Here is a 144,179-nt window from a genome sequence, read left to right on the forward strand (position 1 = left end):
CACACGCCAGGGACAATTTTACATTTTTATACCAAGCTAATTTAATCTACAAACCTGTACGACTTTGGAGTGTGGGAGGAAACCGAAGATCTCGGAGAAAACCCACGCAGGTCACGGGGAGAACGTGCAAACTCCGTACCGACAGCGCCCGTAGTCAGGATCCAACCGGGGTCTCTGGTGCTGTGAGGCAGCAACTCTACCGATGCGCAATTAAACATTGTCCAGTGTTAATAAAACCAATTAATTAAACAGATCTCCAGGGGATGCAATCTTGCTGGCTCTCCATTCTACTTTCTTCACTAACACCATCGTATCAGCCTCCACCACCACCCCCGGCAGCACGTTCCAGGCACCCACCACCCTCTGTGTAAAACACCTGCCCCGCACATCCCCGTTAGACTTTGCCCCTCTCACCTTGAAGCTGTGCCCTCTAGTATTTGATATTTCCATCCTGGGAAAAATGTTCTGACTGTCTACCTTCTCTACACCTCTCATAATTTAACACACTTATATCAGGTCTCCTCGCAATCTCCTACGTTCCAGAGAAAACAATCCAAGTCTGTCCAACCGCCCCCTGTAGCTGAAACCCTCTAATCCCGGTATCATTCTGGTGAGGTTAAGTAGGCTGGAACTCTACTCTTTGGAGTTTAGAAGAATGAGAGGCGATCTCATTGAAACATATAAGATCGTGAGGGGCCTTGATCGGGTGGATGCACCGAGGATGTTCCCAATGATCGGGGAAACTAGAACTAGAGGACATAGTTGCAGAATAAGGGGGGGCTCTTTTAAAACTGAGATGAGGAAGAACTTCTTCACCCAGAGGGTGGTTAATTTATGGAATTCACTGCCCCAGGGAGCAGTGGAAGCAGAAACTTTAAATATATTTAAGACTAAAATAGATGGTTTTTTAGCTGCCAAGGGGATAAGGGGCTACGGGGAGAGGGCAGGGATATGGACCTAGGTATGGTTAGTATAGTAAGACCTGAGTGATCTCCTGGACAAGTGTCGATCGCCTGGATTGGGGTCGGAGAGGAATTTCCCGGATTTTTTTCCCGAATTGGACCTGGGTTTTTATCCGGTTTTTTGCCTCCCCCAGGAGATCGCGAGGTTCTTGGGGTGGAGAGGGGTGATAGCGGTATAAAGGGGAGGGTAGTGTCTTGTGTTCTGTGTCTTGTGTCTACTGTTTGTGGGTAAGTGTGTCTGTTTAGTGTTCAGCCATGAGCGAATGGCGGTGCGGGCTCGACGGACCTGGTGGTCTACTCTCGCACCTACTTTCTATGTTTCTATGTAACCTCCGCTGCATCCCCTCCAAAGCCCCCACATCCTTCCTGTAATGGGGGTGACCAGTACTGCACGATACAGCCTGACCAAGGTCCTATAGAGCTGTAATTAGATGTTGTAATGAGATTGGAAAACCAAAGTAAGGCATCGACTGCAATCTGTCTTGTGAACTCTCAAACAGGTTCATTGTGCTTTTGCTCAGGGCCGAATGGCCTACTCCGGCACCTATTGTCTATTGTCTATTGAAAGGGCAAGGAAGGAGGAGGAGGGGGGGGGGGGTCGTTGGTGGTTGACAGTTCAGGTCGAGACCCTGCATCAGGATTTGGTGAAAAGTAAACTCACTTACTGTGCTTGATGGTAATTTTAATGTTGACCTTGGAACATTCAATGAGGTTTTTAGCCCTTGCACATAATGGGTGCAGACGGAATTATCAGCAAATCTGCACTTTGTGAAAGGTTGAACTGAGTGATGGAGCTGAACTCGAACAATGTATCAATGATTCATGCATCAAGTCTGGTCAGATTGCTTCCCAAACAAGTTAATGAAACTGTGGTTTCAGCTTGTCCCCGATTACAATGTAGAGGCTGGCGTGCTCCCAAATGGGGCAGGATACCAACAGAATTACCAACATACTTTCATTCACGGGAGGTTCGGGGGCAGCTGCCCTGCCAGCAGCATGTTCGTTATTTTGACTTTTTGTTTTTTTTAGTGTGTCTAAGTGTTTTAGTGTCTCTCGGTGCGTCTTATGTGGGGGGTGGTGGGTGGGGGGTGGGGGGTGTGGGGTGTGGTGGATGGGTGGTGGGGGGGAGGGGGATGTGGGGGGGGGGGGGAGGGGGATGTGGGGGGGGCGGGGGAAGGGGGAAACCATTTCTCAGTCACTTCCTCGACTTTTTCCATGTCGCTTCTCTGCTTCCCCTCTCCCGGCCTAACAGCTTGGATTGGAGCGGCCTTTCCCAGAGTCGGGCCTGGAGCATCAGCAGCGGGCGCAGCGTGGACCTTTCTATCACGGAGCGAGGCGGGGAACCCTTGCCGGGGTTCGCCAGAGAGGAGAGCTCCGATCGCTGGCCTGGTGACTTTACGTCATGGGGCTGTGGTCTGCGGAGCTTCTAGCCGTGGGCGCAGCGTGGACTTACCATCCGGAGTCTGGGATCCCTCGCCGGGGATCGCCGGAGAAGAGCTCCGACCGCCGGCCTGCGGCCTATAACATTGTGAAGCCGTGGACTCCGTTAGGAAGCGGCCGATTCGGACGCTCCAAGTGTGTTCGACCGTCCCGACGTTGGAGTTTGGATCATCCCGACGAGAGGGCCTGTACATCGGGCCGTCCGTAGTGGCGACTGCGCAGGGTTCATGGCCCCGACCACGGGTGAACAAAGGAGGAGGACTGGCTGAACCTTGCTGCCTTCCGCCACAGTGGAGAATGTTGATTCCACTGTGGTAGATGTTGGTGTTGTATTCTATTGTGTTTTGTGCTCTGTCTGTGTGTGTGGCTGCATGGTAAATCACATTCCACTGAACCGTAACTGGTGCATGTGGCAATAAATATGAACTTGAACTTGAAATCAAAAATAAAATGAGCTAAGCTGCTGAATATAAGCATGACCGTGGATGTAAAACATGTGTGGCTGTAGAACATTGAACGTAGAACAGAGGGTGGTGGGTGTATGGAACGAGCTGCCAGAGGAGGTAGTTGAGGCAGGTACTATAAGAACATTATAAAGATATTTGGACAGGTACAGAGCATTCAGAAAGTATTCAGACCCCTTCACTTTTTCCACATATTGTTACGTTACAGCCTTATTCTAAAACGGATTAAATTCATTTTTTTAATCATCAATCTACACACAATAGCCCAAAATAAAAAAGCCAAACAGGTGTTTAGAAATTTTTGCAAAGTAATTAAAAAGAAATAACTGAAATGTCTAACAATTTACAAGGTAGGCAAGGGATAAGTTTTTATCTATTATGTGCAGGAAGGAACAGCAGATGCTGGTTTACACCGAAGATAGACACAAAATGCTGGAGTATCTCAGTGAGTCAGGCAGCATCTCTGGAGAGAAGGAATGGGTGAAGTTTCAGGTCGAGACCCTTCTTGAGACTGAAGAAACGTCACCCATCCCTTCTATCCAGTTTACACATCTTCCCTATTTAGCCGTTCCTGGCTTGTTCTCCATGGAGTTTGGTTCAACTTTAATGTATCAGTCTGTTGACTATTCACAAGAATGTTTTATAGTTGATGCCAACAATAACGTGGGCCCTGGTCAGTAAACTGCAGATGTTGGTCGCTGAGCAACAGGCAACTCTCGAGCCCTTAACGAGCAACTTTTAGATTTCTGTAAATGTAGATCAGGAGAACAGAACAGAAACAGGTCCTTCAGCCCACAATGTCTGTGGTGAACATAGAAAATAGGTGCAGGAGGAGGCCATTCGGCCCTTCGAGCCAGCAACACACTTTTTCCACATTTGTCCATTTTTCCACATGATGTCAATTGAAAACAAATGTAGATGACCAAATGGAGTTGAAAACGCACACCTCCAGATTCTATCCACTGTACCTCTATAAACTATAAACGAAACTCCTTTATCTACACATGATCCTGACCCCTCCACACGTCAAACCTTTTAAACACCACTATCATATTTATCGAGAGCCTTATCCATTGTATTTCAACAGAACACATATAGCTTCTGGAGCAGGGTATTGACATGGATAGAGAATTGGTTGGCAGACAGGAAACAAAGAGTAGGAATAAACAGGTCCCTGTCAGAATGTTAGGCAGTGACTAGTGGAGTGCCGCAAGGCTCGGTGCTGGGACCGCAGCTATTTACAATATATATTCATGATTTAGATGATGGGATTAAAAGTAACACTAGCAAATTTACAGATGACACAAAGCTGGGTGGTAGTGTGAACTGCGAAGAGGATGCTAGGACGTTGCAGGGCGACTTGGACAGGTTGGGTGAGTGGGCAGATGCGTGGCAGATGCAGTATAATATAGATAAATGTGAGGTTGTCCACTTTGGCGGCAAGAACAAGGAGGCAGATTATTATCTCAAAGGTGTCAGATTAGGAAAAAGGGAAGTGCAACGAGACCAGGGTGTCCTTGTACATCAGTCACTGAAAGTAAACATGCAGGTACAGCAGGCAGTGAAGAAAGCTAATGGCATGTTGTCCTTCATAAAGAGAGGATTTGAGTATAGGAGTAAAGAGGTCCTTCTGCAATTGTACAGGGCACTGGTGAGACAACACCTGGAGTATTGTATGTAGTTTTGATCTCCTAATTTAAGGAAGGACATCCTTGTGATTGAGGCAGTGCAGCGTAGGTTCACGAGGTTAATCCCCGGGATGGTGGGACTGCATATGAGGAAAGATTGGAAAGACTAGGCTTGTATTCACTGGAGATTAGAAGGATGAGGGGATATCTTATAGAAACATATAAAATTATAAAAGGACTGAACAAGCTAAATGCCCGAAAAATGTTCCCAATGTTGGGCGAGTCCAGAACCAGGGGCCACAGTCTTAGAATAAAGGGGAGGCCATTTAAGGCTGAGGTGAGAAAATACTTTTGCACCAAGAGTTATGAGTGTGGAATTCTCTGCCACAGAAGGCAGTGGAGGCCAATTCACTGGATGAATTTAAAAGGGAGTAATGAGCCTGCCAACAGGCGATTTTTCAGCGGACTTCCGGTGACTGTCACGTTGCCGACAGTCGCCTGAAAAACCGGGAACTGGAACGGCGACTGTCAGAGCGGAACACACACGCGCACGCACACACACACACACACACACACACACACACACACACACACACACACACAGCGGGTGCTATCTGTGTGGAGTTTGCACGTCCTCCCAGCGGCCGCTTGAGTTTACTCCGGTTTCCACCCACTTCCCAAAGACGTGCCCGTGCAGGTTTGTAGGTTAATTGGCCCCTCTGTAAATGACCCCTAAACATGTGTAGGTAGTGGATGAGAAAGTGGAACTATTGTGCACGGGAGATCGATGATGGAAAGGACTCGGTGGGCTGAAGCTAGACAAAAATGCTGGAGAAACTCAGCGGGTGAGGCAACATCTATGGAGCCAAGGAATAGGTCGAGGCCCGTCTTCAGACTGAAGGACCTGTTTCTGTGCAGTGTCTGTAAACTAAACTGTCGGATGTGATCAGAAGCTCTGCCACATTATTAAATCTGGTAATTGTTCAAGCCTTCAGGTTAGAAGAATTAGTGTTGGCATGTCGGGGTGGAGGAAACAAGATGATGTTAGAAAGGGTTTAAAAAAAATGTTTCAAAGAAATTAATTGACTGGCTTTTGTTCATTTGTGAAATTTTGATTGTCACCTCTGTTTGATTTGTTCTTTCCTTGCCTCCTTGGTATTTGGTTTTGGCAGCTTTATACAGTTTGATTTATAAGTTCCTGACTTTTTTTTAGTTGTGACTCACATTTGTTCTCTGAATGTCAAACTTGACTTAATCAGTGCAGCTGTGATATGCTGCTGAAATACTATAAAGGGTGGATTAATGATCAACAAACTACCCACAGATTAACCCATGAAAATTAAAAAAAAAACTACTTTATAAACATCTCATGTTTTAAATGGTAATGTAGGAAAAAGAGCAATAAAATTCAATGGAAAATTCCAAGGCGATATTTTAAGCAGAAGATACAAGATCATTACAAAACATTTAAATTCCCAAACGTAGCTGTGTTTCAAAAATGTGACTTCTAAATAATTTGAGTTCCCTGACGTGAATTTCATGAGCAATAAAAGCAGAAAATGCCGCTCGTACTCGGGTAAAGCAGCAGTTGAGTATTTAGAACAAGTCTAAATTTCATCCCATCGTTTAAGAAACAGTTGGACAGGTACATGGATAGGCAGGTTTGGAGAGATATGGAGCAAGCGCAGACAGGTGGGACTAGTGTGGCTGGGACTTGTTGGGCGGTGTGGGCGAGTTGGGCCGAAGGGCCTGTTTCTACACTGCATCACTCTATGACTCGAAGTCTGGAGAAAGGTCCCGATCTGAAACGTCACCTATCCATGTTCTCCACAGATGCTGCCTGACCAGCTGAGTTACTCCAGCACTCTGTGTTCTATCTCTTGCTGCCCAGCCTCAGAAACTCTAATTGATCAAGTTCAGCTGAAGCCCACTCATTCCCACCACAAAGAGCAAGAGTGTGTGTACTCCACACGCCCTAGAAATGAAAGGAAATACTTAGAATTCATATTCCTGACATGAATTTTTTTTTCCGATAATCGAGTGTGCTGGTATAAATTTATTTTTCAAACAGGTACAATTTTGAAACAAATAGACAAAACTTTTATGAATTCCACTACAGAGTGATTTTTTAAAGGTATATAAAGCAGGACTAAGGGCACATAAAACCGGGCCTGTGTCCATGCTGTATCTCTAAAGTCTAAAGTATTTTGGGTAAACCAGCATCTGCAGCTCCTTTGTTCTATCATTACCGATATTTGTTTGTTCTTGCAAGTGTTTAATCGACTACTAGAAATTAAACCTCCCAGCTAATCCCCTGAAGCAGGATTCAAACCCTGGTCTCCACATCAATTGTCCAGGTGCACATTTATTAATCAAAATGATTACTTTACTCTCTGATTTAATGAATTGATGATAAATTGGTTCAGGCAAAGGGTAAAGAACAAGAATATCTCGGTGGAAAGTAAGAGTGTGTGTGAGAGGGGAAGGGTGGGGCGTAACATACCAAGACAATATTAAATCAAGCAAGAACATGGCTGTTGTGTTGAATCTTGGCAGACTGGTGTTTTAAGTACACTTACATTCATGTGGTCTCATTTATGTCTTCAGTGTTCTAAAATACTTCACAGACTTTGATTTTTGAAGTTATTCTGGGAAAACACGAGAGCCAATTTGTTCTATAAACACCAATTACATAAATACCAAGTTAATTTCTAATTGAGAAATAAATGTTGCTCATGATATTTAATCTTCAAACAAAAGTAAAATGTGAGAATGGTGCTTAGATTTAAACAAACCATGTGTTTTAGAGTGTGGCACAGTGGCGCAGCAGGCAGAGCCCCTTACTCCCAGCGCCAGAGACCCGGGTTGGATAAAATCTCTGGTGCTGTCTATGTGGAGTTTGCACGTTCTCCCTGTACCTGCATGGGTTCCTTTGCCATCCCAAAGACGTGCGGGTTTGTAGGTTTATTAGCCTCTGTAAATCGCCCCTAATGTGTAGGGAATGGATGCAAAAATGGGATAAAAACGAACTAGCGTGAACGGGTGATCGATGGTCGGCATGGGCTCGGTGGGCCGAAGGGCCTGTTTCCATGCTGTATCTTTCAATGGTTCTTGGTTTTTTTGGTGGTTCTTGGTCCTGTAAAATATTCCAAATGGAATTTAAACTGAAGGTGGTGGAGGGAGGACATAAACCAGAAAGGATTGAATGAATTTGTACTTGTGATTTTTAATTTTTTATTTCTATGATTATTTGGTATCATTTGTACCTGAGCTATAATGCCATGTAGGATCCTTCACAAGGGCCTCCGTCCGGGTATTGCTTTGTGCTGGACCATGAATGAGCAGATTAATTGATGCCACATTGTATTGGCAGCTAGACTCCCTTTCGAGAACATCGGTGAGAAGCCCACCCTCGATTTCAGAAAGATTTGAGCCGGGCAATATTTATGTCCAGGACTGATGGACCTGGCAGAGTCAAGAGTGTTTTATTGTAAAATGTCCCAAAATGGAAAAATGAAATTCTTACTTGCAGCAGTACAACAGAAAAGTTTAGTGTATATATATATATATATATATATATATATAAAGTGTGTGTGAGTGTATATATATATGTGTGTGTGTGTGTGCATGTGTATATATATCACTGAAGAAGTGTCTCGACCTGAAACGTCACCCATTCCTTCACTCCAGAGGCTGCCTCACCCGCTGAGTTTCTCCAGCTTTTTGTCAACCTTATATATATATATATATATATACACACGTGCGCGCACACACACACACAGAAATAAATATAAATTAGTCTGAAGAAGGGTCTCGACCCAAAATGTCACCCATTCCTTCTCTCCAGAGAAGCTGCCTGCACCGCTGAGTTACTCCAGCATTTTGTATCCACCCACACACACATATATATATATAAAACAGAAAAATAGACAATAGTAGTGCTAAGGCAAAAATAATGCCCCAAAGTCTATGTAGTTTGGAGCCTATTTGTAGGTTTTGGTGTTTAATACCCTGATGGTTGTAGGGAAGAAGCTGCTCCTGAACCTGGACGTTAGTTTTCAGGCTCCTGTACCTTCTTCTCGATGGCAGTGGTGAAATGAGTGTGTGGCCAGGGTGGTGTGGGTCTCTGATGATGCTGGCTGCCTTTTTGTAGATCCCTTTGATGGTGGGGAGGTCAGTATCCGCGACGGAGACGTTCTCATTGAGTTCGGAGTCACACAGCACAAGAAGTCTGTTTTCATGTTGTATGTCTAAAGCTAAAAAATCTAAGTTGAATGTCGAACTCAATACCTGTGGTCCACTCCCACATTCAACCAAAGTCATGGAAAAAATCTAAAATGCTGCTGCTGTTGGAACAATGCCAGAAAATTAATGCCAGAAAATTGCAGTTATTTTTACTGAGCTTTTTGCTTGCAGTCTAATCAGATGGGTTTAAAATCCCAGTTTTGGTTCAGGAGTTGATGTGGACCTAGTCTCCACAAAAGCTGTTTATAAGATATAAATGTTGCTTTTTGTCTGCAAGTAAATTGAATAAGGAAATGGATAATTGGTGCTTGAGGGCACACAGGAGATGATATGGCAGCAATGGCTAAAACAGAATTGTGAAGTAGCAATTGGGCTCGAGACCCAGTCCTGTACACACACAGCAATTAGAATTTGTCAGCAATGCTATTTTAAAAGGAAGTTGTAAACAATCCAAATGCCTCAGTAAATAAACTGAAACAAATTGTGTGTCCAGGAATGTCCCTGGATGTGTGTTGAGTCAGCCCCGTTTCCAACTTGCAGTCATCACTCCATTTCCTGAGAGATCACCTCCCTGTGATATTGTGTAGGAAGGAACTGCAGATGCTGGTTTAAACCGAAGATAGACACAAAATACTGGAGTAACGCAACGGGACAGGCAGCACCTCTGGAGATAAGGAATGGGTGACGTTTCGGGTCAAGACCCTTCCTGGTCAGTCTGAAGAAGGGTTTCGACCCGAAACGTCACCCATTCCTTATCTCCAGAGGTGCTGCCTGTCCCGCTGAGTTACTCCGGCATTTTGTGTCTACTTTCCCTTGATAGCCAGGAAGCTCACAGATATATTTCAATGCGTTTCCCTTAACTTTAAAATATTTAAATTATCATAAGTGATGGTACTGCAATAATATTTCATATACGCACATGTATTGAGTATAGATTTTCTGGTGATAAATCTGTGGAGTATATTGCCACAGACGGCTGTGGAGACCAAGTCAATGGATATTTTTACGGCAGCAATAGATAGATTCTTGATTAGTATGGGAGAACGTGCAAACTCCGTACAGATAGTATCTATAGCCAGGTTCTTGACTGGTACAGGATTCAGAGGTTATGGGGAGAAGACAGGTGAATGGGGTTAGCAGGGACAGATAGGTCAGCCATGATTGAATATCGGAATAGACTTGATGGGCCGAATAGCCTAATACCGCTCCTATCACTTATAAATTTATTAAATTTCTAGGATTTGCAGTCATGCATGGTAAGATTTGACTGGATAATACATAAACAAAAAAAATCACTGAATCACAGTACAAATGACAATAATAATGATAAATCAATAAACCAGTAATAATTCTTGACTGTGAGATTATTAAAGATTCATCTCATACATAATATTGGATTTTAAAATAGAACATTCCTTAGTTTGTTCAACCTTATTTCAGTCGTCCTAAAGATGATGAGTAAACGCACCAAAAGTTAACTTTATATGGGTAATTACAATAATATACTTAAAAGAGACACAAACTAAATATTTTATATTCACTCATAGTGTTTAATGGGCACTAGGTATTCAGAGAGCAAAAGCAAACTCTGGTCTTGATGAAAGAGGAATATAAAACCATTTTTTTATTAAAATATAAATCTGGAAAAAAAATGTGCTTCTGATATTAATTCCAGGAGAAAAAAAATACAAGAATAAAGATGTAAATAATGGAAGGTGCTGGACAAAAGTCATCTTGCTTTCCTCCAACCATTGCCAACAAGGAGATTGTCCTTTGGTCTGAAAGCAACATTGGAATGTGGGATGTACAGGGGTGTTGATTTTGGCTTTGCTTTCTCCTTCAGGGTTGTTTTTTTAATGTTATCTTCTGAACACGGCGCAGGGATGGGTTTCCATGGAATTGGATTACAGTAGCTCGGAGCTGGGTACGAACATCCATCATAGTACCCTGTATCAATTACAAAATCAACGTAAGCTTTGTATTGCTCAAGACAGCATTCAATATAGTTAATACACTGCAGGAATTGTCTCGTGATAACATCTCTTCCATTTAGCAAGAAAAAACCCCATGTGAAACAGTGGGATATTTAATCTCTCCAGCAGCAAAGCAGAAGCAGTGCTTGTGTGAAAGCCAGTAAGAGATAAGAGAGTATAGAATTGTATAGGACAGAAACAGGTCCCTTGGCCCCAACACATCAACATTTTTGTCCATCCAGACTGATCCAATTTGCCTCCATTACGTTTGTATTCTTCTATGCATTACCTATTTAACTTCCTGTCTAAGTGTCTCCATCTTCTCTGGGAGTGAGTTTCAGATATCAACCACTCACTGTGTAAAAAACTTTCCCCTTTAAAACTTCTTCCTCTAACCTTAAACATGTGCCCTCTTGTTTTTAATCCCTCGACCACGCAAAACCTTCTTATACACTTTTATAGGTCACACTGTAGCGTGTGTCTTGGAATAAAGCACGGAGTCGTGTTTAGAGAGAGACACCTTTTATTCTGATCCTCCCGGTTGTAGGGAAGACCAAACGAGAGAAAGATGGCACCCAAACCCCACCCTTTAAAGCCTCCGGCTAAGGGCCGCCTCCGGACTGAACCACTCCTGTGCCGAGGGGTTCGACACTAAGGTGGCACGACCCTTGGGAGCCGCCACAGGACCCCCCCCCAGAACCAGAGGCACGAAACGCACCGGCGGGCGAACGACCCGGCCGGCCCGTGTGCGGAAGTTAGCCGCTCGTGGGGCTTGCGGAGGCATAGGTGGAGGGACAGGACGAGGGACCGGCGGGAGGACAGGTGGAGTGACAGGCGGAGGGAGCCGTGAAGGGGGGCGCCCTCGGGGCCGAGGTTGGGCAACCAGCACCGGCTGGTCAATGTCCAGGTGTGCCGGCTTCAACCGGTCGATCGACACTGCCTCCGGCCGGCCCCCCATGTCCAGGACAAAAGTCGACTGCCCGTGTTCCAGCACTCGGAACGGACCCTCGTACGGCCTCTGGAGTGGAGTCCGGTGGGCATCACGGCGCAGGAAGACGTACGGGCAGTCCCTGAGGGCTGATGGCACGTGTGGGCGAAATGTCCCATGGCGGGACGTCGGGACGGGTGCGAGCCTGCCAACTTGCTCGCGAAGGCGCTGTAGGGTGGATGAGGGCGTTCCCTGCTGCCCCGGCGCCGACGGCACGAACTCCCCGGGCACCGTGAGTGGCGACCCGTAAACGAGCTCCGCCGATGATGAGCCCAAGTCCTCTTTGGGAGCAGTCCGGATGCCCAGCATGACCCACGGCAACTCGTCCATCCAGTCCGGGGGGTCTGCGAGGAAGTCCGTGACCTCTTCAGCCGCATCCTGGTCGAGGGCCCCCACCAGGTAGTAGAAACGGGTGGCATCGACCGTGATGCCCCGCAGGTTGAACTGGGCCTCCGCCTGCTGGAACCAGATGAGCGGCCGGGTGGTCCAGAACTTGGGCAGTTTAACGGAGACCGCGTCCAGAGACAGGGCCAGGCCGGCCTGTGAGGAGGTAGGGCTTTCTCTTCTCTCCATCATGACGCCAATGGAGCGTCGGGGTCACCAATGTAGCGTGTGTCTTGGAATAAAGCACGGAGTCGTGTTTAGAGAGAGACACCTTTTATTCTGATCCTCCCGGTTGTAGGGAAGACCAAACGAGAGAAAGATGGCACCCAAACCCCACCCTTTAAAGCCTCCGGCTAAGGGCCGCCTCCGGACTGAACCACTCCTGTGCCGAGGGGTTCGACACTAAGGTGGCACGACCCTTGGGAGCCGCCACAACACTCTGCATCCTTTGCTGCAGGGAACCGTGGACCTGAAACTAAAAGTCTCCCCTGCCGTTTATTGTGTATTGTTGCCCAAATCAGATGAAACATCAGTTTCTTCACGCCACAGTATTATCAGCAATTTCCAGAAAACTATTTGTACAAGTATAAAGTTATTCATAGACCCACTTTAAGGACCAACATAATCGATGGTCAAATACTAGAGGGCACAGCTTTAAGGTAAGAGGGAAAAAGTTGAAAGGAGATGTGTGGGGCATGTTTCATGGGGGTGGGGAAAGCTGAGCCGAGGGTGATGGTGGAGGCAGATATATTTGTCACATTGATAAGACTTGTGGATACACACATGGATATGCATGGAATGGAAGGATATGGATTATGTACAGGTAGATATGATGGTCTTGGCATCATGTTAGGCACAAACATTGTGGGCTGAAGGGCCTGTTCCTGTACTGTTCCATGTTCAAAGTACTTCTTTGAAACAAGTCAATGTTTAAAAAAAGATAGACTATCCTCCAAAATGGAAGGAAACAAACTTGAAAATTAGCACCATAGAAACCTGGTAGACAAAAATGTTGGAGAAACTCAGAGGGCAAGTTGGGTCTCTACCCGAAACGTTGCCTATTTCCTTCGCGCCATAGATGCTGCCTCACCTGCTGAGTTTCTCCAGCATTTTTGCCTACCTTTGATTTTCCAGCATCTGTAGTTCCTTCTTTAAGCATAGAAACCTGGGTATCTTGACAAAATATTCATGGAAGCTGGAAGACGTTTCAGTCACATAAACTGGAGATTGTTGTACTTGTAAATCAAAGACGGGTTGAGAGCACTGAGCAGCCACAGAGGGCAACCACGGGGCAAGCTCAACACACACAGCACAACAGCTAACAGTCATGAGTACGCAAACCTAACTGCAAACTGCTGATGGAAACAACTGCTGCCGATAGGTCATCAACTGGGGAGAATACCAAAACACAAAGAGGACAAACACTGGATCCTTGTAGTAAATATAATGCTATCTTTGGGCAGCTCTCTGATATCTGATATGCATGAGAAGCAAAAAGCAATGGAATGCAAAAAGAATGGGAGGAGGGAATCTTCTAGTGAGAATCTGTTAAATACTTTCAGCCTTACAGATATTCTGTTTATATGTGGTAGTAGAATTTAACAGCAACTTACAACAGTGAAGTCATCTTTTTACTGATTTGTTACTACACAAATTCAGACAAATTGGATCTAAAGTAGAACATTCCTTAGTTTGTTCAACCTTATTTCAGTCATCTTAAAGATGAGTAATTGCATCGAAATATATTTACTTTGCAACTTTATATGCGGACAAATTTGACCAGTCACGCAATTATTCAATAGGCAAAGTTTCGGGACAAAACACTTCTTTACACCCTTTTCGGGCCCGAAACGTTGCCTATTTCCTTCACTCCATAGATGCTGCCGCACCCGCTGAGTTTCTCCAGCATTTTTGTCTACGCAATTATTCAAACTTTATTTTCATCTACCATTCTGCTTTACAACATGGAAAGTCACACTAAAATACATGTATAGTACGTAGGAGTTATGGAATTCACTTGCACGTACAAATGATATTACAACCAATTTTATTTCCAGCCTGAAATGGAGACACAAGAAACTGCAGATACTGGTTTACAAATAAGGACACAAAGTACTGGAGTAACTCAGTGGGTCAGGCAGCCTCTGGAGAACATATATAGGTGATGTTTTCAGTTGAAACCCTTATTCAGACTGATAGTGGTGGTGAGGGCAGGGTGTGGGGGGAAAAAGAGGTCTCTTCCAGCTTCCCCACCCCATACCACCACAATCAGTCTGAAGAAGGGTTTCGAATGAAAACATCACCTATATATGTTCCCCAGAGATGCTGCCTAACCCGCTGAGTTACTCCAGCACTCTGTGTCGTGTGTTGGTTTGAAGGTTAATTGAGCTCTGTAAATAGCCTCTCGTGTGTAAATAGTGGATGAGAAAGTGGGAAAACGTAGAACTGGTGTGAATTAAAGGAACATAGTCAAAACACTAACAATACAAGAAACAGGAGCTGGAGTACGTGAAGTGACACCTGAAGAAGGTGTTGGGTCTGAAGAAAGATCCTGTCCTGAAACGTCGCCTATCCATGTTCTCCACAGATTCAATTCAATCAATTCAATTCAACTTTAATGTCATTGCACAAATACTGAGTATGGGTACAATGAAATGCAGTTTTGCGTCAGTCCGTAGTAGTGCAATATAGAAATTTAAAAAAAAAAGAGGATACAGAATAATAAAAAATACAGAATAATTAAACAATGGGGACGGAGATGCTGCCTGACCCGCTGAGTTACTCCAGCACTTTGTGAAACGTCACCTATCCATGTTCTCCACAGATGCTGTCTGACCCGCTGAGTTACTCCAGCACTGTGTGTCTTTATTTCCAGCCTGAGTGGGAACCAATTGTCTATTGCTGCAACCTATGGAACTCTCATGGGTATGAACGCACAAAAAAAAGGAAACTTCTTTATTTGGATTTGTTTTGCAAAAAATAGGCATGGGAATGTATTGCAAGACAGTAAAGTACTTCAAGGTCAAACTGTTCAAGAGTTATTAAGTACACTGTTTTAGCATGCTATCTCAGCCTTTCAACATATTTGTAACATACTCCAGAGGCCAAACTTAATTTACAATATTCTTCCAGAATTGAACTTTGCAGGGTGTATGCTTTCAGGAAAACAAATTCTAGGAACAACATGATTTTCTCCTGCTTCAATGTTAAAAGTACGTAACATGTTGTTTATCCGAATTCCATTGTGGCGACATACAGCTTCAACTGAGGAACATTGTAGTAACATTTAGTTCTGTATTTATTTTAAGATTGGTACTGACCTGTGAGTTTACCATTAGCGTATCCGAAGCTGCTTGGAGCAGTCCGCGGTCTTGTTTTCACCTTTTCTACCCACTCGCGGAAAACCTTCTCTGCCTTCTCTTTCCTCTCCTGTGTTTCCACTATTTTTTTCTCATCAGCATCCTGAACATATAAAATTAATATTATTTACAATATTGCAGAATTACTGCTTACTGATCCAAATAATATCGCCATGCCAGGCGAATATTCTCCTAAGTGAAGATAGACACAAAATGCTGGAGTAACTCAGTGGGACAGGCAGCATCTCTGGAGAGAAGGAATGGGTGGCGTTTTGGGTCGAGACCCTTCTTCATTCTCGAGTATTTTGTGTCTACCTTCGATTTAAACCAGCATCTGCAGTTTTTTCCTACACATTCTCCAAAGTGAAGTGTGTTCAAAGTACAGGAAGAGTGTATTGCCATTTAATTTAAGGCTTCAATGAAATAGTTCAACACTACAGTTGAGTAACATATAATTCAGAATCAGTATTTCCACTGACCTCAGTAAGATTAACTTTATCCAGAAAACGCACACAAAGCTTTATTTAATGATGCAGAAAAGACACAACCGTTAATATACAGTTGTCGTGTTTAAACAAAAGGAAATTGCACTCTGAGTTATTAGCTTGGCAGTTGCAGCTTAATCTGATGCCTGTCAACAGTATCGGAACACATTTCTGAGAAGTAAGAGGATTAGTTATTCTACCTTTTCAATCTTCTTCATCTTCATTTTCTGAAGCTCCTTTTTCTTCAGCCATTCCTGAAATCTTTGACTGGCTTTGCCTGCAGCACATTCTCTTTCTTGCTCCTTGACATTTTTTTCCTCCAGTTCCTTGTGAAGTTTTTCTTCTTTTACCAACTTTTCCTATACTAGTCAAAAATTGCTCACAATAAGCAGGTGTTTAGATTCATACAAATCTTTACCTTGTTCCAGCAGCTCCTTAGAACAGATCAATGTGCTAATGCCACCTCCTCATGTCACCTTAAACCATCTATTCTTCCACTCTCGCACTGACTAAAATCAAGATCTTGGGCACTATATTCATTTCTGTTGTAAATCAGATCAATGGCCTTATCATAGACATTGGCAAGATATGATTGCAACAGATTCTGCACCAATGTTAGATTCATACAGAACCTTCAGTTCTATAAACCTACAAAACAATTTAAAATGTTGCATCACACGTTTTTCTTCAGTGCAGCGGCTTTAAACATCAACTGAGAAAATATTTTTGTTTGCAGAAATTCTAGACTTGCAGTCCAGAGCCGATTCAATTCCCCACCGTGGCACTTTACAACATTCCAGCATTAATACTGAAGGTGTAGAAGGAACTGCAGATGCTGGTTTACAGCGAAGAAAGACACAGAATACTGGAGTAATTCTGCGGGACAGGCAGCATTTCTGGAGAGAAGGAATAGGTGACTTTTCGGGTCGAGACCCTTCTGCTTAATCTTATTAACACGGAAGAGTTTGGTCCAGAACTTAGTGCTCCTGGTCAAGCTCTTCCAATACCGTTACAACAATGTGCATCGAGATAATTTATTTTAATTTAGTTTGGTTATTCCTGGCAATTCCCCCCAACCTAGCTGTTCTGTGAGGTCAAGTCACGCAACACACTGAGCTGGATGCTTGGCCTCAGTTCAATGTGTACACCCAGGAACCCTTCACCATTTCCACTTCAACACCATTGATGTAGATGAGAGCATATACTCCACCCTGCTTCCTTTTGTCGAGAACTTGCTCCTTTGTTTCAACAACACTCCAAACCTTTGAGAGACGATTAAGGAGAGGACCTGATATATATAAAATGATGAAAAGTGGAAACTGTGAAAAGCCATTCCAATTGGCAGATGTGTCCTTAAGGAGAGGGTCAAGCTTCAGGGTCATAGCACGGCACACAACACGGAAACAGATCCTTCGGCCCAACTTGCCCATGCTGACCGAGATGCCCCTTCAACACTAGTTCCACTTGCCCACGTTTGGCCCAAGTCCCTCTGAACCTTTTCTATCCAAAGGTAGGACATTTTGAAGGAGATTTGAGGAAGATTTGTTTCACCATTAAGTGAATCCCCTAGCGGGTGGATGTAGGCTGCATACAAGTCGGTGCTCTCTACATTTTTACAAAGGTGTTGTCTCATCATATTAAAATCACCTCTCCCCCACTTCAGGAGCTTACGTTTCCAGCTATTTTTGTCCTTATCCATAGCAACCTGAAAACATAAGAGAGTTACGGTCACTACTTATCACTTTCCAGCTCTGCTCCCAATGATTGGGTCCAGCACTCCACATGTCTGGTACAACTGTCCACACACTGGCTCAACAAGCTCTGCAGGGTTCACTTTAGATTTTTATTTGAAAATTCTGCCGCTCTAAACCTTTCACCCTGAGATGATCTCAGCTGATATTGGGGAGGTAGAAATCCCTTCCCACTATTACACAATTATTTTCACACTTCTCTGATTCGTACATCTGTTCCTCAACCTCCCATTATTTGGACTTGCAGGATACACCAACAGAGTGAACATCAGTCTGGAGTTTTACGTCCACTGCAGCCCAGGAAGTTCAGATGAGTGAACTCTTAGAAACAGTTTCAAATAAAAGCTAATTTGTATCACTTGCCTTTTCATTTTTCCTCTGCACCCAACGTTTATGCTCTTCTTCTGCACGAATTTTTTTCTTTTCGAACTCCTCATGTTCTTTTAATTTTACTTGTTTCAATTCCATCTCCTGTAAAATATTTCTTAGAGATAAACTTTAACTGAAGAAAAGCTGGACATTAATTACGTGTAGAAACGAACTGCAGGTACTGGTTTATAACAAAGATACACACAAAGTGCTGGAGTAACTCAGCAGGTCAGTGGAATGTGCAAGAATAGAACCCCTAGACTACCAAATTGGTGTAGCCAAAGAGTAAGTAAAAGAAATAAGAAAGACGTACGAAATTAAAAAGACAAAAACAGAAATAAAAACAAAAGGTGATGATATACCTGCTTCGTATCCCTCCCCACCCATCACCCAACCCGTAATTAGATTTAATTCCAACATCGTATTGCACCATACTATCCTTGTAGTAAATCAATGAATGGTGTCCATGTCTTCGAAAAATGCTCTGGTTTTTCTGCTAAGACAAGTCTCATATTTTCAAGATGTAGCGTCTCAGACATGTTTGTAATCCACATTTTGAGAGTAGGGGCAGATGTATGTTTCCAAAATTTGAGTGTTAGTTTTTTCGCCGTTATCAGACCATAATTGAGGAAACGTCTTTGAAATATTGATAGCTCAGAGCAGGCTTCTGACGTTCCTAGAATAATCAGTTCTGTGTCGGGGTCCAGTTTTGTTTTTAATGTTTTTGAGAGAATTTCAAAAATTCCTCTCCAAATGTTATGTAATTTTATGCAACAAAACTGAAAGCTAAGAACAATAAGATGGCAATACGATTTACTCTAAATTTATTAAAAGTGATTCGACTTTTAAAAGTAGTGACTCTAACATATAATTGAAACACTTGCCTGCTCAGATTTCTTTTGCAATTCAACACGTTCTTCCTTAGCTTTCTTGATCAGCCACTCCTCCCATGCAGTAAGCTCAACTTCCTTTAAATGTTGCTGCTCCTCACTTAGTTTTGTCTTTCTTGCAGAAGTTCTAGGTCTTTAGAACAAAGTATTACTTTATCTCAAATTTCCGCCATTATATTGTTTGCTACAGACTTTAGTGAATGAACACAGAAACAATGCAAGAGCCAAATTAATAAACAACAAACACTGATGTACAACTACGTTCACTCAAAGATAATTCATAAATTTGAGAGGACTGCTGCTCTAACTACCATTAGCAGACCTGTAGATAAACATCTTGGCTGCAAAACAGTTCCACTAGCTGGCTCGAGCTCAGGCCTGTCAGGCTCACAAGAGCCCAGTTCACACGTAATTATCTGAGAAACCTCTCTCGCAGCCTTAAAGTTAAACCATGAGCGGAAATGCAAGCAATGGAAAGTAGTTTAGTAGTTTAGCAAGTATGATCCAATGCAGAAATTCCACGCTAAACTGGCGGCAGTGTGGACAGTATGAGCTGTGACGCCCATGGAAATATTTATTTATGCCGGGAGTGGATGGGTAATTGATATTTAGATTCTGTGCCGGATTAGATCTCGTACAGAATTCTCAAAGGTATTGCAATAGAGTTTGTAGGGCAGAGCAGAAGAATGCCAAGGGGGTGGCAGGTTTTTAAATTACATTTTCATTGCAATTTTGTAACGTCTCTAAATGCTGGTTGTTTAAATGTTGAATGTTCTGGAGAAGAGGCTACTTCATTGTGCATTGAGATAGAGAGTCTTGTACTCCAGTATGATGAACCTTCTGTATACTGACCACGCAAGCAGGATGCTTAGGGAGGAACTGCAGATACTAGTTTACACCGAAGATAGACGCAAAATGCTGAATTTGTAACTCAGAGGAACAGGCAGCATCTCTGGGTAGAAGGAATGGGTGACGTTTCGGGTCGAGTGTGAAGAAGTGCCTCGCCCGACATGTCACCCTTTCCTTCTATCCAGAGATGCTGCCTGTCGATTCACGCAAGCAAGAGTTTGGTGATTCTGGGTGACAATTGCATGCTGCAAACCAGCAAAATCTGCACGGGCTTGCAAGCAAAATGTGTAGGAAAACTAAAGGCTACCACTGAAACTGGTTTTACATTGAATTTGCAAAGTGTTGCCATTTTTAATGTTGTATTCATTTATTTTTATAAAAATCTTTAAAATTCATGAGCGTCATCTACCTACAGAAACAGTATTCAGGGATGTACATGCAAGCTGTTGAACAGTATTTGATGCTGATAGAAGTATGTAAAAAAAGTTTATATCGTGACTAGTGGTCACACTGCATGATTTATTTCCTAACTGTAATTAAAAGATCACATTTTACAACTAGAGTACCTCTTCAAAGGGAAATGCAGGATCAGTCTTGATGCCCACATGGGGTGCACCAAGCTACCTTATTTAAATGCTCCTAGTAGCTACTTTAATCAGATAGTCAATTAGTATTTCAAAGGACCTGTACTTAATGACACAATCAAATATTTTAATTTGCATTTTTAGTTAAACCTTAATTATTCAATGTTAAAAAGATGCAAAGTTGAAAACTTAAACTGTAATGTATGTAACAAATACATGATGGAATATGTACCTTGGAGTTTTTGATCTGACTGGAGTTAATATTGCCAACTTTTTAGTCAGGGTTTTATTTGCAGTGGATGCAATTTCTCCATTTGAAATGCTGCTGGCGGGCGTCTGGGAAGCCTCGCTCTCACCCTCCTCACTTTCATAGCTGTCATGGTAAATAGGCGAGAGCAGAGAAGTTGTGGAACTTTTGGAAAGCTCCAAATCACATCCCTTGGATGACGCATCTCTCTTCAAGTGGATGGTCTTTCTACATGGATTCAAAATTGGCGTTTAGCATTTTCCAGACTCGATTTGAAATCCACTTACTTTACACGTTAGACACTACAAACTTGTACGTCTTTGGAGTGTGAGATGAAACCCGGAGGAAATCCACGCGGTCATGGGGAGAACGTGCAACCCCGTACAGACAGCATCTGTGGATCTCTGGTGCTGTAAGGCCACCGTGCTGCCCTTGCCTTACAAGTATGGCTTAAGTAAAAGTTTGTCTCAATAGGCCTTCTCTATCATAGCTCTCTGGCATGTTGGCCTTTATAACAAGAGGAATTGAATATAGGAGCAAAGAGGTCCTTCTGCAGTTGTACAGAGCCCGAGTGAGACCACACCTGGAGTATTGTGTGCAGTTTTGGTCCCCTAATTTGAGGACATTTTTGCTATTGAGAGAGTGCAGCGTAGGTTTACAAGGTTAATTCCCGGGATGGCGGGACTGTCATATGCTGAGAGAATGGAGCAGCTGGGCTTGTACACTCTGGAGTTTAGAAGGATGAGAGGGTATCTCATTGAAACATATCAGATTGTTAAAGGCTTGGACACACTTGAGGCAGGAAATATGTTCCCGATGTTGGGGGAGTCCAGAACCAGGGGCCACAGTTTAAGAATAAGGAGTAAGCCATTTAGAACGGAGACGAGGAAACACTTTTTCTCACAGAGAGTGGTGAGTCTGTGGAATTCTCTGCCTCAGAGGGCAGTGGAGGCAGGTTCTCTGGATGCTTTCAAGAGAGAGCTAGATAGTGCTCTTAAAAATAGCGGAGTCAGGGGATATGGGGAGAAGGCAAGAACGGGATACTGATTGGGGATGATCAGCCATGATCGCATTAAATGGCGGTACTGGCTCGAAGGGCCAAATGGCCTGCTCCTGCATCTATTGTCGATAACTTTGCTTCTGATATGAAAGATACTGTGTCAACAATCTATGATAGAGTCACAAATCGGTGCAACTTTAATCAACAGGTTTCTAATAATAAATATAAAGCTTTCAGAATGTGACACTGGGTTCAGAGTAAATTATTTCATCATTGATGGACCAATATAGAACAAGAGATTCTGGCAAATTAGCACCATTTTAAAAAATAACAACTTTATTATATGACAGAACCATTCACCAGCTAAATTACACAGATCAGAAAATAAATTAAACATTTCTTCAGGTATGAAAATGAAAACACAATACATGCATTATAATGCAATCACATAAAAAAGAAAATTGCACTAATGAAATATCATTAACAACTTGCAACCTGTGAAAACAGAGGTTTTAAAACAAAAGCTATTTCAGTGGTGGATTGTAAAAGTATTCAACAAAGGCCACAAAAAAAGTATGAAAAGGGATGAGTGTGTGTGATTGAGGAGAAATGGCGGAAGAGGTCTGAGTGGTGAAAGCTGGCTAGTGTGTCTACCAGTCTGACCAGAGGAATGGACAGAATACGGACTATCCTCTGCCCAGAATTATTATTGGCAAATAAGTCATCCTATATCCAGTTCTTCAAACCAAACTCCCTAACCTCAGACACAAGCAGCTCCCATCCTTCATCATCCATGGTCTTTGATGATACCAGTCATTGTTCTTGAAAATAAATAAGAATAATAAAACGCCCCATTCAAAGGTCTAAAAATAAGAACAAGAGGATGATCCATTGGCAACGTTTGAGCTACAGGTAAGAACAAAATGGTGCATTCTATTACTTATCTCCCACATTGTCTGCTGTACAGTGAAGGGATTACAATGAGCAGCAAATGCAATAAAGGGTAGCGAAAGTCCTTTATTAAAGTGTATGGATGCAAGACATATATTGCTGAAATGAATGGGCAATGAGCAGAGATTGAACTTGCTTTGTTTGTGCAGGAGAAGTTTTCAAATAGATTCAGCTGAAATTGGAGTTGTTGCACATTGAACTTGGGACTAAAACTGGGTAAGAAGACTTATTTTGTTTTGTAGACATAATATAGTTGGCAAAAGCAGCAGGTAAACAGACATAGACACAAAACGCTGGAGTAACTCAGCGGGATAGGCAGCATCTCCGGAGAGAAGGGATGGGTGACGTTTCGGGTCGAAAATCGAAGGGGCTCAACCCGAAACATCACCCATTCCTTTTTTCCCCAGAGATGCTGCCTGCCCCGCTGAGTTGCTCCAGCATTTTGTGTCTGTCTTTGGTTTAAACCAGCATCTGCAGTTCCTTCCGACACAGGTAAACAGATATATTCAGCGAGTGGCAGAACAGATGGTAAAGAAAGGGACAGATGGAAAGGAATGGGGCAGAAGGTGAGAACAATGAAAATCCAGTCATAGTTGTAATGGAGGAGGAGGAGGAGGGAAGCTCAGAAAGAGCCAGAGAAAATAATCACAATACTGAGTGTCCCTTCAACTAATGATGGAAGAAAACTAATCTGACAGAGAAGAGAACAATTTATCTGTAGAGGCCACACATATACCTGGATTGTTTTTTTCCACTTGGAGTGGAAACCACTTGACCTTTTAAGAAACTATCTTCCCTTCTCCTTGGAGTGGATTCTGATTTTCCCCTTTGAAGTCTGTCGGCCTGTTTGTTCAGTGACTCATTCTCCTCATCTTCACTTTCATAACTTTCATGGTAAATGGGAGACAGCAGGGAGGAAGTGGAACCAGAGGAAGAGGATAATTCACAACTCCTCAGCTCAGCGTCATTTTCCAACTTATTATTCTGTTCAAACAGACCTGATTGTGAATTTGTTTCCTCGATTATTTTGTCAAAGGATCGCGAAGACATTCTTCACAGAAACGTTTCTGTTCACAACAAAATATTGGAAGATCAGAGCTTCAAAATTGATATCGTTTTAACAGAGATCACTACAAAATAATTTCACAAATCATGAATACAAACTGCATTTGGCAAATATCTGGTAAAAGGAAGATATGAAGAGTAATGACATGAATACTGAAAGGGAAAGGGTGGAGAAGATGCGCTTAGTCAGAAAATCTTGTTGAAAGGATCGACAGAAAATAGCAAAGGCTGGGGGAGTGCAGGGTGGGACTAGGGAAGTCCTGTGCTCTATGCACTACATATGTGGTGACAGTATTCTCCCAGTTCCTCAATTGTTTTGTTCTCCTCACCCCAGTGCACCCCCATTCCTCCAGCCTATCCCCCCCATCATACACTCAATTCCCATCCTGAGTCCCCATACCTCTCTTTTATCCAGCTTCCCCCTCCCTCCGATATGCCTCCCTCCTGCTTTACACCTCCTCCTCTTCCATCCCCTCCTTCGACACTCTCCACTCCTCCTCCCCTTCCATCTTCTCCAATCCTCCATCCTCCTCACCTCTCCATTGTCCTTCCCATCCACAACCCTCCCGCTCCTCCTCTCCCGGTCATGTGAAACGAGCAGAATTAGGCCATTCGACCTATCAAGTCTACTCCGCCATCCAATCATGGCTGATCTATCTCTCCCATACTCCATTCTCTTGCCTTCTCCCCATAACCTCTGACACCCATACTAATCAAGAATCTATCTACCCCTGCCTTAAAAATATCCATTGACTTGGCCTCCACAGCCTTCTGTGGCAAAGAATTCCACAGATTCACCACCCTCTGACTGAAGAAATTCCTCATCTCCTTCCTAAAGGAATGTCCTTTAATTCTGAACCCGACTAGTCCTAAACTCTCCCACTAATGGAAAACATCCTCTCCACATCCACTCTATCCAAGCCTTTCACTATTCTGTACATTTCAATGAGGTCCCCTCTCATTCTTGTAAACTCCAGCGAGTACAGGCCCAGTGCCGACAAACGCTCATCATAGGTTCACCCACTCATTCCTGGGATCATTCTTGTAAACCTCCTCTGGACAATCTCCAGAACCTGCACATTCTTCCTCAGATAGAAGAAGGGTCTCGACCCGAAACGTCGCCTATTCCTTCGCTCCATAGATGCTGCCTCACCCGCTGAGTTTCTCCAGCATTTTATATCTACCTTCCTCAGATATGGTGCTCAAAATTGCTCACAATATTCCGAATGCAGCCTAACCAGCGCCTTGTAGAGCTTCCCTACTGCCATACCCTCCCCATCACCCACAATGTAGTAAATGCCTACTATGTTCTGTGTGCTGAAACAAAGCAAGAATTTCATTGTCCTATCAGGGACACATGACAATAAACTCACTTGAACTTGAACTCCCCCCTCTATCACCCTGCCCCCATCCTCATCACTCAACTCCCCTCTCACCACCACCAGTACCTCCAGCCTCCCCACTCCTCTGGCCCATCCACACCTCTCTGTCCCACCCCGCCCCCTCAGCCCCTCTCCACGATCCCCACCCTATCTCCTCGCCCCCCTCCTCAACACTCCACTCTCCCCCCTCCCTCTCCCTACACCATCCCCGGTACCTCAGCCTCCCCTCCCCATCCCCTCTCCCGGTACCCGAGTCGTCTCGAACCTCCCCACTCCTCTCCCCCATCCCCACCCTGACCTCTCATCCTCCCTCTCTCCCCCATCCCCCCCCCCCCCTCTCATCCTCCCCCATCCCCACCTCCCTCCCTCTCCCCGCTACCTCTATCCCTCCCTCCCTCTCCCCGCTACCTCTACCCCTCCCTCACCCCGCTACCTCTATCCCTCCCTCACCCCGCTCCCTCTATCCCTCCCTCACCCCGCTCCCTCTATCCCTCCCTCCCTCACCCCGCTACCTCTATCCCTCCCTCACCCCGCTACCTCTATCCCTCCCTCACCCCGCTACCTCTATCCCTCCCTCACCCCGCTACCTCTAGCTCTCTCTCACCACCGCCGCCGCCGCCGCCAACATCAAATATACTAGAGGAGCTCCTCTATAATCTTTGGCCAACATGGCCGCCCCCATGCCGGCCGTTACCCGCGCTGCCCCGCGCTGCCCGCCGTCTCCATGACAACCACTGCGGCCTACCCTCCGCGGGACAGCCTGCTGCAGCTACTTGTGTAGTGTTGGCAGAACTAGAGTGTGGGCATTAGTTTATTTCAAAATTAAACTTTATTCGGAATAAAAGAAACACAAAAACTCTTCATACATTCTCAATCCAATAGCATCATCACTAGTCTGCAAAGAAGGGCCTCGACCTGAAACTTCACCCATTCTTTCCCATCCAGAGATGCTTCCTTCCTGTCCCGCTGAGTTACTCCAGCTTTTTGTGTCTATCTTGAACGTGAACTAATTCGGCTTAATTATCCCTGTGTTCTGCCTGATCCAGCATTTTGTGTCGATCACTAGTGTCATCACCAATAATGTTCACACCTGTATTTAAACAAAATGCAAGTTATCCAGCCCTTCGATGCTTGAAGGAGTGAGAAACAAAGCCAACACTGTCAAGAAACATTGCAAGGATTTCCAATGGATTGATCAGTCCTAGACGGTGGCTGGATAAACTTTAAGGCCACTTATGAACTTTACAGATCCATTTAGGGGAAAAAGTTATGATTGGCATAGATGCACATTCATAATGGACATCAGCAGCTCCTATGGATCCTTCTACATTCGAAGTACAATTTTGAAGCCGATAATATTCTTCCAGGGTTATTTGTGTCACATCACAGAAGCAATCTTCTCTGAAGGAATGAAGTCAAGCACACTTGCATGGTTCATCCCTAACAGCAACCAGCTTGTAAATAAGATGAACTAAAAAGGGACTGAAGATGATGAGGGGACACGTAATAGATAAAATATATATTTTGTTCACCACTGGGAAAACACCAAAACTTACTACAGGATGGACGTGATGGACCCGGACTCATTTAGATTTGGTAGAGCCAGAGATTGTCACTACTGTTTTGCAAACAAAGGAAGCAGAAGGAACAGTGACCCTCAGGCTTGTGATCACCTTTTAAGCTAGAATATTTGCCAGAGGATTCCACATCTATTGAAACCATTGTATAGAAGACAGCACACTTCGAGATGGGTTAGTTACCATCCACGGGTGATATTGCTGCACACCTGAACAATCACTCTCTGTTGGTGAGAAAATTGCAAGATAGAATTAATCTGTAAAATGGTAATTGCATTTCATTCATAATTCTATGCAGATCTTTATCCTGTTTAAAAGAGAAGAATTGGTGCTAGCTTTTAGTCCCAAATAAAGGTGACTTAAATAAGGATAAAGTGTTTTATGTCATTACTATTCATTGTCAAATTTATTGAAAGTTTCCATTGCGACAGAAGTATAATAGACTGTGCTAAACAATGCACCCTTTAACAATGTTATACGGACTCTACGGACAATGTTATACAGACTCCAGCAGTCAGACTTGCTGTTTCTTCACAATATTCCTTATTTCAAATCTTTTGTTTTTTTCTTTCTCAATCCTTCAATGTGAAGAATAACAAAAGTGAGATTTTTGTAGATTTATGTTTTCGTTTCTGAAGAAATGGAAGGACTAAGACTTGTAGTGACCTATGCCACCTGTATTTTACTAAAACACGCCTGCAGGCAACTTCCATGACCTCATCTCATCCCACAGTGCATTACCACTACTCACTTACCTTGTAAATGGAATCACTACTCTAATACAGAGAACCATGCTGGCTATCTTATGTATAAATGTATTTGCCGGAGTAATGACTCTGAAAATGAAATCATCTTGGCCTTATCAAACATAAGGTTTAGCACTGCACGCTACCAATCCCAGCTGTGGAGACATTGGTATAGTTGTCTCATTGTAGGACATTGATATTTTGAAAATTCTTGATCTTAAACCATGTATTGTGCTTTTAGTATGTTATTTATTGTGCTTTTGCAAGTAATTTACTGTGCTTTTGTATGTCATTTATTGTGTTTTTGTATGTCATTTATTCGATGTAATGTTTTGTCTTTTACCCGGACCTTGATTCCGTAATAAAAAGTAATTAAGTAATTGTTGAATCGCAGGCCCCTATAAATACAAGACCTGAACATCATCCCTACTCTATGTTATACAATGGGATTTTTTATTTACATTCACACTGATTTAATACTTCATCTAAAAGATGTTAACTGCAACAACGCAGCACGCACACTCAGTACTGCCTGGAAGAATGAGCCGCGATTACCTGCTCAAGCGGGTTTGAGGAGCGGTTTGAATCCACCACCTCCCTACACAAACAAGAGCGTAATGCCTCCAAATAAACGGCTTACTAATTTCTGACTTCTTAGCAAGACTGGTACCTTTGTACACAGGGAACGTCAGTGAAATAAGTTGTCAAATAGATTTCTGCAAAGTCTTCCCTTGATGATCATAATTTCAGGCCATCAAATCGCATTGCATTTACGAAAGATACTTGTTAAAATGTTTTGCCTCTGTCACTGATACAGTATTGAAATAACCATTTGGTTCTAACGATTGTTGTATCTGCCAGTATAGAATTAAGGGCATCTCATTAGAATGGTACAGGGTACCAATGAGGCAAGACCTGGAGAACAGAGCAGCACTTTGGTCTTTTATTCAAGCTCATACTTGCACTGAAGGCAGTTCGGAGAAGGTTCACTAGGTTAATTTACAGGATGAGCAGATCATGTGTAGCAAAGTACAGTGAAAAACTTGTTTTCACATGCTATCCAATTGGACCAGATAATATTATATATAACTACAATCGTCAAACTTGGGTACAGTAGATAAAACAAAGGGGAAGAAATGGTGCTACAATTATAGGTAAAGAGGTTTAAATGAGTAAAGTGATTGTATCAGATGACAGAATATCCTTCTCTGGGAAGAGCACGGAAAAAGTAACCATGCTTCAGCACCATCTTCTTTCTACAATGTCTATATTTCTTAAGATAGCTATGCAATATTCTGAGAAAATTTGACAATGTAGATGCCGAGAGATGGTCGTTCTCATATATGGGGATATAGAACTACAGAGCCAGAACATGGTTTCAGGTTACTAGACCACCTATTTAAAATGGATAGAACACATGTAATTTCTCCCCTAGAATATGGGTGGTGAATCTGTGGAATTCTTTGCCGCAGGGGGCTGTGGAGGCCAAATCAGTTTGTATTTTTAAGGCAAAGATAGATACGGGTGCCAGAGATTATGGAAATAAGGCAGGAAAATGAGGTTAGGAGGGAGAGATAGATCAGCCATGATTGAATGGCAGAGTAGACTTGATGACTTGACAGGACAAATGGCCTAATTTTGATCCTATCACTTATGACCTTATAACATGAATCTTTGGCATTCTCTATCCCAAAGAACCATCAGTCATTGAATACATTCAGGGGTGAAACTGACACAAATTTGTCCACTGGGACAAAACTAAATCAGACCAAGCTTGGAGTGTGACTTAAGGACACAAATTGCTGGAGTAACTCAGCGGGTCAGGCAGCATCACTAGAGAACATGGATAGGTGAAGTTTCACAGAGTGCTGGAGTAACTCAGCGGGTCAGGCAGCATCTGTGGAGAACATGGATAGGTGACGTTTCACAGAGTGCTGGAGTAACTCAGCGGGTCAGGCAGCATCTCTGGAGAACATGGATAGGTGACGTTTCAGGACAGGATCTTTCTTCAGACCCAACACCTTCTTCAGATGTCACTTGACGTACTCCAGCTCCTGTTTCTTGTATTGTTAGTATTTCGACTATGTTCCTTTAATTCTAAACTGACATACCATATTGTAATTTATTTTCAAACAAGTGTACTTTATAACATAAAACACAAATGGCTGAAGTAACACAGCAGGTCAGGCAGCATCTCCAGAGAACGTGGGTAGACAGTTTCGGGTCGGAATCCAAAGTTCAAAGGTTGTGACCAGAAATGTCCTCCAGAGATGCTGACTCACCTGCTGAGTTACTCCAGCATATTCTTTGGTCAATATACCATCAACCTCAGATCCTTGTGTATCCTATTTTATGTGCACATTTTGACTTCCTCTGTGAAACGGTGGTAAATTTTACACATACCTGTGTTGACATTCCGAGCAATTAGATAAATTACAATAAGGAAGACACCCAATATACGGACAAATTATTAGTTGCATTATTAGTATTCAACATGAAACAAGCGAAGAATTTATGAAATTGTAATTTTATACTGAAATCATAAGCCAGTGTTCAAATATCCTCGTCAAAAATACTACCAAAATACAAGGCTTATGTTAAACTTTACAAAGACGGTTAATAGCACAGTAATATTTAAATAACCAGGAAATACAGTACTGACAATGAAATTTCAATTTTGTTAATTAATTTTTTGATGCTCTGGTTATTTTGAATGCCTGCCTTAATGGATTGAGTTCTTTTTAAAGAATATGTTCTTCAGAAACAGGTTATTTTACCCACCCAGTCTGTGCCATCCATCGACAATCCATTTACACATCCTATAATAACCCATTTAAAAAAAAAATTTCACAACATTCTCATCAACTGTCCAGATTAGAGTGATACAGTGTGGAAACAGGCCCTTCGGCTCAACTTGCCCACACTGGCCAACAATGTCCCAGCTACACTAGTCCCACTTGCCTGCGCTTGGTCCATATCCCTACAAACATGTCCTATCCATGTACTTGTCTAACTGTTTCCTAAATATTGGGATAGTCCCTGCCTCAATTTCCTCTTCTGGCAGCTTGTTCCATACACCCACCACCCTTTGTGTGAAAAAGTTACCCCTTGGATTCCTATTAAATCTTTTCCCCTTCACCTTGAACCTATGTCCTCTGGTCCTCGATTCCGCTACTCTGGGCAAGCGACTGTGCATCTACCCGATCTATTCCTCTCATGATTTTGTACAGAGGGTGGTGCATATTGAAGAGGTAGCCGAGACAGATACAGTAACAGTATTTAACAGATTCTACCACTCATTACACATCAGGAACAATTCAGTTACAATTAACCAACCTACCATAAAACGCACACCACCATACCCAGGGACAGCATCTTCCCAGCTGTTATCAGCCAAGAATGGACTTTTCAGAGACTTGGAAGTTGCAAGATGGCGCCAGTACGCAAGGCTCTCTGCGTGCTGTTCCAGATGATCTATTGCATTCACGTGTAGAATGATTTAACTGGACAGCACGTAGAACAAGCATTTCACTGCATCTACGAGGATGAGAGGCTGAGCAACATGGAGAGGTTGGACAGGCTAGGACTTTATTCCGTGGAACCCCAAGCTGTGGGGTAATCTTAGTGTATAAATATATGAAGGGAATAGATAGGATAAATGCAGTCTTTTACCCAGGGCAGGGGGAATCAATGGTTTAAGGTGAGGGGAAGGATTTAGCAGGAACCCGAGGGGCAACATTTTCCACTCAGAGGGTGGTGGATATAGAGGAGGTAGTTGGGGCAGGTACAGTAACAATACTTAAAATATACTTGGGCAGGTACATGGATAGGAAAGGTTTAGAGGGATATGGGCAAAATGGGCAATCTTGGTGAGCATGGACAAGTTGGGCCAAAGGGCCTGTTTCCGTGCTGTACGATTCCCTGTATGAGTGACAGTAATAACCCAGCTAAACTATTAAACCTTTAGTTTCATCACTGTCTTATGCCAGTGCATGATAATAATTTTCTGACAAAAAGGAAAATGCCGACTTTGACTCGGTAAAATTACGTGAGAACTGGAAATAGTTACACTCCGCAAGAATTTCATTGTCCTATCAGGGACACATGACAATAAACTCACTTGAACTTGAACAACATCCTGGCCATATTCACCACTTTAAGAAAACTCTGCTCCTATTTCTTAAATTCTAATGTTTCTGCCAGGAGACTCAGCTCAGGCAGTGAGTGGAGAGTTATCAGTTGTAGAATGAACATTCAGAACGCTATCTTTAAAAAGAAACTTCACTGATTTGATAGTTGAAATATGTGAACCATCTTAAGACATGTTTGAACTCCTTAATTCTGCCCGCAATCAATACAATCAACATCTTGCAGGAAATTCCCTTCAACTTTGTCACTGGAGATGTTTAACCTGTTTGGGCAATGAGTGGCTTTTGTTAAAAGCTTTTAACCAGTTATACATTTATTATTATTTTTAGTTATACTGTACTCAAAGTGAATTTATGTAGGGTTTTTTCTGAAAGCTTTGTGATCATAAATTAAACACAATTGAAAGCTGAAGATTTTAAAACATTTTACTATTGTATATTTGGTTTAAAATCACAATATTAATAATCTCTTTAACATGGTTAAAAACTACAAAAAGTTACATTCCAATATTGATTTACAAAGATTGCTTTATTTTTATAACATGGTGATAATGTACATCCAAAACTATTTACAAGATTTGTTAAAACCATGTACTGAATATAGACCATAGTCGGATAAACAGCTACTGGTGGCTAACTTTTATTTAAGAGGTAGTTACCATTACTTAAAACGAGTACATAAAATCACACCCCTTATATTTTCAATCCAATAATTTACAATACAAATTTTAAAACGTATCATATGCACAGTATCTACAATCCATGCTGAAATTTCAGTTTTGGAAGTAATTTTTTTGGCATCTCCTTACCACCTGAGGAGCTACAAGTAATGAACCCAAGATCATGGTATTCACATTTGTTTACACCAACTGTGTGGAGCTTCTGTTTATTCTGCTGCGCAGGCAAATGTTATGTTACTCTGTAGGGAAACTGCTTAAAAGAAACTGGCAGTGAGTTTTCCAAAAAAAAAGTTAACTGTGGCTGCAAGCAACCAGCCACACGATGTCCAGAACACAACAAAATGACCGTGAAGCAGAATGGACCATAAAATAGCTATTTTAAAAATAAATCTTCTCGACAAGTTTACAAATACTTTTGTAAATGTTTGTAATTATATAGCATACACACACACACACACAGTTAATCAGTTTGGGTAATTCTTTTCTTTTTGCAACAGATGGCTCAAAAAAACTTACTGAATGTGATTCCCTTTTCTTATGACAGTTGTCAGATTGAAGAAAAAGTGCTTCTCAGAATAAAAGTTCACACCAAGAAAAATCTGATTGTTTCCAAGTGTCCATATATGTACTTTCCTGGTATTAAGTCTTGTGCAGTTAGTCTTTGATCCTTGGACTATTGTATGCATAGTGGACCAAAGGAAATCCCCGACTTTGATAGAAGCAGGCCCTCCCACAGGCCTGTACTTGGTCAGAACTATCCGAAACAAATGAGTCCCCTTCATCAGCGTATTCTGAGTGAGCCGACTGAGTGCCACAGTCTGACCAGTAGCCGCTGGGCCTCTGGCATGGAACCACCGCCAGGGCAGGGCAGCTATGCGACTTTACTAAGTGTTTGCACGTCGAAGGCTTTGTCAGTAACAATGACTCACAACAGTCACATACAGTCAGATTACCGTGTAGGTGGCTGTACATTCCACACTCGTAGAAGAACTCTGGGGTCACACAGCGGCTTTGAGAGTTCATTGTGACTGCAATCGATTTGTCTTTTTGCTTTGGGCGCCATCTTAACATGTTCCAGTCTTCCTTGAATCGCGGATTGAAGAACACATACAAAACAGGGTTCAGACAGGCAGGCAGTGGAAAGAAGATCAGTGTTACAGACTTCATTATTTCAGGACTGATAGAGATTGCACTGATGAGAGGTGCAAATGAGAAGAAAGCAACAGGACAGAAGAAAATACAGTTGGTGAAAATTAACCAAGCAACATGCTTGATCATACTTGACTGAGAAGTTTCTGCAAGATCCTCTTTCTCCAAATTGCAGTAGAGCTTTGTGTAGACCACTGCCATTAGCAGGAAGGCTATTGAGTTTAGCAGTACCAGGGTGACAGTGTAGCCCAGGGAAGGAGACTCGCCAGTGGGGAAAGGTAAACAGAGTGGAGAGGCTGAAAATTCACCAATATGAAACAAGGGGAGACAAGCTATCACGGCAGCAAACAAAACAGCAAAGGCCGCAGCCACCTGGAAGTGTGTCAGCCGGTGGCTCTTTCCTTTTTTGATTAAGTCACGTGCGGTCATTGTCCGTTCAAAGGATGCCAAGGTGAGGAAAAAGATGGATGCTTCAGAAGAGAACATAGCGAGGAATCCGGCAACTTTGCAGCCACATCCAGTCTCCCACCAGGCACCAAACTGAGCAAATCTCCCCCAAGACACTGAATCTAGAACGGTCAGGGTACCAGTATATATTCCCATCAAGAGATTGGCTGCTGCAATTAGACCCACAAAGAGCTTGGCAGAAGACAATGGCGTGCATGATGCAAATGTTGTTACCACAACAAGCGTATTGAAGATCAATGCTACCAGAAAGATGAACCACACAGTCAGACGAATCATCCAACTCCCCAGCAAATGTTGGCATGGTTTGAATGCACCTAATAAGAAAAATAGTAAACCATTAATAAATAATAACTGATTTAGCAAAGTAAGCTTATTGATGTATACAACTCTTCAACAAAATAGCTTTTCCTCATTCACTAAAGTAATAGCATGCATAATAAGCGAATTGGAAATAGGTTATTTAGTTTTCCACAAGCACTGGGGCGGGACGGTGGTACGACGGTTGAGTTGCTGCCTCAGAGCCAGAGACCTGGGTTCGATCCTGACTATGGGTACCGTCTGTACAGAGTTTTTAACGTTTTCTCTGGGACTGCTTGGGTTTCCTCTGGGTGCTACAGTTTCCTCCCACACTCCAAAGAGGCGCAGGTTTGTGAACTGAAAGAAACAAACACCAGCATAGTTGTGTCGGAAGGAAGAAGCAGCTCCTTCCTTCCGACACAACTATGCTGGTGTTTGTTTCTTTCAGTTTTCCCTGGTCGGTGTGGACTCGGAGGGCCATAGCATTTGACCACCATCACATGCAAAGCCATTTGAATGTGTTTTGTTAAGTACCTGGGGATGGACTGCAGTGCACAATGGGCTGAATCTTTTCTTCATCATTCTTAATTTCATTGTCAGCACTTTGGTCTGCAGAAAGGATAAAAAGTTAAATGATTTTCTGCAAAACCTCAAACATTTAAAAAGACATTCTTGCAGGTAATTCTTTGGCTGGTTGAGCATGCTATAATGATGCAATGGGCTGTGAATACCACAAGCAAGAACACCATCTATGTCCAACTTCTAGCTGCATATTAGGCGGCGTTGCGAGCAGCTTCCTTGAGGCATTGCGACCAGGCCGACAGGTAGAGAATTCCAGAGTATTGTCCCATGGAATGATGCAAGAGTAAGGACGCAAAATGCTGGAGTAACTTTGCGGGTCATGTTGCATCATTCATTCTGAAGGGTCCTGACCCGAAACTCAACCATCCATGTGACCCGCTGAGTTACTCCAGCATTTTGTGGCCTTGTGTATACCAGCATCTGCAGTTCCTTGTTTCTGCATTATCACAGCAGAGAGTGCCATTGCTGAAAAAGATAGACTAGCAAAATTGTGTACTTAAAAAACAAATGAATGTCAAAATTAATAAAATGTCAAATATTTATGATACAAACAGATCTGCCAAATTATACATTGGTAATCCTCACTTTGTAGAGCAATTACTGACGAAGCTGGGAGAAAGGCATTTTACTAGTTTATCAATGCAGGATCATGTAAAAACAGTTACAACAGCTCCAGGAACAGAAAGTGATGGTTAATTTATTTCTTGCGGTGGGAAATTGAACGGACATGTCAGAGAGTAAAAAGTCAACAACATACACATGGATTTCACGACTGACGGTGTTAGATTGCTGCGTCAATAAGTAATCTGGGAGAAAGGTAGCATCGTGATGGATCCGAGCGATTTAGGGTTAGTGTTCGCTATACTTTTTTTCTTGTATTTTATAAATGAATTGGTGGGAATCACCATTAAGATTTCAAAATCCCCCAAAAAGATTGAGGAGAGGCGCAAGAGACTGCGGATGTTGGAATCTGCAGCATAATAAGGGGGTAGAATAGAATATCCAGCAGTGATCTTAAATTAAGTGTGCCTGATCACACCCATGTTGCATTTAGGATCTAGTGCCCACATTAGAAACCATGGCAATAAGGTATTTGACAGACAGAAAATAGAAAATAGGTGCAGGAGTAGGCCATTTGGCCCACATAGCAATCAATTTCTACCAATCTGCACGCAACACATCCAGGCAAGAACGGGGGGGGATCCACCAACAGAAAATTCAGGGAATAACACGTTCAAGATAATTTAAAAAAAAAATTTCAGATAGAACATGGATATCGTTAACAAAGCAGGTCTCCAAAAGTTCACAAGAATGCAACCATCATGTCCACAATTACTCAATTGGCATACCTCATGGCATAAATTCCAAAAAAAATAATGAGAATGTGACACAGCCATATAATGCATTTTGATTAGTACAGTGTCAGGGATTATGTGGAGAAGGCAGGAGAATGGGGCTGAGGGAAAGATAGGTTGGTCATGATTAAACTGCAGAGTAGACTTGATGGGTTGAATGGCCTAATTCTGCTCCTACCACTTATGACATTTCTTTTGACTAGGTTACATAATGGAATGCAGGGAACAGTGGGATATGGATCACGTGCAGGCAGATTAAATTAGTTTCACTTGGCTTTATGTGTACTGCTCCATGTTCAATAGAACTTCTCATCAGCCTTACAAAGGGCAAAGCATAATTGAAAGGACTCCACTCTCCACCCTGTCCATCCAACATGATTAATGCTTCTGAGGGAAAGATTGATCAGCCATGATTGAATGGTGCAGTAGACTCGATGGGCCGAATGTCCCAATTCTGCTCCTCGAATTTATGAGTATGGTCTTCTCTGTGGATTGTCACCATGTCGTGGTGGAGAAGCTTGTGTAGACCTGAGATCCTGAGAGCGATGCCGCCTGGAGCTATGCTCCTGGTAGGGCCACCCATGGCGGTAAGGTTGAGGGAGAGGTCTCTGACAAAGAGCAATCCAACCAAGACCACAGTGGTGGAACAGGCGGAGGATGATGGCTGACCTTAGTGGAGTGTCACAACGGCTGGGAAGGCGGATGAAGGCTGCAGCAGAAAAGGGTCTCCGGTCGTCTTGGACTCCATGCCACTGGATACTGACCCAGATCTGTCAAGGACCGTGGGGTGGCTGTCGCTGCACCAGTCTCCCCACGTTAAACAAAGTCATGCACAGGCATCCTCCATCTAGGGAATAAAACCCTGGAGACACCCGTGGTCAGCCATGACCGGGGGGGGGGGGGCCTAAGAAGAAGTCTTGTATTTGCTGACTGAAATTGGTGGTTTATCAAATGTGGAAAACAATGAACTAATTTTCAACATCTAGTTAATTGTACTCACCAGTTTTCTTTTCTAACGGAGAGATGCTGGCTTCCTGACTTTTAATCCCCTCAGTATTAGCAGTTTGGAGTTCGCAGCTACTAAAAGCACAGCACTGGTAGGCATAAGGAACCATCAAAGTCCTATAAAGTGCAAAGCATTTCAAGCTAGTTTAAAGTAAAATATTTGTACATTTTAATCACTACCTATTGTCTCTCTATTATATTCAAAAACTGAGCATGGTTGAGCATAGAATGCCAAGGAATCATGTTCTCTCCATTAAGGTTCAAAGTTTATTGCCCTCCAAATTGTACTTACAATTGGGCAAGCTGGGTTACAGTGACTTTCTCAAGCAATGTAGGTAGGTTTCTCCAGACTGTTCAGGCAGGGGAGAATACTATGGGTCACTGATAGCCATTGAATTAGATTCTCCTTGAAAGAAGTTTGAAGCCGATTGTCATTCATGTGATTTTAACTCTGACAAGGCCACAATGCAAGATGAATGTGCATTAGTTCAAAGGCAATAATCTTTCAGGAAAGACTAATAAAAATATTATGCTGCTCTAATCTTACACCGAGGCATTCAGTTTTGCATTGCAAGCTACCTTTAGACAAACAGATTGCGATTCAACCCTTTCTTTAAAATCAGACCTTGACAAGAAAGGACATGAAAGGTTTTTGGTTAACTCAAGCATAGACAACAGTTACTGAGTTATTGCTGCATCGTACTTTGTGCATGATTTAGTACAGGAGTTCTGCACAAACTGGGCACAAAAGGAAATCTATAACAGAAACAGTGACCAAAGTTCTAGTAAATAACCAATTCCTGGACACTTGCCATGGCAGCACTTGGTCATTGTGCAAATGGTCCAGAAGGGCATTACATCTCCAAACAAGATCTAACACAAGTGATCTGACTGTGCTGGAATTTAAGTTATCAAAGTTCAATCTGAAGAAGGGTCTCCACCCAAAACGTCACCCATTCCTTCACTCCAGAAGTCCCACTGCCTGTCTCGCTGAGTTACTCCAGCATTTTGTGTCCACCTTCGGTTTAAACCAGCATCTGCAGCTCCTTCCTTCCGACACAACTATGCTGGTGTTTGTTTCTTTCAGTTTTCCCTTTGTGATTGTTCACAGATCACATTCCTTTTTAATCGATTGGCCAAAATATATTTTATCATTTACTTTTCTAAAAATGTTACCTTCCCCTCCCTCTTCAGCAGCTCAGCACTCATTTTATTACCCCATCTTCTGGATATATCCCAACAGGAAAAAAAGGATTATTTTTGTGAAAAATCTCAAAAATAACCTCTATCCTAACGCGTGAACAGCCTTCTTTAATTAACCATGAACACCCCGTATCATTCTTGTTAAAATATCACTTCAAGCCCAAATTATCCTTCCCCTGATGGAATGCTGCACCAACCTGCTATCAAATGAGAACGTCTTATAATTCCCCAGTCCTAGGAAGCAGCCGTATAAATTATAAATCATAGGAGTTAAGGAGTATTATCAGCATTTATTTAGAATTCTGCAAGGTTCGGTACAGGGTAATGAGTAATGATAACAAATTGAATGAAACTTAATACAAATGGCTAACCTTAGGTTCTGGAGGTCTTTTACTTTCAGCAGTTCCTTGAGAGCAGGATTCCCAGAAAGTTTAAGTTGACTTAATCCTTCTAAACCAACCGTTGGGAAATAATGTAATTGATTTGAACTCAGGTCTCTGAAAATATAAATTTGCACATTCTAAATAATAAATCTGGCACAAAATGCTGCTTTACAAATACTGACAATAACCTTGCCATATGTCCAATATTAAAGTTACATTCCATAAAATAAGCTAAGATCAGCAGTGAATTTGTCAACTTGACAACTGGATGTTAATCTTGAAAAAACATCCACAAATCAGTAACGATTTTCAAATTCAAGAATTGCTCAACAAAATTCAAAGCGTTATTTCTTCAAAATGAACCTTTAACCTTGTAATCTTAATGCAAAATCAATGCAAAGTACGAGAGTCACTTACAAATTCGTCAGTTCAAGCAAAGAAGTCAATGCATTCTTGTGAATTGTCGAGATCTGGTTTTTACTTAAGTCACTATAAAGGAAATGGGAAAAAGATGCGTATAATATTCCAAAAGGAACTGGAATGTCTTGCGATTTTATTAAATCTAATGATAAGCTATTATTTTTTACAAATTAATGACAATTGTGGTATGTACCCTATTAAATAGAAATCGAGTAGATACCATCTTTAATATCTAATGATAAAACTTGCAGAATAATGTTTCTCCGTCCACATTGCATATGGTCTCGTAGAAAGTATCTTTAGGACTCCATAGTCCTGTCTGGCAATTCAAACAGGACTTCCATGCCCCTGTACAATTTAAAGTTTACTCAAACAAGACAATGATCCATGTATAGACATTTCAGTAGAATTTGCAGCAGAAAAAAACCTCTTACAAAGACAAAGTGTTTTTACATGATTGAAAGTCTGTTTTAGCTTCTATAACATTGAGAGGAAGTGTTTTTTTTAGGAAGAAATGTGCACTCACAGAAAATGTAGGGAAACCAGTCCCTGGAATGTGTCTGCTCGGATCTCTTTGATTTCATTGTGCTTCAAGGAACTGTTAAGATAATTTTAAAAACAAGGTTTGGTTAAAAGTGAGAATATAAAAATGTTGTGGCTACCACACTTTTGAAACATACACATTTAGCTTTCTTTTTGCTCATGTTTATCATGTTATCGTTATTCTCAACAGGGAACTACAAAGGAAGACAAATTGCAAGCTTCTCTGTTGCATGTAGAGAACTATAGCATATTGACATTGTGGGATAATACACACAATGCTGTTAATCCTGGCTAAATTGGAGAGGCTAGGACTTCAAAACGGGGTAAAAGTTTCAGGGTTGCTGGGAGATTTGGTCTATTTGGAGTTGCTCTCTGCAGAGCTGGGACAAGCTGTGAAGAGGTGCCAGTGTGTCAGGAGCTTAGATACAATTTGCAAGCAAAAAATGAGATCATCTGCAAACCCTGTCAATTAGGTGCAAAATGCATAGAATGGATTGGATGGTTGCAAACCAGACATACACCTTGTAAATAATTGTGAATAATGTTGCAGAGTTCGAATTTGCCGAGTGTTGATTGGATGTGGTATTGAGGCTTGTCTGGGTTTCCTGCACATCAGGGTAAATGTTTCTAAGTTGGCTTCCTTACGAAGTCCGGTTTGAATACAATGTATTGAGCTGTTGTATTATTGGGTATGGGGAATGTCTGTTATATATGGGGTTAATCGATATCTGTAATTGGGTTATTAAGAAACCACCCCATATGGTTCGGCCCCTCGAGGTCCCGGGACATATAAAAGTCCGTTGCCACAAGGTTCAGCGTTGATCTTCTGGAGAGCGCTTGGGACTGCGTGAACTTCTGGAGTGTCTCTATCTGAGCGAGGCCTACAGGGCTTGAACGGGCAGATACGAGGATCGAACCCACGGTGGGATAGGTACAGTAGTTGAACTGTGACGCGCTTTTGTTAAAGTAAAATTTAGTTGTTTCAAGTGCTTGATTCAGTTTTTACTAAAACTAGACTGGGGGGAGGCTTAGAAATGAGCAAATTATCAATGCAAGCAATGAGAACACAATAATTATGATACAAATAATAAGTACCGTCTTGCTTTTATCATGCATCCCGCGAAGAAAGGTGAAGAGATGAAATATTGTGGTTACTAAAATGTGCTTGCACCTTAAAGCCAACTTTGGGATTGCATATTCATTTGACAGAATCGTTCAAAAATATTTATAATTGAAAAACTATCTTACATTTCTTCCAATGCTGAACAACCGTGGAAACTGGGAAGTTCTTCTATCTGATTGTAGGATAAGTCCCTATGAAGAAGAATACAATTTGTACTTGTGTTTTACAAAAAAAAAAACAAAAACAAAAAACATATAGTCCACTCCAATTATTGAAATCCCAAAATTAAAAATAATAAATGTGACATCATTACCAGAACAATTCTGCAAAGTTTTGCCTTTTGTTGTGACTGTCAACTTAGGTCAAGTTTAATTTTTAAAAGGAAAACAGAAAATGTTGGAAGTGCCCATTAATTCAGGTGGCATGTGAACAGTTCCCTCTCGTTCCGTCAGCAATGAAGAATTAGCTCAAATGCAATAACGGTCACACAATTTGCCGATTTCCAGACTTTGTTTCACCTCAATATACCCTATAGTTCTTGCAGGATTATAGAGCAGTGATTGTTTGGATTGTTTATACAAATGCTCAAATGTCAATCAAATAGTGACATCTGCAACTGAGGACAGCTCTTGTTAATAAAATCAATTCTGTTGCAATAGATATTCAGTATAATAACATCTCCAAGTTTGCGGATGACACAAGTTGAATAGCAGTGTGAGCAGTGTTATCTGAATGGTGTCAGATTAGCAAAAGGGGAGGTGCAACGAGACCTGGTTGTCCTTGCACATCAATCACTGAAAGTAAGGATGCAGGTACAGCAGGCAGTGAAGAAAGCAAATGGCATGTGCCCTTCACAGCGAGAGGATTTGAGTACAGGAGCAAGGAGGTCCTACTGCAGTTGTACAGGGCCCTGGTAAGACCACACCTTTTTTTTTTGGAGTATTGTGTGCAGTTTTGGTCTCCTAATTTGAGGAAGGACATCTTGATATTGAGGGAGTGCAGCATAGGTTCACCAGGTTAATTTCCGGGATGGCGGGACTGACATATGATGAAAGAATGGATCGACTGGGATTGTATTCATTGGAATTTAGAAGGATGAGAGGAAAAATTATAGAAACATATACAATTCTTAAGTGATTGGACAGGCTGGATGCAGGAAAAATGCTGGGAAGGTCCAGAACCAGGGTTCACAGTGTAAGAATAAGGGGAAGCCATTTAGGACTGGGATAAGGAAAAACTCTGGAATTTAGGCTGGAATTAAGAAGGATGAGAAGGGATCTTATTGAAACATAAGATTATTGAGGGTTTGGACACACTAGAAGCAGGAAACGTGTTCCCGATGTTGGGAGAGTCCAGAACCAGGGACCACAGTTTAAGAATAAGGGGTAAGCCATTTAGAAAGGAGATGAGGAAAAACTTGTTCACCCAGAGAGTTGTGAATCTGTAGAATTCTCTGCCACAGAAGGCAGTGGAGGCCAATTCACTGGATGTTTTCAAGAGAGTTAGATTTAGTTCCTGGGGCTAACGGGATCAAGGGATATGGGGAGAAGGCAGGAACGGGGTACTGATTCTGGATGATCAGCCACGATCATATTGAATGGCGGTGTTGGCTCAAAGGGCCGAATGGCCTACTCCTGCACCTATTTTCTATGTTTCTGTTTCTAATTTACCCTTGCCTTAAGGACGATTGAAAAGCAACTAAAACCTTGATGCTCTTGCTTTATAATCATGACAATTATATTTATACATTGAAAATTTGCACTTTTGATGATAAATATTTATACTTACAAAAATCTAAGCATCTTCAGTTGTTGGCACAAGTCTGGTGGGATTCTGCTTATTCTGGTTCCTGTCAATGTCCTGAATTACAGGAAGACACCAATACTAATATATTAGTATAATGTCCCACTGCATGGGAGGACAAGAGTAAAAGGCTTTTAGAACAGTTCTGTTTATCATATAAACAAATTTAATCAGGAGAAATTGTGTACGGACTCGGTGGGCCCAAGGGCCTATTTCCGCACTGTATCTCTAAACTAAACTTTGAATGTACACACGGTTTAATTATTGTTTTTGCAAACAAGAACTAGACTATACCGCCAGAGACAGGAGGCCCTGCCATTTATTCCATGTGTTCTACAGGAATATGACGGCTTTAATCATTGTCTTATACGTCCATCTGCCACTGCCCAGCTTTCTAGCCGATCTATGTACTGCTGTATCCTTTTAGATAACTGTTTGCTATCTATGACTCCAGTAATTTTATATCACTTGTAACTGCCCACATGTCTTATAAATGTTGTTTTAGTACCTGGCTAACTACCTCCTCAGGCTGCTCATTCCATACACCCACCAGCCTCTGAAACAGTTGCTCCTCAGGTTCCTCTTACATTTTCCCCTCCCGCCTTAAACACACGTCCTCTAGTTGATTCTCTAACCCTGGATAAAAGACTCTTGGTTCACCCCATCTATTCTCCTCATGATTTTATACCCTTTAAAGATCAGTCCTCAGCCATCTGCACTCCAAGGAAATAATTTATGGATTCATATGAGGGTTTGGGTTATTACACTTCAGTAAAATAAAAATTAATAATTTTAATTCTGAGATTGGAACATACTGCTTATGACGGTGGAATAATAAGATTTTATTATTTATTTCTCCAGTTTATAAGTTCAGTTTCGTTTATCGTCACAGGTACAGTGAAAAGCGTTTTGTTGCGTGCTAACCAGCCAGCAGAAAGACAATACATGATCATACATTTTAGGTTATGTCAATGGGACTGATGCATTGCTGAGAGAGCTAACATTGAGTCAATGAGTTGAATGGCCTATGAGTTGGTAAATAATGTAAATCATGAAAAATATGAAAGTACTCCTACTCACAGAGACTGGAGTTCAGACAGATTCTGGAAAGCGGAAATTCCCACAGACAAGATTGGATTATCATACAAATGTCTGGAAAACAAGAAACTGGTCAGCTACCCAGACGGGATGGAGGCTCAGGGCAAAATCAATCAGGGCAAAAATCAATGTGGGTAATACTCTACTCACATGGTCCGAAGCAAAGGATTCCCACTGAAAGCTTTATCTGGAATGACGGCAATGTTGTTGCTATGGAAAGCACTGAACCAAGCACAAACAAATAACATCAGTTTTAAGCTCATTAAAGTTAAAACAAAATAGAGCATCACACATTTTTTTTTAGACCCAACAACATTTCAAAATTTGTACAAACATACAGAAGGCAGGAGAATGGGGAGAGGGAGGGAGAGATAGATCAGCCATGATTGAATGGCAGAGTCGACTTGATGGGCCAAATGGCCTAATTCTCCTCCTATCACTTATGACCTTATACGTTAAACAAAAGCAAGCGACAGGTTTTAAAACTAACTTTAAACCTACCAATTTTATTTATTCAGTAATTTGATGTGTTTTCTACTCTAAACTTTAATTTGGTGTTTTAGGTCACAGCTATTGGACAATCTGTAAGGACAATTATGAAGTCTGGTTTGGGAGAGGTTATTGGAAAGAGGGATGTTAAATATATATATATATATATATTTATTTATTTATATATATTTTCTTATAAAAGGGATGTTAAATATATAATTTTGATACCAATATGGCTTGTGATCTTTGGCTGCCCATCCACCACTTTCACAATGTTCTACATGCTGCAACACATCCCTGACCCCAGCACCAGGAAGGCAAATAAATGCAGGATTTTTAACTCACAGCTCTTTCAGATGAGGAAGAGACTTGATGGCTTCAGGAAACTCCATTAAGTTGTTGTAGTTCAAGTCCCTAATAAATACAAAAACTACCATCAGGTAACAATTCTTATCACTGCAACTTTTATGAACAAGGACCAACTGAAGATAAAAATCCAGTAAGTTTCATCATGGTGAACGAATTGTCAATTTCAAATGACATTTCAATTATCCAAAAGCAAAATGTTATTCATGCAACTTTTATGAACAAGGACCAACTGAAGATAAAAATCCAGTAAGTTTCATCATGGTGAACGAATTGTCAATTTCAAATATGAAATAAAAATGAAAAATGCTAAAAACACTTGAGGGTCAAGCAACATCTGTGATGAGAAAACATCTGAAAAAAGGTCTTGACCCGAAACATCACCTATTCCTTCTCTCTAGAGTTGCTGCCTGCCCCGCTGAGTTACTCCAGCTTTTTGTGTCTATCTTTGGTTTAAACCAGCATCTGCAGTTCTTTCCTACACATATAATTGATGTTTCAGGCTGTCAACCTCTGAGAAATTGTTGATCACCAACCTGTGATGTTACTCTGACCAATGTGTACATTTTCTTTTACTCAGATTTATTGTTGATGTTTTTGTGCATTGTGATGTTTACCATGGATATGCAGTATACACACACACAATACATGCTCTTTCCTTTCTAAAGGCTATACAAAATTTGCACATAAATTAAAAATGAACACGTGCAGTCAACAAAATAGTACCTGGGATTTTGCAAAAATGAGTGAAAATCCAGAAATAAAAAGATTTCTAAAATTCAGACAATCAAAATTGCTCTCAAATTATAATTTAAAAATCAAACATATTAACATTCAGCTAATATTTAACATTTCCATTTAAAATAATGAGCATTACAAAATTCCAGTGTTTACACTCTGATATTCCTGTCTATATCCTATAACTGATGAGGTCTGAAGGTCATCAAAATCTAATAAGTTAACAACAAGAAACACCCAGAAGTGAAATGGCTTCAGCAATATTCTAATATACTCAAAATCAAATCCTTTTGATAATTCCTCTGCCGTTTGAGGTCCAAGTTAATCGTACAAATCTGGCTGCTTGCCCAGAAAACACAAATGGAAAAATTCATACTTACAGCGTCTCAAGATTGTCAAGCCCATCAAAGCAGTGGATATCTAGTGTGTCAATTTTATTATTGTGAAGATGTCTGTAGAGAAATGAAAAGAGAAAGCGGGAAGGTCAACATTTAAAAAGTAAAATCATTTTGTACTTTAAACTACTTAACACTTCAACATATTTGAAACAAAGTCTAGTGCCATACAAAGTGTTTTAACCACAGATAGACACAAAATACAGGAGTAACTCAGCGGGACTGTCAACATCTCTGGAGAGAAGTAATGGGCGACGATTTGGGTCAAGACCCTTCTTCAGACAAAGTCACGGGAAAGAGAAACGAGGGATATAGGACAATGACGTAGAGAGATATATAGAATGAAAGATATGCAAAAAAAAGGATGATAAAGGAATCAGGCCATTATTAGCTGTTTGCTGGGTGAGAACGAAAAGCTGATGTGACTTGGGTGGGGGAGGGATGGGGAGAGGGAATGCAGGGGTTACTTGAAGTTAAAGAAATCAATATTCATACCACTGGGTTGCAAGCTGCCCAAACGAAATATGTGTTCCTCCAATTTAGCCTCACTGACAATGGAGGAGTTCTAGGACAAGAAGGTCAGTGAGGATAGACACAAAATGCTGGAGTAACTCAGCGGGACAGGCAGCACCTCTGGAGAGAAGGAATGGGTGACATTTCGGGTCGAGAAGGGTCTCGACCCAAAATGTCACCCATTCCTTGAGGTGCTGCCTGTCCCGCTGAGTTACTCCAGCATTTTGTGTCTATCTTTGATTTAAACCAGCATCAGCAGTTCTTTCTTACATAAGGTCAGTGTGGGAATTGGAACTAAAGTTTAGCAACCAGGAGATCAGGTAGGTCCAGACAGACGGAGCAAAGGTGTTCAGCGAAATGATCGCCCAGTCTACGTTTGGTCTCGCTGATGAATAAGAGTCCACATCTTGAATAACGGACACAGTAGATGAGGTTGGAGGAGATGCAAGTGAACCTCTGCCTAACCTGAAAGGACTGTCTGGGTCCGCATTTTAACCACATCTCCCACACTTGTCAGTGTTGACTTTTACAATAAATTACTTTGATTTATTGTAAAAATAAACCAAATTTTTATTTTTACTTGCCTTGCGACAGATTCAAAGGCAGTACAGATCGTATTGCTATACAGTGATAGCTGTGTTCCTAATAAAGCTCAAGCTATAGAATATCACACCAAAAAAACAACTGTCAATGGGGGAAAAAAGGGGGTTAGGGTCTGAAGAATTTCAGTCTCACAATAGCCCTTGCAGCACTTTCACAAATAAATGGTCTTTTAAATACCTGTAAGTTTATTTTTGTTACTGCAAGCTAAAGATAGTACAGTCTGTGTTTCATTGTTTAATGGAGTATCATTGCACAAGAGACGGTTTGAAGTAATTTTTGGTCAATTATCTGCTTACTGCGTGGAGGTTTTTTCCATGAACTGTTTTTGCAAGCCAGCTTTTTTTCTGTCTGTCAATTTCCTGTCAAGTAACGGTTCGCAAGTTCCTGTCAAAGTAGCATTATAAGCAATATAACCAGCACAATGCAAATAGTGTTCTCCAATTCATCAGCCACGTTTTATCCAATTAGCTTTATGGAAACGCGTGCTATAGCAGAACTACCTGTCGTCATTCAGCAGAGAACAACCCTTGACAACAGCAATTATTTTTGGCAGCATTAGTTGGGAAAATAAATATTCATCAGGATACCAGGAGAACTCCTTGCTCTTCATGGGATTCTCAAGATCAAAAGCAAGCATAGAAATGGGAAAACATACTTCCAAGGATAGCACCTGAATGAAAACTTTATTGTCATTCAGATATACACCTAGACACAGTGCACCTTGAACGAAATTTCGTTGCATTTGACTCTCCAATCAGGTAAATAGTAAAAGTAAAAGTGCTAGGTGCGTCCATAAAAATGCCTCATGTGCATGGTTCTGTAAAATAAATATATATAAAAAGTTTAAAAAAAAAAAAAAAGTGTCGATATTTTAAAAGTTCTAGCCTCGGTTTTTTTTATTGTTCAGTAATCTTATGGCCTGGGGGATGAAGCTGTTGCAGAACCTGGTTGTCCCGCTCTTCATGCTGCGGTACCTCCTCCCAGAGTTAAGCAGTATAAACAGTCCGAATTGTGGGTGTGTGGGGGCTCTGGTAATGCCCTTAGCTCTAATCAGACAGCGCTTATACCCCATGTCCATGATTGAAGGAAGAGAAGTCCCAATGATTTTTTCCGCTGTCCTCACCACTCTCTGAAGGCACTTCCAGTCCGCAGCTGTACAGCTGCCACACCACGTAGAGATGCAGCTGGTCATGACCGACTCAATTGTGCTTCTGTAGAAGGTGGCGAGGATGGGAGGGTGGAGGTGTAAACTTCTCAACCTGCGGAGGAAGTACAACCGCTGCTGTGCCCGTTTTGCCAGAGATGTAATGTTTGTGGACCAGTTTAAGGTGTCCGTTATATGCACCCCCAGGAACTTGATCTTTTTCACCTGCTCCACTGCTGAGTTGTTGATGCAAAGTGGAGTGTGACTGGGCTGAATTTTCCTTCTGAAATCGACGACAATCTCCTTGGTTTTGTTCACATTTAGGAGAAGGTTGTTCCTGCTGCACCAGCTCACGAGCTGTTCCACCTCCTCTCTATATGCCTGGTCGTCGTTATTGCGGATGAGGCCCACTACTGTTGTGTCATCCGCGTATTTGATGATATGGTTAGTAGTGGACCTGGCGACACAGTCATGTGTCATCAATGTGAAGAGCAGCGGACTCAGGACACAGCCCTGAGGGGATCCGGTGCTCAGTGTGATGACCGAGGAGGTGTTCTTCCCCACCCGCACAGACTGGGGTCTTTCAGAAAGGAAATCCAGGATCCAGTTGCATAGTATGGTATTGAAACCTAGGGGTGCCAGTTTGCTCACCAGATGCTGGGGGATTATCGTGTTAAATGCTGAGCTGAAATCAACAAACAGCATCCGCACGTGGGTGTTCCTCTCCTCCAGGTGTTGTAGGCTCAGGTGGACTACAGAGGAAATAGCATCCTCTGTGGAGCGGTTCGGGCGATAAGCAAACTGGAACGGGTCAAAACTGGAGGGGAGTTTAGAGACCATGTGCTGCTTAATAAGCCTCTCAAAGCACTTCATTATTATTGGTGTGAGTGCTACTGGGCGGTAATCATTCAGGCAGGTTATTGTAGACTTTTTGGGAACTGGTATGATGGTGGCTGTCTTGAAACATGATGGAACAATGGCCTGGTTCAGGGAGATGTTAAAAATGTCTGTCAGAACCAGAGCCAGCTGGTCGGCACATCCCCTAAGCAGACGCCCCGGTATGTTATCCGGTCCGGCTCCAACAATTAGTACTATTCTGAAGTGAGTCAAGATGCTTAAGCTCACAGCTCATCGCTCCCAGAGTGCTAAAGGCCTGGGAAGCCATTTTCAAATTAAATATATCAGATGGAAAGGCTGATATATGATCACTCAGATTAAAAGGCTTCAATTTACATACATCAGAAATGGGTATTGACAATGAAGCATGTAAATACATATACCCAGCTTTATATATCAAGCCAGAATTAAGACATATGAAGTATGGCAATACTTTTATGAAATATCAGAATATGTGTTTCCTTTGCTGCCCAAAAAAAAATATTTTTAATCTCTTCCACCAGCCTATGAAGAATATATGGTAGACAAAAGTGCTGGAGAAACTCAGCGGGTGCGGCAGCATCTATGGAGCGAAGGAAATAGGCAACGTTTTGGGCCGAAACCCTTCTTCAGACTGATGTAGGGTGGGGGCGGGGGGGGGGGGGAAGAAGAAAGGAAGAGGAGGAGCCAGAGGCCTAAGGGAGAGCTGAGAAGGGGAGGAGACAGTAAGGGCTACCGGAAATTGGAGAAGTCAATGCCGATGGGGTAGAAACTGCCCAAGTGGAATATGACCCAACCCTTCTCAGCCCTTATTGTCTCCTCCCCTTCTCAGCTCTCCCTCAGCCCTCTGGCTCCTCCTCTTCCTTTCTTCTTCCCGCCCCTCCCCACATCAGTCGAAGAAGGGTTTCGGCCCGAAACGTTGCCTATTTCCTTCGCTCCATAGATGCTGCAGCACTTTTGTCTACCTTTGATTTTCCAGCACCTGCAGTTCCTTCTTAAACAAAATATGAAGAGTATATGCGACTTAAAACTACTTAGAGAACACACTTATTAATAGATGTATAATTTAGAAAGTTGGCACTTACAAGACAACTAGGCTGGAGAGATTTACAAAGGCGAAGTTGGAAATGTGTGTGATTTTGTTTAATGCCAGCGTCAGGGCTTGCAGTGCAGGTAGCTTGCTCAGTTGATAAATAGGAACTTGCGTGAGGCTATTATCATCGAGCCAAAGGTGCCGCAATTGGATCAGTCCCTCAAAACTGTCTTCAGGGACAGATGTGATATGGTTTGCATCCAAACGCCTGCCAATAAAAAACAAAGCAATAAGAAAATATGTTCATCCTTTCAACTTGTGATGAAGCCCAATCACCATCTTGCAATACATTGGCATAATGCTTGAACAGAAGAGGAACACATTCCCTAGTAAGGTTTAGCAAACGTCATTCCATTTAATAAGGTTTGAAAAAATAAATGTAATTTCCACAATGGTTAATAACATCAATTTCATAGCTGTAACATCGAAAATCTTATCATTCTATTCATAAATAAACAAGGAAGTTTGTCAAAATGCTATGAATTCAGAAATCTTTTCTGTGCCAAGATGTTTTGGTCCAATTTCCACTTATTTGTGCTTGCCTGTTAACATCAGACAACAATTGTGAAAATGGATTCTCTGCATCATAATTTGCTTGTTTACTCTATGAAAAGAAATCAGAATGAAACTTCACGGTATTACAAATCTCTTTCACAGTAAACACAACTTCTTCCACTCTTGCAATACTAATGGTTCTAGGGCGGTTCTCTCAAATGGAATGCCTAACCAAATTCCACTTGTATCACAAGACCTACCATAATTACTCAGAATTCTACATGAAACAATAATCATGCTGTACAATGTCGATCACACAAATATTGGTGGAGACCCAAAAATCGAGATGGTAACCTATGCGGATTCCGAACAATTGCTGCTGGCTATGCCAAAGCTCAGCTATGGACTCAGTTATGGTGTCGAATGAGCCTTTACCTTAAGAATGAATTGTGGTCATCGAGGTGAAGGATCAAGAATTCCACAAACTACACCCAGCAAACAACTTTGCTTTAAATAGCATCTTTAGTGGAGGATGGCTCCCTTTTATTGACTCTATTTACACCTCACGTTGCCTTGGCAAGGCCAGCAGCATAATCAAGGATGGGTCACACCTTAGCCACTCCCTCTTCTCCCCTCTCCCATCAGGCAAAAAGTACAGAAGTGCGAAAATACACACCTCCAGATTCAGAGAGTTTCTTCCCAGCTGTTATCAGGAACCCTCCCACAACTAGAGATCAGTAGTGAACTGCTATCACCGTCTTTGATGACCCTCAGACTATCCTTCATCGGACTTTGCTGGCTTTACGTTGCAATAAACGGTATTCTCTTATCATGTATCTATACACTGTAAATGGATCGATGGTAATCATGTATCGCCCATCAGTCTGAAGAAGGGTTTCGGCCCGAAACGTCGCCTATTTCCTTCGCTCCATATATGCTGCTGCACCCGCTGAGTTTCTCCAGCATTTTTGTGTACCTTCGATCTTCCAGCATCTGCAGTTCCTTCTTGAACACTATCGTCTTTCTGCGACTGGTTGGCACGCAACAAAAGATTTTCACTGTACCTCGGTACACGTGACAATAAGCTAAACTAAATATTTTGAGAACAGAAGCGTTTATGGAAATTAAAGACATAAAAATATAAAGACAGCAATACCTCTGCAGGTTAAAAAAACACATTACCAGACACACTGGAAAACCTTCATAAACAAGCTAGCCATCAAGACTATTCACTGACTAAATGAAAATAGGCTACAGCCCATGTGTGAACAATAGAAATCAAATGAGCTGTTTGATAATGCTGCCCTGCAAGATGCTGGTTGAAAGTTATGCAACTACCTTGCTGACTGAATTCCGTCCAATGCCTTGAAGATCTAAGGCATAATTTCCAGTGCCTGGATTGAAGCTGGTAGAGATGTGCTAACAAATACTCGAGCACCACCCATGCAAACACCTTGTACAAGCACATAATGCTAATAAAATATTTGGAAAGTAAAATGATTGAACTGAATGCCGGCGGATCTCCCACTTCACATACAAACGATCTGGGCTCAACACTACAATGAACTCCTGCTCACTTAGAAATCTTGATCATTTAACATCAGTCTCACCAGACATTACATGTTGCCCTCTTTTTTCATGCTCTCTTCCACTGGTGCCAAACTCATTGGATGCATTTGGTTCACTGGAAATATACAATTGCAGGTGTTGGGGTTTTAATAGAAATAGCATCCAACAGGCTGGAAAATCTGACATTCAGCAATGCCAAAGTCCTCAACATGCCAGATTAGAGCTACTGTAAGATGGAAATAAACGAACGCCTGGCTTGCTGACAATGTGCCTGCCATTAATCAGATGAGAATGCTCTAGCTGTGCCACTAGTTCAAGCAGACTTCAGCAACACAAGCTGCAGTACAGTGCAGAAACCTGAACAACACAGCTCGACTTGCGGATGAGACATTAAGTCAAGCTCCACCCACTCTCTCTGGTAGTAAATGTCCTCTTGGCAGTATTTCAAAGAAAAATAAAGGAACAGATTCCCAGTGTCCTGGTTTCATTTAATATCACATAAACAAAAATTGGCCACATTCATGCAGTCGATAGTGGTAACTTTGTGTTTCGTTTTTATTTGGCAACTCTTTCAACCATGCCAAAAAGCCACAAGACAGCCTTTAAATTAGTTGCAAAGTGATGGTTTGAGGTTAGCATGAACTATATACAACAAAGATTTTTATAAATCTTAAGGGCCTGTCCCACTTGGGCCGTCATTTACGCGACAGAGTGGTAGTGACTGCCGCGCGACGGTCGCGCGCATCATCATGCGCCCGCACAGCCGTCTGGAGCGCGTGACGTCATTTGAAGATAGACACAAAATGCAGGAGTAACTCAGCAGGACTGGCAGTCTGAAGAAGGGTCTCGACCCGAAACGTCACCCATTGCTTCTCTCCAGAGATGCTACCGGCCCCGCTGAGTTACTCCAGCATTTTGTGTCTATCTCCAATCGTCTTGGCCCCGCTCTGGGAGTAGGAGTGGGGGCGGATCCGGATCCGCAACGGCCGTGAGTCCCAGGCCGAGCTCGCCGATCGTTTGCCTGCTTCTGCTGCTGTTGGAGGCGAGACGTTGCACCGCGCCAGGGTCTTGGGCCTGTCCCACTTTGGCCGTCAGTTACACGACAGGCCGGTGGCGAGCGATGATTTTCTGCAGGACAAAGTCCACACTCCTCCACACCATGCGCCCGTCCCACGCTACCCACACGCTAGCAGGACGCATAAATGGCGCGCGAATGACGGCCAATTGGGACAGACCCTTTAATAGAACTTGTATTGAAAATTACAAACCTACCATCTTTGTTTTTTTTTTAGTAACGCCAGTAAGAGGAAATAAATGCTTTTCAATTAATTTATTTCACATGCAAAAATTGTCCAAGTATAAAATGAGACTTTACCTCAAGAATGTCTGTATTTTATTCACAATATTAGTATCTACAATAACTGTAATTCTGTTATCATTTTGATGTCCTTTTCTGCTATAATTTAAAAGGCTGTATGATGATCACTATTGTCCTGATGTCCTCCCTTCACTTATCTAGGCAGCATGGTGGGGCATCTGGTCGAGTTACTATCTCACACCTTCAGCTATCCAGATACAGTTTGTGCTGAGTTTGCATACCCTTCCTGTACAGTGAGTTTCTTCAGGGTGCTCCTGTCTCTTCCCACTTTCCAAAGAGATGCAGATTGATAGTTTATCTGACCATTGTAAATTGCCCCTGGAGCAAAGGTGAGAGGTAGAATCTTGGGAGAGTGAATGGGAATGTGAGCAAATTAAAATCAAAGTGGTATATGTGAGTTCCTGCTAGAAGGTGCAAACTCAGTAGGCTGAAGAGCCTGTTCCTGTGCTGTAATCCTGTGTGCCCTTCACTGAATCTAATACTGAACCTTTCTTTTTTGGATTTGTTTTTTGTGTTTTGTAAATACATTATTATAAACTGCTCCTATTCTTACTTGTCCACAAAATTGCTGAGAAAGCCTCTGATAGGCATGCAAAGCCATGTTCCCAGGTTTAGAATACTTCAGAATATGTTGCAACATCTCTGGAATTCAAAAGTAATCAAAAACAATATGAAAAATATCCTGCACACAATAATATCGTTTTCTTCCTTGGTAGCTGTAAAATCATCTTGGAAATGAATATGCCTATGGATTCAGTGGCCAGTCTCACTATTTTCCATTTTCCAACGTTCCCTAATCGTGCCACCTTTGCCGTTCACCCTTACTGGGACAAGCTGGCCCTGGACTCCTACCAATGCTTTTAAAAGACTTACTTATCAGCTGGGGACCAAACCTAAAATGCAGGGACCAAACCTAAAATGCAGTCTGAAGAAGGGTCCTAACCCAAAACTCAGGCTGCCCATTTACTTTACAGATACTGCCTATCCTGCCAAATTCCTCCAGCCCTTTGTGTTTTACTCAAGATTCCAGCATCTATAGCTTTCATGTTTCTCACTTATCAGCTGTTGTTTTACCCACTCATATCTGCTCCCAATCTACATTTGCAACATGTTCCAAGATCGCTCTTTTCCTCCACACGGTGGCAGGGGCTGCACGGTGGCACAGTGGTAGAGTTGCTGCCTTACAGCGTTTGGGACGCGGGTTCGATCCCGACTACGGGCACTTGTCTGTACGGAGTTTGTACTCTCTCCCCGTGACCATGTGGGTTTTCTCTGAGATCTTAGGTTTCCTCCCACACACCAAAGACGTACAGGTTTGTAGGTTAATTGGCTTGGTTGGTATAATTGTAAGGTCCCTAGTGTGTGTTAGATAGTGCAGTATGTGGGGATTGCTGGTCGGCACTGACTTGGTGGGCCAAAGGGCCTCTCCGCGCTGTATCTCTAAACTAAACCGCTCAATATCCTCCTGTTTATTGTTTATTCCTTTGCCTTGTTGGCACTCAAATACACCTTATTTTTCTATTGCTTAAATTCCATCTGTCACTTTCCTGCCCAACTGATCAAACCATTTCCTCCATTACAGTCTGAAGGGTTTTGGCCCGAAACTTTGCCTATCTCCTTTGTTCCATAGATGCTGCTGCACCCGCTGAGTTTCTCCAGCATTTTTGTGTACAAACCATTTCCTCCTGCAGTTTCGTGCTTTTTCAGTCAAGTTCCCACACAATTTTTTTACCATCTGCAAACCTCTTTACCTTGTCCCCAATACTTCAGTCTAATGTGGTAATATGTACTGCAAAAAGCAAGGACCAGAGTACAGAGCCCCAATTAATAGTCTTCAGTCACAAAAACAGCAATTATCTTTAGCTTCCTGCCAAAGCCAATTTTAGAACTATTTGTCCCTCCCCTCCCCACCCTTTGACCTATTTGATCCGCTTGCCATGCAAGATCTTGTAAGAAGCCTTGTATCTTTCAAACAACCCTCAAGGCCTCCACAAAAATTTCAATCAATTTGGTCAAAGATGGCACTCTTTATAAATTCACACTATGCCTTAAAGTGATTCTAATAATTTATTGACATGCACTTACGTAGCTTATTTCCCAACACCTCCACTCAGTTCGCATTAACTAACCTGATCTCCCGGTGGCTCAGCACTTCAACTTCCCCTCCCATTCCAAATCCGACCTTTCTGTCCTGGCCTCCTCCATGGCCAGAGTGAGTTCCAACGCAAATTGGAGAAGCAGAACCTCATATTTTGCTTGGGCAGTTTACACCCCAGCAGTATGAACATGGACTTCTCCAATTTCATCTAGTCCTTGCTTTCTCCCTCCTTCCCCTCCCCAGCTCTCCCACAGCCTACCATCGCCGCCTCATCCTTCCTTTTTCCCATCCCCTACATCAGCCTGAAGAAGGGTCTCGACCTGAAAACGTCGCCTATTCCTTCGCTTCATAGATGCTGCCTCACCCGCTGAGTTTCTCCAGCATTTTTGTCTACCTTCAGTCTGAAGAACGGTCTCGACCAGAAACGTCGCCTATTCCTTCGCTCCATAGATGCTGCCTCACCCGCTGAGTTTCTTCAGCATTGTCCAGCTTATTTCTTCTTCACTTTATAAATAGTGCACAATACACAGACCTCCAAACCTCTGGCTCCATTACTATGGCAAGGCTGAACTGAAATCTGATGAGCAAAGCCTTCTTACATTCCCTTCTCGATTCCCTTTAAAAACTTGGGGCAAATTCCACCTGGAACCGAGGATTGATCCATTTTCTAAATTGCTAAACATCTAATAATAATAATAATACATTTTATTTATGGGCGCCTTTCAAGACTCTCAAGGACACCTTACAAAATTTAGTAAACAGAATACAAAACATGTAAGCGGAATGAAACAAAACAAAAAATAACGACAAAAAAATAAAAAATAAATAGTAAAGACATCAACAATACACAATTCAGACACAATTCAAAGAGAGAGCAGCGGCAGCTAATCGCGCCAGCGTTCACTCTCCCTTCCGGCAGCCATCTTGGAAACGGAACAATATCTGAAAACATACTTTTTTTAAAAAACTGTTTATCTTATTTCACACACTTCCTCTTTAATGTCAGCCCTCTCTCATAACTCAGCACCACTTATTCATTAAGACAGTGGGCTGAGGCACACATATTACCCATTGCTACCCCCATTTCAAACCCACTCATTCTCTTTACCCAAGTACACTCTCCTTCATTGGCCATCTGTCTCACCTTCCACCCACCATGCTGACCCACACTCCAATTCCCTGGTCTCGTACTTTGCCACTGTCCTCCTCTTTTCTCGGTTTTCCTCTTCCCTTCTGCTCTCTACCCTCTCACCAATCCCTGCAAGAGATCACCCACCACTAGTGACCTCTCCATCTTCCTCACTCGCTCTTCTGCTCCAATGGAAAGCTTGTACGCTGTCACTGAGCAGTGGATTCGGGTGCAAGACAACGGAAGGTGGCAGCCTAGTGTTGGGTGCTGCAATTAGCCCTGAAGGTGTCTCCATTCATCATTTCCCTCCTGTCCTTCTACAACGACATGAACCTAGCCAAGAGAAAAGCTAAACAAGGGCAGGGCAGGCATGCTCGTGTTTCCTTCCCTTAGTTGTACACAGTTGGAACTGTGTTGCTTATCCCAAAAATAATCTCCATTTCACAATAGCAGTTGCCTTAGATAAACATTAGTTTCCTTGACTAAATCTAAACGAACAAATAATTAATGTTCTCCATAACTAATTTCACATCAATTAAAAAAGCATCCAGCTACTCTGCCACACCTTAGTCTTCAGCTTTGATTATTCCAGTGCATTTCCAGCTGGGCTCCTTTGATCTACAGAGTTATCAATGTTTAATCCCTCCCGCACTCCTAAACTCACTGAGCAACTTAGCTCAAGGTTAAATGTCCCCACCATTTTCATATTCTCTTCAAATCCCTCAGTAGTTTGATCACGGCAGGTGACTACAAACAGCATAGCCTATGAAGGAGGAGTAGATCAGAGAGATACAATTTCTAGATGTTCACATTAAATTTTACCCATGCACAAAGCTAAAATTGCCACCCGATTCAAGGAGCATGGTTGTTTCACAGTCATTGTAACAGCAAAGTCCAGTTCAGTACTTACAATGATTGTAGTGTAGAAAGTCCTTTCAAGGCTTCACTTGGCACAGTTTTCAACTGGTTATTCTGAAGCATCCTATGAGAGAACAGTAGACCACTCAATTTTCCCCATAAAGTACAATGCTCAATATCACAAAGCAGCAAAACAATATTACATTTCACTGCTATGTATTCATATTTATTCCCTGATCATACATTTTAGCCATTGCATTTGGCTTATATAATTAGCTATGCATTTGACCAATAAATCAGTGGACCACAAAGGACAACTAAGCCAAAATTCGTCAATTAATGACTTTCCATGGACCAGTGTATTTTTCTACGTATTCAATCTCAGAAATGACAGTGCTCAAAGAAAATTATCTTGACGACCCTGGAATTGATCATTGAGATTGTGCTGCAATCTACTCATGTGGGCTAGAACAAGCCGGGCCTTACCTGTAAAAGGGAAGAATTTTGACATATCTAGGTGATAGGAAAACTCAATGTGATAACCAACACTGACAGTATACAAAGGACCGGTGACAGCCAACGCAGATGCAATGTAGCCCAGAAGGTACAAACTAGGCACAACCCTGCTGGCTCTTCTACCAACCTTGTCACCACCCTGCTCTCTTTGCCCCATGCCCCAGCGATTTTTCCTCCAATTAATTATTCAGCCAAATCTCAAATAAAATGAATCCTGCCATCCTTTCAGGCAGTAAATTCCAAATGCTGCCAACTGTTTGTGGAAAAAGGTTTCACATTTCACTCGGTTTTTCTGCTCTTTATCCTAAACGTATTCTCCAATAACTGACTTTTTCGCTAATGGAAGTATTATTTATTCCATTAAAGCTGTTCAAAAATTAACACCTCTATCAAATGCCTTTTTAAAACTTTCAGGCTTTTGCGAATCTCTGCTAATATCCCACATGCCTTGTACCATTCCAGCAAGTTGACATTTTCATCATACTCCAAATAGGGCTTATCAGACAGATTTAATGTCTTTATTTTGCAATTCCCATTTACAAAACATAAAATCCTGTACATTTGATAAGTTTCTAAACTTCATAAAAGATTTGATCTTTATGTACATCTCTACTCAAAAACATTCCCTTTAAACCTGCACTGCCAGGTTCTCATTGTCTCTCATTCTTGCTGAATGCATCATTTTATGGGAGGCTGTACTAAACTACAGCTATATGTATCCACTTCACCAGTCTATGATATGCTGTTCATATGGGTTATAACTTTGGTTATCCAGTCATCTGCATACCTTGAAATTATTCCCTTTACAGCCGTCACCAGACTATAAATAGTTTAAAATGTTGTTCACCAAGTAATAGTTCAATAGTGCTTATATTGTCAAATGTGCAAAGTGCAAACGCACAATGAAATTATTTTCTTACAAATAGTCCAATGGAGTATTGCCATACCCAAGCACACCTCCGATTAGCAAGTGTACAGAAATAGTCCACTGATCCCGCATGCAAGAAGCACCATCATTTAGTACCATTTTCAAAGTCCAGTCAGTCCGCAGTCTAGTTGTTCCGCACGCTCTGCTCGGAACCTCCACTACCCGCATGTATCCGGCACCCAATACACCAAGAACGGTCCCGGAGAGTTCTTTTTGAGGAGGTAACGAAGATGACTGATGAGAGTAGGGCAGTTTTCTTCCTTGGCAGCTGCAAAATCTTATTTGGAATGAATATGCATATGGGTTCATGTGGGGGGGGGGGGGGGAAAGAGACATCTCACTTTTAGTGCTGGGGAATCTCAGTGAAGTTGTGCTATATTCTTGGGCTTCACGTGGATTCCAGTGGCACAGGACACTGACAGACTGACACTGCAATTATTAACAGGTTCAGGGCTTCTCTTTCAAACCTTCACGGTACAAAATCACCAAGTTACATTTATTGGGATATATGCAGGCAGTTTGCTACTGAACTGCCGACAATTAGCAGCAAGTGATGTCCAATATAGTTAAAGACAGTGGTACTAATAACGACTGCCAGAATTTCAATGCTTGACAAAAATCTCTTAAAGAACATGATGACCACACTCCCATTGAAAACATTCAGCTGCGCAGGCTGTGGAAAGTAAAACAAACTTAACATTTCAGGCAAATGACCTTTCACCAGAACTGAGAAAAACTGGAGATAATGCAAACCTTATCAAAGACGGGGAGGAGGGGAAGTGAATATCCAATAGGAAGCCTGACATGAGAAGGCAGAGTGATTGAATGACAAATGTGTTGATAGTGCAGGTTAAGGCAGCTGATTAGTAAATAACAGATAGGCTGCTTTGACACAGCTTAGACCAGCAGAAAATTCCTAATCTTAAAACCTGGTTTACCAGTTTTGTTTTAAAAAGTTTTGGTGAAAGTTTATCAATCTGAAACATTAGCATTGCTTTCCTTGCCACTGTGCAGATTTCCACCATCCACAGTGCTTGTCTACTAAGGTGTCCTTCATCAAATGCATTTTGTAAACTCATTGACAAAGCTAACCAGAATCTTCATAAAAACTCAAAAGCACAAAAAATTAGACTAAATTAGGCTGCAAATCCTCATCACATGATAATTGTAAGTTGATTCAAAGTTTCACATTACTGATGTTATTAAAAGTTTAACTATTGTGGTAAACTAAAAAAAAAAAGAAAAAAAAAAGGAATATTCAACTAATATACAACTCTCAACTACTTGGAACATTTCTAAAATAGTAAAAGGAAAATAAAGCAATCGTTTAGGATGGAAACACTGCAGTACAGAAAAAAAAATGTGCATAGGACAACACAGGGAGGCTATTTTATTGGTGCTGGTTCAAAGGTATTGGTTGTTTTATTATCTTAAGTGAATAAGTTCAGTCACAGAAAACTGCTCATGTTTACACCTATGGAACAAAACAAAGTTATTGTCCAGGTCAAAGTCTGAGGGATAGGCCAGGACATCCAGTTCAAATCTAAAAAAAACCTTAGATTTATTTGTAAGTGCTTGATTGGCATCTTTTTGAATGGAAGACAGTTCATAAGTCATAGGAGCAGAAGTAGGCTATTCAGCCCATCGAGTCCTCTCCCCCATTTGATCATGGCTGATCTATCTTTCCCTCTCAACCCCATTCTTCTGCCTTCTCCCCTTAACTCTTGACACCCGTACTAATCAAGAATCTGTTAATCTCCATCTTAAAAATACCTAATGTCTTGGCCTCCACAGCCGTCTGTGGCAATGAATTCCACTAAATATTTAATCTATAATATTTAATAAATAATATAGATAAATATTTCAGTTTTCATCAGACTATAATAATAAAAGATAAATATTTCATCAGACATGCCCAGATTTGGAAATGTCATACTTTTCTGACAGGAATTAACCAGTTGCTCAAATACTGAGTCATTGAGGCCCAGAAAAGGTGCAAAGTGAGTGGAGGCTGTCTGTTGCAACAGAGCCACATTACAATGGAAGTGGGGAAGATGATGCGGTTCATATCATGACAGTGACTGGAAATGAAAAGGTCAAGAGAGTAAAAGGCCTGAAAGGGGTGTCCAAGAGAACAGGGGATGTTGGAGACTTAATGGTTTGAGCTGTCCTTCTATGTTGATTTTCTTGCAGAAATATTTCCTAGTTACAACACCTGCAAACACAAGCATAATCTTACTGAGTAGCCAGCCAACACACCTTGAACGCTTGTGCAAACAAATGAACATTTTTAATTACGAGTGAAGCAGGTCATCACAAGCTGCACCATGAACCTTTGAATATTAGGCAACACTGCTGCCATAGGCAATAGAAGCAAGCTGTTGTTTCTCTCAGAATTGGCTCGAACAAATGTTAAAGTACAGCAGAGAGTTTGTACTCGAGCAACAAAGGACAAGCATACCTCCTCTCCATACATGCCGGGGATCCCAATGCTATATTTGAAAGAACTACACAAGCTAAAGTATCTATCAACCTTCTCACTGTCTATATTTTCCTATCCCTTGCTTCAAACACATTCAATCACCCAGATAGAACATCTGCAGCATCTGACTGCAGAGAGGACCGTCTCCTGTGCCCCCCCCCCCCCCCCCCCCCGTGTTGCTCACTACCATGTCCGAGACACAGTTCTGTCACCTGACATACTGTGGTCGCCCAGCATGTCATTTTGTAGCAATCCAAAATGATGTAATGTGGATTTAACACCTTTGGTCAGTTTTTCATTTTCCTACCATTTGCTGTGAAACTATGATAACCTTTAAGCCAACTTACAAAACACTTGACTGCAAATGACAACAGCCACTATGAAAACAATGCTTGGGAATGGGTTATCTACATACATGCTAAAAGGACCAAATTCATTCATCTAAATTAAAATAATTAAGACATATTTTTAATTTAAATAATAATATTCACTAGAATACATTATTTGTATTGCTGTTCAACAAAATAGGAATTAGTTTAAAACTACGTAACATTTTAAAGCTTAATTAATGGGGTGACACTGTGGCACAGCTGCAGAGGTTCTGATGCCTCCCATATTCCAAAGATTTTACAGGTTTGTAGGCTTCTGTAAATTATTGTATAGTATAGTGCTAGTGTACGTGGTGATCATTGGTTGGCGCAGACTCGGTGGGCCGATAGGCCCTTTTCCACACGGTATCTCTGGAGTCTAAAGTAAACTCCAAAGTCAAATGCTCTACGGTGTTTATCTTTGTACCCAACCCATGTTAATGAGTCATTCACCAATTTGTTGATTATTTTTGATGGATTCCCAACAGGGAAAGAATAGATTAATACTTACAACACTTTCAGCTGGGATAGACCAGACAAAGCCTCCGGATGAATGTAAGACAGGTCATTACCAGCCAATCGCCTGAAAGGAGAAATGCAGTGGTTAAATAATCATGTTGTGACAACAGTAAAATCACCAACCATAAAATTCAAACACCGTCATGTATTGCACCGTAGCTCAAATGCAAATAATATACACACACCAACAACATTGCTGGCATCATATCTATCACTTGGCTTTTCAAGTATTCTACAATGCTTTATGAATTCTATTATTTTTATATCAATCAGATCTACCATTGCCAAAATCCCAACAAGACAATTAAAAAAACAACTTCCTTTGTAATGACCAAAATAGTCATTTGAATGAACAATTTTAAAATAAATTCAGATTTAACAATGGAGAACACCAATATATAATTTAACCTGATATCATGTTCAGCATGGACACTGCGGGATGAAGGACCTGTTCCAGTGCTGTTCGATGTATCAGGCTATTAAACCTGGCTCGGACAAAACTCTGATTATTAGCAACCACTTTCTGTTATTTGCACTACCAGTTTATTTATTCATGTGTGTATATATTTATATCATGGTATATGGACACATTTATCTGTTTTGTAGTAAATGCCTACTATTTTCTGTGTGCTTAAGCAAAGCAAGAATTTCATTGTCCTATACTGGGACACATGACAATAAACTCACTTGAAACTTGAAACTTGACTTAATAGCCCAGAATTTCTCTGTGGAAAGGAAAAATCTCCACTTTTTACCACAACCTGCAAATGTTCTGCCGGCATTGGGATCGGCCAACAGCAATCATCTGTTTTAAAAGCCTGCAACTTAGTGGCTGGTCGAATAAACTTAAAACATTTCTTAATAATTTGGAGTCTCCTATAAAACAATTCCACAATATAGTAAATGGCACAACAACTCAAGCTACTATTGGGTAATATACTTCTTAGTATTCATAACAAAAGTGATGATAGAACATAGTCCTTTGAGTCAAGGGCTAGAGCGAAAAGGGATTTACTCAGTGTTTCCACTTTGAAGGAAATTACCCGAAATTCTGGAAATTATGGTTGTCTTTGGGTAATTTTAGGGAAATTAAATAATTTCGGTAAATCCGGCCCGCGGATGATTTGGGGGAAAAAAAATATTTGCGACCATCCGCGCCTGCGCAGTTGGGGAGGCCGGTGACGCGGTAGGGACGCAGAATGGCATTGTCTCTCTGCGTGTGCGCAGTGGGCCCGGGCGGGATCAGATCACCACCATTTTCACTACACACATCGTCTCGATGCCCGCCCCCCCACCACCCCACCCAAAGGTTGGGCTTTAAAATAACATTTATAACAATAACCTACTTATGTTTCAGAACTGATGACACACCTCAGCAGCTAATTCCACAAAGAGCTATCCTTTGTTTTAAACCTGATAATGGCAAAAGTATCAGTAATGTATAATCCATTAGGCTCGACACACCTGTCCCGCTGAGTTACTCCAGCTTTTTGTGTCTGTTACAGATGAATGTTTTTTTTATTTCAGAAATCAGAAAATGGATATAGCCCACCTAATTAATAAACAAGTGATTTTGCAGTTGCTATGCAACAGAGTATTTAGATACTTTTGTGCCACACAATATCTAGAGCTATTTAATGACGCCATAAATAAAGCCTTGCTTGCATTTTGTTGGCAGTTATATTGCAGGTTACACAATACATTGCAGACTAATCTCAATTCATATAACTACACTTTACTCAACCCACACACTTATCAATTTGTAAAATGGCTTCATTATGTACTGCTGGTTACGTTTTAATTATAATCAGTCACATGTTGCATCAGAAATTTACAATCAACTATAAATTTATACCAATGACTCAGTGAACTAAAGTTGACTTCCATGAACCCAAAATATCTTATTGGAAATGTAATACCAAACCATAAACTTAGTACAAAATTTTCTGCAAATATATTAATATCCCCCCTGGTTAAATCCCTCCATACCCATGTTTAAGACACCTCAGACACTCTTCGTCGTCTCCGGGAATTCCGTTCTCTAGGCCCCCAGCCCCTCATCTTCACCATGGACGTCTAGTCACTCTACACCTCCATCCCCATCTCCATCTCAAAGCCCTCCGTTTCTTCCTCGACCGGAGAACCAACCAATCCCCATCCACCGATACTCTCCTCCGCCTAGCGGAGCTGGCCCTTACCCTTAATAACTTTGTTTGACTCCTCCCATTTTCTCCAAATACAAGGCGTAGCTAAGGGCACGCGCGTGTGCCCCAGCTATGCCTGCCTCTTTGTAGGATACGTCGAACAATCCTTGTTCGAGGTGTACCAGGGCCCCCATCACCGATCTCTACCTCTGCTCATCGACAACTGCATTGGTGCCACCTCCTGCACCCACACACAACTCACTGACTTCATCCATTTCACCACTAACTTCCATCCGGCACTCAAATACACCTGGACCATTTCCGATACTTCCCTACCATTTCTTGACCTTACTATCTCCATCGCAGGTGATAGACTTCTGACCGACATCCACTATAAACCCACTGACTCCCATGGCTATCTAGACTACACTTCTTCCCACCCTGCTTCCTGTAAGAACTCCATCCCCTACTCCCAATTCCTCCGACTACACCGCATCTGCTCCCAGGATGAGGTGTTCCACACCAGGGCATCGGAAATGTCCTCATTCTTCAGGGAACTGGGGTTCCCCACCTCTACTATAGATGAGGCTCTCACCAGGGTCTCTTCAATACCCCGTAACACTGCTCTCTCTCCCCCCATTCCCCCACTTGTAACAAGGGCAGAGTCCCCCTAGTCCTCACCTTTCACCCCACCAGCCGTCGCATACAACAAGTAATCCTCCGTCATTTTCGCCACTTCCAACGTGACCCCACCACTCACCACATCTTCCCATCTCCTCCCGTCTGCCTTCCGCAAAGACCGCTCCCTCCGTAACTCCTTGGTCAATTCGTCCCTTTCCACCCGTACCACCCCCTCCCCGGGCAGTTTCCCTTGCAACCGCAAGAAATGCTGCACATGTCGCTTTAACTCCCCCCCTTGACTCCATTCAAGGACCCAAGCAGTCGTTCCAGGTGCGACAGAGGTTCACCTGCACCTCCTCCAACCTCATCTATTGCATCCGCTGCTCGAGATGTCAGCTGATCTACATCGGTGAGACCAAGCGTAGGCTTGGCGATCGCATCGCCGAACACCTCCGCTCGGTCCGTATTAACCATCCTGATCTCCCGGTGGCTCAGCTCTTTAACTCCCCCTCCCATTCCGAATCCGACCTTTCTGTCCTGGGCCTCCTCCATGGCTAGAGTGAGGACCACCGGAAATTGGAGGAGCAGCACCTCATATTCCGCTTGGACAGTTTATACCCCAGCGGCATGAACATTGACCTCCAATTTCAGGTAGCCCTCACTGTCTCCTCTCCTTCTCAGCTCTCCCTCAGCCCTCTGGCTCCTCCTCTTCCTTTCTTCTTCTTCTCCCCCCCCTCCCCCACATCAGTCTGAAGAAGGATTTCGACCCGAAACGTTGCCTATTTCCCTCGCTCCATAGTTGCTGCCACACCACGCTGAGTTTCTCCAGCACTTTTGTCTACCTTCGATTTACCAGCATCTGCAGTTCCTTCTTAAACATATTAATTATCTACAACCATTCTGCCTTAGGCAGTCCACAACCACGCGTCTTTTTAAGCAGGAATTGCAACGATCATCAGGTGGCCAAGTATTTGCACGTTTTGCCCCTCCATGATATTGTAGTTCGTCAAGGCAATGCAGTTAACGGTCTTCCTTCCCATTAACCATACACTTTTTCCTTGCGTTCAACCGCCTAAAGTGCAACACTTCACATTTGCTCAGGTTAAACTCCATCTGCCATTTCTGTGCCCATTTCAGTGGCTGATCTATGTCTAGCTGTTCACAACCTTCTTCAGTGTCCACAACTCTGCCAATTTTGGTGTAGTTTGCAAACATACTAACAAATACATCTACATTCGTGCCCTAGTCTCACAAAATCCCTATTCATAACTATTTAAAAACAGGCCAGGCTCATTTCCCAGCTTAAGGCCCAGTATGGTTCCTCAGAGTTGGACCATCCACATACTGTTTTAAGTTTTATACACCTAACACATTCTGCCCCATTAAAGTCATTTGTACTAAATAAGTCCCAGTCAATATTAGGGAAGTTAACGTCACCCACTATGACCGCCCTGTAGTATTTACATCTTTCTGTAACCTGTGTACATAATTTGTTCCTTTTATTGTCAACATTCCTTCCTGTGTGGGCATTGAAGGGCATCTTGGTTGGCTTGGGGGAATTGACCTGAAGGGCCCATTCCTGTGTTGCATGATTCCAAAATCTAAAAGTTTACTGACAATATGATGTCAGTTTGAGTTGAAAGTAGATTAGGATAAAGAATTATGGTAAATCAGAATCAGATTTTATTCGCCAAGTATGTTTTGCAACATACGAGGAATTTCACTGGTCAGGTCATACTTAAGATAATATACTTTTAACAGAAGCCCTAAAATCTAATGCAGAAGCCTCCAATGAAAAGCAAAATATTTTTTCCCCCCAAAACACCATGATTGAATGATAGAGACAAGAGACTACAGATGCCAGAATCTGAAACAAAATATCTGCTGGAGGAACTCAACAGGTCAGGAAGCATCTGTAGTGGAAACGAACAGGTGACATTTTAGATTGGGACCCTTCTTCAGACTCAGTAAGGGTCCCAACCTGACAAATCATCTGTATGATTTGATGATAGTTATATTTAGAATAGTAGTGTTTTCAAATGTGATGAATAGAGAATTTAGCAATTATTTACATTCCACAACTTTCCATGTTACTATATACAACTGTTCAGATGGATTTAAAAGATCACATGTTCAAGACTAAGCATCTGCTAGTTTTGATTAAAATTCTCTAGTTTACATAACAGATTAACTGGTTATTGAACTAATCTATTGAGACATCATGTACCTGGCAACAGTGACAATCATTTAAAAATAGTTCATTTTTGAGACATGTTGGTACACTGAGTATGCAAAATGTTCTATTTAAACAGAACATGATGTGCACCAAAGTGTCTCTGCAAAGTCCCAAGGTCTTTCTGTTTACCTGGATTGGATTAATTAAATTGCATTCCACATGGTACAGGTACACAACCCAATCAAAAGATGAAGAGAACAATCTTGGTAGTAAACTACTGAACTCAAAATCCAATGAATTATGCAAAAGAGGTTGAACTACTAGACGGGATCACTATTCAATCTGTCAATGGTGTTCCAATAGAATCTCCCTGAATTATCTTGACTACTCCAGAATAATCAATTATGACACCACTAAATGTTTCGCTGAAACAAATACATTGACAAAGTTTTCACATTCACCTTAAGATTCCTCGTTGGAATATCCACGAACCATCTTAAATTCCCACCCAAAGCACTTTCTGCCCTTTCCTCAAGACCTTTCTTAAAATCCACCTCTGGCTTATTTAGGGATTAACGTAACTAAAACTCATAACTCATTAATAAAATCCAACTATCCTCAACTATTAGATAAACTTAGAAAAAATATTTTATATTGGAAAACACTGCCTATATCCATGATTGGTAGAATAAGTGCCATAAAGATGGTATTTCTACCGCAGTTGTTATATTTGTTTCAGGCTATTCCTTTTTTTCTTCCGAAAACTTTTTTTTAAAAAATTGATAATATTGTCAATAGCTTTATTTGGGATTATAAAAATCACAGAATAAATAAAAAACATCTATGCAAAGCTAAGATAAATGGAGGATTAGCACTTCCAAACTTTTTATATTATTTTTGGGCTGTTCAGATTAAGAATATGAATTTCTGGTGGGTAAATATGGATCATGAACCGACATGGTTAAATATAGAAAAGGAGGACTGTCTACCTTTCAATGTAGGTTCGATAATTTTTGCACCAACGGAAGTACAAAAAAAATATTATAAAGACAACCTAATAATATATAATAATAGACGTATTTGGAAACAAATAGTTAAGACTCTACACTTGGATAATCTCTCATTTAGATTGCCAATTATGAATAATCCATCGTTTAAACCTGCTATATTAGATGGGGGGTTTAAACAATGGGATGATTTAGGAATTACAAGGATAGAACATCTGTATAGAAAAGGAAAATTTCTTTTATTCCAGGAGTTACAAGATATTTATGGATTGTCTCCACAACATTTGTTTAGGTATTTACAAATTAGAGATTATATTAAATCCAATACACAAGATTATAAAAATAAAGAAGCAGGATTGTTAGATGAACTGTTTAATTTATATCCAAATACAGAAAAATTAATAGCCTATATATATAACATCATTTTGGATAAGGAGAATCCAATAACGGAAGTATATCGTCAAGCATGGGAAAATGAAATGGGATTGGCTATAACAAAAGAAAACTGGGAAGAAAGTCTACAACGAATACACCGGTGTTCATTAAACGCCAGACATATACTGATACAATTTAAAGTATTATATAGGTTACATTATTCGAAAACTAAATTAAATAGTATTTTTCCGAATCTCTCCGCTATTTGTGATAAGTGCAAGAAAGCAGAGGCAAATTTAATACATAGTTTCGTTACATGTCCTAAATTGAATTATTACTGGATAGAAATCTTTAAAGTTATTTCTGAAGTCATCAAAGTTAAATTGGACCCTAACCCAAAGCTAATAATATTTGGAATTCCGGATTTACATCTATCACTTACAGTAAATCAAAGAAATTTCTTTGATTACTGTTTAATAATTGGAAAAAAAATCATATTGAAATTTTGGAAGGGAACATTATCCCCCACAACCAAAATGTGGGCAACAGAGATGATGGAGACGTTACATCTGGAAAGAATTAGATTTGTCCTATTGGACAAGTATAATTCTTTTGAACAGATATGGTCTCCATATATACAGTATTTAGAGAAGTAGCTGTTCTTGGCAACACAGCTCGACGTGCACCCTGCGGGATTTGGTGAGAATAATTCATTTTATATTGGAATTACATATATGTCTTTATTGATACTATCACTTGTAGTAGTGTTATTAATAATACATATTGTGGTTACTAAAAATGTTTTTTTTTTTTTTTTTTTTTTTTTTTTTTTTTTTTTCCGTTTCTCTTTTCTTTCTTATATATAATCAAATTATTATTTAATCCCTCTCTTAATGATTTATTCTTTCTCTATTCTTTCTCTATCATTATTTCTAAAAAAACAGTAGATAAGTATTACTAGTGTTTTACTTAATGCAAATTGAATTAATTTGATATAAAGTTGTTTGAAGCATTGTAATTGATTACCTTTAATAAAAAAATATATTAAAAAAAAAAATCCACCTCTGGCTAAGCTTTGTTGCACTTCCCCTAGTCCGAGAGATTCTTACAACTGCAAAACTACATTTTCAACAAATTTATCTCCTTCATGATCAAATGGATGAAATATTGCAGTTTAAACTTTATAAAACCGCTACGCACAATATTTCATCCGTCTACCAACTACAGCCAAGTACTATGTCAATGAGAGATATAAACCTAGCAACGGACTGTTCCAGCTGCTACGGTCAGGCAAACGCCTCCGCTGTCATGCTGTGAAAACAGAGAGGATGAGACGGAGTTTCTTCCCACAGGCCATCAGGACTGTAAACTCTTATCTCACAAGGGACTAATTTACTGTACTAATTTACTGTTGTGTTGTGTCTTTTAAAAAAAAAATTCTGTAACATGTAAATACTGATTCTGTTCTATTCTGTTCTGTAGTTTTTGCACAATCCACAGGCATTGCCACTTTCATTTCACTGCACACTGTATGTGTACGTGACAAATAAAGTTGACTTGACATGATTTGACGAAAAAAAAGGTATCAAATAAACTATTCAGATGTCCTGAAAGGTTTGTAAATGCTGTTACCCAGACCATTGCAAATGCCATGTTCTAACCAGAACTCCAAGTTATGAAGATGTTCCAAAGTATATAAATATAAAATTACACCAAGAGGCACACAAATACATTTGACTGGGAGACCACATTTATTATGAGATGACATGCTTTCACTCGGTCAAAGGTTAAAGGCCATGGATATTACAAACCACATTTTTGGTGAAAACCACATAATCTTGGCAGAGGATCTGATATTCTGTAGTTGCTAAGGAGAAAAGAGGTGCTGGCAAACTCTCGACCAGTGGGCAGCATGGTGGCGTAGCGGTAGAGCTACTGCCTTACTGCGCAAGAGGCCCAGGTTCGATCCCACTACTGGTGCTGTCTGTACGGAGTTCGTACATTCTCCCTATGACCTGCGAGGTTTTTTCTGAGATCTTTGGTTTCCTCCCACACTCCAAAGACGTACTGCTTTGTAGGTTAATTGGCTTGGTATAAATGTTAAAAAAAAAATCAAAATCATAATTTATTAGACAAGTGTATTTTGCAACATACGAGGAAGTTGGTTTGCCATACAGTCATAACAAAAAAGCACCAAGACACACAACTAAATAAAAATTGACACAAACATCCACCACAGCGGCTCCTCCACATTCCCCACTGTGATGGAAAGCAATAAAGTCAGTGTGTGTAGGGTAGTGTTCATGTGCAGGGATCACTAGTTGGTGTGGACTCGGTGGGCTGAAGGACCTCTTTCTGCGCTGTATCTCTAAACTATAAAACCCCAAATTAATCAGTGATTCAGTCATTTTTCAAGAAACCGTGCATTTTGGATCTGTGGTTTCTGCTTGGACATAATTAGATGACTATTAAGATATGCACAAGCTCCTAATCTGTTTATTAACCCCTCTAGTCATTTAAGAAATAAAATAGAGAATCTTCCTGGGTGTGGTATAAAAATAATATTTCACCGTCATGTCATCAACTTGTTACATCTCAATCATAGTGAGAAGCAATTCCAGGGAAAGGCATTAGTTTTTTCCCTGGTGTGCAGTACCCAAGTTGAACATTTTCCATGCTTTTACCTGTTAAAAATGTAACTTTCCGTAAGTAAAGCTCAGCATACATATTTAATGGTGTATTGCTGCACTCAATTCATGATAACATAGTTAAGCAAAGATAAATTAAGTTAAAAATCTTCAATAGCATATTAATATTTATAAGCCAATGATTCAGTATGCTAGAAGCCCAAAACTCCCCAACCAAATGAATAGTAATACACAACTCTCCCTTATTTCACCTGCCATTTTTTTCTTATTGGCTTCTCTTATAATCACTAAGATTTGCCTATCAATGTGGAACAGTCATATCTGTTAAGAATTGGGTTGAGAAAAAAATCAGATTATCAACTGACTGCAATTAATAACAGATTTTTATTCCCTAAAGTGTATTTAAACATTTCTTCTGATGGAAGAAGTTTATTCTACGGAGTCCCCACTAATAACTAATAATACACATCAAAGGAGTGCTTACCAAATTTCACTTTCACAACATCTTCTGACAGAGACAAACACAGATAAAGATTGGAATATTAAACATGTTTTTCCACTGTGTTACTATTATAACAGTGGAAAAAGCCACAAGATGCATTGTGATTCTGCATCTTTAATTTATGCAAGTGGAATTCAAATCCTCATTATCTGGAGCAAATCTTTTCCATCAGGCAACTAGGTAAATAATGTGGTGAACTCTGGTTTGTATAAAGGGGCTGTCCCACTTGGGCGACCTAATTGGCGAGTTTCGAAGAGTTTAGGAGAGTTTGAAAAAAAATGTCATGTTGAAGACCTCCTTCGACTATGTTGAAGACGAGCTTCGACTAACTTCGGGAAAATTCGACACCGAATAGTGGAGAGTGAAGATGACCTCCTTCGATCTCCCTCGACCTCCCTTCGACTATGATGAAGACTATCTACGACTACCTTCGACTACCCTCGATTACCTACGACTAACATGCCGGCCTACTAAGACTAAATCTACGAGTAAAAAAAGTAGATTTTTTCCATGGCGACCTTTTTTTACTCCTGGGCATTTTTCAACATGTTGAAAAATACGCCACGACCTAGCTGAGGCCTCGAGTACACGGGGACTACTCTCGAGCATGAAGGGGAGTTACAAAGACCTCCTACGACCTCGTGTCGACCGTGCTGCGATTATGAGTCGAGGGCAAACTCGCCAGAACACGCGGATTAGGTCGCCCAAGTGGGACAGCCCCTTAAACCATTTGGTGTTGTATCAAATGATCGCTGTATGATTCCTAATTTCATATTTAGCATAAAGAAAAAATCAGTTTTACAATTGAATGTGTGCAAATTACCCATCTCAAATACTAAAGCTGGTGCATTACTGCACAGGCTGAGTTTCAAATTCAAAATTCCCATCCCTACCCCATTGTGCTTTTCGTAGAGACTATCCCTCCTCACTCCTCCATTTCCACCCAACCCACCCCCTCCCCTTCAACTTTCCTCTGCAAATGCAGAAGATCTAACATCTGTGTCCACACCTCCTCTCTTACTTCTATCCAAGGACCTTAGCAGCCTTGCAGGTGAGACAGAGGTTAACATGTAACTCTTCAAACAGAGTCTACTGCAATCAGTGTTCCCATTGTGGCTTCTTTAATATTGGTGAGATCAAGCCTGGGCGAGGCGACTGTTTCACCAAACACTCAAGCTCTGTCCACCAAGGCCTGTCCTCTAACTATAGCAACCTCTGTCCTGGGTCTCCTCCATTGCCAGTGTGAGGCCACATGCAATCTGGAAACAGCACTTCATTTTCCGCTTAGTAATTTTACAACCCAACAAGCATGAATGTTAAATGCTCTAATTTCAAGTAATACCCCCTCCCTCCTCATTCTTCTCCATGCCCCCACCCCACATGCTCCCATTTCTCTCACCATTTTCCAAACTCACCAGTGTCACTCTGCTTCTCCATACACTCATCTCGCATCCCCATTTCCCTTTCCTCTTTTCCATCCCTCCAGTTTTACATTTTAATTCTCCTCTTCTTATTCAACACCCTTTTGTCTCCTCTTTGCCCCTATCCTTTGCTGTTTACTACACCCATCAGCCAATAAACCCCCTCCTCCATTCCCCTGTATCCACTTAACACTTTCCAGACTTTGTTCCAACCCCCCTCTTCCCCCCCCCCCCCCCCCCACCACCTCTCTTTTCCAACTTTCTCCCTCCCTTCATTAATCTGAAGGACCCAACCCTTCTTTAGTGTTTTAAAATTACATTTCCTAGTGAACTTCGGCAATATATTGGAACCAAAAAAACATTTCTCCCAAATTAAGAATATTTTGAATAAATAGAGCAATGACAGATGTCTTCAAAATGTACATCATGAAATAGGACTTGATATCCACCCAGAGTACCCTGTACTTTGATTCATCCCTAGTGGCGTAAGGGAGCAAACTGAAACAAAATATGATTGTCCCGTTCCGCCCATCGGCTGATTGCTTTTACCACATTAATTGCCAGAAGATCTATTTTATTTAAATGGAAAGACTCTAATCCTCCGACCACACTCCATTGGTACTCTGAAACGATTTAGAATTAAATTTAGAAAAAATTAGGAGTGACATTGTTGACCCCTTGGTTAAATTTGATAGGACTTGGGGAAGCTTTATTCAACATTTTCACACAACATAAATTGTCCCCTCTCCAATTGTTATAATAATGATTTTACCTTTATACAGTGGAACGGACTTGACGACAAACAGGGACTTAAATTGTTGAAATTCTTTGCAACCCAGATTCTTTTGCTTTTTTTTTTTTAATTTTAGAGGGTTTTGTTTTTCTCTTTTTTCTCTTTTTTTCTTTTTAGCTTTTTGTTTTTATATATACACGTTCTCTTTTAAACACAACTATATTTACATAGAGACCGGGAGGTCTATATTCAATGTGTATTTTGACACTGGACTCATATTTAGGTTACACCTGTTATTAATGTAATCCTGATCCCTATGTATCAATATCATTGTTATGTTTATCATCATTATTATTTTTTTTTTTTTTGTTGTTTTGTTTTTGCTTTTGAAAAAAACTAATAAACAGATTTTAAAAGAAAGAAAGAACAATATGATTGCCTGCAAAGTATAGCATTACTGTCATTAAGGCCTTAATTGGACTGGGATTCCATTTTGAAGTTCATTTCATTGTAACATGGAACGATGATCCATCAGATTTAACCCTAAAACTTAGTATTGTAGTAATTTGTTAAATACAACTAAAAATGTTAACACTCAACTAAAAAAGATTGAAGCCATGATTAATATTTTATTTCTAACTGATCATGGCATTTTTGGTTGCAAATTGGTGTGTAATCCTAAACATAGAAGTAATAAGGCGAATTCCTTGTATGTATACACACTTGGCTAATAACATTTCTTCAATTCATTACTTCAACCTTTCAATCGATATCCAGCACACTAAAATGGAAAATAAAAATTTGCAGACCCAAACTTAAATCAAAAATCAAACAAATTGCCAGTAATTGCCCTAATAAGATAGAAAATATGTTGGTGCTCTAGGCAAATCCTGTTTATTAAGCGTTAGGAACCAACCAACACTATACTTCATTATACATCCGTTTCCCAAACTCTAGCAACCCTCCAAAAGACAGGATACAACTGGTGAAGTGTGGGAGGCTCTCACACAGGAGCTCAGTCAATGTCTACATATCATCTTTACCCAAGGTTGTGTGCTTTTTTCAGCTATGGATCCAGTAATCTTTTAATCATTGCACAACTGACTGATTAATTTGGTATTGGCTGCATTAGCACCCAAACCGACAAGGTTGGGAGTTTAACAATATGAAACGATTATTTAGTTAAATGCCAAACAAATCACCAATTCACCACCCGCACCCAATAGGACTATACCCATACCATTTCAGACAATGTGCAAGTATGTTACACTAATAAATATAAAAAGTACTTTGACAATAATCTTAACCTTTTAATATTGGAATATTGAATGAATAGTTAGACAAAACTAAATTCTTGCTATTTTCTATTTTTGTTTCCCCATCGCTCCCACTTTCAATTAGTGGTTCTTAAGACATGCAAAGCAGAAGGCAGAGGCATTCCCATTTTTATAGTCTGGTCAGAACCAATCAGCTTTCATATGGACACCAGATTTTCACATGTGGGGAAACCAGGGGACTACTAATCAAGCCATCTATATTAGCTGCACATCGATAAACATTAGTGGGCTCCAGCAAAAGATTCAGGAAGTCAGATGTTCAGACAACACCTCTGGAGGGGAAAGGATAGATGACCATTTGTTTGCCTCCATATTAGCAATCTAACTTCCAATTTCATTTATGGACTAAGTGGTGGTACAAAAAAAATGTGTATTAAAAAAAAGACCTTACATCAATTTGCTACCAGATTTGAGACAAAACTTTATTGGACTTTGGTTAGGGTGCAGAGGAGGTTTTCCAGAAAGATGCCTGGAGGGTGGACAGTCTAAACTTTTTTTTCCCTCCCAAGATAAACCAAAACAAATACTGGTGAGCATAGCTTTAAGGTGAGAGGGGTAAAGATTAATGGAGAAATACAGGCATTTTTTTCTTCAATTAACACAGAGGATGCCGAGTGCCTGGAACGTGTTGTTGAGGCTGTTACGATAGTGGAATTTAAGAAACTTTTGGATAGGCGATCAAGTCTGTGAAAAGACCATACACGATTACAATCAAGCCGTCTACAGTTACAGGATACACTGTGTAACGTTTTGTGCAAGATGAAGTCATTAAATATAGTTTGAGGGTCTCCAATGGGGTGGGTGTGTGGTCAGGACCACTCTCTAGATGGTGAGAGGACAGTTCAGTTGCCTGTTAACAGCTGGGAATCTAGAATCAAACTCAATACCTCTTGCCTGATGGGAGAAAGGAGAAGAGGGAGTGACTGGGGAGTAATGATTTTAGCATTAATGTACCCTGCTTTACAAGTGATTAACCTAGTTTCCAAATAAAATCTAGATGCATAACACCATTCCAATCACCAAGCCAATGTCAGAGGAAAATATTTGCCAAGCAGACGTCATGGGAGCAAACTCCAAGTACGAAGCAGTCGACCGTTTGTCGTATAATTAATTCTCAGTCATTGTGATTCACCGCCAATCTTTCATTGGGAAAGTAAGAAACAGTGGGACACAAAAAAGCAATAAAGTATTCATTAAGGCTATGAATTTAACCCTATTTTAATATTCCAGGAATGTTTTGGCATACTGTAATAGCCTGAGATATCCTAAGCATACTTGCATAATGATGGCAACAGTTTGAAAACATTGGGAAAAACAAACTTGGGTCTTAAATAAACAGCTCACTGCACAGGACTTGCTTATATGTAATGTTTATTCAATGAGGTTAGCAGGCTTTCAGCTTGAAAAATGCAACCATGTCTGAATAACAATTTTTTCCTTTGTGGTTCAGAATCAAAGAAATGAAACAACATTTTGTTTTGGGTGGGGTGGGGAAAGGAGTGTAGAGATGGGCTGGGGCAAAGTTTATGGTAAACCGAGAAGATTTAGAGGTGGACTGGGCATTCAAGGGATCAGCATGTTAACAAATATATAACCATGGCCAAAAAATACTGTATTTGTGTCCATTTATTCTCCAAAGATGGATGTTTATCATTTCTGTGTAGACTTCAATCAATTAAAACTTAATTTCAAAATTAGTTTCTCCTCAACCAATCCAATTGAGTGACATTCAGTGGGCATCTCAACCTGTCCCGTTCCCACTACATTTTAAATGATACAGAAAGTGCTTCAGTCTCTGTCATTATGTTTGGCACTGATATGTTATGAAGAAGTGTTAATAACCATCTGTTTGCACTTAAAACTTGCAAGTCTTAAAACCCAACAAAAATCACAATATGTTCTAATTTGATATTCTCCAAGATACTTACAGTTCTTCAAGGTATAGAAGCTTTTGGAAGGAATCAGGTTGCAACTCAGTTATGTTATTCATGCTTGCATCCCTGTAAAATAAAACATTTACAGTAAGCCACTATAAATACAAGCATAATTTCAAATATGTTTATGTATTTTTCAGTAACTTTTCAGTAAATGAAGTTACTATTCCACAGCAATCTTTGAAGTAACCACTATTTTTAAAGCACCAATTGCTTTCTGGGGCAATGTAAACCAGTACCAAGAGGTTCATACAACGTAATGTCAACAGTTAAATGAATTGTGCAGATTTATCTAGTTATCAGATGAATGACTAGATTGTGATCATACAATGGAACCCTGGCTAGTGTTACCCTTTCACTGACTAGTGGCACTCTAACTACATCCTATACGAGTTTCATGCTCAGTTTGGACCAGAAATAGAATGGTCTGTTTATCTCAGCTTGTCAACAGGTAAATTCCAATGAGTCTGGTTTAATATAAGAGAACCAGATGCCCCAAGCCTCGACAAAGACAGTATTCTCAAAGCAAAGAGAAATTATATCACCTATTTAAAAGTGACCTGGATTTTTAGCAGCCTGGCTATTAAAAACTATTCAAGTTGGGCACACATGACTCACCAAGATTTAGCAAAGGCACAACTATTCCACTTCATTTTATACACTCACTTAACATGCACAATCCCCTTGCTGGAATGACAGTATTCATGGAATTGGCACTAACATGGTTATTATAGTATAACATCCCATTACAGTCCTCCAAGCTCATTGGAAGGATAAGCAAACCAATGTCTGTGTCCTCTCCCAGGCCAACGTCATCAACATTTAGACCCATGTTACTCAGTCAGCTACATTGTGCAGCCCATGTCATCCGATTGCCCGGCATCAGACTCACAAAACAGAAAAAGGTTTTGGGAGGAGATTGTCAGAAGGACAGAGAAAACATTCCAAAGATGTGCTCCTTGAATTGTAAGGACCCCATCAACTCCAGGGAACCTCTCACCTGTAACTATCATAGCAGAGGAAGACATTATTAAGAAGTTGAGGCTCTGCATCAGGAACACATGAGAGGCCATGCATTATCAGTGGGAAGTGCACACCCCGAAGATCCCCACAAACATTCCCCACCCACCTGCTCAATAAGAATAATGCAAAATGATGAGTTACTGATAGCAATACTGTGCCAGCAACCTGTGATGCTCCAGTGTCCTCCCCATTGCTGCACCAGGAACCTCTTGCACATCATGCAATGAATCACCTAACTGCTCTGTGTGGAGAGGTGCCAGTGTACTGGCAGGCGGTGGGCTTCTACTATGCCCATTGGCCAGCATGGTGAACATATGTAGCTGTGAGGCACTTGCGGCAGTGGCTCCGTTTCTAACAGATCATCGATCTTCTCATCTCAGCAACATCTTCTCTGGGATGCAATGGAAGGTTCAGATTCACAGTCTTTAGCTGCATAACCTATTATGCTTTTTAACCACAAATCTCTGGCTGGAGAGAGCCTGAACATGCAACATGAACACTTACATAATAATATGTTCCATTAGCTGTCAATCTACATATTGTCTTATCTACATATCTACAAAACCATGAAACTATTGGAAATACTAAATTTGTCTCAAAGAATTGATAAACAAGCGTCATAATTCAAGGCAATGCAAGAAAATAGGAAATAAGAGGATAAGTGTGGCAATTATCTAAATCAACCAGCAAATCTAGAACCTTGGATCAAGTTTAATTTGGGATTGGAAAGCAACAAGTGGGATTATGGCATACAACAAATTTATCATGGAATATCATTGAGCAGTAGTTTAGTTTAGTTTAGAGATACTGTGCGGACATAGGCACTTCGGCCCGAGTCCGAACCGACCAGCGATACCCACACATTAACACTATCCTACACACATTAGGAACAATCTTACATTTATACCAAACCAATTAACCTACAAACCTGTACATCTTTGGAGTGTGGGAGGAAACCAAAGATCTCGGTGAAAACTCACGCAGGTCACGGGGAGACGTACAAACTCGTGCAGACAGCACCCGTAGTCAGGATCAAACCCGGGTCTCTGTGTCGCTATGAGGTAGTAGCTTTACCGCTACGCCACCATGCCACCCTAGGCCAGGTGGACTTGATAAACCAAACATGCCCTGCCCTCCTTGTTGCTGCAGCGCATGGTTGTGCCGGGAACCTGGCAGGAGCTGCTCAGATTCTTAATGATTCACTCTAATTAATAATAACTGCTTCCAGACTTCCAGCAACATGAAATTCAAAGCAGACCACCAGTAAAAGAGAAGTAACAAGGAATAAAATGGAACCACTGGGGCAGAGTGAAGCAAATTATTGGAGTTCTTGAGCAGAAAATAATTTCTGATATTGAGCTCATTTTATTGCAACATTTTCAAGTAGACCATATATGCTGGACCGTACACAGCATGTTATATCTTTTGCTGGATATTTAATGGAAAACCAAGGTCCTGGTGCGCAAGGTTATAAAGGTTCAGCTTGTTTAAACAATTAAAACCCAACCAAAAACTTTATCCAGTAAGAATTCTTGATATTTTATACTGTCAGTACAATAAATGTTGTTGAAGCTGCACTCCTTGTGGCCTTGCATTACATCTAACATTTCTACATCAACTCAAGGGGGAATGTTTCATCTTTTACATTTACCTCAAAACAGAGAAAATTGTACATAAGTAATAACGGCAAGATCAAAAATTCTGAATCAAATAGCAGAATCAAACATTGAAATCCAGTATGGTCAAAAGATGTTCCTGGGAATTCACAGTAAGTAACAAATAATACAATGAAATTATGTAAAGGCTTGGCTTAGTTCAACATTTTGAATACATTCATGATTCACTGGGTTAAATTTTATAGCTGTGAACAACGACTTGAAAACCTTGAACGACCAAGTTAAACATAAAAGTACTATAAACTACATACAAAACAGAGCATTTGATCCAGAAGAGAATAGTAGCTACAGTGTGTTTTTTGATTTTCCTGAAGCCATTCATTTAGATGCCACATAAAAGATTATTGCACTGGGTAAGAGTTCAAGACACTAAGGGTATAGCCATTCATTGACTTGAGATGCATTATTGTAAATTAAAACTGTTGGGGGAAATGCACTAAGTGCATTTTAGTACAGTATATTTCTATGTGTGCAAAGTGGTGTGCTATTCATAACAGCAAAAACTTTTGTAAGTTATAGGAATGGAGTCAATCGCGAGTTAGCAATGTTGTTAAAAAAAATGTAAACCAAGGAATTGCACGAATAAAGGATCGTCCGCCTAATTGAAAACAGACTTGGGATAAATGGATTACTTTCAGATTGGGACATCGCAAGAGTTGCGCCTCAACTATTTAAAATCTGAATGAGCGACATAGATGAAAGAACAAAGAATAATGTAACTAAGTTTCCTGATGGTAGACAAGGTGGGTCAAATTTAAGTTGATGCCAAGAAATTATATATGGGTGAACTAAAATTTGCAAGATCAAATTGAAAAATAAAAGAAGCATATTTGAAATGGAGAGAGAATACAGAATTGAGAGATATGCAGGGATCTAGGTGCTCTTCTACATGAAACAGACAGTAAGTGGAATGCTTTGTCTCATGTTAGAATGAAGGGGCATAGACACTGAATAAGGCCCTGTACTTTTAACACGTGGAGGAATTTCTCAGAAGGCAGTGAACTTTTGAAATTCTCCATCTCAGTTATGGAGGTGGCGAGGAATCATCAAAAATATTATAAGCTCTTGGGAAGTCAAGCGTTATAGGGATTAGGGACGGACAGGGATCCCATCAAGAAAAATTCTGTTGTTATTCAACAGGAATCAAACCGAACAAAATGATAACAAGCATTATTACAAGCAGAGATACTACATTTGAGTTAAGAGATTCAAGGAACATCTGCTCACAAGCTCAAAGTAGGCAAGAAAAAGAATTCTAGAAGGTGGCCTTTTCCCTCCACAACTGTGAACATCAACCAAATTAAGCAACTTCCTTTTTTATTATATGCTTAGGATCAAAAACATCCATTAACTTTATTTGGTTCAACTTTGTAGTGTCAGGGTAAACAATTGATGCAAGTTGGAGTACTCAAATCTGACAATGGTACAAGGTAGGTAGACACCAAATGCTGGAGTAACTCATCGGGACAGGCAGCATCTCTGGAGAGAAGGAATGGGTGACATTTCGGGTCAAAACCCTTCTTCAGACTGATGTCAGGGGAGTGGGAGGGGCAGAGATAGAATGTAGTTTGTGACAGTATGAATCACAGGGAGCAGTGAGAGAAGATGTTGCTAAACTCATCAGAGAGAGGAGAACGTCTTCAAAGTAGACATACTTTGAGGAGATTTCACAGTGGAACGGACAAAATGTGTTGGAAAGAACTGCAGATGCTGGTTTAAATTGAAGGTAGACACCAAATGCTGGAATACTCACCAAGTGCTGGATTCTTACTGTCTCCGACAACATTCTCTGTCCCGCCCACTCCCCTGACATCAGTCTGAAGAAGGGCCTCGACCCGAAACATCACTCATTCCTTCTCTCCAGAGATATGGCCCGAGTTACTCCAACATTTGGTATCTACCTTTGATTTAAACCAGCATCTGCAGTTCTTTCCTACACACAATGGTATAAGGTACTCTGATTGTCAAGGACAGGTGTGGGAGGTGCACTTCTTGTCCCCGTTAGCTTGTTACAATTGTCAGTTTAAAAAAAAGATTAACACCTTGGCATTATGCATACTTCCCTATAGGCTCAAAGCCAAATTCACTTTAATGAATTCATTAAATGTCTGAACCACTTAAAAATCAAATTATACACAGATATGTTTATCTGGCTAAATTTCCAATGTATCAGCGCCCTCCATAATATTTGGGACAAAGACCCATCATTTATTTATTTGCCTCTGTACTCCACAAATTGAGATTTGTAATAGAGTGCAATTTGTAATTGAGTGTAATCTGACAAAGTGCACATTGTCAGATTTTAATAAAGGCCATTTTTAGACATTTTGGTTTCACCGTGTATAAATTACAGCTGTGTTTATACATAGTCCTCCCCCATTTCAGGGCACAATTTAACTGCTTATGAGCACACAGCTGAATTTCACCGGAATACCTTTTCTACAGACCTCCGGCAGATTTGATCCAAACAAGTGTAAAAGTTTAATTTCGGAGGTGAGCAGAGGATATCCACTGTTGACCTCAAGGTAGAATTATTTTTTAGCAAAAAGAAGCTTTAGAAAAATTTAAATCATAAGGAATCGCACAAGCTTGAATCATACCTAGCACAAGGGAAATTTGTTTACACATCTTGATTGATGTTGTGAGCCTCTTAGCCTTTGCTATATTTAGTGCTCAGTGTTGTTTCTTATCAGGTGTGGAATGGAATTTACTCCCATCATATCAGTTTTACCTTGAATTCTCCAGCATTTAAATTTCACCCTATCATATAATTTTAATTTGGTATTACCATTGCACTTTTTGACAGCCCATTAACTTCTGAACATTTAACCTTGCATTCCATCTTTAAGTCACTAATATTTAGTTTAGTACAGCGATACTGCGAGGAAACAGGCCTTTCAACCCACTGAGTCCATGCTAACTAATGATCACCCACACACTAATTCTATCCTACACACTAGGGACAACTTGCAGAAGCCAATTAACTTACAAACCGTAACATCTTTGGGATGTGGGAGGAAACCAGGGAAGCCGGAGAAAACCCACACGGTGACAGGGAAAATGTACAAACTGTACAGATAGCACCGGTAGTCAGGATCAAACCCGGCGGGTCTCTGGTACTGCAAGGCAGCAACTCTACCGCTGTCCCACTGTGCCACCGCAATTTTCTGTGTGTATTTTTCAGTTATCTCCTTTAATAAATTAGGCCATTGCATGTTCTGATACAACCCAACTTTTCTCAGCCTTCCCACTCTCTAGTCTTTCACTTCAAAGCTACATTGTACTTGGGGCAGATTTAGGTACTTCCAATAGGCTGTGGGCCGAGCATCAAAAATGTGTCTAGAAATCAACTTTCGTGACCCATGTCTCGGAACTACATGAAATTTTGCACAGATTTAGATAAACTATAATTGAGAAGGAACTCATAACTCATCAGTGCCAAAAGTTGCACATTAATTAATTAATTAAACTAATTAGAAATGAGATAGAAAAAGTAAGCGTCATCACGTGTCCATATTACACCATGAGCCGTTTTTCGTGTTGCAGTCTATTTAACACACCCACACACACACACACACACACGATTTGTGAATTATGACTAATCATATATAATCATATTATATAAAAAGTAATATCATGTACATAATTGTGAGTGTGTTTTTTTTTAATGAGACTGCCGCAAAGTTCAGACTCCTGAACCAGCCTAATTAATGGGTGAGGGCACTTCCTGTCGGTTCCCCCGTTTACTGAACCCCACTGACAGCCAGTGTGCAGAGTGGGGGTCATGGCAATAGTGGGACTGGGGCAGTGCCAGGCTGGGGGATGGCTAAGTCATCTTCCACTGACAGGAAAATGCCTAACCCTAACCCGCCCCCCTTCCAGAGCTGCCCACGGCTGGAGCTGGATCCGCTTTGGGACCGGCTGCGGGCTCCGTACATGTGGCCCCGCAGCGCGCCCACCTCGGCCAGCATGCCCTTCTCGATCATCGTGGTGATGGTGGGGAGCAGCACTGCCTGGCACGCAGCCCGGGCCACCTTCAGCACCCCATAGCGCCGGCTCAGTCAGACCACCCGCTCGCTCGCTGCAACAGCGGCCTACCGACAGCCCGACCAACCCCTCGCAGCACCCACCGGCAGTCCGGCCACTCTCACGACCCACCGGCGGACCGACCACTCACCATCCACCAGCAGCCCAACAACTCTCACGACCCAGACGAGGCCCGGCCCGGCTGACCACTCTCACGACCCACCGGCGGCCCGACCAATCCTCCACAGCATCCATCGGCCTAGCGACAAGCCCAACCGACTGACCGAACGACCCGGACCCTAACGCTAATCCTAACCCTAGCTCTACATTTGCTATTTCTCATTTTTATTTAACAGTTCAAATCATAACTTTATAAAGATAAATCAATTGAAAAACAAAATTATCAACAAGGTTAGCATAACCTTTATTCCTTGGAAACCATGCTATTGTTTTGATGCAGCCATGACCCAGGGTCCTCGCTGCCTAGCGACCATAATACAAAGCGCGGAATTGGTCAATTTGCGTCCGGCCTCAATGTCAAACGTGCATTGATTGGACAATTACTACTCGGAAAATTGGAAGTTTTTCTCATATTTAAACAAATGTGCAGGTTTTGGTCTTGATGAGTTTCAGGTATGATTTATATAAAATTTTTACACAATATGTTAAAAATTCAGGTAGTTCCGTGAGTTAGGTCACAAACTTGAAGGAAAAAGCTCCTCGGCCCACAGCCTACAATCAGGAAGGCCATGCACAACTCAGTAGGGATGCACAACACAGCCGTGGAACTGACACACCAAAATGCTGAGAACAATATTCTCTTTTACTCTTTATATTGTACTATTGACTATTGTATTTCAATATAGTACATCTGATCTGTTTGGTTTTTTACCGCACAACCTTTATACTGGATATGCAACACACCAGATAGGTACCCCACCCATCAGAATATCCACTCAATCCACCCCATTGCTGCAATGCACACAACCTGCAAGTTGCACTGCAGCAATTTCAATGGAACTTCTCACATCTATTGCTTCCACCAACCTGAAGACCAAGAGCAGTCAGAGGATGAGTTATGCCCCTGTCCCACTTAGGAAACCTGAACGGAAACCTCTGGAGACTTTGCGCCCCACCCAAGGTTTCCTTCCGGTTCCCGGAGGTTGCAGGTGGTTGCCGGAGGTTGCAGGTAGTGGGAAGCAGGTAGGGAGACTGACAAAAACCTCCGGGAACCACACAGAAACCTTGGGTGGGGCGCAAAGTCTCCAGAGGTTTCCGTTCAGGTTACCTAAGTGGGACAGGGGCTTTACCCACACATGGTTGTTTCTTCACCCTCACTGGATCAAAATTGTGCAAAACAGAATGCTGTGGAACTTCCTTCCCAACACGGTCACAATTAAGGCAGGCAAGGGCCACCTGTAACAAAGCTGGTTCACTCTCCCCTCCAAGTTCATAACTCTGGGTTCAGTTCCCACATACAACGTTGATCACTAGGGGAGCATTACATAGCCTAATGTGCAGGATGATGTGAAATCAAGGCCCGTTTGCTTTTGGGTGGACAAACAAAAAATCCAGCAGTGGTTCAAAGCCCAGCAGGAGGGTTTCTTGGATAAATATTTGTCCCTTAATCAACATTTCTAAGAATAGAATATATGGTCACAATCATTGTGCAAACCTACTTGCTGTTCAAAACATGACTGCTGCATTTCCGACATATCAAGTAAGCTTTTCTTTGGCTCTAATATTCTTTCGGGTTTTCTGAAAGCAATGTGAAAAATAAGACTTAATTGCAAGTCTCCCCTTTTTTTATATCAATACAAAATGCTGACCTTGGCAGACACACCCACATCCCAGAATAGACCAAAAAGGAAAGGCTAAATAATTAATCAGCAGAGACGGAAAGAGAAAGAGCAGTGGACAACAACACCAACTAAAGCACAAACTAAAAGTACAAAATCCAAAACGAAAATAAAATGACAAAATGATGATTACATGCTCAAGAACAAAAAAAGGACTAATTAGGTGGAGCACAAAATAATGATGAATGAAGTTAAAACAAGACATAAAACAAACATACATCTTAGAGCAGCATGCCATCCTGATTTTTGTACTCAATGCCTTAATCAATGAAGGCAAGAATACCAAACATATTCTTTGCCATTATCTAATTTTATTGCTATTTTTGGGGAACTTGGGAAATCAATGCTGTTAATGGTCCTATCAATAACTGGTTTCCCCTTACATTTGACCACCCAAAGTGCAACACCTCACATTTGATGGATTTAACTCCATCTGTCATTTCTCCTACCCGTATTTGTAACTGATCTATATACTGCTGTATCCTTTGTCAGCCTTCTTCACTGTCTGCAGCTCCAATTTTAGTGTAATTTGCAAACTTACTAACCAATCCATCTGCATTTTTGTCCAAGTCATTTATCTATAACAAAGGTCTCTGCACAGATCCCTGCTGTGTACCATTGGTCAGTATGTAGGGTCACAAGGTGGCTCCTGACCCAACACGTCAACCATCCATGTTCTCCAGAGACTCGCTAAGTTACTCCAGCACTTTATGCCTTTTTCAGTTATACATGTATATGGTTTGGCTGTACACTTGTTAAGGTATGGTGTGCTTTGATGGCATGCAAACGTTTCTCACTGTATCTCAGTAGACTTGACAATAATAAACCATGCCAAGAAATCTTGTGCAATATGTAAAGATCAGAAGAATGTTATTTGGCCTTGGATGGATGGAGAGTTTTTTTCCTGATTTTCCTAGCTGCAGGAATGTTTAACTGGTGCATACAGGTTGTGCATAACAAGGGAAATTAAATTAGGTCATGTTGATAGAACTCAAACACAACACTTGTAATAAAAGGAACAAGATTTCTTATTTTGGGCCATTGTGATGCTGCTCTGTGCCTGAGATAACAAACAATATGCACGCTTAGGACATAAAATCTCTCAATATTCAAGTAAAGATGATGAAAGATTATTAACCTGAAACATTAGCTTCCTCTTTCTCCAAAGATTCTGCCTGATGTGTAGACCATTTACAACAATATCTGTATTTATTACAAATAACAATATTTAAAAGTCACTTGGACAGGTACATGGATAGGTAATGTTAAGAGGGATATGGACCAAATGGCACTAGCTCATATGGGGCATCTTGGTCAGCATGGTCGAGTTGGGCTGAAGTGCCTGTTTCCATGCTGTATGACTGACAGTGTTATTAGCAAGTACAATTACAACCTATCACTGTAACAAAGTACCCAAACAATCAATCAATAAGCATTACAAAATCTGCATGCTGTAAATTCTGGTATTCTCAATGGAAACAAAACCATATTCAAAATTCATTCAGAACAGTCAATTGTTGAAATATTTATTGCGCTTTCATGATTAAATCCAGAGATTAAATTACTGCCTGCATTATGCTAATATGCAAAAACTAATGTTTGCTCAAATTCAAACACCAAAAAAGGCTCGACCCAAAACTCATCTACTCGTGTTCTCCAGGTATGTTGCCTAATCCACTCCAGCATTTGAGTCTTTACTTAGTAAACCAACATCTGCAGTTCCTTGTTTCTACCAAGCACGGAGTCAATATGAAATTCCATAATTTAGATGAACAAAGGAGGAAAAGTTGAGGCTCGATCCTAGCTATCTTGGTCCCTCTATTTCAGTGGTTCTTAACCTTTTTGGCATACACAAAATACTGTATGTGGTATGTACCTTTGTTAGGTTCCTAAAAATGGGCTCAACAAATGGATATGTTATTTATGACCACTTCATGTCCCCCGGTAAAGCCCCAAATGATCCCCCAAAGGGTTCACAACCCCCAGGTTAAGAACCACTGCTCATTTGGATGAAAATGATCAGTCCAGATTGGACATATTCCATAACATTCTCCGTGATGAGTATGGAGATCAAGAATGGCCAAACTCAATGAAGACACAATAAAACTTGCTATTCAAAAATATTGACTTAAAAATCCTTAATCACAGAGCATTTAAACATGGAGAACAAACTGACTTTAAACTTCTAAAAAGGTGAACTTCTGTGCATGCATTATTTTTAAAAACAGTACATCTTGATTCCCATTGGATGCTGGCACAGATGAGAATTGAATTAACATTAGTAATGCACAAATACAGTAATTTGGTTGCATTCAAATAATTGCCTATTATAACTTGATCAAAGAATAACTGAGACACCTGTTTTGACAAGCACTGACTGGTAGTATTTCACTATTATTTTAAAATATATTTAAATCCATTTCAATGAAATTAAGTTTTATATACTCAGGAATGGAATCAAACTGTGCATTATTATAGTTTATGTAATGAGTCAATTCGAACACACATCAAGAAACAACACGTTTATTAAATCTACAAACATAGAAAATAGGTGCAGGAGGAGGCCATTCGGTCCTTCGAGCCAGCACCACCATTCATTATGATCATGGCTGATTGTCCCCTATCAATAACCCGTTCCTGCCTTCTCCCCATATCCCTCGACTCCACTAGCCCCTAGAGCTCTATCTAACTCTTAAATCCATCCAGTGATTTGGCCTCCACTGCCCTCTGTGGCAGGGAATTCCATAAATTCACAACTCTCTGGGAGAAAAAGTGTTTTCTCACCTCAATCTTAAATGACCTCCCCTTTATTCTAAGACTGTGGCCCCTGGTTCTGGACTCGCCCAACATAGGGAACATTTTTACAGCAGGGATCTGCAGACATTACATCTCCAAGCTGCTACTCATACTAACTACCATAAGCAAGTTCTTGATAATATGAAGCACATAATAGGCGGAGTTACTACTAATAAACATTATAATTAGCTAGTATGAAATAGCCAATCTACATCCTTCCTTGTAGAAACAAAAAGAAGCATCGGTAGCTAAGCTATATAGGTGGAATGTTAATAACACATTCGCAAAATTACACAAAATCAGCATATCTAACGGGTGGCCTGCAAACCCGTCCGGCCCGTGGGCGGTACGAGTCCGCCTCACCTCCGAGTGGATACCGGGGAGGGAAATGGGGAAACGACGGCGACCCGACAGGCAGAGAGGGTGACGAGATAGGCGAGCAAGTCGCCAAACGCCACGGGGAGACCGCGGTGGAAACGATAGGTGGCAGTGGGGACGTGGGACCGACTGTGGGAGGGTACACGAAACGCGAAGCATCAGGATATGGAGTCGCAGAACGCGGTTCCTTCACCGGAAGGATACGTTGACGGTTTCGTCTGTAGATGACTCCGTCCGCTTCGACCAGATAAGAGCGCTGCTCTTTGGCAGGGCCGTGGATGTGTCCAAGACGTGCATAGCCCTTGTTTATCTTGAGACGGACCACGTGTCCAACTGCGAGAGGTTTGAGTGGCTTGTTGGATTTGCCAAAGAAGTGTTTCTGCGTGTCACGTTTGAATTGTAGTTGCTTCTGAACTGCAGGCGGGGAACGAACTTGTGGCTGCAAAAGCTGCTGGGACACAGGCAGTGGAGCACGGGTTTGGCGAGACATCAGTTGTTGGGCTGGAGAACCCAGTATGGGATCCCGTGCAATATTCCTTCGTTTGAGCAAGTCCAGGTACACGTCTGATTCGGCAAGGTATGACCGCTCCATGAGTTGTTTTGCACTTTGGACAGCGCGTTCGGCGAGTCCGTTGGACTGTGGGAACTCAGGCCTGCTGGTAATATGTTGAAAGTCCCATCGTTTTGCAAAGTTTTTAAAAGCTTGGCTGGTGAACTGTCTGCCGTTGTCGGACTGGATACGTGCAGGGGAGCCGTGCACGGAGAGGTGACGCTGCAAGTTTTCGATAACTGCTTTAGAAGTATTGGTTTGAAGTAAATTGATTTCGAACCAGCCCAAGTAAGAGTCAACAAGAACCAGATAGTTTTTCCCCATGCTATTCAAAGATGTCGGTGACTAACGTGGTTAACTTGCCAAGCTCATTGTTAAACAGTTCTTTGTATTGAGAGAGTAGCTGTTAAGTGGGCCCATCAGCAAGACAGAGTTTATGGACAGCACGGCCAAATTAAACCAGGCCAAGATCGTGACATGCATTGATACCGAGCAAAGTCTCTGAATCTCCCTTAACAATATAAAACTGTAAGGTAGGGGTCTGTTCGTCTATGGTGCACTTTAAATCAGCTTGTCCAAGTGGGTGTAGAACTTCTCCCCCATAAGCCCAAAGCGTTGCGGAGGCCTTATCAATACGTTTATTGCAATATTGCAATAATTATTGTTGGTCATTGCAATAAACGCTGTGAGCATAATGAGTGTAGTCATGCTCGAAAAGACACCAGCGTTCAGCAATGTCAGAATCAAAGACCAGAGGATTTGGATGACGACATGAATTTGCCATGATGGAGATAATAAACACACAAAATAATCGAAAGAAAATAAAACCTGATAAACATGAGCGGAGTGGGCAAGATTCACTCTCTGACACCATGTAATGAGTCAACTCGAATACACATCAAGATACAACACATGTTTACTTACACAGGGATCTGCAGACATTACATCTCCAAGCTGCTACTCATACGAACTAGCGTAAGCAAGCTCGATAATTTGAAGCACATAATAGGCGGAGTCACTACTAACAAACACTATAATTGGCTAATATGAAATAGCCAATCTACAGTTTAGTTTAAGAGATACTGCACGGAAACAGGCCCTTTTGCCCACGGAGACTGCACCGACCAGTGATCCTCGCACATCAACACCACCCTAGAGACACTGGGGACAATTTTACACCAAGCCAATTAACCCACAAACCTATACGTTGTTGGAATGTGGGAGGAAACAGATCTGGGAAAACCCATGCAGGTCATGGGGGGAGAACGTACAAACTCAGTACAGATAAGCACCCAGTCAGGATCGAACCCGGGTGTCTGGTGCTGGAAGGCAGTAGCTCTACCGCTGGGCCACCCTGTTATATTTATTTATTATCAATCGTATTTACATAATTTAGGTTGCTTGTTTACAATGAACCACGTCACTAATTCTGAGCATTACAGATACCTGTGCCTGAGCATTAAAATTCAGGAGATGAGGAGTTGTGCTATGTAAAATGCTTTTTAGTAACCACAGACACAGTTACCATCAACAGAAACTCCAAACTGTTTAGCATCTGCCCATGCTCCATACCAAGGAACACCAACACTCCACTGGATTTGTTTACCACTGGATGAGAAACCTCTACCCTTATAAACCATGTACAACCATACATTCACCTCTCCAGCAAGAGGCCACAAGTGTCCAGGCATTCAGACATTAATAAACATTGACACCAACTTTTCATAACACAATGTACAGAAGAATGTTTGTACCAATGAACATAAAAATTAACTCCTGATCCACGACCATTATCCTCAATACTAGTGAGCAAATGGCAGTATGCCAGGCAATATGATATCTCTGGCCCAAGCCATAGTCGTGTTTACCAGAGAGTACAGATACCTTGGAGTGTACCCGGACAGTAAACTGGACTGGTCCAGGAACGCTGAGGAACTATACAAGAAGGGACAAGAGCCGGCTCTACTTTTTGAGAAGGCTCCGCTCCCTCAACATCTGTAGTAAGATGCTGCAGATGTTCTACCAATCGGTGGTAGCTAGTGCCATCTTCTTCACTGTCGTGTGCTGGGGCAGCAAGACGAAGGCCGCGAACGCCAATAGGATAAACAAACTCATCAGGAAGGCAGAGTTGAATTCATGGGAGGTGGTCTTGGAGGGGAGGATGCTCCTCAAACTGCTGTGCATCCAGGACAATACAGCTCACCCCCTCCATGATACTGGTCAACTCAAAGAGTGCCTTCAGCAACCAACTGGTTCCACCAAGATGCAGTACAGATTGCCACAGGAGATTCCCCCTCCCCCCCCCCACCCCCAAATATTTGTACATCCCCAATCCTTACTACTTGTCACTTTAATTTTGTGTTTTATGACTGTTGGCAGATCAATTTCCCTCCTGGGATAAATACAGTTCTATCGCATCGTATCTAAACCAACTGTGTTCAAGATTTAGGACCACATCTGTGGGATATTTTGTTTGCCTAAAAATGTATACAAGAGCTGCCAAGCACAGCCTTAGTTTGTAGCCTTGGCAACAGCTGAACAAGGCTTTCAGTTCCAACTTGAAACTATCTTTGTGAGATCCTGTATACATAGACAAATAAGACTGATCGTTTACCCAACAGATACCACACACAAAGGCTAATGTATCCCAATACGAATTGTGGCATATCTAATATCAGAAACCTGAAATGGAATGTCTACAAGAAAAATGATTCTATCGATTCTCATTATGAGCAGTCCATGAAAAACCAATACAAAATGACATTGTCTCTAAAGTTAAAGTTGAAAATCCAAATTATTTCACAATACAAGCCAATTTTGGTCCTTTCCTTAAAGACAAGAGACAAGAGACATTTATTGTCACATGTACCAATTGGTACAGTGAAATTTGTGGTCACCATACAGCCATACGAATAAAAAGAGCACAGAACACGATAGTCTTTAACATAGACATCCCCACACAGCGTAATCAAAGTTTCCCACTGTGAGGGAAGGCACCAAAGTTCAGTCATCCTCCTCTGTTGTCTGTTGTTCACCCGTGGTCGGGGGGGCTCCTGAACCCCTCGCTGTCGCCACTACCGGCGGCCTGATGTTCAGGCCCGCACTCTGGATGATAGAACTCCGACGTCGGAATGGGAGAACAATCTTAGCGGCTTGGACATCCGAATCAACCACTTCTTACCGGAGACCGCGGCTCCCGAAGTCTACAGGCCGAGCTGGGCGGAGATTTACGCTGGCGGCCCTCAGCAAAGGGATCTCAGGACTCCGCGATGTTGAAGTCAGCGCTACGTGAATTCTGCAAACCACAGCTCCATGATGTTAAACCAGCAGGCCCAACACTCCGGAGCTTCAAACGGTAAGGCATTGCCCGCTCACGGTGAATCCAGTGCTGCGCCGCTGCTGAAGCTTTGGTCCGGTCCCCGGCAGGAAAGGCCGCGCCAATCCAGTTGGTAGGCCGCGAGGAGGGGGGGGCGAAGACGCGACTCGGAGAATTGTCACATCCTCGCCAGGAAGTGAGTGAGAAACGGTTTCCCCCCTTACCCTACCCCCTCCCCCACATAGAAATACTAAATAAATCCTCCAAAATGTACTTTTAAACAAACTAAAAATAAAAAAGATAGAAAAACAGACACTGTAGGCAGAGGCTGCCATCATGCGGCGCCCCTAGTGGCACATTAATTGGGGAGAGGGGGTGGGGGAAGGAGGCAGTGGGTAATTTTACAAAATTCATTGGAGCATTCGTTCCACTAGATTTGGAATCCACATTGTATCCCCAGTAAAGGGGACTAAGACTGGAGATGTGTTGAGAATTCATCATGTTTTAGTTTCAGTGACTGCCACTGATGAATATAGGACACTTCACCAATGATCACTGACTCATTGGTTCAAAACCAATTACCAAATTAGTCAAGTCAAGTCAACTTTATTTGTCACATACACATACAAGATGTGCAGTGAAATGAAAGTGGCAATGCCTGCAGATTGTGCAAAAACAACAGAACAGAACAGAACCAGTACTTACATTTTAGAATTAAACAGCTACAAGGAAAATAGAAATAAAATACTGGAGTAACTCAGCGGGACAGGCAATATCTCTGGAAAGAAAGAGTTTTAGTGATGATTCGGGTTGAGATGCTTCTTCAGTCTGAAGTAGGGCAGGGCTCGAAATTAGCGGTTGCCCGGGTGCCATTGACCACTCAAAGTACCGCCGGGCAACCTAAACGGCAAGTCATTTTGCCCGGCTTGGCAACTTGGTTTATACGGAAGATATACCGTGGGAAAGATGTTAAGTGTGGCGTGACGGAGGGTCGGAGCTAATGACGGGCCCCGCACAGCAGCAGCGGGGGCTCCTCCCGCACCCCGCCCGGCCTGATAACGCTATCGGGTCTTTGCTGATAGCGGCCGCTGCTGCCATTCCGCCAACGGCGCTTTCAAAACAAACTCTTGGACGAGGGAGGTGTCGGTCAGAGGCGGAAGTAGGGTGGTGGGGGCTGAGGATAGAGCGCTGTGATTGGAGGAGGGAGACGTGCCAAAACACTCTCGGCAGACCTGCACCACAGCCAGGATCTATCCCGGTCTCCGGCGCTGCAATCGCTGCCGAACCGCCACTGGACCATCCCCGTCCCCACCTCAGAGCTCACCCATGCCCTCGGGTGGCCAGAGGCGTCAGGAGTCAGACGGGAGCGGTGCCTCCAGGCCCACAGCCAGCGCAGAATGCAGCGCTAAACTCAGCTCACTCTGCCTGTCCCGCCAGGTTATCCCTGCCTGGATTTACGGGAAATATGTCATCAGTCCAGGCATGACCAGGCGAGACAGGCAGAGTTGAGCTGCATTTAGTGCTGGATTGAGCGTCCGAAGCCTCGCGAGTGTGCGCATGCGAGCGCGGCCGCCAAGATATTTTGTCCCCCGGTCCCCTCCATATTTTTATAGCGATTTGAGCGATGATGCCGGTGTTGTCCGAGGAGCGCTGACCTTCCTTCGCACCTCCTCTGCCCCTTCCTCTCTCTCTCTCTCTCGTACGCCCCCTCCACCCCCTTATCCCGAGACCCCTCCTCTCCATCCCGCACTGATCCCCATTCCTGTCTCTATTCAGTCCTCACTGACATCCCCTGTGCTCCCCTCCTCATCTACCCCCCCCCCCTCCCATCTATTCATCCTGCACTGATCTCCCTATCCACCTCGCATTGATTCTCCTGCCACTCCCCATCAATCCTACACTGGTCCCCCAGTTCATCCTGTACTAACCCCCCTTCCCATCCATCCTGCACTGCTCCCTCCATCCATCCATTCTGCACAGATCCCCCCCCATTCAACCCCACTGTCATTCCCCGCGCTCTTCACTCACAATTTTACCTACTCCAACCAACACGCACCAATTCCCCTGCCTCAATCCATCCAATCCGCACCGATTGCCTTCTCAACCCCCCCCCCCCCCCCATCTTCAGAGGGGTTAAAGGAGATGTGTCACAACTGCTATCAGGAAACAAATGAGGACAATTATCATGCTCTAAAAATCACCAAACTGAACACTATGTAAAAGGTTTGAATCAAAAAAACGCATTCTACAATTAAGAAACAAAGAGCTTCAGATGATGATTTATACGAAAGATCGACAAAGTGTTAGAGCAATTCAGCCGGTCAGGCAACATCTCTGGAGAAAAAGGATAGTTGAGGTCTCGGGTCGGGACACTTCTTCAGACTTTCTACAATGTTGGTTGTTCAGCACTTGTGTGTCATTGTAAAAATATCAACAGGGAGTCCAAGTAAACATCAGTAGTATGGAAGATTATTAGAAGAAATTCCAAAAGGGAATTTGAAAATGATGGCACTTGAAAGCTAAAGATAGTATGCCTTTGTTGAGACGAGATCCAACCCAAGCAATCGGATTGAATTTTTAAAGTAGATGAAGTAGAAATATAGATGTAGTCTACATGGACCTCAATAACACCCATGACAAGTTCCCACATGATTACTATAGGTGAACAATTTGGATACAAATGCAAGCTGTGACGGTTAAACTTGCAGATGACATGGAAATAGTATTGTTGATAGTGAAAGGGATAGTTTTATGGGCCGTCCCACTAGGCAACTTTTTAGGCGACTGCAGGAGACTATGCGGTCGCCACATGTTCGCAGGTGGTTGCCGGGTAGTCACCTTCATGGTCGTGAGAAGTTCCCGCATTCTGGGAACTAGTCGCGGCCTCATTATGGTTGCCGCGAATATTTCAACATGTTGAAAAATTAGCGACGACCAGAATGAAGCCAAATGGAGAGTGGCGAGAATTCTCGTGCCATAGGTGCAGTGGTAGTGGGTTGCCAGGAGGTCGAAGGTTGTCGAAGGTTATCGTAGGTTCTCGTAGGTTGTAGCCGGTGCTGACCAGTGAATTTCATTGGCTCATTAGGGGGAAAAAACAAAGCGTAAGCAGTAGTTTTCAGAACCAAGGATAACCGACCGGTAATGTTAATGTCCGCTGAGCTTAACAGCCGTGTAACTCTGGCTTCTTAAAAGCTGTCTCCACTCCTTCTCCCCCCCTCTTTTAAAGGACTTGCGTGACCCTTAATTACATCTGTATCTCTCGTTTCCCATTCCCCTGACTCTCAGTCTGAAGGGACACGACCCAAAACACCTATTATTTTTCGCCAGAGAAGCTGCTTTTTGTATCTTTCTTCCACATAAAAATAAAGGGCCACGATGAGGTCGTTTGGGGGGTGGGGGGGGGGGGGGTGGATAGTGAGAACATATCCTTAGCTTATGAGGTCCATTGAGAAAAAAAGAGGGGCTAGTTTTGGTTTACTTGGTGTGGAAGGGACTGAACCAGGGATAAAATTATAATGGTACACAAAAAAGCTGGAGAAACTCAGCGGGTGCAGCAGCATCTATGGAGCGAAGGAAAAAGGCAACGTTTTGGGCCGAAACCCTTCTTCAGACTGATCGGGGATGGGTGGGGGGGGGCGGGGAGAAGAAAGGAAAAAGGAGGAGCCCGAAGGCTGGGGGATGGGAGGAGACAGCAGGAGGGCTGAGGAAGGGGAGGAGACAGCAAGGACTAACAAAATTGGCAGAATTCAATGTTCATGCCCCCAGGATGCAGACTTCCCAAGCGGAATATGAGGTGCTGTTCCTACAATTTCCAGTGTTGCTCGCTCTGGCCATGGAGGAGACCCAGGACAGAGAGGTTGGATTCCCACCCCGCCCCCCCATCCCCGATCAGTCTGAAGAAGGGTTTCGGCCCGAAACGTTGCCTTTTTCCTTTGCTCCATAGATGCTGCTGCACCCGCTGAGTTTCTTCAGCTTTTTTGTGTACCTTCGATTTTCCCGCATCTGCAGTTCCTTCTTAAATACAATTATAATGGGCAGGTAGATTAGAAAACATTAGCTTTTGACACCTCTTATGGGACAATGGCAAGGGAGAAGACATTTGGGGCCCGAAGAATACTGTCAAAAACAGTTAAAAAAGGAACAAACTGCCATAGTGGGTGGTGGAAGCAGTTATTCTCACATTTATGTATCTTGATGAACATTTAAATCGTCACGGCATAAATGTTATGGACCAAGTGCCGCCAAGTGGGGTTTGTATAGGTGTACGCTGGTGATCGGTATGGACATGCTGGGCTGAGGGACTGCATGACTGGGACCAAGGCAGGACAGAAAGTTAAAATGACAGAATGATTAGAAACAGAAGTTCACTTTGTGCGGAATGAACAGAAATGTTTCACAAATTACTCAATCTGTGTTTCATTTTCCCTGTTGTAGAGGAGATGTATTAAATAAAAAAAAGTACAATTTGCTATTTCAGCTGGATAGCATGTTTGGAGCTCTGAAAGTAGTAAGGGAGAATGTAAAACAGCAGAGGTTCATTTCCTGCATTTGCACAGAATGGTTTGTGGATGTTGACAGTGATGTGAATAAACTAGGATGACAAAAAAGAAGGTTGATTAGGTAACCACTGTCCTTTTTTGTAAACCACCATCTACAATTCCTTGTGTCTTCTCTATTTACATTCTTAAACAACGGTTTCAAAAATCATTCAAATCTCCTCTTGCATTTCTTCTCCAAGGAGAACAAGCCAACATGAAATGTATCACATTACTGTAGTCTTGCACCCTTTGAACCTTCTAAACAAATGTCTTGTGAATCCTCTCCAAAATGTTCATGCACGAGCCTCAATCATCATGGACGAGAACATGTACTGAATTTCCTCTTTTTGTCAAGTGCTTCAATAGACATCACCATTTTTGAATGAATGTAGCAGGAGAGCAAAACCCTGATCCCCTTCAGGGATTGCTTGGGTCCATCAATAACATGCTGCTCTAGTATCTATAGTCAGAGTTATACACATAGGAACAGGCCCTTCAGCCCACCATGTCTGTGCTAACCATCAACTATATTAAACCCACAATCATTCCATATCCCTCCATGCCATGTCTATTGAAGATAAAGCTTCATCATCAAGTCACCATCAGGCCATCAACAATTCAAGTAAAATGGAGGCAATCCAATAACTCACCGATTAAATTAATTTGCAAAAAAAGTCAATGAAGAGTGTGTAAATCTCGACAGTGGACCAGGACGGGGTGGGCATACATTGCACCTGGCATACTCTTCCACTCACTTCCGAAACTGAATGGATTCATGCCAAGAGTGACCTGACCACCATTCCACTCTATGTGACTAGTTTATGCAACAATACCTATTCACTGGATTTTTCTTTAGCTTTGTTTATTATTGTCACGTGTACCAAGGTACAATGAAAAGCTGATACTCTGGCGCTGTACGGCAGCAACTCTACCGCTGCGCCACTGAGCCGTTGTAAAACTATTAACTTAATAATTTTACCTATTTAATTATTTTAGTAGAATGAAAGCTCCTGAAAAATGCCACGTTTGATAGATGGCTACCTTCCTAACTTTGCTACTCATTGTCCCATTGTTCACTACACCCTCAAGCCAATCATCACTGCACATAAGAAACAGTGGAATCCTGGCAAAAGCTCCAGTGAGAACTTTAAAAAAAGGGTCCAAATAAGTTGTCACTGTAACCTTTCCCCTCGACCGATTTTTGCATCCATGCTCCTACCTATTTATCCCATGGGTTTAATTTGGCTAAAAACAAATATTTTACCTTAACATATCAATTCACTCAAAGGTGCTCTGTTCTTAACAATTCTGTTCTCTTTTATTAGCCTGAAGGTTTACAGCTCCATGAGCAGCAGATGAAAGTTTCTGTAACTTAAAAACCCAACCACTGAATCTTCCTTATCGATAGCAGCCTTTCCTCTGAACTTTTTGAAAGGGTCTAAAATTTCACATGAATCTCTCAGAGAAGTCCTTGCCTGTAGTTAAGCAGGGTTCCAGTACTCACCACTTACTAAGATTTTCCTCAAGGGCATTTGTATTTAATCAGCACTGCATGTTTAATATTTTACAATGACAGGACAAATAACCAAAAGTCATTCAGATCCAAGCCACATTAAAAATCAGATATAAACTACAATGGACTGCCAGTAATTTAATGGGTCTGAATTTATAAAAAACTGTTACATTTTAAGAATGCTTTATTAGAAGGAATGACCACAATAATTCCTACAGCAAAGGACAGAGCTGAACTGTCAGGAAGCCATGAGAGCCAGGATGTCAGCTGTCACCACTAAAAAGGCCACATTGTACCGAGATTGAATCCATTAGCTCTTTGCCCAACTTTCTCACAATACTCATATACCAAACTTCATTCTTTCCTACTCCAAACCATCCTCCTCCTTAATGACAGACTGAACCATTTTTTTAAGTAATTTGAAATAATATTTTTGAAAGCTATTTCAAAAAGTAGTATAATTTTCATTAACCAATAAATCAAACCAAAGTCAAAAATACAGAATTTTCCAAACCCCAAACTGGACTACCTTTCATCAATTTCTGCACCTCCCATAACCACGAGCAAAATTGACCAGAACAAAATTGAAATCCAAATAATTTGCTTTTAAAAATCATATAACTGTTACCCCTTCAAGACCAATGCCTTCCATTTTTAAGAGGGACTGGTATGAAATTGTTCCAAAAGGCAGAAACAGCCCTCTTCCGCCTTAAGTATCAATTGTTTTGCTAACTTAGTCTAATGCTGCAAAGGCAGTAGTTAATCATAAAAGAGCACCATAATAGTTTTATTCTTTCTTCACAAAAATCTACTTTCTGCAAAAAGAGCTTCTTTCCTTAATGTAAAATCAAGAGGGTCAAGCATATTGAAATTTGTTAATTCAGCACACCCACTTCTGAGTAACCTTCAAGGAAACATTCCTAAACTTCAGGCAAAACAAGTCAATGTTTTTGCAAAAATTTCATATGAATGATCGAGCGTGAAATTAATAGCTCAAGGATCCAAAACATTCTTAATGATAAACAGACATAGTAATAGCAGTATAACAGCTCTTTGTTTATCCTCAAACTGGAATCATTTTCTCATCAGTTGTATAATAATCAAGACATTAACAGTCACTTCAGTTTTCATTAGTTTCTATACATCAAATAGCGTTCCAGTGGTCCCTTAACATCCATCTGCACAAAGCTTTACAAGGAAAACATCTTAATGATTCACTCAAATTCTCAACTAAACCCAAAATGGTTGAAAATTTCTATTTACCTTCAGTTTAATCTCCCATGCTTGCAGCTGCCCATAGAAAGAAATGCAATAATTGGCTTCTTTCACCTCTGTTAGTCCAGAACAAAAGTGTCATTCCGTTTAAATTTACAAAATGCACCAATGGATGGTCAACTAGCAGAACCAACAGGGTGGAATAACAATAACTCTGTAGCACTTTCTTCCTTCTTTTGTTTAGCTTTACAAAGCCGTTAATTAAGACTTACACAATGCACCCCCGTGGTTTTTTTTATTTTGGGGCATTACATGTTGTACATTTTTTTGTACATAAAGGAAAAAAGTTTTATTCCCAAGACAGACACATGGAATTAGGTTAAGCTTATTTTGCTTATAAAAACCCTTCTGTTAGGAACTGAATTGTTTATTTCACATTATATTTTGTTGAGGTGTCTATTTCACGATCTTGAAAAACTTTGGCGTTTTCCTTCGAACAAGTGGGTGGAATTAAAAGGCAGCCAGAGAGGCCCAGGACAGGAAAGAGAGATCAGGGAATAAAAGACAAACCTGTAATTTAAACTCTAACTTTTGTCTTGATAGATCCTAGACCGTTTTGGCAAGATCCTGACTGTTCTGTTTTTCTTGTTCTTCACGATGAGAGACTGAGTGACAGACTAATGTGATTGCTTCTATTCACGGTTCACTGGGGGTAGTTTGGGGGGAGGGTGCTAAACAGGAACAAATGCCTAACAATGCTTTCATTCTGAGGAGTAATTTTCAATCCGTCAAAGAGTAATCTGGCCCCATTCTATTGTAAATGTGTTTATTCTGTGGTAAGCAGCACTAGACCCGTCTCCATGCAGCAGCATGACAGAAAGATGGAGAATGCAGGCCACAAAACTCCCAGGCTCCTTCAAAAGGAGCCAACATAACAATCAACCTCAACATAACCTTTTTTTGTCTAGGAATTACTCCAACTCCAGATCTAATCGTGCAAGGTTTTGAGAGGCTTCTGTACATTTCTCTCCATTGAGTCCACTAGAGTTGAGTCCTTTTAGCAAATTCAGCTATACATGCAACTGACACCCCCTGCACATTTTCTACCATTAACTTGTAATGCTCTTTTCAAAAGCAACAAATCCTATTACAGTAACATCTTTAAGAGACTTTCAAATACTTACAAATAAAGTTTAGCAAGAGGCTTAGTGAGACTGGCATTTAATTCGAGAGTCTGATCAGTCTGAAGAAGGGGTTTGGCCCGAAACGTCGTCTATTTCCTTCGCTCCATAGATGCTGCTGCACCCGCTGAGTTTCTCCAGCATTTTTGTGTACCATTTAATTCGAGAGGTCTGGTTCACAATATCAGTTTCCATGTTTTTTTATCTTAACTATTTTGTTGCTTGCTAGCGGATTTGAAAAAATAAGCTGCCTTCAAGTCAGCTTGCTGCTGGCCATAGAGTACCTTTTACTGCTGTTACAAGCCCTACTGGACAAAAGATGTTTGATTGTTCTACCAGCAAAAAGCTGTCCAACTTCTCATCCACATCTTACACACAAGTTATGACAGCGTAATTCAATAAAGTAACATATAACCCGTAAAATATTTGGAAGCCATTTTGGGTACAAGATTCAATAAAGGAAAAAGTAGAAAAAAAAAAGTTTACAATCATACTCCACCATTGCTGGTGGAGTTTGTAATATGATATACTGCAATTAGTTAGAGCAGTTGAACTGCAGGAGTAATTCAATGAGTACAATTACACAGGGAGGGGATAGCATAGAATTAATATTAAACCAATAGCTAGATTACTGGCAAGGGAAGAATTTGTTTTAAACTTCCTTTCTTCGAGCTACCAAGGAGTTAATTTCATCAAAATAAACAGTCAATAAAACGTGGCATAGGAACGAGTATTGGCAGTAGAAAGTTTGTGAGAAGACAATTCAAATGTAAAAACCAACACAACAGCCAATTTCCCATGATTCAATGAAGTGAATGAGTTATGTAGTTCAACCTTGAACTGAGCAATGTGGTACAATAAATCAGGAAGACACATTTCAGGCTGTTCTCATTACCTAATGGTAGGACAATGCACCTCATTCCTGCATTTTTTTTGCTGTTAGTTTCTATATAAGCGGCTGTAAACTAATTAACACCCACTGTAAAAATGTAATCCCACCCAAATCACTAATGATAACAGAAAAAGAATTGTCCTAATTTATGAAACAACTTAATGTAAATTAATGAACATTTTCCAGTTATTGACAGCAACATTACCAATGCCTGTATACAATTACTTACAAGCAGAGTTTTTACGTGGTCTGTGGAAGGAAGCGCAGTGTTCCATCATATCGCCTCCTTTACATACCCATGGCATCCCATATGGCTCTTCATTTAAAGAGATTTTGTATCGCCAACTTTAAATACTTTAATTCTACAAATTGATACATCAAAAACTTTACACTACCTCAGTACACGTGACAATAAACTAAACTGTTAATTCAGGCAACTTACTTTATTTAGATTCAATGCATATTAATGTCAAAATATCACTTTATGAAGACAAACACCTAACAAATGAACTCTTAATATTAAAGAAGGAACTGCAGATGCTGGAAAATCAAAAGTAGACAAAATGCTGGAGAAACTCAGCGGTTGAGGCAGCATCTATGCAGCGAAGGAAATAGGCAACGTTTCGGGTCAAGACCCTTCTTCATTCTTAATGTTAAATATTTACAAAGGTTCAGGCAGGTTAATCTATACCAAATTATAGAGATGTAATAAGAGGGCCTGAAAGGGGAGATAACTTTAACGTTATTTTTTCGACTGGGAAGTTTGGTGGTCAAAGTTGGACCTCCTGCCAGATCAGAATAGTGGGGAAAAAATATATTTTTCTACTTTATGGCATAAATGATACATTTAAACATAAACCAATATGTATTCAATTTGCACTTTGACCTTTAGGACGGAACATGGGCAAATTCAAATCACTTCTTGCCTCCAAAAGCCATAAAGAAAAGCAAATCATTAATCATAAAAAAAAGTGTGCAGTTACTGGAACCAATTAGAGCAATGTAATTAATTTACAAAACAAAAGCTTCTACATCAGCATTCAAACGTGATCAAAGACTACATATTATTCAAATCGAGATATATGGGCCCACTGAATTCACTAACCAGTTCTAAACCATCAGATTGAGAATCTCAGAAAAGCAAATCTTCCCAATTTAGGGGAAGAGGAAGAAGGAAAATAAAACTAAAAATGTTATAACCTTTGCCCATTCCATGAACTTTACTCATTCTTGACATGCAGTTAAATGCAATTTATCCAGTGTAGAAAATAGTGGGGGGGAGGCGGGGGGGAAAGAAAGAGCGCTAATGTAACCAAAGACAGGACTGTTTAAGAAGGAACTGCAGTTGCTGGAAAATCGAAGGTAGACAAAAATGCTGAGAAACTCAGCGGGTGAGGCAGCATCTATGGAGCGAAGGAAATAGGCAACGTTTCGGGTCGAAACCCTTCTTCAGTCTCAGAAAAGACAGGGCTTGTCATAGAGATCAATTATAGATCATACTGTTCAGTGACAGACTGGGTGTTAAAATAATCAGGAATGCCACATTCCAGAATATTTATGTACAATAGTTTAGTTTTAGTTTAGAGATACAGCCTGGAAACAGCCCTTTGGCCCACCGCGCCGGCCAGCAATTCCTGTACAAGCTTGCCAGACCTACCAACTTGTAGGTCTTGGAGGTGCAGAACCTGGTGGACTGGTACTCAGATAACAACCTCTCCCTAAACACCTCTAAGACCAAGGAGCTGATTATCAATTTCAGAAGGACACATAATGGGGAATACGCTCCAATCTTTATCTACGGGGACAGTGTGGAGAGAGTGTCCAGCTTTAGGTTTCTGGGCATACACATTTCAGAGGACCTCACATGGTCCACCAACTGGTCAAGAAGGCACAGCAACGACTGTTCTTCCTGAGAACACTGAAAAAGACTGGTCTGCCCCAACAACTGCTGACAACCTTCTACCGCTGCACCACAGAGAGCATCCTAACATATGGCATCTCTGTGTGGTATCTCAGCTGCACGGAGGCGGAGAGGAGAGCTCTTCAGCGGGTCATCCACAGAGCTCAGAAGATTATTGGGACAGCTACCAGCCTTGGAGGGCATCTACAATACATGGTGCCTCAGGAAGGCCGTCAGCATTCACAAAGAATACTCACACCCTTGCAATAGTCTGTTTGAACTTCTACCTTCCGGCAAGCGTTATAAGGCCTTCTACGCCCGCACCTCCAGACTTAGGAACAGCTTCATCCCCAGAGCTATAACAGCTGAGTGTCCCCCCACCCCCCCCCCATGAACTGTCTCCCTCGGATGGTCACGTCGCACATCGACCCGGCAGACCTATTTGCACTTTATAGTTTTACTGTTTTTTAATATCTTGTTTCTCTGGGAGTCTAAATTTTTAGTTAATTAAGTAATTACATTGGATGAAATCTGCATACCAAATCTCGTTGTACCTCTGTGCAATGACAATAAAGGATATTATTATTATTAGGAATGTAGGAGGAAACCAGAACGCCCAGAGAAAACCCAGTCACAGGTAGAATGTGCAAACTCCGTACAAACAATAGATCACATGAGATCCTAAATTCAGCTTTAAAAAAATAAAAAAGCTGCATGATATTACCATTTTATTTCAAATCAGAACCCAGTTATAAGCATTAGAAGTACAATGTTGTGAACAATAGCAAAAACAAATTCTGCAGCTGATGGATTAAATCCTTTAACAAAAGCTGAAGGCTCATAAAAGCCATTTTTGTCTTTTTAATTACAACAGGCAGTTTTTATAAGAACACTACGAACGGCTGAGAATATTATTAAAAGAGGAACACTGCTGGATTTTGGCCCACAAACAGGTACAAGTTATCTAAACAGGAACCGTAATTCACTGTGTGCTTTAATTGCTTACTGACTAACACTCCCTGAAAAACAAATTAAACATCCAGGCGTTTCCTGGGTGAAAGGCCATAGAACTCAATTACTGGAAGGAAATATCTCACTAGCCAAAGAGAATAATCAACCCTGCATGTCATTAACCACATCAAGATTTAAAGTCAACTTAATGAGGTGGAAAAAGAGGCAAACAAGGAGCAGGCAACTTCAACGTGGATTTCAGACAATTTACAGTGCCCTCCACAATGTTTGGGACAAAGACCCATCATTTATTTATTTGCCACTATACTCCACAATTTGAGGTTTGTAATAGGGTAAAAAAAACACGTTGTTAAAGTGCACATTGTCAGATTTTATTAAAGGGTATTTTTATACATTTTGGTTGCACCATGTAGAAATTACAGCTGTTTATACAGTCCCCCCCATTTCACGGCACCATAATGTTTGGGACACATGGCTTCACAGGGGTTTGTAATTGCTCAGGTGTGTTTAAATGCCTCCTTAATGTAGATATAAGGGAGCTCTCAGCACCTAGTCTTTCCTCCAGTCTTTCCATCACCTTTGGAAACTTTTATTGCTGTTTATCAACATGAGGACCAAAGTTGTGCCAATGAAAATCAAAGAAGCCATTATGAGACTGAGAAACAAGAATAAACCTGTTAGAGACATCAGCCAAACCTTAGGCTTACCAAAATCAATTGTTTGGAACATCATTAAGAAGAGAGAGCACTGGTGAGCTTACTAATCGCAAAGGGACTGGCAAGCCAAGGAAGACCTCCACAGATGATGACAGAAGAATTCTCTCTATAAAGAAAAATCCCCAAACACCTGTCCGACAGATCAGAAACTCTTCAGGAGTCAGGTGTGGATTTGTCAATAACCACTGTCTGGAGAAAACTTCATGAACAGAAATAAAGAGGCTACACTGCAAGATGCAAGCCACTGGTTGGCTGCAAAAATAGGATGGCCAGGTTAGTTTGCCAAGAAGTACTTAAAAGAGCAACCACAGTTCTGGAAAAAGGTCTTGTGGACAGATGAGATGAAGATTAACTTGTATCAGAGTGATGGCACGAGCAAAGTATGGAGGAGAGAAGGAACTGCCCAAGATCCAAAGCATACCACCTCATCTGTGAAACACGGTGGTGGGGGTGTTATGGCCTGGGCATATATGGCTGCTGAAGGTACTGGCTCGCTTATCTTCATTGATGATACAACTGCTGATGGTAGTAGCATAATTAATTCTGAAGTGTATACACACATCCTAGCTGCTCAAGTTCAAACAAATGCCTCAAAACTCATTGGCTGGCAGTTCATTCTACAGCAAGACAATGATCCCAAACATACTGCTAAAGCAACAAAGGAGTTTTTCCAAAGCTAAAAAATATTAAATTCTTGAATGACCAAGTCAATCACCCGATCTGAACCCAATTGAGCATGTCTTTTATATGCTGAAGAGAAAACTGAATAGGGACTATCCCCCAAAACAAGCAATAAGCTAAAGATGGCTGCAATACAGGCCTGGCAGAGCATCACCAGAAGATACCCATCAACTGGTGATGCCCATGAATTGCAAAATTCAAGCAGTCATTGCATGCAAAGGATTTGCAACAAAATACTAAACATGACTACTATCATTTACATGACATTGCTGTGTCCCAAACATTATGGTGCCCTGAAATGGGGGGACTATGTTTAAACACTGCCGTAATTTATACATGGTGAAACCAAAATGTATAAAAATGGTCATTATTAAAATCTGACAATTTTAACCACATGCGATTTTTTTCTATTACAAATCTCAAATTGTGGAGTACAGAGGCAAATAAATAAATGATGGGTCTTTATCCCAAACATTATGGAGGGCACTGTATTCTCGATGGGATTACTTATTTGGAAAGAGATGTAGATTGATCTGTTGGACACAGAATCAGAACAGAATTCACATTTTGAAATTAAATGCTTTATGAAGGAATTCAGAAGCTCTCGATGCCCCTTTGACTTCTACAGAGCATTTTACACCAGTCTGGAGAGCTGCCCTTGAAACATCTAGATTTGCTCCAAGCTTCCACAGAGAACAAATTTTGTCAATTATTAACCACTCTGTTAGTGTTTACAATCCCATATGAAGGTGTTAAATATAGATTTTTTTCCCCCCATCATTTATGAACAAATGCTAGGCAACCTAGGAATGTGCACATATCAAAATTGCTTCAATATAAATGCACGTTAAAGGCACTGAATTAAACTTGTAATTTCATCATATTGCAACGCAGAGCAAGGATAACAATGCTTAGTGTTATATCATAAATGTATGACGTAGTTTCAAATGCCAAATTCTCGGCTGCATGGAAAGCTGGGTCAATGTTGACCCCATGTTCTGAAACTGATGGTTATGTGCAGCACAAATCACCAAGCTGCTCCAACCTAAAAAAGGAAAGTGAAATATTCCATATGTTTTCTTTGTTACCAGCAAGGTTCCTGCCATAAAGCCCACATCAGCTTCCCTGTGGAGGGACAGGGTCAAGGGCCCGTGCAACTATTCATATGCAACCAAGTGGAAGCTAACAACTCATTTCAAAATGGATACTGTGAAGCTTGCCAGTAAATAAATATATTTTGCTGCAGTTCGCTTTTGACATTTCTTGAAAATTTGCACCTTAAAATTTAAGCTATAAAATTGTTCCTGCCATTATAAAAAGTATTTGGCTAAAAAGTTATATTGCATTTTAAATAGAAGGGATTTTAAATCTTATATTCTACATCAATGTTTAAATTCTTTAATACATTTTAAGACTGAGATGGACAGAAGCAACTGCTTGTAAGGTTTTGATAAAGAGCAACAAATAAATCTACGAATGATTAATTGGACTTAACTGGCAATTTATTTTTCCTCCAAGAAACAGCAATTTGCATTCATTCAGTTATCTCCTGCCCTCGTCATACCCCACACCCAAACCAAATGTCCAAAATAAGATCATTAATCAGATGAGTTCAATAAATTATCATTCCTTCTTGAGCCTACTACTGATCAAGTGTGAGGTGTTGCATTTTGGGATGTCGAACAAGGGCAGGACCTACACAGTAAATGGTAGGCCTCTGGGTAGTGTTGTAGAGCAGAGGGATCTAGATGTACAGGTGCATGGTTCCATGAAGGTCGAGTTGCAGGTAGATAAGGTGGTCAAAAAGGCTTTTGGCACTTTGGCCCAAGAGTATTGAGTATAGAAGTTGGGAGGTCATGTTGCAGTTGTATAAGACATTGGTGAGACTGCATTTAGAATATTGTGTTCAGTTCTGGACACCATGTTATAGGAAAGATATTATCAAGCTTGAAAAGGTTCAGAAAAGATTTACAAGGATGTTGCCAGGACTAGAGGGGGTCAGCTATCGGGAGGGGTTGAGTAGGCTGGATCTCTATTCCATGGAGCTCAGGAGGATGAGGTGTGATCTTATAGAGCTAAACAAAATAATGAGGGGAATAGATCGGGTAGATGCACAGAGTCTTTTGCCGAGAGTAAGGGAATCAAGGAGCAGAGGACACAGGTTCAAGGTGAAGGGGAAAAGATTGAATAGGAATCCAAGGGGTAACTTTTTCACACAAAGTGTGGTGGGCATATGGAACAAGCTGCCAGAGAAGGTAGTTGAGGCTGGGACTATCCCATCATTTAAGAAACAGTTAGACAGGTACATGGATAGGACAGGTTTGGAGAAATATGGACCAAGCGCAGGCAAGTGGGACTAGCGTAGCTGGGACATTGTTGGCCTGTGTGGGCAAGTTGGGCCGAAGGGCCCGTTTCAACACTGTATCACTATGACTCTGTTTATGATGAATATTTCTGAAAAAAAACATGTAATCAACAAACCAAAATTGGTATGTCAAATAATGCAGTTGTTGAATTAAGAATTACAAGTTTAGATATGAAATTATTGTTGACCAAGCTCAATTCACACTGTAACAAGACTGAACAAAATCAGACATCCAACAATAGTTGCAGCAATAAAAATACAATTGTGCAGATTACTATCAACTGCTACCAGTGTCACTGTCTAATAAAAACAGATTAATTTTGAGAGATCATTCAGAAGTACAGTTTAGGAACCAGTGATTCCGCCTTTGGTTTCTGAGCAAGCTGGTTTTAAAAGATCAATTGAAATAATGCCCTGCCCTTCTTGCCACAGCGCTTCAATTATCTTCTCTGTTCAATATTTATAGAATTCTTATTTCCAAATTACTAGCAAATCAACTTTACCCACCCTTTTTGCCAGCACATTCCAGGTGTGTCACATCAGTTTTATACATCATGTGTGTTCACTTTTTAAAAGCAAACCAATCCGAAAAGAAAAATCACACAGGTATCTTTTCCACATACAATAGTTTGAGCTACAAATGCCAATCAGCTGCTCTATTACAAGGCTCACTTTATTCACAGCAGTCTTTACAACTTCAGTGAGGGAAACATTTGACTAAATTCTAACTGCTGTGAAATTAAATTATACACCACTGCAACAAAATACTTGACTGCTTATACAAATAAATAGATATTATGTACAACTTCCACTTTTTACAATTTACAGCTATGGCCCAGTGTGACAGTTGGTGAACATTTTTAAATCAACGTCAACATTCATAGTTCAGGGTAGACACAAAATGCTGGAGTAACTCAGCGGGTCAGGCAGCATCTCTGGAGAGAAGGAATGGGTGATGTTTCGGGTCGAGACCCTTCTTCAGACTGATGTCAGGGGAGTGGGCGGAACAAAGATAGAATGTAGTCCGAGACAGTAAGACTACTGGGAGAACTGGGAAGGGGAGAAGATGAAGAGGGAAAGCAAGGGCTATCTGAAGTTAGATAAGTCAATGTTCATATTGCTGGGGTGCAAACTACCCAAGCAAACTATGAGGTGCTGTTCCTCCAATTTGCGCTGGGTCTCACTCTGACAATGGAGGATGCTCAGGACAGAAAGGTCATTCCTCAAAAAGCACATTGAAGAAGAGTTATCAAATTTAAAGGTTTTTACCAAAATGCAGATAATTCCTACATGCAATGTAGGAGTTTTAATTTGAAAATGTAAAAAGTGGTTATATACATAGTTCATCACTGTGTCACATCATGGACATTGTTATATTTTATTGTCATATTGGTTCAGTAAGCTCACCCGTGACCAATATTTTAAGCTAACTGTTTACCTAATTAATTTTAGTTTAAAGATGTCCAACTGCTTTACTGTCATGACCTGCTGGCAAATAACCATTTTAAGCTAGCTAACAATTCTAGCACAAACAACAAAATGAAAAGAATGACATTATTTACATTTCACATTCATTTCAGGACTTTCAATCTTCATTATTCAATGCCAGTCAGTTTAAAGCCATGTAATTATAGTCGAGTCTAAAGGCCTACACCCATACCATAAAACTGGAATCTAATATCCCTAGTTTGTAAAACTTGATTCAAACAAGTACATTCTTTGACAAACTCAAAATATATTGGAATTTATTGCATTGGGTTATACAAGTAAAATTCCAATCTGTTCCAAATTTACTCATCACCAGAATGGTGGAAATGGCACCAAAAAAAAATGGAAGATACACAAAAATGCTGGAGAAACTCAGCGGGTGCAGCAGCATCTATGGAGCGAAGGAAATAGGCGACGCTTCCGGCCGAAACCCTCCTTCAAAAAAAAAATGGAGCCTGCCCCTGGGATGGGAAAAAATAAAATTAGTTAGCCAGGGCTTACTCTGCGGTAATTTTGTAAGGGATGGTAGTTATGTGTGGACATCAGACAAGTATTGGCAAGGCTCCACTTCAATGCAATATTTCCCCCAGATTGGAGCAGCCTGCAAGTACGCAGTTCACATGTGGCACTTGAATCTATTACCAGAGAGCAGCAACAACAGATGACATTATACTTCAGCAAGAAGCTACAGACAGAAGACTAGTTGAAAAAACATTCAGATCAATAGATCCACTGCACCCATTTTCATGAGCTCGTGGATACAGTAACAATTTAAATAGAAAATTCACCCAAAAGAAGACATAATAAAATCTAGAAGGAGCATTACCTTCATGCCTTGTACATCAGCCCAATGAGGACACATAGTACTATTTATTCTGTCAGCAGATCAAAACATTATGGAACACTATCAATACACTAACAATCTACACCAGGGGTCGGCAACCATGTTCTGCATAGGGGCCAGGCCACGCCTGTGAGCAGATGGCAGACCACATCTATCACGTGTACACATGGATCCCGCCCCGGATGGCAAGCATCAAATCACGTGTTCACATAGATCCCGCCCCTTCGAGGACGCCACCCGGAGCACTGGCCCCTAGTTTTGGGCGCTCACGAACATGGCGTACCTACGGACCATTGCCTTGGCTCTGTCCTGAAGGCGGTGGCTCAAATATGCATACTCACTCGTCCACGGCCTATTGACAACCCCGATCCCTACAGTGAAGCGCAGACACAGAAGGTGCGCAACCGTGCCCTTGTCTTTGCGCAGGATGCGGTACAACCAGTACTTGGCGCTTGGCGGCTCTGCCATTGCGGCCGCCAGCGGATACCTCCTTGTGTCACCGCGCCTGGGCGTCGCGGCCTCCGTCCCGAGGGGTACCGGAAATGAAGGAAGTCTGCGGACCGGACGATTACGGAAAAAAAATACACCTGCGGGCTGAATGATTTTGGGTTACGGGCCGCATTTGGCCCAGGGGCCGTAGGTTGCCGACCCCTGATCTACACCAACAACCTTCTGTTCAAAGCAGCCAACTACAGTGGCAGAACAGCACATGGCTGGCGATGGACACCAAGTTCTGGGCTTACTGGCAGCACAAGAACAAACATAGAACAGGGCAGGAACAGGTCCTTCAGACAACAAAGTCTATACCAAATCATGATGCCAAGATAAACATTTATCTCCTCTGCCCGAATTTGATCCATACCCCTCCATATCCATATCTAAATGCCTCGAACACCGCTATCGTAACTGCTTCCAAAGCCACTGGCAGCATGTACCAGGCAGCCACCACTCAGTGTAAACAAAAATTGTCCCACACACCTTTTTTAAATGTTGCCACACGGAATTGTGCCCACCAGCCTGATATTTTCAGCTGGAGAAAAAGGTTTAACCATTTATCCCATCTGTGCCTCTCATCATTTTATATAGTTCTATCAGAACTCCCCTCAGCCTCAGAAAAACTTCAGAAAATGCAACCCAGGTTTGTCCAACCTCACATTATACCCCCAGTTCCAAGCAGCATTCTGACAAACATCCTCACAAGCCTCCATTGTTCTTCGGCAGAACAAAACTGTACACCAAATGTGACCTAGCTAAAAGTTTTACAAATCTGTAATTAATGAACGAATGAATTAACTAATATAACACATACGGAAAACACTTTAAGCAAGAAATGCAAGATTGCTCAGGTATGCTAAATTTTAATAAAACTGCAATCAAAATTGATAAGACAATACAGGGAAAATATTATGGAAAATATATTTTAAGGCAATTTTATGTATTGTTCCAGTTAAAACGAATACACCTGCATTCTTGTCATTTAAAATAAAAGAATTTAATCCTTGAATAAACCTAGAAATGTCTTCAGTCTTCATCAGATCAATACATTGAAAAACTAGCTCACTTATTAGTACTTCTAGCATCTTATCTGTAAAAGTAATGACAGAAACACAAATTTTGTTTTGTTAACAATGTTTAACTTGTCAACAATGTAAATATATGCAAACCACAAACTACCCCAATTAATGGCTACCAGGTGCAAATCGATATTGGAAAGTATTGACCAAATTTAATTCTCCCTTCATACAATATTGTTGGACTACACTAATACAAGAATGCAATATATAATCATTAACCATGCTTGCCTTTATAAAGTTATCTTCTTTAGGAGGATTATTTTGAATTATGAAGTTTCAACACAAGATAAGCCAATACTTGAGAGCATTTGTTTACAAATCATTAATTACTTACGACAAATTGTAACATAATTTAAAGGGAAACAAAATGGGTTATCCAATAAATCTGATAAATGAATTTAGACACCGGTAATACACAAATGGCATCGGCTAAATTCATTTATCAGATTTATTGAATTTAGACTAAGCTGATCTGTTTCCTGCTGAAAACTTATTATTTTGTCAAAATATTAACTAAAATAATAGAACATTAATGACAAAATACCAGAAGTTTAAAATGCTTCCTCAATACTTTTCTTACTGCGCATTCTAATAAGCTTCTTTTCAGACAATAATATTTATCTGTAAGTAATAACTGCATTTTAAAATTAATATCCCACATGATGCACGTTAAGCATGTCAGTAACTATTAATTAGAGCAAGTAGCAATAATCCTTGAATATACAAGGCTCCAGGCAGTTACTCTAGAAACAATGACGCCAAAACAATTTGCGGCTTTATAAATGCTGCATTACTGATTGACCAGAGATCAGTGGAATATTAACAGCCTTCCTGGTCCAATCAATTATTTTTTTATTGCCAAACATTTATGGTACTTATTTTCAGCCACTTAATGCCTTTCTTGACACGAGTATTTAATTACACCAGTCCTCTTTCTACTAAAATCCCCCCAAAAAACAATCAATACTAACAAGGTCCATGCAAAGTCCTTGGAATTTTTGAGGGAACATTTTTGAAAAGCACTTCATTTGGAAGAAAGCATAACCTTTGCATTGTATTGGCAGTATTTCTGTTGCAGCAAGTCCTCTTGCACTATATTCCTTTCACAATGTGATTATTTTCTACATACATCAGAAATGAAATTTTCATTAAAACACGTAAAAAACACACAGTACCTGTTTCTAACTGACAAACATCCAACAACTATCAGCTTAAAACTGTTTCTGTACAAAACAGTGTGCTGAAAGTTATTTTCCTGTAATTCTCAATTAAATGTGTTTGGAAACATCCAACACTAATAGGATTTTAATACAATATGATAGGTCACACAAAATTGTCAGAATGCATGCTTGCAATTGCATAGAAGGCATATGGTCAAGTTACTGCCTGTTGATTACCAGGAGTGCCTGGGTAACTTTCAACTGCTCATGTTTTAAACCTTTCTTGTGTACTGAGAAGTCAACATTAAGGATTATAGATATCTCCAATTATGACTACTTTTATTTTTAAAAGTAAGACTCATGTCTTTGGAACAAGTCCTTTCAACTCAGGACAACTTCAGGTTCCATTGAAAACAAATTTTCTTTTAAGTCCAACTGCAGAATTTCTGACGAGGTAAGCTTTCAAATTAATTGTTATAAAAAGAAAGCTCATTATCTTTATAAAAAAATCTTCAGGGGATGCACTGAATTATTTAGAAGTATGACATTGGGTATTAACAAAATAATTGAGTGTTTTTTTATGCTTTTGCAAGCAATACATTTCCTTGCACTTATTCTGGATGTACAGAAAATAGCCAATACAGTGGAAGCCATTTTTGGGACATGCAAATTGCATCTTCAAGTTGGAGACTCCAATGCCCCTCCACCCACTGTCTAGGCTTTCCAGACTTGGCAAGAATCAGGACAACAATAAAATATGAAGCACGAGAATCACAAACAGCCAGCTCCTCCTGAAATTAATCCTTACCAAAAAATATAAATAATTAATGCAACGTGGAAGTGATTGGCTTTACTTCTTACATGAAAGTCACAAACTAAAAATAAGGGTGTTCGGCTACTGCACTTTTAATCTATTCCAGACCAAAAAAAATTTGAATATGTAATTATGCTGCTCTGATTTGTAAATGCATTGTGTCAACATGTAGGCAATATTCAGCAGTAATGTGGCTGGGTAACCGGAGTTAAATTGCCCATATACATGGCTGTCTTTGGAGGTGGGGGGTTCTGAAAGGGGGCTGAGCCTCACATGTGCGGACAGAACAACACACGTCGAGCTGCCAGCATTTAATTACTGGTCAAGTTGTTATTACACAAAAGTCATTGCAACTAATTTTACAAAATGTAACCATATGACAGACATTTTTAAAACTTCGCAACTTCAATTGCCACTTGAGAATTTTCTCTAACAAAGCTATTTCTGATAAGTTTCTTCCTGACATCAAACGTCCAACTCCGACAAAAACAGAAGCGGCATTCAGCAGGTTAAAATTTGTGTGGTCCCAAGGACTGCAATGCTAAATCCAAAACACACAACACAACCGAAGCCTTGGAATAGCAAAATTCTTTAACACAAACTTCTTAGGTGAGAACTGATTGTTGGTAAGAAAGAGATTTTAAAAATAACGATCGTATACAGCAGGCTCTTACGTAAAAATCTGTTTACATCTTAGAGCCTACACATGGTAACTTAGAACAAGTATCTAACCACTTTGCGAATTGCAACATGAAACAAAGATGCAAATTGATTTGAACCAATTTAATTGCAAATTGCATATTCAACGTCAAATCCGGCACACACATCTATTGTGGCAAGTAATTAAAAAGTGACGGTGATTTGCCAAAAATATTTCCATGCCAACTTCCATTGTAAAAGCTGTAACTTATGGTTATACATATTTTCCAAAACAAATTACATTGGGCACTGTATTCAAACCACAGGGTCTTTTGTTGGGGGGGGGGGGGTTAAATACTTCCAACACGCAATAAGCATTATGTTTGGATTAGGGTTCTTTGCAATAAGTAATAGATTTTAATTTCCTCCCAATTATTGCAAGGTAGAAAATCAAACAACAGATCTTTGGGGGGTTAAACACCTCCAACATGTAATAAGCATAAATTAGGGTTGTTCTTCGCTATAAATGTATATTCTCTCCCAGGTATTGCAAGGTAGAAATTCAAACCATAGATTATTTTGGGGAAGTTTTAAACACTTCCAACACGCAATATTAAATATGCATTAGGTTTAGGCAAAAAGCAGATTTTTATTCCCTCCCCGGTATTGCAAGATAGGAATTCAGAGAGATTATTTTTGGGAGGGTGGGTTTAAAAACACTTCCAACGCACAATAAGTAGTGGATTTTTATTCCCTTGCATGTATTGTAAGGTAGAAATTCAAATATATTTGTTTGGGGAGGGTTTAAACACTTCCAACACACAATAAGTGATGCATATTTATTCCCTCACAGGTAGAAATTGCTTGCATGAAGGAAGGTTGGTGGTCACAATCATTCGTGGGCTTGGTGTTTGAGACACTTGACGGACAATATAAGGGACCGGTGTGGAGGAGCCGGGTGGGTGACAGTCCCGCGGCGGCGGTACTTACAGAAAGAAGGTGAGGATGCCGAGGCCTTGCGGGACGGCGGCCAGCCCTCGGCCGGAGCAGTCCACCCGCTCGCTCCGGCACAGGCAGACGGCGGGGCACGGATCCGCCACGTTCTCGGCCAGCCCGCCGCTCCAGCCGGCCCACAGCAGCAGCAGCAGCTGGAGGAGGAGGCGACTACCCGGAGCCGCTCCCGCTCCCGGCCGCTGCCACCGTGCACACCGCCGGCACATGGAGCCCGACCGACCGGCCGTCGGACGGACGGGGCTGAGGCGAAGGTTAACGACGCACAGAGGCTGACCGACTGAGGAGGTCAAAGACGCTTCTTCTTCTCCCCTCACACCGACCGAGCTCCACCTCCACCTCGGCTGCCGCTCGGTAAACAGCTGACGCGCGGCCCCGCCAAGCAGTCGACCGCCCCTCTCCCGTCGCCATTGGTTACGCCGCCGGCCGGCCTGGGGGGCGGGGTCAACGCGTGAGTGACGGCCCGGCCCGCCAATGGTGCCGCTCGTCCTGCCCCTCCCCCGTCCCCATTGGCTGTCCCACCAGTCCGCGGAGGAGGGAGTAGTCTCTGACTGATGGCCGGGTTCGCCAATGACAGTTCTTATCCCGCCCCTCATGCTGTCCTATTGGCCAGGGGGCGGGGTCCACGCCTGTGTAACAGCCCGGCTCGCCAATCAGAGCGTTGATCCCGCCCCTCTCCCATCTCCATTGGATGTCCCGTCAGAGAGGGGGCGGGATTACACCTGAGTGACGGCGCAGCCCCCCCCCCCCCGCTGTTCCCGCCCCATTCACCTCCCTGCAGCTCTGAGGTGGTGGAGTCAGGCCCTTCGGTCCCACTCGTCTCTGCTAGCCAACATACCCCATCTACACCAGTCCCACCTGGCCGCGTTTGGCTCATCTCCCTCTAATCCCGTCCTATAGAACTGCACTACTATTGTTTGTTTGTTTTTTGAGTATGTGTGTGTATGCATACATACATATACATATATATATATATGTATATGTATATATATATATATATATATATGTATATATATATATATATATATATATATATATATATATATATATATATATATGCGCGTGTGTGTAGATATATATATATATAAGGTAGACACAAAATGCTGAAGTAGTAACTCAGCGGGACAGGCAGCATCTCTGGAGAGAAGGAATGGGTGACGTTTCAGGGCGAGACCCTTCTTCAGACCCAAAACGTCACCCATTGTCTACATATTCTGTTGTGCTGCTACAAGTAAGAATTTCATTCTTCCATCTAGAACACATGACAATAAAACACTCTTGACTATCCATGTACCCGTCCAAGTGTCTTTTAAACAAACAGCTAACAACGGCTCGTTTCCTTTATCATCGTTACTTTTTTTCCATATCTTTCACTCATTGTTCTTTATCTCCCCACATCACCGCCTATATCTCTCGTTTCCCTCATCCCTAACTGATCTGAAGAAGGGTCTCGATCCCAAAACGTCACCCATTCCATCTCTCCAGATGCTGCCTGTCCCACTGAGTTACTCCAGCATTTTGTGTCCATCTTCAGTTTAAACCATCTGACACAAGTGTCTTTTAGATATTGTTATACTCTCTGCCTCATCTGCCTCCTCTGGCAGCTCGTTCCAAACGCCCACCACCCTGTGCGTGAAAAAATTGCCCCTAAGGTTCCTATTAAATTTTCCAATCTCACCACAAACCTATGTTCTCTGATTCTTGATTGTCCTACTCTAGGTAAAATACATTGTGCATTCATCCTTGCTATTCCTCTCATGATTTTGTACGCCTCTATAAGATCATAAAATCATAGAAACATTGAAAATAAGTGCAGGAGTAGGCCATTCAGCCAGCACCGCCATTCAATATGATCATGGCTGATCATCTAAAATCAGTACCCCATTCCTGCATTTTCCCCATATCCCTTGATTCCGTTAGCACTAAGAGCTGAATCTAACTCTTGAAAACATCCAATTAATTGACCTCCACTGCCTTCTGTGGTAGAGAATTCCTCAGATTCACTATTCTCTGGGTGATAAAGTTTTTCCTCATCTCAGTCCTAAGTGATAGGAGCAGAATTAGACCATTCGGCACATCAAGTCCACTCCATCATTCAATCACGGCTGGTCTATCTCTCCCTCTCAACCCCATTCTCCTGCCTTCTCCCCATTCTGCTCCTATCACCTTATGAAAAATCAACCAGGATTGAATAGTGGTTGTAGACGTGATGGGCAGAATGGCCTAATTCTGCTCGCCGAACTTATGAACATTTATAACAACTTGAACTTGAATCATGAAAAATGGTGCCAAAACACTGCCTCACTGAACTATTCCTGTAAACGTACTTACCTCGAAGATTATGTTTATGTATAGTAATACTTTTAACTGAACTGTATTTGCTGTCGTTTTGCTGTACCTCTGCACCCGTGACAATGCAGTACCAGTGAACCATCGATTGTTTCCTAAAGAAGGGGAACTGGAGGCAAAATTCCTCGTGTGATTTCAGCGTGACGGTGTGGAGACATTCCAGCATCCATGTTACACTCCTTTCACTCCGGTGTGGTGCATTCCTGGTTCGGACAAAGGATTGTAATCCCGCACCTGTCCAGGGCCTGTACAGCAGGAAATATTGGGTGTGGGGGGGGGGGGGGGAATTGGGCAAAATCCATCTGCAAAATGTCATCGAGTCTAAAAAATAAAATGCATGTTTTTTTAGTCCAGTGCATTTAGTCTGATCAGAGGAAGTTTAAAGAAAGACCGCGTGCATGTGATGAACTGTGTTTTGGACTTTCACAAAGGCTTGGGGGAGAAGAACCAGTGGAGACAGAGCCTCCTGCTCGGCACTGTATATCATCACGGTCTCTGCCACGTCTCAGCGTTCAGGGAGACAGGCGTCATATATCCGAGGATAAAACAATAAGTGACGGCTGCATGGAAGGAATTAGCTGGAGGCAAGGGATGAGAACATATACCTCCAATGCCTATCATGACTGCATTGCAGATGCCATTAAAACTCCACACCTCCAATAGGTGGAATCACAAGGTGATGAAATAATGTTGGTATTTATCCTGTGGCCAGGCGACAACGCACATACTTATCTCAAAGTAGTATCCCTGCTTAATATGACACTCCAAGCTCATATATCAATGGTAAAAAAGGTGTCCATTAAAAGGAAGGTCTATCATCTGAAGAAGGGCCTCGACCCGAAACGTGACCCATTCCCTTCTCTCCAGAGATGCTGCCTGACCCGCTGAGTTACTCCAGCGTTTGTGGCTTTCTCCGGTCTTTCATCAGTCCATTTGTTGTTGAAGCGACATCTCTGGGCTTGACTATTCCACCTTTCTCTTGGTCATCCTGTCAAACGGTCCCATTGGTTATGTTTTTATCGCTGTACGTCTCGCAGTCATCTTCCCGTCAACTAATTATGAACTATTCTACATTTCCCTTCAACTTCTTCCCCTTTGTTGTCTCGCTTTCACACCTTACCCCTGTTTATCTCTGTGTCTCCCTCTCCCCTGACTCTCAGTCTGAAGAAGAGTCTTGACCCGAAACGTCACCCATTCCTTCTCTCCAGAGATGCTGCCTGTCCCGCTGAATTACTCCAGCATTTTGTGTCTATCTTCAGTGTAAAGCAGCATCTGCAGTTCCTTCCTACACATTTCAGATCAACTAGAACTCTAGGCGCGGATGTTCACTTATGGCCACACCCATATCCTCTCTGCCATCATTAATCCTTGACTGCATCCCAGTCCTTCAGATTTAAAATACTCATCATCCTGTATAAAACTGTGAGGGGAGTAGATAGCATGAATGTACATAATCCATATCCCTCCGTTCCCTGCATATCCATGTGCATATCTAAAAGCCTCCTAAACACTACTGTCGTATCTGTCTCCACCGTCACCCCCGGCAACATGTTCCAGGTACCCACCACCCTTTAGCGATACAGCGCGGAAACAGGCCCTTCGGCCCACCATGTCCATGCTGACCAGCGATCACCCCGTACACTAGCACGATCCTGCACACAAGGGATAATTTACAATTTTGCCAATAGCCAATTACCCCACAAACCTGCACGTCTTTGACGTGTGGGAGGAAACCGGAGCACCCAGAGAAAAACCAAGCGGTCACATGGAGAACGTGCAAATTACGTGTGGAAGGCACCCGCAGTCAGGATCGAACCTGGGTTTCTGTTGGTGTAAGGCAGTAAATCTACCACGGCGCCACCGTGCCGCCCCTGTATAAAAAAACAGCTTCACACATCTCCATTAAATTTTGCACTTCGCACCTTAGAACTATGCCCTCTAGTCTGCAAAAATAAGCTCCTGACTGTCTACCCTATCTATGCATCTCATATTTTTATATACTTTCAACAGCAGGTCTCCCCTCAGCCTCCAATTGGCCAGAGCAAACAATCCACGTTTATCCAACCTCTCCCTGTAGCTGAAACCCTCTAGTCCAGGCACCATCTGGAAAACTGAATTTGGTAATCGAGTTTCACTTCCCCTTAATTGGTACACGTGACAATAAATGACCCTTGAAACCTTTGAAACCTTTGAATTAAATCTAAGAGCCAGAAAGATTGAAAACTCTGGAGTTTAGAAGGATGAGAGGAGATCGGGACGACAGATGGCACAATGGGCTAAGTGTTCGGCTGGCAACCGGAAGGTAGCCGGTTCGAATCCCGCTTGGAGTGCATACTGTCGTTGTGTCCTTGGGCAAGACACTTCACCCACCTTTGCATGTGTGTGAATGTGTGTGAGTGATTGGTGGTGGTCGGAGGGGCCGTAGGCGCAGAATGGCAGCCACGCTTCCGTCAGTCTGCCCCAGGGCAGCTGTGGCTACAGAAGTAGCTTACCACCACCGAGTGTGACTGAGGAGTGAATGAATAATGCGATGTAAAGCGCCTTGAGTATTAGAAAGGCGCTATATAAATCCCATCCATTATTATTATTATTATTATCTTATTGAAAAATAAGAATATTAAGGGTTTGGACACGCTAGAGGCAGGAAACATGTTCCCGATGTTGGGGGAGACCAGAACCAGGGGCCACAGTTTAAGAATAAGCCATTTAGAACGGAGATGAGGAAACACTTCTTCACACAGAGAGTGGTGAGTCTGTGGAATTCTCTGCCTCAGAGGGCAGTGGAGGCCGATTCTCTGGATACTTTCAAGAGAGAGCTAGAATAGCGGAGTCAGGGGATATGGGGAGAAGGCAGGAACGGGGTACTGATTGAGGATGATCAGCCATGATCACATTGAATGGTGGTGCTGGTTCGAAGGGCCGAATGGCCTACTCCTGCACCTATTGTCTATTGTCTATTGTCTAAAAAGGGGTGGATTATCCAGATGTAAAAGGTGTGTGATGGATCGAAATCATAACTATTAACGAACATTGAGTAATGGAAAGGGTTGGAGTTGGTCTTGACAATAGTTTCTCCTTCACAAGCATTGGCTTTGTGTTCAGGTTGAGCATCTAAACTAGAGTCTACAGCCTCAGAATAAAAGGATGAACCTTCAGAAAAGAGACAAGGAGGAATTTCTGTAGTCAGAGGGTGGTGAATCATTGGAATTCATTGCCACAGAAGGCAATAATCAATGGATATTTTTAAGGTGGAGATTGATTTTTTGGGAGGAGGCAGGAGAATGGGGTTGTGGGGGAGAGATAGATCAGCCATGATTGAATGGTGGAGTAGACTTGATGGGCTGAATGGCCTAATTCTGCTCCTATGACTTATGAATCTATGGAACAATAACTATTTTCACCAAGTGTGTAATCTGAAACAACAATATTCCAGTTACATTGAAAAACTTACTTTTTCGTCTTCTTCACCTTCAGTGTTTTGATTCAAAGTTGACCCGTTATCCCACTCAGACCTGGTACCTAGAGTTAGCACCAGCAGAGAGAAGGCTGTCAAGGGGGGGTTTAGCTAGGTTTGACCCTGTTCGCTCCAAGTGCTTTGAACAGAGGCTGTCAGATTGTAAGCAGACGTGCGGTCCAGGTCGTGATTTTCTTTCTTGATTTCAGAGAGCAGAAGCCAACTTTGGAACTCTCCACTAATCTAAGATTAGTTAGCATCACTAACTGACTATTGATCGAGAAACTTTGATGTTTGTTGAACCACAGATTGAGGGACTGAGAAAGTCTATTTTTTTGTAAAATAGCCAGAGGGAAAACACTGCCAACATTCTCATAGGTGCAGGTATGACTTTGATGTAGCAATAAAACCAAAAGCTTCCAGTTACTGCTTTTTAAAACTTAGCTGCCTTGCCGAAGACGGCTGTTAATTCATCAGCATCCCTTTTACCAAATGCTCTCGAGTAATTCCTATTACAAAATGTTGTTGATCAAGATTAGATTCTGTTGCCTTTGATGATTTTCTTGGCTTAAATCTGCCAACGCGTTTGAATGCCTTAAGTTAGTAAAATGATACCATAATGTTCTATCACAAAGATCTCATTCTGTCTCCAATATCACAATCTACCTAAACGATCTGAATTAAAAGCTGCTTAGCCCAGAGACTTAACATTGCAGTGGAAATTTATTGATAACACCAACCCCGACAATAATCGAAGAGCGGTCTGTTTTTATAATTGATTGATCGATTGAAAGATACAGCGTGGAAACTGGCCCTTCGGCCCACTGAGTCCATGCCGACCCGTTCACACTTGTTCTATTTCATCCACTCCCTACACTGTTACAGAGGGCCTATTAACTTACAGACCCGCATATCTTTGGGATGCGGGAGGAAAACAAAGCACCCGGAGGAAACCCACATGGCCACACGGAGAACGTGCAAACTCCACAAAGACAGCGCCCGGGGTCAGGATCGAACCCAGGTCTCTGGCGCTGTGAGGCTAATAAAAGTATACACACATGGATAATGCCTCAGATGTCTGGACTAACATGAAAAATGGCGATAGACACAAAAAGCTAGAGTAACTCAGCAGATTAGGCAGCATATCCAGAGAAAAGGAAAAGGTAACGTTTCGGGTCGAGACCCTTCTTCAGACTCTTAGTAAAATGGCGAATTAATTAAGCAGGTATGGCAGAACTTATGAAGATACAACTCCGAAAGGATCAGAGCTTGAAAGGAAGACATTTGTACGAAGAAAGAATTTCATGAGGAGTTATAATAAGCAGGTTATTTATACTTCATAGCCTTCTAATAGCATGAGTAGATAATTAGTTATTTACTACAAAGTTACGAATAATTGCAACAAAGTATAATGATAAGTTATTTTCTCGTTATATACAAGATTTTGTTGTAGGTTTAATTTTATATTTAATGTAAAGAATTTGCTTTATTAATATGACATAGACTTAATTGTTACCTCTAATCACCAAACCCTGTTATATGAAAGGATAACAAAGCTAAACTATCTCTTCAAATCCCACATTTTTCAGGAAACTCACTTCATAGATAATTGTGTTTGTAAACAAACTAATAAAAAAAATAGGAGCCTGGATATGCAGGGAATGGAGGGAAGTGGATAATGTTCAGGCAGATAGGAGTTGGTCTTGGCATCATGTTTGGCACCGACATTGTGGGCCGAAGGGCCTTCTCCTGTACCTGTGTTCTACAATCTTGATTAGTACGGGTGTCAGAGGTTATCTCCCCGTTGGATTGCCACCTTGTCGTGGTCTGGGAGCTTGTGTGTCTCAGTGACCCCTAGAGCTATGCCAGCGGGAGATTTGTCTCCTGTTAGGGTCTCCCATGCTGGACAGGTCGAAGGGTAGAGGCGAGACCAACAGCGATCCACTGGTCCTCCAGTTTGGAGGTTGAGCACAGGGCTAACAACCCTGTCTCGTAAAACACATATGTTACAGAAACAGCAACTGAAGGAATCAACACTACTGGGTGGGCGACCTTCGTTGCTGCCCCACATGCCAGGACGCATAATAGGCAGTAAGTCAGTCAGTAAGTCAGAGGTTATGGGGAGAAGGCCGGAGAATGGGGTTAGGAGGGAGAGACAGATCAGCCATGATTGAATGACGGAGTAGGTTTGATGGGCCGATTGGCCTAAATCTACACCTATCTCTTATGATCTTATGATCAACGTTCCATGTTCCATGATCCATGTTCTACAGTATGTTCAATGTTAAAGCTGGTTCTCCGTGGTATTTCAAACGATGTTTGACATTGTGGGACGTGCTTCATCAGAACTGGAACATATACAGGAGGAAAGAGGAAAATCTGCTGGGATTTGGTTTGTGATGTGTTGCTGAGTTGAGTTGATAGTGAGGTCGTTATCATTGACTCGTGGTAGGAAGGAGAACATGGGCCTTTGCTTCCATTCCTCATCACCATGCAGCCTCCCTGGCTGAAAGTGTACATTAGCCAGCAACAGATAAGGAGGTGAACTGGCCTTTATTTTAGCTCATAAGGTCATAAGGTCATAGTGATAGGAGTAGAATTAGGCCATTTGGCCCATCAAACCTACTCCGTCATTCAATCATGGCTGATCAATCTCTCCCCCCTAACCCCATTCTCCTGCCTTCTCCCCATAACCCCTGACACCCGTACTGATCAAGAATCTATCTATCTCTGCCTTAAAAATATCCACTGACTTGGCCTCCACAGCCGACTGTGGCAAAGAATTCCACAGATTCACCACCCTCTGACTAAAGAACATTTTCTTTCCTAAAATAAGGCCCTTTAATTCTGAGGCTGTGGCCTCTAGTCCTAGACTCTCCCACTAGTGGAAACATCCTCTCCACATCCACCCTATCCAAGTTGTTCACTATTCTGTACGTTTTAATGTGGCCCCCCCTCATTCTTCTAAACTCCAGCGAGTACAGAGCCAGTGCCGTCAAATGTTCATCACAGGTTAACCTACTCATTCATGAGATCATTCTTGTAAACCTCCTCTGGACCCTCTCCAGAGCCAGCACATCCTCAGATATAGGGCCTAAAATTGCTCACAATATTCCAAATGCGGGCTTACCAGTGCCTTGTGGAGACTCAGCATTACATCCCTGTTTTTGTATACAAGCCGTCTTGAAATAGATGCTCGTATTGAGATTGTTTTCTTTGTTAATCGCGTTGCCTGGAGCAGAGGGCATGCTGACACCCATATCTGAGCCCACTCATGTCTTGCTTGGGCAAGGTAAACATTGTACGATCCAACATGATCTGTATCATAGTGGCGTGCTTTCAAGAGAAACGGTGGCGCAGGTTGTAGAGTTGCTGTCTTACTGCGCCAGAGACCCCTGCTGTCCGTACGGAGTTTGTACGTTCTCCCCGTAACCGCGTGGGTTTTCTCTGGTTGCTCCGGTTTCCTCCCACAGGCGTACATGTTGGTAGGCTAATTGGCTTTGGTAACATAGTCCCGAGTGCGTGTAGGATAGTGTTAGTGTGCGGGGATCGCTGGTGAGCGTGGACTCGGTGGGCCGAAGGGCCTGTTTCTGCACTGTATCTCTAAACTTTTCTTCTTCGAGTCCGTTGCAATCTCAGATGTCTAAACTAAACCGTTGCAATCTCTAAACTAAACTAAACCAAGAAAACTTACAAGGAAAATAATCTAAGTCAGTGTGTTTTCTCGTTAAATGTATTTGCAAATGCAAATTAACTAATTAACTAAATTAGCACATTATTCCAACTTACATTATTATCCCCTAAAATTGACAAGTGAGGCCTATAATTTTTCAATTATGGAAATCTAGAAACATACAATTATTGCCTTTTCATCTCATATCCTTCGGCTCATGTCAAGTGCAAAATATCAACATTCTAGTCGACGGTAGCTGTTTTATACAAAGTGCGTTTACAAAAATTGCCTCTGCTGCCCATTATATGTTATTCTCACCAGTTCTGATTTTTTTTTTAAAGTTGAACCTCATATTTCACCTGGGCAGCCATCAACACAGTGGTATGACTGTTGACTTTTTCAAATTCCAATTAGCTCTTGCATTCCCTCATCCCCCTCTCTCCACCCCACACCCTAGTCATCCTACTTGTTCCACTTGTATTATTCTCTTTTGCACACCTTCCCTAGCCAACAATGGGCCATTGTGGGCTCCACCCTTCCAGAGGTCATCTGTTGCTGGCTCTGATCTGTTCTGGTCTTTTCTCACCTCCACACCTCTACGTCCAGTCTGAAGAAGGGTCCCGACAAGAAATACCACCTAGTCCTTTTCTCCAGAGATGCTGCCTGACCCGCTGAGTTACTCCAGCAGTCTGTGTCTATCTTCAGGACAGTTAGAATAGAAACATAGAAAATAGGTGCAGGGGGAGGCCATTTGGCCCTTCGAGCCAGTACCGCCATTCAATTCATGGCTGATCATCCAGACTCAGTATCCCGTTCCTGCTTTCTCCCCATATCCCTTGTTGGCCAGCTCAGTGCAGATGCTGCAAATCTGAACTGAAATCAAAAAATGCCACAAACATTTTAATGTCTGTGATGGGTTTTATGTTTAACTTTAGGCTTAGGTTCATTATTATTATTGTCAGGTGTACTGAGGTACAGTGAAAAGCTTTGTTGTGCCTGCTATCGAATCTGATCAGATATACCATACATATGATGAATGGTATGTGACCTTAATCACAGAGTCCAGAACGTCATACAACACTGAAACAGGCCCTTCGGCCCAACTCATTCAGGTGGAAACCTCCCCGCACCTGTATCCACCTATCACTCTCCAGACTGCTCCCACCTCTCTACCAGCTTCCTCTCCCCTCCCCCCCACCACCATCAGTCTGAAGAAGGGTCCGACCCGAAACGTCACCTATCCATGTTCTCCAGAGATGCTGAGTTACTCCAGCACTTTGTGTCCTTTTTTTATTAACCAGCATCTGTGGTTCCTTGTGTCTCCAAATACATAAACTGGTTTGCCCTGATCTATTCTTCTAGTTACAGCCTCAGGAAACTCATGATGGATTTATCAAACATCTCTGTTGAATCTGCCCAACCCTAACACTATTGTCTATGTGCCCTGTCCTAAATAATCGCATGGCCTACATTTTCTTCACTACAGTATAACTATTCTTTAATACGGGAGCTACACACAAAATGCTGGAGCAACTCAGTGGGACGGGCAGCATCTCTGGATAGAAGGAATGGGTGATGTCTCTGGTCAAGACCCTTCTTCTTTTATGCTCCCCCCTTCTTAAACAGTGGGGTGAGAGCAGGCAGGTTATTTTCTATAGAACCATCCTAGATTGTACGCACATACAGAAGATGACATCCGATGCTTCACTTTCCTCATTTGTTACAGTACCTTCAAAATTCTTCAGTGCAGCATCTCTGATTCTGGGGGTTATCAGCCGTGAATCTTTGCAACAGCATTGCCGAGGGCCTGCTACTTTCTTTGAGTTCCTCATTCGCCCCTTACCTTAACTTCCCCCCGATATGTGAGAAGTTTTCTGTATCCTTTATCGATGAAAAAAAAAAAGCAAGACATTTAGACTTTACTGTAGAATTGAAAGATTTAGACATTACTGAGACACAGCGCGGAAACAGGCCCTTCGGCCCACAGAGTCCGTGCTGACCAGCGATCACCACGTACGCTAGCATTATCCTACACACTGGGGACAATTTTTACCATTTTACCTATAAATCTGCACGTTTTTGGAGTGTGGGAGGAAACCAGAGAACCCGGAGAAAACCCACGGGGTCACGGGGAGAGCGTACAAACTCCGTACAGACAGCACCTGTAGTCGGGATGGAACCCTGTACACCACTATAATTATTCATCGCTTAATTTCACTGTCATTTCCTCATTCCTTGCCAGAATCTCTTCCTGGCTCAGTCTGTCAGGGACCCACTTTAATTTTAAGTCCGTATTTCTCAAACATATTGACTTTCCTTACAGCTTACTTGCTAGTGAATTGTCTTTCCTTATTCATCTCTTGGTCCTGTGATGAATTCCACAATTTGTACAATGCTAAATCTGAAAACTGTAATACCCAGGTTCAGGAAAAGATTCTTCCCTACAGCCATTAGGCTATTAAACACTACAACCTCAAATAAGCTCTGAACTACATAGAATATTATTGCTATTATTACACTATTATTGTTCGTTGGGCGGTGGGCAGGTGCTATAGACCTGCACGAGAAGGTAAACGCTCCCGCCCCCACCAGTCTCGGGCAGATGGGGCTCGTCAGCCTGGGAAGGCAGTCCATCTAGGAGAGGGAAAACTCTGATTTAAAACCTCCACTGCCTTGTGGCCATATCCAGTCATAGAAAAGGCTCCAGGAGTAAACCTCAAGAAAATCCGGAGTCGGAGCCCCTAAGGCAGTTCGTCGTTGTCTACAACCTCGCTCTGGCAGCTCCTGCGACAGCGCTGGTGCCAAACTGTAACGGCCCTGCTGTTCCTTTGGATCGATCAGTGACGTGGAGAGGGGGGACGTGCTGCATGGGCAACAGCCTGTCTGTCCTCCATATGACATCGCCCAGGCTTGCATCCGACCAGGATGCATCACCCATGGTCAGTCATGACCGAGAGGGGCCGACTACTATATGTTTGTTTTTTTCCTGTGTACGTATGTGCATGTGTACACATACACACACTGGGCTTTATTTTTCTCATTTATCATATTGTTTACAGTGTACTATGTTCAGGGGCGGAAAACCCGGGGGGGGGGGCCAGAGGGGACACGTCCCGCCCATGTTTTGAGAGGAGGGGGACATCCCCCCCCCCAAGTTTTTGTGATCCCAATTTTAAAATCTGCGCTTTTAGCGCTGGATTGAGCCTCCGAAGCCTCGCGCGCGTGTGTGAGTGTGCGCATGCGCACGTGGCCGCCAAAATATTGTGTCCCCCGTCCCCTCCATTTTTGATAACGAGTTCCGCTCTTGACTATGTTTACATATTGTGTCGTGCTGCTGCAAGTAAGAATGTCGTTGTTCTATCTGGGACACATGACAATAAATCACTCTTGGTGTTATGATCTTTTTCCATTGGCTTTCCCCTCTTGGCAGCTAAGGTTGAACTACCCTTCTTGTTACGTATATCTTCTGCCTTAGAGTGCAGTAAATTCCTTGTAAATTAATGTATCATTTCATCAAATTACTTCTGTAAATTCTTCAGACGTTTTACGTGGCATTTGCGAGACTGGACTGGCAATTGCAGGCATCTCAAAGCCAGTGGAAAATCACAAGCAATGTTACCTCCAGAAAATGGAAGATTGACCCAGCGTGAAGAAGGGTCCCAACCCGAAACGTCACCTATCCATGTTCTCCACAGATGCTGCCTGACCCGCTGAGTTACGCCAGCACTTTGCGTCTTCTTTGACTCTCCTTGGTACTTCCTTAAAATAATTTGTCAGGTTGTCCAGTCATAATGTAGTTGTGACGAGATTATGCTGACAGTCACACAATAATGAGTGCTATTCTAATGTAATGGATAATGAACACAGCCTCATTTAAATCTACAGGCCAATAATTACATGCCTGTTATTGAAACATATAAGATTGTTACAGGCTTGGACACGCTAGAGGCAGGAAACATGTTCCCGATGTTGGAGGAGTCCAGAACCAGGGGCCACAGTTTAAGAATAAGGGGTCGGCCATTTAGAACGGAGACGAGGAAACACTTTTTCTCACAGAGAGTGGTGAGTCCGTGGAATTCTCTGCCTCAGAGGGCGGTGGAGGCAGGTTCTCTGGATACTTTCAAGAGAGAGCTAGATAGGGCTCTTAAAAATAGCGGAGTCAGGGGATATGGGGAGAAGGCAGGAACGGGGTACTGATTGTGGATGATCAGCCATGATCACATTGAATGGCGGTGCTGGCTCGAGGGGGCCAAATGGCCTACTCCTGCACCTATCGTCTATTGTCTATTGTCTTTTGTCTATTGAAAATGAATAGGTGACGTTTCGGGTCGAGACCCTTCTTCAGACTAAGAATGTCCTGGGGTCTTGCAGGATGGAAGTTTCACTGTTCTTTTTCACTTGCGTGCCACCAACCCTTCATATAGCCAGTAGCAAAAGACACAGAGTGCTGGAGTATCTCAGCGGGTCGCACAGCAACTCTGGAGGACATGGATCTTACAAGGTCGTGAGGGGAATAGAGTCATTTAGCCAGAGTAAGCAGATCTTAGTTCATAAGTGATAGGAGCAGATTTAGGCCATTCGGCCCATCAAGTACTCCACCATTCAATCATGGCCGATCTATCTTTCCCTCAACCCCATTCTCTTGCCTTCTCCCCATAACTCCTGACACCCGTTAGGGCTCTCGCTGAACTTTGTTTCTCTGTTGCCAGCCGGGCAACCTAGGCAGCTTTTTAGGTTGCCAAATGCCAGTTTAGGTGGTCATTTAAGACGGTTTGCATGACGCGTGCGATAATGTGCTCGGACGAAGTGCGTAGTTACCAGTCGGAATTATACTCAATGAAGCATTCACATATTATTTCTGCTTCAAATAAAGTCACAAACTAAACATATTCACCAATCAAGACATGATATATACCACCATGACATGCAGCAAAATTATAATACAGCATCTCAACTCTTTTTACACATTGCAATTAATGCAATTTCTATTAGTTCTTTCCACTTCCAAACAAAAATGTGGTTGGATTATTCAGCGTATGATCAACCTGTGTCAATAAATCCTGGACCATGGTAACATATATGCTTAACCATGCACACTACAGATTGATGCAAGCATGTTTTCTGTGAAGGACCGAAAATGACCATGACATGGCCATAGCATGGCTCGTTATTGCTATTGGTACAGAAACACTCTCGCTTCCCACATAATTTATCAACAACAAAATATACAAAATATACAGGTTGCAAGGAATTTTCTAAAGGCGTTTTATGATAAAAGCTGTTAAAACTGACTATGCCCATCTGACTGGTTAAACAGGTTAAAATAATCTGTCAGGTTAGCCAGTCATAATGTAGCTGTGACGAGATTATGCTGACAGTCACATAATAATTAGTGCTATTCTAATGTAATGGATAATTAACACAGCCTCATTTAAATCTACAGGCCAATAATTACATGCCTGTTATTGAAACATATAAGATTGTTAAGGGTTTGGACACGCTAGAGGCAGGAAACATGGTCCCGATGTTGGGGGAGTCCAGAACCAGGGGCCACAGTTTAAGAATAAGGAGTAAGCCATTTAGAACGGAGACGAGGAAACACTTTTTCTCACTGAGAGCGGTGAGTCCGTGGAATTCTCTGCGGTGGAGGCAGGTTTTCTGGATGTTTTCAAGAGAGAGCTAGATAGAGCTCTTAAAAATAGCAGAGTCAGGGGATATGGGGAGAAGGCAGGAATGGGGTACTGATTGGGGATGATCAGCCATGATCACGTTGAATGGTGGAGCTGGCTCCTGGGGCCAAATGGCCTACTCCTGCACCTATTGTCTATTGCCTTTTGTCTATTGTCTATTGTCTGACCCTCTGAAACATTAGCAATTCTTCAAGATTCTGTCACCAATTTCTTTGGGGAGATATAGCAAGAAAACAGGCCCTTCAGTGAAATCTTCGGGTGATCGCTGGTCACTGAAGGGCCTGGTTTCATGCTATATCTCTCCAAAGAGATTGGTGACAGAATCTTGAAGAATCCACACCGAGTCCATGCCTACCAGCGATCACCCGTTCACACTAGTTCTATGTTATCCCACATTCTCATCCTCTCCCTACACACTAGGGACATTTACAGAAGCCAATTAACCTATAAACCCGCACGTCTTTGGGTTGTGGGAGGAAACCGGAGCACCCGGAGGAAACCCACACGGTCGCAGGGAGAACATGCAAACTCCACACAGACAGCACCTGAGGTCGGGATCGAACCTGGGTCTCTGGCGCTGTGATGTAGCGACTCTACCAGCTGTGCTGGTCTAATCTACGAAAGTGGCAGCTGGTGTTAGTACACGTGTCTGTTGAGCAACCTGTTAAAAATACACGTCACATTCAATTATCAGAAGTTAAACATTTACTTGACGTTCTGAACAGTTTGGCCCTGCAACTGTTCAGAATGAGTAGATCTAAACTTAAATCTCGTGCTGAATTTGTTGATGAACAGAAGGAACACTGAAGTAAACTAACCTCAGCACCCTTCAACTTGGGAAAGTTAAAACATATTTTTATAGTGTAAAGATGTTCGAAGATTTTACATGTCAGAAGGAACTGCAGATGCTGGTTTAAGTGAAGATGGACACAAAATCTGAAGAAACATCACCTATTCTTTTTCTTCAGAGATGCTGTCTGACCCATTGAGTTACTCCAGCTTTTTGCGTCTCTTTTATAGAATTTTATGGTTAATTTATCATGACTTGAACTCATCAAAATTGCTTTGTGTGACATGGCAGGTGAAATATTTTCAGCACCATAAAACAATGGTGAACATGGTTAAAATGGCCAGGTAATAAATAAATAAATGTTAACATTATAATAGTTACACTTGCTACATTAGTACTGAGCTTAACAAGGGTTTGTTTCAGGAACCATGCAGTCAATTTGGGAAAGAAGACAACTATACAATACTATTTGGAAATAACATTTTAAATATATGAACTCAACATTGATATGGGAACATTCAGATAAGGAAGTCTGAGCTGATAGCAGTGAAGAAAATGACTGATTAAAACCCGTTAAATAAATGACTTGGTTCTTGGTTTCTTGGTCCTCCAAAATATTCCAAATGGAATTTAAACTGGAGGTGGTGGAGGGAGGACTTAAGCCAGAAAGGGTGTCAAGTCAAACTGAAATGAAAGAACAGGTGCAGAGAAATGCTACATTGAAATCACGAGACAGTGATTAAAGTGGGCGGAACCCCAGCCTGCCGAGTTCTGCCCGGGGGTCAAAAGGGCACACAGCACCAGAAGCCAGTGAAGAAGACGGAAGAGACTTGCGGGCAGCAAAACTTGAACAGTAAATCAAAAGGACTGTCCGAAAAGACTGCCGCGATAGCCAGAAAAGGCAAGCTGGACTGATTTTCTACAGACCCGATTGGCAGCCGTTTTGTCACCTGGTAAAGACTAAAACTGCTAAAAACTGCTAAAGACTAATCTGCCAAAATAAAAGAAGGAGAAAGTAAAAGGTGGAAAAGAAGTGTTTGGTCTGAGTGAATCCAGTTCATCATTTCGGGGTAGATAAATCAAATCCCTTTCAAGCGGGGAATCTGCAAAAACATTAGAAGACTTGACAAAGGGTTATTGGGAAGAAAGAGCTACATTAAATTTAGTTGCATCAGGTTGGGTAACTATAGTAGGGTGAAGACTATTCCATGCTTTAATCGTGCGGGGGAAGAACGAATTGCTGTACACATCTGTCTTTGTAGCTGGGATCACAAATTGGATCGAATGCCCTCGTCTGCTCCTAATTGGTTTGGGTTTGGTGTAGGTCTTGTAATCTATGTCGAGCTGACCATTTAACATTTTGTAAAAACAGGTCAAACGGTGAGCTTCACGTGTGTCTTGGAGAGGGTTCCTCCCCAGAGAATTCAGAAGTTTGGTGACACTCGCTTCTCTCTCATAAGTGTTAGTAACAAATCGAGCTGCCTGTCTTTGGACACGTTCGATGGAAGAAATGTTTTTATTTGTGTATGGGTCCCAAGCTGCAACTGCGTAGTCCAAATGAGGTCTAACGAGGGTGAAGTATAGCTTCTCCTTGACAGAAGTTGAACAATGATGAAAGTTGTGCCTCAGGAAGTTTAGGACACCTGTTGCTTTCACCGTTGCATGATGAGTCTGACCATTCCAACGCAGATCATTCTGCAATTTGATGCCAAGATACTTGGTTTGTTTGGATTCTTCAAGGGTGGCACCAAGTATATTGTAAGATGTTTCGCCTGGATTCCTCTTGCTGGTGACACGCATGGTTTCACATTTGGAAGGGTTGAACTGCATGCCCCATTGTTGTGACCACTCAACCATAGTATCGAGATCCTTTTGGAGAGCATAGATGCTGCCTCACCTGCTGAGTTTCTCCAGCATATTTGTCTACCATAATTCATGATGGTAACTTTATCTCAACAGTGCCAGTTTGACAGCGGTAGAGTTGCTGCCTCACAGCGCCAGGGACCCGTGTTCGATCCCGACTACGGGTGCTGACTGTACGGAGTGTGTACGTTCTCCCCACGACCGTGTGGATTTTCTCTGAGTGTCATAGTCGTAGAGTGATACAGTGTGGAAACAGGCCCTTTGGCACAACTTGCCCAACCGACCAGCATGTCCCAGCTACTCTAATCCCACCTGCCTGTGTTTGGCTCATATCCCTCGAAACCTGTCCTATCCACGTACTTGTCCAAATGTATTTTAAACTGGTGTCCAGCTTTCCTCTCACGCTCGAAAGACGTAGAGATTCGCAGTTTTATTGGCTTCGGTAAAATTGTAAATTGTCCCTGGTGTGTAGGATAGTGCTAGTGTACTGCTGGTCACTGGTCTGCAGGGACTCGGTGGGCCGAAGGGCCTGTATCCATGCTGTATTCATAAATTCATGTCCATAATTCATAGGAAATTGGGAAAGCATAGAACTAGTGTGAATGGGTGATCGATGGTCATAAGGTCATAAATGATAGGAGCCGAATTAGGCCATTCGGCCCATCAAGTCTACTCCGCCATTCAATCATGGCTGATCTATCTTTCCCTCCTAACCCCATTCTCCTGCCTTCGCCCCATAACCCCTGACACCCGCACTAATCAAGAATCTATCTACCTCTGCCTTAAAAATATCCATTGATTTCCACAACCTTCAGTAGCAACGAATTCCACAGATTTACCACCCTCTGTAAAGAAAATCATCCTCATCTCCTTTCTAAAGGTACGTCCTTTTATTCTGAGACTATGGCCTCTGGTCCTAGACTCTCCCACTAAATTGTCCCTGGTGTGTGTAGGATAGTGCTAGTGTACGGGGTGACCGCTGGTCGGCGCGGAATCGATGGGCCGAAGGGTCGGTTTCCGCTCTGTACCTCTGAAGTAAAAGACTAAAGCATGGGGACAAAGTGCATGTGAGTGATCGGAGGTGTAATCCCCAGAATGATTCTGTGAGGCAGGATCACCAGTCATGTCCCACCGTCTCGGTAACCGTATCCAGGCGGAGCTGCCTGTCGGTGGCGTCGAATGACATTTCTGGCAGGCGAGCGGTAAACCAACACCTCTTGTTGTTTTCCAGCCTTGAGTTATCCAATCATAGATGTCAGGTGAGAAAACTAGCCAAAGCTGACAAACAACGTCCACACACAAGTTACATAACCTGAAAGAAATGATAATTCAAAAAGGCAGCTCTGCGTGTAAGCCCATGGCATGCGAAAACAAATACACACAGGACGTGCCTGAGTTGTGAGAACTCCTAATTATTCCTTCACAGGTTATTTCTTCATGGGCGTTGGAGGGAAAGTTGCCAACAGGAAGACAAAGAGCTTGAAGGGTGAAATGAAGTGGCTGCAGGCAAAGTATAGTAACCGCCTGGAATGAACATTAAATATCAATATTTTATTATCCGCCTTTCATTCATCTTTTTAATTATAAAATAGAAACATCACAGTGTCACTCAATCAGTAGGACTGAACCATCCTACCACACACAACCAGAGAGCAGTCCTGTAATATCCACCTCATTGGTGACCCTCCGACTATCATTCAACTGGTGTCCCTTACATTGTAAACGGCTCGATTGTAATCATGTATTGTCTTTCCGCTGGTACACAAAATTGCTGGGGAAACTCAGCGGGTGCAGCAGCATCTATGGAGCGAAGGAAATAGGCGACGTTTCGGGCCGAAACCCTTGTCTTTCCGCTGACTGGTTAGCACGCAACAAAAGCTTTTCACTGTACCTCGGTACAAGTGACAATAAACTCAACTCAAACTCATCACTTCTTTAAAAAAATCTCTCCAATCATTCTCTCATTCTTAACTCTTTAATTAGCAGGAAGCTTTTTCACTGTGACCGTGTGGGTTTTCTCCGGGTGCTCCGGTTTCCTCCCACATCCCAAAGACGTGCGCGTTTGTAAGTTAATTGGCCCTCTGTAAATTGCCCTCTAGTGTGTACGGAGTGGAAGAGAAAGTGGGATAACACAGAACTAGTATGAATGGGTGGTCACTGGTCATAAGATCATAAGTAAAAGGAGCAGAATTAGGCCATTCAGCCCTTCTCCACCATTTAATCATGGCTGATCTATCTCTCCCTCCTAACCCCATTCTCCTGCCTTCTCCCCATAACCCCTGACACCCGCACTAATCAAGAATCTATCTCTCTGTCTTAAAAATGTACATTGACTTGGCCTCCACCGCCTTCCTTCTCAACGTCACACATTCCTTCTCTCCACAGATGTTGCCTGTCCCGCTGAGTTACTCCAGCATTTTGTGTCTATCTTGCTTTAGTCTTGTCCATCCCATTGTAGAGTGTACCTGGCCTCCCCCCCCCCCACAGCTCCCCCACCTCCCCTCCCATATACCCCTCCCCCATATTCCCCACCCATCACCCACGTCATTCCCCTCACCACTCCCCCGCCCCTCTCTCCCACCCACATCTCCCACCCCTCCCCATATACCCCTCCCCGCGTATCTCCCTCCCCATCCCCCCCTCACCCCCCCCACTCCCGCCTCCAACACCCCACCCCTCCCCACCTACCCACCCCACCCCCATATCCCCCACCCATCCCCACTCATCCCCCACCACTCTCCCCACCCCTCCCTCGCCCCTCTCACCCCCACTCACCACTCCTACCCCTCCCCTCCCCCCAGCTCCTTTCTCCACCTCTCCCACCCTCCCCTCCCCCCACCTCTCATTGAAGGCACGTTCTCCTTCATCAAGATAACCATGTTTAATGTGGGCGTGCTCTCACAATGAGACTGGATACGTTGACAGATTGTTTACCATTCATTCCGTGTGAAGGTAAAAAAAACAAAATAGCAGCTCCATCCAAATGCCAGCGGCAGGAGGTGCAGGGTTGGTACCAAGATGCAGCTTGAGTCTCACTCAGTCAGCTGGTCCAGGTGGCCATGCGAGGGTCTATTGTTCACTGGAGGGATCTTATCAGCATTGTGTTCCACACAGATCTTGCAACCAACACAACAACGCTTTCATGGATCAGATCTCTCCGGTTGCCTCAGTAACACCGTACGGAACACAATAAGAGACGTTGCCTGAGCCGCAGAGTTACTCCAGCTTTTTGTGTCTAAGCTGTTGGGACATGTTGGGCTGGCAAATGGAGTCACAGAGTCATACAAGTAGGTTGGCCTGTGTGATGGACTGGGCTACAATCCACCCATCACCGATTCACGCTAGTCCCATGTTATCCCACTTTCCAATCCACCCCTCACACACAAGAGGCAACTTACAGAGGGCCAATTAACCTACAAACCCGCAAGTCTTTGGGATGTGTTAGGAAACCGGTGGAAACCATGTTCTCACAGGGAGTAGAGACAAGGAACTGTAGATGTTTAAGAAGGAACTGCAGATGCTGGAAAAATTGAAAGACAACAGACAATAGACAATAGCTGCAGAAGTAGGCCATTCGGCCCTTCGAGCCAGCACCGCCATTCAATGTGATCATGGCTGACCATTCCCAATCAGTACCCCGTTCCTGCCTTCTCCACATATCCCCTGACTCCGCTATTTTGAAGAGCCCTATCTAGCTCTCTCTTGAAAGCATCCAGAGAACCGGCCTCCACCACCCTCTGAGGCAGAGAATTCCACAGACTCACCACTCTCTGTAAGAAAAAGTGTTTCCTCGTCTCCGTTCTAAATGGCTTACCCCTTATTCTTAAATGTGGACAAAAAATGGTGGTGAAACTCAGTGGGTGAGGCAGCATCTATGGAGAAAAGGAGGAGGCGACGTTTCGAGTCGAGACTCTTCTGCAGACGTCTGAAGAAGGGTCTCGACCCAAAACACCGCCTACTCCTTTTCTCCAGAGATGCTGCCTCACCCGCTAAGGAACTGTAGATGCTGGTTTAACAAGGAAAGACACAAAATGCTGGAGTAACTCAGCAGGTCAGGCAATATCCCAGAAGAATGTGGCCACATTACATGGATCGGTGTCATATCGGGTCGGGACCCTTCCCTTGCTTAGTCTGAAGAATCTGATACGTCTCCTATCCATGTCGTCCAGAAATGCTGCCTGACGGGCCGAGTTACTCCAGCACTTTGTGGGTTTTTTTGTAAACCGCCATCAGCAGTTTCTTGTGTCTACATTGTAAATAGATATTTGTCTCCAACCAATGGATGGAATGTAGAATTGCAGGGAGTTCAAACCTTTTTGGAGACACATAAAGCAACTGTTGGAATCTCGAGCAAAACCCCAAGTGCTGGAGTAACTCAGCGGGTCAGGCAGCATCTGTGGAGACCATGGGTAGATGACGTTTCACAGAGTGCTGGAGTAACTCAGCGGGTCAGGCAGCATCTCTGGAGAGAAGGAATGAATGGGTGACTTCACCTATCCATGTTCTCCATAGAAGCTGTGTGATCCGCTGAGTTAAAATAAAACGTAAATAGCCTCTGAACTTTATCATCCATCCAGAGATTTACTGCACCTCCCCTTCTAAACAACCACAGGCAACAGCCAGCGATCAGTAAAGCACGAGGATCCACCCTCAACTACTCACTGATCACCCAGAGTGGGCCATGTTGTAGATCCATATTGATGCCATGTTAGAGGGTAAACAATACGTCAGGCAAGCCACATAACGTGCACTGGGAAAGCTGGGCTCTTTTCTGCACTAAAACTGTTTTATTTTAATCTATTGGACTTTTTTCTGTTGATGATGTTTCTATGAGACCTGCGTTCACGGGCCCATTGTGCCACTTACTGCAGGTAAGAATTTCATTATTCTGTTTTTGGTACATATGACAATTACACACTAGCCGGACAAAACATGCTGGAGTAACTCAGTGGGACAGGCAGCATCTCTGAAGAGAAGGAATGGGTGACGTTTGGGGTCGAGACCCTTCTCCGGACTCACTTTTTGGTCTCGACCCGAAATGTCACCCATTCCTTGTCTCCAGAGATGCTGCCTGTCCCGCTGAGTTACTCCAGCATGTTGTGTCTATCTTCAGTGTAAACCAGCATCTGCAGTTCCTTCCCTCACAATTACACACTCTCAATAGACAATAGGTGCAGGAGTAGGCCATTCGGCCCATCGTGCCAGCATCACCATTCAATGTGATCATCCACAATCAGTACCCCGTTCCTGCCTTCTCCCCATGTCCCCTGACTCCACTATCTTTAAGAGCCCGATCTAGATCTCAACTCCTGAATCTTGATTGTTTCATCTTATTTTGTTCTAAATTGGTAGAAGTCTGCCATCTAGTGGATTATAATTACAGACCCAGTGCAAAGTTTCACCAAGAATTTGAATGGCACATAAATTGTCTTGTGTTGGAAGGAACTGCAGATGCTGGTGTCAGATAGACACAAAAAGCTGGAGTAACTCAGCGGGACAGGCAGCATCTCTGAAGAGAAGGACAGCAGGTTGGCTGGATGGCAGAAGACAAAGAGTGGCAATAAAGGGGGCTTTTTCTGGTTGGCTGCCAGTGACTAGTGGAGTCCCGCAGGGCTCGGTGCTGGGGCCGCTGCTCTTCACGTTGTGTATATTCATGTTTTGGACGAGGGGATTGAAGGCTTTGTGGCCAAGTTTGCAGATGATATGAAAATGGGTGGAGGGGCAGGTAGTGTAGAGAAAGCAGGGACTCTGCAGAAGGACTTGGACAGGTTGGGTGAGTGGGCAGAGAAGTGGCAGATGGAATATAGTGTAGCAAAGTGTGGAGTCATGCATTTTGGTCGTAGGAATCAAGGCGTAGACTATTTTCTAAATGGGGAGAGAATCCAGAAATCGGAGGTGCACAGGGACTTGAGTGCTGGTGCAGGATTCCCAAAAAGTTAATCTGGAAGTCGAATTAGTAGTAAAGAAATTAAACGCAATGCTAGTATTTATTCCAAGAGGGCTTGTATACAACAACAGGGATGTAACGCTGAGGCTCCATAAGGTGCTGGTCAGGCCACATTTGGAATATTGAGAACAATTTTGGCCACCATATCTATGGAAGGATGTACTGGCTCTGGAGAGGGTCCAGAGGAGGTTTACAAGAATGATCCCAGGAATGAGTAGGTTAACCTACGGAGAGCCTTTGTCAGGACTGGAGTTTAGAAGAATGAGCGGGGACATCATTGAAACGTACAGAATAGTGAAAGGCTTGGATAGTGGATGTGGAGAGGATGTTTCCACTAGTGGGAGAGTTTAGGACTAGAGGTCACAGCCTCTAATTAAAAGATGTTCTTTTAGGAAGGGGATGGAGAAATGTTTTTAGTCAGTGGGTGGTGAATCTTTGCCACAGAGGCTGTGGAGGCCGTCAGGGGATATTTAAGGCAGAGATTGGTAGATTCTTGATTAGTACGGGTGTCAGAGGTTATTCTTGACAAGGCAGGAGAATGGGGTTAGGAGGGAAGATAGATCAGACAAGATCGAATGGATCAAGCGCAGGCAAGTGGGACTAGTGTAGCTGGGACATTGTTGGCCGTGGTGGTCGACTCATCTCTCCGCTGCCTTCAGGCAGAAGGTACAGGTGGTACACAAAAATGCTGGAGAAACTCAGCGGGTGCAGTAGCATCTATGGAGTGAAGGAAATAGGCAACGTTTCGGGCCGAAACCCTTCTTCAGACTGATAGGGGGTGGCGGGGAGAAGGAAGGAAAAAGGAGGAGGAGGAGCCCGAGGGCTGAGGAAGGGGAGGAGACAGCAAGGGCTAACAAAATTGGGAGAATTCAATGTTCATGCCCGCAGGATGCAGACTCCCCAAGTGGAATATGAGGTGCTGTTCCTCCAATTTCTGGTGTTGCTCACTCTGGCCATGGAGGAGACCCAGGACAGAGAGGTCGGATGCGGAATGGGAGGGGGAGTTGAAGTGCTGAGCCACCGAGAGGTCAGGTTGGTTATTGCGGACCGAGCGGAGGTGTTCGGCGAAGCGATCGCCCAGCCTCCGCTTGGTCTCACCGATGTAGATCAGCTGACATCTAGAGCAGCGGATGCAATAGATGAGGTTGGAGGAGATACAGGTGAACCTCTGTCGCACCTGGAACGACTGCTTGGGTCCTTGAATGGAGTCGAGGGGGGAGGTAAAGGGACAAGTGTTGCATCTCTTGCGGTTGCAACGGAAAGTGCCTGGGGAGGGGGTGGTACGGGAGGGAAGGGAAGAATTGACAAGGGAGTTACGGAGGGAGCGGTTTTTGCGGAAGGCAGACATGGGGGGAGATGGGAAGATGTGGCGAGTGGTGGGGTCACTTTGGAGGTGGCGAAACTGACGGAGGATTACTTGTTGTATGCGACGGCTGGTGGGGTGAAAGGTGAGGACTAGGGGGACTCTGCCCTTGTTGCGAGTGCGGTGATGGGGAGAGAGAGCAGTGTTACGGGGTGTTAGGTGATAGACTTCTGACCGACATCCACTATAAACCCACTGACTCCCATGGCTATCTGGACTACACTTCTTCCCACCCTGCTTCCTGTAAGGACTCCATCCCCTACTCCCAATTCCTCCGTCTACGCCGCATCTGCTCCCAGGATGAGGCGTTCCACACCAGGGCATCTGAAGTCCTCATTCTTCAGGGAACGGGGGTTGCCCTCCTCCACCATAGATGAGGCTCGCACCAGGGTCTCTTCCATACCCCGCAACACTGCTCTCTCTCCCCATCCCCGCACTCGCAACAAGGCAGAGTCCCCCTGGTCCTCACCTAGTCGAGACCCTTCTTCAGACTGATGTGGAGGTGAGAGGTCGAGATTGGCAGCCCCCCCCCCCCCCCCCCTCCACATCCACATCAGTCTGAAGAAGGGCCTCGACCCGAAACGTCACCTATTCCTTCGCTCCATAGATGCTGCCTCACCCGCTGAGTTTCTCCAGCATTTTTGTCTACCTGCTTTCAAACATGCAACATTTTGGAAGATCAGTAGAAGACATATCTGCTTTTTAAAGACTCCGGCGACAGCTGTTGGGGTTTAACCAGTGATTAACTTGCCAAAGTGTGTCTAATTGCACCAGAACGTGTCATGAGATGATTCACATCTCTGACAACATCATATCATCAATCTTTGTTTCCAGATATTTCATGACAATCATCGGGTCAGGTAGAGGAATAGAAGAACTAGGTGATCATTGACAAAGTGAGTATTTGAAGCAATTACATCCATCTACATTATAAATCAAACACTGGAGAAAGATAAAGTTTAGTGTTACATGGTCAATGTGGCCGGGAGGTTTAAACACGGCGCTGTTTGATCATCTTAATCTCGTCACCAACAATTCCCCGGCAACTGATGGGCCGGCACCTCCTTCAATCCAGACAAAGTTACAAGAGAGCACTTGAAATCCAGGCAGCAATTGTGGAGAACATGGATAGGTGATGTTTCGGGTCGAGACCCTTCTTCAGTCTTAGGAGCAAAATTGCTCCATTCGGCCTATCGAGTCTACTCCACCATTCGATCATGACTGATCTATCTTCCCCTCTCAACCCCAATCTCCTGCCTTCTCCCCGTAAACATTGACGCCATTCCTAATCAAGAACCTATCATTCTCAGCTTTAAAAATGCCCACTTGAATTGGAATTCCTATTTTAAATACAAGCAAAATAACACAATGAATGAAACGGCCTAATGTTAGAATGAATTTGTGTATTGTTCAAGTGTCCAACTAAATGTTTTTGTTCAATTTAGTTTAGAGATACTGCGTGGAAACGGACCTTAAGCCCACCGAGTCCGCACCGACTAGCGATCCCCGCACACTAACACCACCCTACACACACGAGGGACAATTTTAACACTTACACCAAGCCAATTAACCTACAAACCTGCACGTCTTTGGAGTGTGGGAGGAAACCGAAGATCTTTGGAGAAAGCCCACGCGGGTCACGGGGTGAACGTACAAACTCCGTACAGACAGCGCCCACAGTCAGGATCGAACCCGGGTCTCTGGCGCTGCAAACGCTGTAAGGCAGCAACTCTACCACTACGCCACCGTGCAAAATTCTTCTTCCACAGCTAAAGTCTTCAGGATTTGATACAGATTCACCCTTTCTTCAACTCTCTGTACAAATGTACTTATTTCCTTTCATTTTTAGTTTCAGAGATACAGCACGGAAACAAGCCCTTCGGCCCACCGGGTCCACGCCGACCATCCATCGTCCGTTCACACTAGTCCTAATGCATCCCCCTTTCTCATCCACTCCCTACACACGATGGGCAAAGTCACAGGGGGCCAATTAACCTACAAACCCGCACGTTCTTGGGATGTGGGAGGAAACCGGAGCACTCGAAAGAAACCTATGTGGTCACAGGGCGAACGCGCAAACTCCACACAGACAGCACCCGAGGTCGGGATCGAACCCGGGTCTCTGGCGCTGTGAGGCAGCAACACTACCCGCTGTGCCACCGCGCCAGCCCAGTATATGGGAAGAATCCTGATGCATGAGGCCTCAAGTGTAAATTACAGAAAGATCACCTTAACTATGGTTTATGGGAAGCAATGCTAGAAGTTTATATTCAATTATTTATTCCAGTAAGTACTGAGTGCGGGAGGTTTGCTGCTGGAGTTAAGGTGTTTTTTAAACTTCAAATATTAGATTAAAAATATTATAGATTTTTCAAGGGAGAGTCGGATTTAGCTCTTAGGGCTAACAGAATCAAGGGATATGGGGTGAGCAGTGATTCTGGATGATCATGCATGATCACATTGAATGGTGGTGCTGGCTCGAAGGGCCGAGTGGCCTACTCCTGCACCTATTGTCTATGTTTCTACATATTTAAGGCAGAGATGGACAGATTATTGATTTATAGGGGTATCAGGGGTTTATGGGGAGAGGGCAGGAGAATGGGGTTGAGAGGGAAAGATGGAGCAGCCATGATAGAGATGGCAGTGTAGACATGATGGGCCGAATGGCCTAATTCTGCATCTTATGGGCATGTTGAGCCTTTTCCAAGTCTGGCCCCGTTAAAGCTGATTACAGCTTCTGCCACCCTCTGGTTGATTTATGAATTGCATCGTGTTCATCTCTAGTCTTTAGACTGCAGAGATACAGCGCGGAAACAGGCCCTTCGGCCCACCGAGTCCGTGCCGACCCAGCGATCCCCGTACACCAACACTA

At 42.3% G+C, this 144,179-nt stretch overlaps 2 protein-coding genes across 2 annotated transcripts; both read right to left on the minus strand.

The window, feature by feature from the left end:
* Positions 1 to 10,266: 10,266 nt before the first annotated feature.
* ccdc34 (coiled-coil domain containing 34) lies at positions 10,267 to 25,641 on the minus strand. Its single transcript, XM_033038621.1, has 8 exons — positions 25,621 to 25,641; positions 23,306 to 23,636; positions 20,604 to 20,846; positions 18,933 to 19,071; positions 18,043 to 18,150; positions 16,129 to 16,287; positions 15,405 to 15,546; positions 10,267 to 10,686 (listed from the first exon to the last, which is right to left on the minus strand). Exons 2-8 carry the CDS (start codon positions 23,617 to 23,619, stop codon positions 10,469 to 10,471), a joined length of 1,323 nt encoding a protein of 440 aa, XP_032894512.1. The 5' UTR covers positions 23,620 to 23,636; positions 25,621 to 25,641; the 3' UTR covers positions 10,267 to 10,468.
* Positions 25,642 to 31,997: 6,356 nt separating this feature from the next.
* On the minus strand, positions 31,998 to 116,596 carry lgr4 (leucine rich repeat containing G protein-coupled receptor 4). The gene is made up of 17 exons (XM_033038622.1): positions 116,158 to 116,596; positions 77,046 to 77,117; positions 62,146 to 62,217; positions 57,393 to 57,464; positions 49,806 to 50,021; positions 45,570 to 45,641; positions 44,431 to 44,499; positions 43,747 to 43,818; positions 43,579 to 43,650; positions 42,484 to 42,555; positions 40,821 to 40,886; positions 39,556 to 39,627; positions 39,027 to 39,098; positions 38,598 to 38,723; positions 37,019 to 37,140; positions 34,616 to 34,690; positions 31,998 to 34,098 (listed from the first exon to the last, which is right to left on the minus strand). The coding sequence occupies exons 1-17, from the start codon at positions 116,385 to 116,387 to the stop codon at positions 32,822 to 32,824; spliced, it is 2,829 nt and encodes a 942-aa protein (XP_032894513.1). The 5' UTR covers positions 116,388 to 116,596; the 3' UTR covers positions 31,998 to 32,821.
* Between the last annotated feature and the right edge of the window lie 27,583 nt (positions 116,597 to 144,179).

This window comes from Amblyraja radiata, chromosome 20 (assembly GCF_010909765.2).
Source record: "Amblyraja radiata isolate CabotCenter1 chromosome 20, sAmbRad1.1.pri, whole genome shotgun sequence".
NCBI lineage: Eukaryota > Metazoa > Chordata > Chondrichthyes > Rajiformes > Rajidae > Amblyraja > Amblyraja radiata.

Coding starts and splice junctions, on each gene's coding strand:
- lgr4 (XM_033038622.1), bottom strand. CDS start 116,387: ATGTGCCGGCGGTGTGCACGGTGGCAGCGGCCGGGAGCGGGAGCGGCT. Junction 38,724..39,026: donor TTGCTTGAACTGACGAATTT/GTAAGTGACTCT, acceptor TTATATTTTCAG/AGACCTGAGTTCAAATCAAT. Junction 37,141..38,597: donor AAAGACCTCCAGAACCTAAG/GTTAGCCATTTG, acceptor TGCACTTTATAG/GACTTTGATGGTTCCTTATG.
- ccdc34 (XM_033038621.1), bottom strand. CDS start 23,619: ATGTCTTCGCGATCCTTTGACAAAATAATCGAGGAAACAAATTCACAA. Junction 20,847..23,305: donor AGTGGAAAAAAACAATCCAG/GTATATGTGTGG, acceptor GAATCCATGTAG/AAAGACCATCCACTTGAAGA. Junction 16,288..18,042: donor TGCAGAGGAAAAATGAAAAG/GCAAGTGATACA, acceptor TGACTAGTATAG/GAAAAGTTGGTAAAAGAAGA.